This window comes from Trachinotus anak, unplaced genomic scaffold, assembly GCF_046630095.1.
Source record: "Trachinotus anak isolate AG129_WGS33_773 ecotype Australia unplaced genomic scaffold, CSIRO_AGI_Tana_v1 ptg000015l, whole genome shotgun sequence".
NCBI classification, from domain to species: domain Eukaryota; kingdom Metazoa; phylum Chordata; class Actinopteri; order Carangiformes; family Carangidae; genus Trachinotus; species Trachinotus anak.
Window position 1 is genome coordinate 3,249,601 of NW_027273866.1, and position 142,900 is coordinate 3,392,500.

The 142,900-nt window shown below is 42.4% G+C and overlaps 5 protein-coding genes and 2 long non-coding RNA genes across 18 annotated transcripts in view; 2 read left to right on the forward strand and 5 right to left on the reverse strand.

Annotated features, from left to right (window-relative positions):
- Nucleotides 1-36,125: 36,125 nt before the first annotated feature.
- LOC139632977 (uncharacterized) lies at nucleotides 36,126-57,418 on the reverse strand. The gene is made up of 3 exons (XR_011693661.1): nucleotides 56,806-57,418; nucleotides 39,250-39,372; nucleotides 36,126-36,800 (listed from the first exon to the last, which is right to left on the reverse strand). It is a non-coding gene; the product is annotated as an uncharacterized lncRNA (long non-coding RNA).
- LOC139632861 (uncharacterized) lies at nucleotides 43,884-55,585 on the forward strand. The gene is made up of 15 exons (XM_071498107.1): nucleotides 43,884-43,887; nucleotides 44,662-45,046; nucleotides 45,803-45,920; nucleotides 46,440-46,523; nucleotides 47,918-48,031; nucleotides 48,361-50,347; nucleotides 50,436-50,516; nucleotides 50,724-50,786; nucleotides 51,003-51,062; nucleotides 52,289-52,339; nucleotides 52,670-52,732; nucleotides 52,949-53,008; nucleotides 53,281-53,343; nucleotides 53,854-53,916; nucleotides 55,033-55,585. Exons 1-15 carry the CDS (start codon nucleotides 43,884-43,886, stop codon nucleotides 55,254-55,256), a joined length of 3,420 nt encoding a protein of 1,139 aa, XP_071354208.1. The 3' UTR covers nucleotides 55,257-55,585.
- Nucleotides 57,419-57,927: 509 nt separating the features above from the next.
- otx2b (orthodenticle homeobox 2b) lies at nucleotides 57,928-63,795 on the forward strand. Its single transcript, XM_071498285.1, has 4 exons — nucleotides 57,928-58,294; nucleotides 60,598-60,805; nucleotides 61,385-61,536; nucleotides 62,187-63,795. Exons 2-4 carry the CDS (start codon nucleotides 60,709-60,711, stop codon nucleotides 62,808-62,810), a joined length of 873 nt encoding a protein of 290 aa, XP_071354386.1. The 5' UTR covers nucleotides 57,928-58,294; nucleotides 60,598-60,708; the 3' UTR covers nucleotides 62,811-63,795.
- A 12,883-nt stretch (nucleotides 63,796-76,678) lies between these two features.
- On the reverse strand, nucleotides 76,679-82,096 carry LOC139632975 (uncharacterized). Of its 2 annotated transcripts, XR_011693660.1 has the most exons (4): nucleotides 79,554-82,096; nucleotides 78,849-78,985; nucleotides 77,850-78,085; nucleotides 76,679-77,606 (listed from the first exon to the last, which is right to left on the reverse strand). It is a non-coding gene; the product is annotated as an uncharacterized lncRNA (long non-coding RNA). The 2 variants fall into 2 exon arrangements; XR_011693659.1 differs by having other exon boundaries at nucleotides 78,849-82,096.
- A 572-nt stretch (nucleotides 82,097-82,668) lies between these two features.
- Nucleotides 82,669-108,131, reverse strand: tmem260 (transmembrane protein 260). Of its 6 annotated transcripts, XM_071497928.1 has the most exons (18): nucleotides 107,722-107,860; nucleotides 107,487-107,603; nucleotides 104,169-104,200; nucleotides 102,427-102,578; nucleotides 93,602-93,779; nucleotides 93,407-93,520; nucleotides 92,612-92,791; nucleotides 92,466-92,506; nucleotides 90,859-90,945; nucleotides 89,647-89,755; nucleotides 89,189-89,361; nucleotides 87,816-87,987; nucleotides 87,005-87,144; nucleotides 86,215-86,391; nucleotides 84,986-85,039; nucleotides 84,631-84,715; nucleotides 84,155-84,462; nucleotides 82,669-82,810 (listed from the first exon to the last, which is right to left on the reverse strand). In XM_071497928.1, exons 2-17 carry the CDS (start codon nucleotides 107,593-107,595, stop codon nucleotides 84,202-84,204), a joined length of 2,064 nt encoding a protein of 687 aa, XP_071354029.1. In that variant the 5' UTR covers nucleotides 107,596-107,603; nucleotides 107,722-107,860; the 3' UTR covers nucleotides 82,669-82,810; nucleotides 84,155-84,201. The 6 variants fall into 6 exon arrangements, with proteins under 6 accessions (XP_071354029.1, XP_071354028.1, XP_071354027.1 ...); XM_071497927.1 differs by lacking the exon at nucleotides 107,722-107,860 and adding an exon at nucleotides 108,045-108,131 and having other exon boundaries at nucleotides 82,669-84,462; XM_071497926.1 differs by having other exon boundaries at nucleotides 82,669-84,462.
- Nucleotides 108,132-115,186: 7,055 nt separating this feature from the next.
- On the reverse strand, nucleotides 115,187-128,000 carry peli2 (pellino E3 ubiquitin protein ligase family member 2). The gene is made up of 6 exons (XM_071497932.1): nucleotides 127,677-128,000; nucleotides 122,164-122,293; nucleotides 119,755-119,856; nucleotides 118,667-118,864; nucleotides 118,309-118,497; nucleotides 115,187-118,107 (listed from the first exon to the last, which is right to left on the reverse strand). Exons 1-6 carry the CDS (start codon nucleotides 127,751-127,753, stop codon nucleotides 117,529-117,531), a joined length of 1,275 nt encoding a protein of 424 aa, XP_071354033.1. The 5' UTR covers nucleotides 127,754-128,000; the 3' UTR covers nucleotides 115,187-117,528.
- Nucleotides 128,001-131,282: 3,282 nt separating this feature from the next.
- Nucleotides 131,283-142,900, reverse strand: part of ktn1 (kinectin 1) — an 18,934-nt gene continuing 7,316 nt past the window's right edge. For 2 of the 6 annotated variants that reach the window (XM_071497824.1, XM_071497822.1), the window contains exons 7-36: nucleotides 142,890-142,900; nucleotides 142,608-142,714; nucleotides 142,269-142,413; nucleotides 141,441-141,537; nucleotides 141,173-141,357; nucleotides 140,836-140,925; nucleotides 140,699-140,736; nucleotides 140,505-140,595; nucleotides 140,209-140,277; nucleotides 140,067-140,104; nucleotides 139,867-139,957; nucleotides 139,626-139,694; nucleotides 139,501-139,538; nucleotides 138,991-139,081; nucleotides 138,734-138,846; nucleotides 138,549-138,645; nucleotides 138,248-138,288; nucleotides 138,044-138,134; nucleotides 137,146-137,232; nucleotides 135,556-135,645; nucleotides 135,362-135,448; nucleotides 135,192-135,281; nucleotides 135,007-135,099; nucleotides 134,818-134,886; nucleotides 134,638-134,721; nucleotides 134,047-134,130; nucleotides 132,866-132,949; nucleotides 132,675-132,770; nucleotides 132,452-132,562; nucleotides 131,283-132,327 (exon numbers count right to left, since the gene is read on the reverse strand). The exon at nucleotides 142,890-142,900 is cut by the window's right edge and continues 130 nt beyond it. In XM_071497824.1, the coding sequence (XP_071353925.1) occupies nucleotides 132,298-132,327; nucleotides 132,452-132,562; nucleotides 132,675-132,770; nucleotides 132,866-132,949; nucleotides 134,047-134,130; nucleotides 134,638-134,721; nucleotides 134,818-134,886; nucleotides 135,007-135,099; nucleotides 135,192-135,281; nucleotides 135,362-135,448; nucleotides 135,556-135,645; nucleotides 137,146-137,232; nucleotides 138,044-138,134; nucleotides 138,248-138,288; nucleotides 138,549-138,645; nucleotides 138,734-138,846; nucleotides 138,991-139,081; nucleotides 139,501-139,538; nucleotides 139,626-139,694; nucleotides 139,867-139,957; nucleotides 140,067-140,104; nucleotides 140,209-140,277; nucleotides 140,505-140,595; nucleotides 140,699-140,736; nucleotides 140,836-140,925; nucleotides 141,173-141,357; nucleotides 141,441-141,537; nucleotides 142,269-142,413; nucleotides 142,608-142,714; nucleotides 142,890-142,900 (2,507 nt within the window). In that variant the 3' untranslated portion in view covers nucleotides 131,283-132,297. The remainder of the gene's footprint in view (nucleotides 132,328-132,451; nucleotides 132,563-132,674; nucleotides 132,771-132,865; nucleotides 132,950-134,046; nucleotides 134,131-134,637; nucleotides 134,722-134,817; nucleotides 134,887-135,006; nucleotides 135,100-135,191; nucleotides 135,282-135,361; nucleotides 135,449-135,555; nucleotides 135,646-137,145; nucleotides 137,233-138,043; nucleotides 138,135-138,247; nucleotides 138,289-138,548; nucleotides 138,646-138,733; nucleotides 138,847-138,990; nucleotides 139,082-139,500; nucleotides 139,539-139,625; nucleotides 139,695-139,866; nucleotides 139,958-140,066; nucleotides 140,105-140,208; nucleotides 140,278-140,504; nucleotides 140,596-140,698; nucleotides 140,737-140,835; nucleotides 140,926-141,172; nucleotides 141,358-141,440; nucleotides 141,538-142,268; nucleotides 142,414-142,607; nucleotides 142,715-142,889) is intronic. The other 4 variants (XM_071497825.1, XM_071497827.1, XM_071497826.1 and 1 more) reach the window with 4 other exon arrangements.

The following is a 142,900-nucleotide window of genomic DNA, read 5'->3' on the forward strand; positions in this document are numbered from 1 at the left end:
AGCAAATGTAATCCAAACTGCAGAAAGAGAGGGCTTCTAGAGGGCAGATTCTTTATGCCTAAGATGAAAGAAACGCGTGCTCACAGTGTTCATTTATACCTCAGATTTCACATTTGGATCAATGACGAATGGAGTAATATTTCTTATTAATTACAGGCGTTTGTTCACAGGAGTTTGGTGGATGTGTAGGTACCTGCATGGATGTGGGGGCCACATGCATAGAACCACGTGGCTTTTCTACAGGACCTGAGTCAACGCCTCCTGCCATCCAGTGGCTCGCTCCGGAGGTCGCCCTGTTTGACTCTTCCCACAATCCCTTTGGAAAAAAGGGCGTGTTACTGACAGGAAGAATGTGCCAGGCCACCGCGGCAGCCCCCCTCATAGCCCTCAACCCCCACAACCCCAAACCTCCACCCACTGGACTCACCAAGTGATTAGTTGGGGATTAAAATATTTGCTGGGCAAATATCTGCTTTGGCTGTCTGACCCAACATCATAGTTCAAAGACATGGGCTTAACCAACTTTTCTCTTTACTTGACAAACCATCAAGACATCCCCGGACCACACCCAGAACACAGGCCATGAATCATTTATAACCTCCAGAGTTCAGTTAAAATGATGGTAACTATTCTCATTTCATTGTAAAACTTTATATTTAAAAGTGAATGCACTTACTCAGTGCCTCAATGCCACGTGGAGCTGAAATGCTGAGATTGCAACTGAAGTGTTGATGGATCATGTGCCTCACTGAAACTTGTAATTACTAGCAAGAACATAAACATGTATACTGTGGATTACTGTGAACAGTGGCTGCTGGAAAACACAAACCTTGTGCAGTGGTGGAAGAAGTATGTAGATTTTTTTTAGACAATGTAAAATACTCATCTAGGTACATGTAAGTTTCCTGCAATCAAAACGTCACTTAAGTAAATGTACAAATAATATCATTAGCTAAATTTACTTCAAGCATTCAAAGTTAAGGTACAGAGAAATGGCCCTGTGGGTGTTGTAAAATCATATTATTATGGATTAATTAATAAGTAAGTAGCATGTTGATGTTGTAGCTGGTCAAAGCAAATTTTCACTATTTATATTCTGTTTGGTGGGTTAATCGGTAATAAAGAATCATATTTTATAAACTGATCTTATCTTTTGTTTGTAAAAGATAACTAAAGCTGTTAGATAAATGTACTGAAGCAAAAAGTACAACATTTACCTCTGAAATGGAGTGAATTAGAAGTATAAAGCAGCATGGAATTGAAGTGAAGTACCTAAAACTTTACTTTAATGCAGTAAATGTTCGTTTCCACCACTGACCATGTGACATGAAGTCAAAATACTTTGAACTTTAAATTTAAGCAGGACAAAATGTTTTGTCCCCTTATTTGTCCAAAGAGCTTCTTCTTCTTCTACCACTACTACTTCTTTTTGAGCTTCTTCTACTTGAGTATTACTGATACTATTACAGGTAAATGCACAGTAGGTAATTTTCTGCTGCTGGTGGTCTCTCAATCAAAACAATAGCAAAAGACACTTTGGTGCCATTGTGAAGTAGTGTGGGATCATGGGTGTTGTTGTCATCATCACCGTTGGTGTCATCGGAGTCAGCCTCTGCTATTAGGATTCCTTCAGTGTCAATCATTTAAGAAGTTTTTAACGGCTAAAAAGGTTTTTAGTCCATATGGCTGCTCTTTTATTGCTTTTATACAACCAACGAAATATCAACTGGGGGTTTTTATTCACTGAGAGGCTTACAGCAGACTCGAATGATGTGTTTCAGTTTGATGACAAAATGCTCAGTAGTAAATACAGGTTATCTTAATAGCCCACACTCTTCTTTCATCCCCAGAGTTAGCAATGTTGTAAATTTCCCAAAAAGAACATCTTTGGATTTTTTACAACACTTCTAACTCATCTGTCTTGAAGTTTAGTGCCCCTTGTTTTTTGTTAAATTTTTGTTTGTTTCAGTGAGAAATCGAATAGGTTACAAAAGCACCGCAGCAAGATGAGAAAAGTAGCACTGGATGCTTGGTAACGGAAATAAAAGTTGATAACTGATGTTGGATTGAGTTTTTAGGTTTTCCTAACCTGAGATAAAATAGGATGAAGGAAAATAAGATTCCTATCAGTTAGTTTGGATTTTCTTCTTCTTATACTTATTCATCTTATACTCTTCCTATCTTAACTTCAGACTTAAGATAGGATGTTTCTGCAGCGCCTAACGTCCAATGACTGAAATCCTTTCCTGATTTTGGTTTGACTGAGATTGGACCCATGACAAAGGCAAGGCATTTTGGGAACAAAAGAAAATAATTTGACACACACCATCACATATTTGGTTTTTCAATCTTACACCCGGTCAAAATAAATTGTTGTAAACGACCAATAAAATTGTGCCCTAAATGAAGCATTTGAGCATGAAATGTCTACTTTTTACATTATTATTACAAACACTATTAACTGTTATATATAAATATATATTTATTTATTTATTTACACATGACATGCGTGTGTGTATGACAAGTGACGTGTTTCCAACAATATAATAAATGGCTTTAAGCATTTGCTCATAATGAGTAAGACTGTGGCACTGATATATATATATATATATATACATGAAATGTGTTTTTATGAACGTAACTGGAGACACGCACTCTGTGCTAAGGCAGCTAAAGCAGAAACATCTTTTTTTTTTCAAAATTTCCACATAAAGTGCTGAATGCAGGGGAGATGAGGAGAAGTTGCCAAGTACATTATTACCCCTCAGGGCCAAACAACACGCACCCCTGAGGACTTACATCACTCAGCAAATTAAGAGCGGGCTCTGTGGCTGGGGCCGTCCACCTCAGCAGCCTCTGCCTCCCTGCTGAACAATACAACCTGCACTACCACCGCAGAGCATTCATCTCAGCTCTATGCCTGGTCTTGTTATTCCTTTATTATGAGTCCTGGCCACTAACTCAGGGGGCTAATATTGTTTTGCTTCCGACGGTCATTTGGCACTGAGTGTTCTTAATTTCTTGCGCCCCCACTCTCCATCCTACCTTTTCTTTGTGTCTCCTGAGGGTGGGGGCATACAAGGCATGTCGGCAAAATGCAAAGGTTTAATTACTTTTTGTTGAATTAATTAAGGAGGAAAAACTTGTTCTTGGGGAACAAAAGTGAGGCTGGCTGGAGGCAGTGGTCGAGAATGGGCGTGGGGCACAGGGAAAGCGTCATAGTAGCTTGGCAGCCTCAGAGGATTTAATTTAGAGTGGGTCTCCTGGAGGGCCCATCTACTGGAGCCATGGGCCCCAAATCGACCACTTGGAGGTTCTTATTGGTACAGAGCTTACAGCTATCCATCACTGTCATGCCACCCTCCGAAAACCAGGGCACACTGGGGAGAAACTGCATCAACACTTGTGGCTCTAGGAATCTGGAAGTCACTGTCTGCAGGGTGGGAGCTTTAAACCTGAAAACTCAACACCAACCTCTTCCTGCACCTGCGAACAGTTTGCTGTGAGTTTGTGAAAACAAACAATTCTCTAAATGAGAAAAATATAACTCTGATTTATGATGTTACTTTGATGCATAGCCTGGAGCTGCTCCATTGACAGAATGGAAAGTGAATCTTTTGATACATCAAATGTTTGTTTTAGTTTCTACACCCTCAGGGCTGTGGAGTTTGCACTAGATAAATGTACTCATACCCTCAATAAAATCTTCATGGGCACTGTCACTACACAGATGTGGACGAAAAGGGAAGGCCTGCTTTCTCCTTTAAACCCAAAAAGAAACCTCATTTTCATGGATTTATTGCAGTCTAGCAGCTCAGCAGTCAACAATCTTTCATTCAATCTTCATGTCCACATTTTGTCTCATTCTGTCAAATAAACTAATCCAACTGTTTGAATTTAGACCAGCTACCCCTAAAAGATCTTCCAGGGTTTAATAACAACAACAACAACAACAACAACAACAACAACAATAATAATAATAATAATAATAATAATAATAACAACAACAATAATAACAATAATAACAATAATGGCAATTGGAGGTTTCTGCATAGGAGACATTAGTGGGCATTCTATGTGTACAGCAAGGTTGTACTTGTACACAAATTATATATTTAATCTGATCTAATCTGTTTATTGCATAGTTTGGGGCCTTGTCCAAATCTTCCAGCCTCGCTGTTTGTCCCTTTTATCTGGATCCATTAACACACGTGTGCTCCACTTTGCCTCTACACCCCGATTTCATTTTGGAAATACTTATCTGTATATTTCTGAGACTTTTTTTTTTTTTTAATTCCTGTCCCTATTTTGAACCCTTATCTGCCAAACACACCACAACGTAGATGTCCAATAAAGACATGAACCGAGAGTCTTTCAAGCACATGAGAAGATACTTAGCTTGGCAAGCAAGATAACTGCACTGTGTGTTGCAGTGTATTTGTTTTTTGTGTTTTTGTGCTTGTGGCAAAGGGGGAGGGGAAGACTGTTTGAATACTACATCCAAAGTGTGCATGACAGAAATATCACCAAATTAGATGTCTCTAATCCCTCGGGAATATGAATTAGCCTGGAATGAATCAGTCCTCAAATGAGTAGGTGTTTTGAGGAAAGAGAGGCACGGATATAACACACTGAAGCCAGTAAACAACAATCCACAATGAAAATACAAAAAGGAAAGCAAGTGAGGCTGCCAGAGGAAGATGCCAGTGAGATCTGAGACATTACATTCAGTATCACAAACAATGAGGTAGCTCCATTGTCAGTGGTGGATTTTTCGTCTTGTGTTTGTTACCTTTTGACTTAATGTATACAAAATCTTAGGAAAATATGGAACAGGTTTCGCTTTTGTTTGATTTGTTGGTGCATCTCTTATAAGATTTTTTTTAGTTTCAAAGTGACATTTATAGACAAACACAGGATTTTTTTCATTTTAGAGAAATGGACGAAACAACCTTGTGCTGTTAAACTCCTTTGATGTTGAGAGGGAAAAAAATTATTTTGAGTTTTTGTGATTTATAGGAAGTGGGTTAAATGGAACTGGTAGATATGTTCATGTCGTCACTGCCAGTGATTCAATGATCAAAGCTGCTGCTCCTGCAGCCTTTGGGTTTGTCAATGTGTGTGAGCCGAAGAGCTGGTGCTGAACTAATGCCTACCATTGCTGGGGTGTAGAGTTTCTCTTACCGGGTGGCCGTGCAGCCCCTTAGCTCTGTGTCGCTCTATGTGTCTGCCCACCCACAGTATGGAGGTGTTCAAATCTCCATTGGGATAAATCTGCATCTCTCTGGCCCACGGCTCCCTCTCTCCTTCCGCTCTCCCTGTTTCATTCTCTCACTCACACATAAACATACAAAGATCCACTCCTCCCCACTGATGACTGGTAAGTGGTGGTGATGGCAGCCAGAGTTAGCACCACCTCTACAGATGATCCTTTTAAGAAGCTTCAAACTGTTTTGGAGGGGTAAACAAAGTGGCGTGCAATTCTTTACCTTTCTTTTCTTCTTCCCTGCACTACAAGTAATAACACTTCATACACATATTCGCACACTTAAGCATCAAAACAGGGAGGTGACCGTGCTGAAATGCACTGGGACTTCCCTGCCAAGGTTCTGCAGCCATGCTAATGAATTGCCAATTAAAAGCAGTGTAGCATAGCCTGTAATCTAAACGTGTGCACTTTTTTTTAGAGGCACCATCTTCCCCCTTAATCACACTATCAAGTTGTAAGATCAATAAAGCTTAGTGCTTAAGCTCTGTTTTATTTTAGGGAGGAAAATGGAGGCAGTGTACTCTGTAAATGTTCTTACTGGCACATGTGAATTTCTTTGCACTCAAATTAAGCAGGATTAAGGGGTGTGGGGAGGGGGACGGAGAGGGACAGAGGGGGAGCACCGGCTTCTTCAGACCACAGCTCATGTGACAATAGCTGAGTGTGGTCAGCCAGACTATCTGTCCAGCTTTAGGCAGTCGTGGGAGCTTTAAGTTTGCCCTCTGTTAGCACACAGGGAGCCGCTCACAGCAGTGACACACGCAGACCGGTGACAAATCAAAGGGAAAACAGACATTTAGTGTCTTAGTAAGGTGCTGGGTCACTATTAGCTGCTGAACAGCTTCAATGCTCCTTGGCAAAGATTCTCCAAGTCTTTGAAACCTACCCTGATAATCACACTGAACTGCCATTTCGCTTCACTTCATTCATTCAAGCTGATTTCTTTGTTCATGTAAGCGCGTTTCTTATTCTAAGGAGGCGTTTGCTTTTCCCTTTTCCCACTAAACACAGGCACTTAAAGGTGCTATATGTAAGGTTTTGCTGAAGCTTCATAGCCAACGTTAACAGCTGTACTTAACAGAAGAGAAGAAACGTTGAGAGTTCAGCGTCAAACTATACTCCTTTACCCGCCAAGAGCTGTCTCCAGTGGTGGAAAGCTATGCCACTTTTTAACTATTGTTTTGCTTCTATTTCTCTCACTTTGTTTCTTCTGCTGAAGTTAGCATGCTAACCAGCTAGCCCTGACAAGCATGAGAGGATGAAGAAGTGATGCTGCCCAGAAGATGTATTCTAACCTCTTGTTGTCCCCTCAGGAATAATTTATCATTATTACAGAGATACAAACAGAACTGAGATGCTATTCCTGAGGACCATTAATTACATTTACATCACCAGATTGAGGAACACAAACACATCCCACATACAAGCATACATCCCTCTAGGAATATCATAGGATTATGACAGTGATTATTAGCTATGTGTAAAAGCTAGGCATACCCATGGTTTTTCTGAAGCTAAACTAATCCTGAAAATATATAAAGAAAAACTGGGTACAAGTCAGCTTGAAGAATAGTTGGTGCAAGGCAACAGCTTTATATAATAGCCAGCAATGTTCAGTGTGACCAAACATTTGCTTGAGGACACCTATAGGTTGGTGTGCTTTAAAGATGGCGGAGTATAGAATAATTTACTGAGTAAGAGAACTTGGGGCAGTTGTGCTTCAACCAAAACAGATTAAACTCTTCAGCCAAGCCTCGTTATTACCTTCCTTCTCCCTCTTTTTCTGTCTTTCTTTCTCTTTCACACATACACACACACAAACACACATCCCTTGCTCATGTTGACCGAGAGCAAATGAAAGCAGGCAGACCCAGAGAATGGATGAGGCTGTGGCCATAGTGTGAGGAGGGGAGGAGGCCCCAGTATGCTGAAATAGCTTAGGCTCCAAAAGAAATGAGATCCAGGCACTTATTTGTCAGGGTGTCTGCCTGCTCTTTCCCCGTCTCTGCACTGTGTGAATATGCATGAGGATTTGAGAGGTATAAATAGCGGAGGTGTCCATATTGCCACTGCGTTTTCCATCAGCACAGAGAAAGGCTTTAATGGGCTTATTATGAACCGCATTACATCACCAACGGCCAATTACAAATTCCTTAAGGGAGAAGGAAAGGGAGAGCTTACTCTTGGGCAAAGTTTGTGCAGCTGACAAGTCAAATGGCTCATGTTTTGGTTAAAGTGGATGCATTTGTCCTGTAGGTACATGTAATAGCTGTAATCTAAAACCATCTTGCTCTATTGTTTCCAGAGAAGTTTGTTTAATTAGCTGTTGGTGTGACAGCTTGTTACATGTTGATCATAAGAATATTGCCCAAAACATATACCTAATGCAAACGAAATAACACTCCTATTACCAACTCTTGAATGCATATACAATATCTTACATTTTAACCTAATTGTTTGGTCCAGTTTTAAGATATTGATCTCAGAGATTTCTGCCTCTGTCTCAGAGAATGGGTGGAATTTCATGTGTGATGTTTACCGCAACATCTCTTTCCAAAAGAGTAATGTCCTTTTTACTCCTTTTTACCCAGAGACCTCACTGTGAACAGTTGTCAGTGGAGCTACAAAGAGAAACGGTCCCTCTAAAAACTCTTTTACCAAGAGTAACTGGATCATTGATTCTGGAAAGAGATGTGGTGCTTCAATTTTTTAAGATTAAGATTAAGATTTTTCAATGCTACATGTTCCACAAATGCAATTCCACTGACCTCAGTTATACTAAGGTGGCAACAGAGAGATGAGTGGCAAGCCTGATATCATAAAGCCTGGGCAAATAAAACCAAAACTACCTGCCTGGCTGGATACCTTCAGAGTTAAGTGTCGGAATATATGTTGTGCTGTAATTTGAGTGAACAAACCCTTTAAAGTACACTTTTGTGAAAATAGACCATACAGTAACTGCTACATAAACACAGTTCATGTACCACTACTATTCCAACTATAAAAACATTTAAGCATAATATCTTCTGTGGCTCTGAGAGAAGTTGAAGAGAATAACCCTGATTATGTCATTTGGCATGAAAAAACAAATTTTTATCATGAAGTCTGTGTGACAGACTAGGGCTATGGAGTTTGAAAGACATTGGCATTTACAGCTGGGAGAGTCTGACGACAGAAGGTGTCCAGTTGAATTATGAGAAGAGTAGGATCCCGTGTTTTTGGAGCTTGATTCATACTTGAAAGCCAGCATATATCTGCCTCTTATGCTTTGATTTCCACCATCCTTTTTTTCCATTTGTCTGCATGTGCATTTGCATGTCTCCTGTGTTAATGACAGTGCAATATTAAATTAATTGAATCAATTGACAGTGAAATGGGGACCTTCACGTCACATTTTCCATGCAAGTGAACTCTAAGTCTGGGCTTTGAGTGAACCTAAAGTCGCAGTGACTTAACGGCAATGAAAAAAAAAGAAAAAGACAGAAAGAAAGTATTTTGTTGTTGTTACTGGTTTCTGAATACAATCTGAATACAATCTTTGCTTATGGTGTTTAAATTTGTTTAGCAGCATGCACCCTGGCCCACTTCCACCCATAGTTCCTGTTGGGGATTCACTCAGTCAGACTTCTGCTCCACTTTCTCCTCACAGTTCTGTCTTTGACCCACTTTGATTCACTTCAGTCTCCTCAGTGTCCCATTAGAACCACCTCTGAACATGGCGACACTGGATGAAACAAAACTAAAGGAATTATGGAAACATAAGTGGAAATATTCTGTAGAGATATCCCATGGGGGAATGAAGAGATGAGCAAGAGGTTGCGTCATCAGAGGATGGCAACTACATGGTAAACGGTGCATTCAAGGAGAGCATAGAAGGTCAGAAGCTGAAAGCTCCCTGTATGGCTGAAGAGAGTGAGTACAGCCGTGGGAGATTAACATGTGAGATACAGCCAGAGCCAGTGTAGGAGAGAAAGAGAGCGCAAGATAAGTTGAGGAGGGTGGGCGAGGAGGAGATGAAGCAGTGATCTCATGATAAGCCTGATAGAAAGAGGGCTCAGAGTTCTCTGAGGGAGCAGGTCAAGGGAGGTGGATGGATGCAGCAGACAGCACATCGAGCACCCCTGCCATCAGCGGGACCCTGGCACCGGCAGAGGGCCTGCTGCCGGGTAGGTGCCAGTGCAGATGCAGATGAACGTGCGTCGGTGAGAAACAATTGGGCAGGGGGCAGCGGGCTGGGCATGAGGGGAGGCAGATAGACGGAGAGAGGGAGCTAGGGAGAGGGTACCATCCCCGCCGCTCTTTATCGCAGCCATTGATCGTGGCGTGTGTGCATTGATCCAAGTCGACCATCTGCTAGAGTTAGATAAGCGTGCGAGGGCCTGGGCATTGTGCTGTCACTCATGGAGTGTGCACTAAGAGAGAGAGAGAATGAGTGAGATAGAGGGAGAGCGAGATAGAGAAAAAGGGAGTGGTGATGTTGAGGAAGGAGGGGTGCTGTGGCTGCAGGGAATTATGGGGGCAGGATTAGCCTCCTCACTTGCAGGAAACAGAATTTTAAACGGCTGTCTCCTGGCTCCCTCACACAGACACACACACACACACACACACACAGAGCACCCCCCTGTGTCTTCTCTCCCTGCCCCCACCCTGACTCCTCACACACACTCTATTACAGTGAACTTCATCAGAGCAGCTCCGGTGTGTGTGTGTGTGTGTGTGTGTGTGTGTGTGTGTGTGTGCCCCCAGAGGCCACATGGTGGATCGTCTCAATGACTTCAGTGGCCTTGAGCTTCAGCCCTCATCTCTCACCTACTTTCTCACTCCTCTTGCTTTGGTGGATCCAACCATCATAAGAAAGGGAACCCCACTTTGTTGAGATGTCTCAATTCATATTCAAGTCTCATCATCATCATCATCAAAATCGTCATGGTGACTCTTATCAGATGCTTGTGCAATACATCTTTGAAGTTCCCTTTTTTTTTTAGATTTCTTATGTGATTTGGTTCCTAGAGATGACTCTAAAGACATGGACAGAACCTACAGCCTATATTGCAATGACTACAGCCTGATTACAAAGCCAGTTTGTCGCATGGAAATATCCAAGTAGGTGAATCTTATTTAAGGACTCTGGGAGATTTACATTTTCTTGATCATTTTCTTAAAAATCACTTTTGATCCACCAGCAAAAAGAGTCCTTGGAAGCTACAATCCCCACTTTTTTTGAGTTGTTCACATTTGGCTGCCTTTTTGTTTTACTGGCTAATCCAGCAGGATTTAGAAAGAAACAATATGGTGTATCACAGTCGGTATTTGTGTACAGCGGTAAGCCCATGTGCATTCGGCTGAGTGGCACCTGTCCCCTTCCCCCTGGCTTGTAGTCTGTCTAGAAAATGGAAAATACGGAGGATTCGGGAAATATTTCGGTTACCAGGGAGACCTATAAAAGAGCAACTGCAGCAGCATCAGGGCCCGACCTGAGGGGGAGAGTGGCAGCAGAGGGAGCGTGTGCTCTTGCAGCAAAGGAGCCTACCATGCCCCCACCCTCACCCCAGAGCTCGCCCTATCTTCTGTGCAACTGTCTTTAAGTCTATTCTGCTCTGTTGTTGCAACTTTTTCTTTGCTCCATTTTCCTCTTTAGAATTTGCACATTGGGGTCCAACGCACAAGACCACTGCTTTGTGGAAGGGTGGGGGTGTTTTTGATGTGAAGGCGAAAGTGGTATGGAGGGATTAGTGTGGCCGGTTGGATCATCTTACAGCCGCCGACCCCCCCCAGACTCGTGGACAATGGGGGATTAAAACTTCTCTTATTCTTCGGCCCCAAACGGCAGGATGACAAAGACAGTATTCCTCTGGGTCTTTTAACACCGGGCTGCACAGCTGAAGTTGTGGACAGGGTGGGGGTTGGGGGCCTGGGCAGGGGTCTTATACAGAAAATTAATCCTATGGAATTTTCTCCTCATTGCAAATGGAGATTTTGTAGCTTTTGCCTTGCTATCTTGGCCAGTCCCACATAACGCATCAGTGTCATTCAATAGAGGACAACAGCATCCGGTGGAGTGAATGTTTATATCTGAGGCACCCAGGGGCCAGACACAGCTGATACACATCTACATCCACGCAGCGGCACAGCTTCAAAGGCAAGGTGTCAATGGCTCATTTGGAATAGATGTGATAGATTAATTATATTTCACTTACACTGGCGTCCCACAGCACAGCTCCTTTGCAATTCACAAGGCCCAGGCAACAGTCACCATGTCCAAGACACCGAACAGGCCTCGATTTCTTCCTCATCATTTCACATAGCAGTGCAGGACTGTTATTCTCTGCACAGGGGAGTGAAGGTGTTTCTCATCTGAAATTGACCATTAAATGTAATGTTATGTATTGTGAATCCCAGGTCATCACACAAATTGTCTGAATGTCAATCACCTGACTATTATAACCAGTCTGCTGCTCCATGACTCCACCACACGTCAACAAAAGGTTACTTCTAGGTTCAATTATGGCTTGCTCTAAAATCACCCTGCCACCCCTGCCATCATCACATTGTATTGTTGTTGTGTTGTTTTTGGTTGGCTTTATCCCACCAGAGGAAACTCACAATGTCACTCCGCTCTCTTTCACTGATGAATGGAAAAATGTAATGTTGTCTTTGGGGGTTGACGGCGAGCAATTTCCAACAACAAATGACAAACTACCCCCTCCTCTGCCCGGGTGTGTGGCAAAATTGTTTCTCTAATAAAAAAAATGCATCTTTTGATTGTGAGGGTGGGGATATTTTAAATATATGCATATTATCTTTCTCTCTTTCACCCTAGCCTCTCTCACACACACCCCCTCTCCTATTACCCTCCCCTCTCCCTCTCTCTCTTACAGCCTCTTCTCCTCTCTCTGTCTCTTGCTCTCTCGCTCCCTCTCGCTCTCTTTGCAGTAAATAAAAGATTAAAATGACTGTTCTAAAAACACCGACTGGTCACCAGAAGATAATTGTTTCAGCTTTGTTTACTGTGCGTGAATGTTTTCTCCCTTTTTAGTCCTTTTTTCTTTTTCATTGTGTCCATAATTAAAATTCCTTTATTTTCAAAGTAGTTCTAAAAGAGGGAGCTAAATTGCCTTTTCTGTGTTTACGTTGTCATTGGCCCACTGTTGGGAAGGGTAGAGGAGGGGGAGGATGGGAGACAGCAGCAATGTCCTTGGGCTGGATGGAAGATCAACTTTTAGTGTATAGTAAATGGCATATAAACTACAAATGTGTGTGCGTGTTGTGTGTGCATGGCAGGCAAATAAGTCAATGTGTATTTTTTAAAGTATATGTACATTCAGATGTGAACATCTGCAGTGATCAGATATCGCAAGCTCACCTTAATGCCAAGATTTACAAAAAAATCAAATCAAATCACTCACTCACTCTGGGCTTCTGAATTAAATTCCCACCTGTCTTCTGTGAGGAGATGCATGCTGGTTGGGTTAATCTAATATCTTCAAATTGGTCGTTATACACAATTGAGGTGTTGATGGATCCCAACAACAACAGTATGTAAATGTGACTGAAAATTACAAGAGCCACTCTAACACCTTATAATGAACAATGCGTCTCCTCAGGAACACATTGCACAAACACTGACCTGAAACATGCTTATCTGGCACAGGCAGCAGAAATAAATTTCCGGAAGCCTGACTCTCATGCACATTTGATGAAGCCACAGTGTATTCTACCCTTCGCCTCCCACAACCAGACTATAAGTCTACACGTCCCCCTCCTCCTCCTCCTCCTCCTCAAGCAATGTTAGAACTGAGAACACATTTGACGATCAGGGAACTCATTAGAAAAAGGTGACAATGAGGTTTCGCAACTCCGAATTTCCACCAGCCAATTTTACACATCTCCCTTTGCAACCCAGAGCATGGCCAGGGAGACTTGACGTGGACTGCCTTTGAATGACGACGAGACTCCTGGAGAAAGAGATCGGAGGGCCATTTGCCCCTGATTCAAGTCAGCGAGGGTCAAGGGAAACATCACATTATAAACCCTCACCTACAACTCACCCAGAGGTCCAAGACCAGGAATTTTCATGCATATATACCCTCCACACAAATATGGAAACATACAGACAGACTCCATCATACAATCACAGTCCCCTCACCCCTGCTCACAGTGCTATCCCTCTTCTGCTTAGTCAGGCACCCATAATTGAATCTCAGGTTGGGATTAATTCTAGGAGCTGCACTTGACTCGGTCAAAAACAACTATTACAGGGAGGCAATGTATTTTTTTACACAGCACTTCACATTGATTAGGCAATGTGCAGCGATGAGAGATGCATTGGATTCTAGATGACTGTCATTTGCATTAAATGAGGGGTTTGCCGCATCCAGGGGAGAGGGGCTGCCTGACACCAAGCGGAACAGACTGAATGGTACTTTCCATAGTGCGACACACACACGTACACACACACACACACACACACACACACACACACACACACACACACACACACACACACACACAAACACACCTGCATGCACAAGTGCACACACAAACACAAGCAAATACACTGGCGTTGATGTGCATACATATATCAAACCCATACATACATGCAAACACAGCTGGTTACGTTGTACGAGCGTGAGAGTTAAAGTCAATAAAATCAGTGAGTTCTGAGCTGCCTTTGAAGAAGACAAGTGTTTTCTGAGATCTACTGAGCGCTCTAGAAATTGGCAGCGGTGGGTGGGGTTTGCCCAAGGTTTGCAGTCAAAGAACAGTAGAAATCATGGACATGATCACAGAATCTTGAACTGTAACTCCTCTGTTGTCATTCCAAGGATGAGCTCAGTGAAACATGGTGTGATCTCAGGGGAGCTAGTGGTCCAAAAAAACTAAGGTCTGTTTCATTTCAGGGTGAAAAGAAGAAGAGAGGTGAGATGATGGAAGGAAAGGAGGGAAGGCAGAGCTGGTTGGTGGTGGTGGTGGTAGTGGGGGGGCATGGGGTGGGGACTGAAAAAGGCCCTCTTTCAGTTTTGAATGAGAGCAAGAGAACGTTTTTCTTGCCTCCTCCCGTCGTGCTGTCAAACTCGATCAGCACTGAGAAGCAGTGACGCTGCTCGCCTCCCAGACTCCCCCTCTGCACAATGGAGTCTGCAAGGACCCACCATGCATTTCACATTCAATTTAGCCCTCCCCGGGACATGGCTGTCAGGGTCAGCATCGGCGGTATGAGACAAGACTGGGGGTGGAGGCCAATGTCTTGAACTGTGGCAGGTTTCAAGGGGAGGAGGGGTGTAATGACAATGCTGATGGATTTGGGCTCACGGTCCAGAGAAGGGGTGCTGGTGTTGGTCAGGTTGGAGGGAGGTTGGCGGGGACAGAAGATCCAAGGAGAATGGACAGGAGATTTGGGGTGAAAATGGGGATGGTGGAGGGTGGCCTCTTCCCAATAATAAAAAACTCCAAAAGAAAGGTCTGGCCAGAGCCTTTATTCGATGGAGCTTATGCTGCTTTCCATGGGGTCCTCAATGGGAGCTGGGAGACTGTTACTCTGCCGAAGCCCATTAGCCAGCATTAGGAGCGTCCACGCACCCGCACAAGGAGATTTGAGACAAACCCTAAACAGCCCACAATAACCACGAGGTACAAGCCTTGAGCCTTAAGACCTCGGCTTGGCCCAAAAGGGTCTTGAATAGACGCGCCCCAAATCATGTTGTTGAACAAATCAGGTATTAAGGAGAGAGGAGTTTGTCCGAATTTACTTTCCCTAAAGACTTTAGTTAAGCTAGTTACTGCGGAGCTTTAGTTAGGCGTCGGTTGCTTGTATGTGATTGTGCATGTGTGAGGGGCCATCATTCTTCAGACATCTTACACGATGACACCCTACAACCCCCCTGCAACATAAACCCTTCCATCTCTACCCCCTCTCACCCTGACACGTATAAACACAGCCGCACTGAAGCCTAAATTCACCCACTCCAAACAATGGGCTGCTATTGGCAATTAAATGGCATTTGGCGATTCAGGGTGCAAGTTAATGGTATTACTGTTGCAATTCTTCTCCTGAATGGCAAAAAGGATTTTCCCCCTCCACCAATAAAGCACTACTCACTGTCTTACCAGCATTACATAGCTTACCTTGGGCTTATGATTCACGGCCTTCCGATTACCATTTGAATATTTCCTTTTTGCGAAGCGCTGGCAGATGTGGTTTTAGGTGCTGCTGGGCCTCCAGCTATTCATGGGTGAGGAGGCCGGGCTGTCCTCACCCATCGCAGGCCTGTCGGTCAAGCCGACCAGTGCTCTCCCACAGCCTGTCACTGGACAACCACCCAGGTAGATAGCTGCACTCTTTGCTCACACTGCTGTCTGGATTTGTCACTCACACCCTATAGAAGCTTGAGGCATCAAGACAAATGGTTAAACATGCATCAGTAGCCTTTTACAAATACCTTAAACTCTTTCAGGTGTGATGGAGGCTTTACAATATAAAGAGTCTTTAACTAAAAATTGTTATTGGCTCACAGAAGCCTTTGTAATATCATCTATAAAGTTAGTCAGATTTCCCCTATAATGTTTTTTTTCTATTTTTATGAAGACCAGTAGCAACAAGAAGAAGTGGGAGACTGAAATAAGAGGAAGCACTTTTATTCTTCACCAATGGTTAAATAATTTGCCTCCAATAGGACTCTCATCTCTCTCTTTCTCCACATCTCTTGTTTGTCCAGAGATCCGGTTTGGCAGGCGCCTTTTCTATGGACAAGACGCTTTGAGAGGAATATGAAAAGGCAGATTTAAAGGTGACGGCTGGTCAGAGGGGAAAGAGAGAGAGAGCCTGGTTATCACAGCTATGCGACTACATTTAGAAAGCTCCCTCCCCTTTTCACCCTCTGCTGAAATGAACAAGAGAGGAAATGCTGAAATTTAACAAAGTCACAGCGAGAAATGTCTGCTCCTAACAAAGATGAATGAGATGATGAAAGGGCCGAAAAGCTCCAGGGAAATATCTAATGTATTTCTCTACTGCTCTATTCATTTACACATTCATTCTGGTCCGTGGCACATTCTGACAATATGAAGTGAGCCTCAAACTTTATTACAGAGCCACCGCCAAACCTCAGATGCATGTGTGCTGAAATATAATCTCCCCACTCCAATATGGAACAAAAAATTGAGCATTTTGTTGTGGCCGCCAATTAAATAATGATTCCCACTGAAGGAGCAGGGATGATGGTAGGCCAAGGACAATACATAGGAAAGGCTTGCAGATCAGTTGAGGGTTTGTTTATAGATTTGGTTCCCACACGCACTAGAGGGGCTCCCTTAACTTGACAGACCAAACAGATCAGGCAGAGAACAGAGCAGACCCTGTCAATAGTGAGGATTATGGGAACGGCTGTTTGGCCTCCAACCATTTCGCCCGCCAGAAGACACAAGAGGGCTCCAGTTTGATTCAGTTCCACTCTTATTGTCAAGTGTCTCTGGCGCTAACAGGCCCGGGCGCTAGCAGACAGACTGACAGAGATTTGGCCATTGACCTACCATAGAATGAACTGCAACGACTGTTATTTCTGCCATTTTAAAATAAAAAAAATTAAATTCACTGAGCTACTATGTGCTCAAATTCTTCATCATATTTCATGACATTGACTTTAAATCAACCATCATCACACCAGCACACATCAGTTTCTATAAATGTAAAGAAAAATGTAAGTAATCATGTAAACTGCCTCCTTAAAACTCCCTTCAGCCTCATCACTAATATGTGCATTCATCGGCTGCAAAAAGATGGTGTCACACTGGCATTGTTCTGTTCCTCTGGGACCGGACTGGTATTGCAGTGCAGTTTAAGCCATTTCAGCCACAGCTATGATCTTAATTAGCTACACCTAAAGCCCATCTCTTCCCCAGACAAGTCTAATTAAGCCCAGCGCCTTTCCCCAGCCAGAGCCCCTCTGCTGGCTAAAAGGGAACCCACAATCTCTTGTCCAAGGATTACGACCTGGGATACATCACAAGCAATCATCTTCCCCCCCACAGCCCCAAAACCCTTAGTCGTTGCCCCCCCCCCAGCCTTGTTTCATGAAAAGCACAATACTATTTCCCCACTAATTTGCAGTGTGTGTATTAAACAGCCTCTTCACCCAAGTCAAAGAGGAGAATCCCTCTTACAGGAGTCTTAATAAGTCCAGGGCAGAGAGGCTAACCGTGTAGCAAAGAGCAGTCGTTCCTTTGTACATGGCAGCAGTCGCTCAAGCTAAACGGCTTGTTATTAGTAGATGGGGGTGTAGCTTTTCTGCATTAGCTTGAGCAGTGTCTCTTGCCTTGCTTGTGAGGCTCCAACAAAGGCGCGCTTTCTTAATTGGATAGTTCCCTTAACCCTGCGAGGATCTTTGATCCTTATTGTAAACTTTCATTGTTGTCCATCAGTCTTACGGCAGCTACTGCAATTGCTTGGTCTCATCTTAGCATCCTAAACTCCTTAGTGTTAGTATCAGCTCAAGCTCTTAGCGCTGGATAAGCCCTTGCTAATGTCATAATGGTGATGATTTGGCTGAGCCCTCCGGCGTTATGTCAATTCAGCCGAGGAAAGTAAGAGCCACAATTAACAGAAATTAGCTAAATGCTGTTGAGTGGTTCTGCGTATTTCGGGGCAGGGCGCTGACCCTAACAACCCCACACTGTGTTGCCAATCAATTATATTTTCACTGCTGCAGGCCAACTTCTTGATTGTGAGCATCAGTCAATTATCCGAGTAGCAGTTAGCAGTAATCTCTGGAGTTTGGGTGCTTTTTCGCCTCATCATCACTTCATCATGAACAGATGCAAGTATAGACTCCAACAGAAATGTTTTTATATTAATGAATAACACACACTTCGGCCTCATGATCACATGAATGTCAGTGTATGAGAGACATTATAAATTGTATATATTAAGTAAAACTGAATGTTTAATACTTCAAGGCAAACCATTTAAATATGGCAGTATTTATAGCTGTGCTATCTAAGGGAACGCAGTGGAAAGTGTTACTGGCTCCACTCACAGTAGAAACAGCTGAAATGATTCTGTGCACTCCCACTTTGAAGTTCCTCAACAGACTTGTGGGTCAGACCTCCTGAGGAGAGAGAGAGAGACTCAATTCATCAGGGTGCAATAGAAGTGAAAGTAGAATACTCTTCATGTCCAGTCACTGGAGGGAGGCCTGAGGAAGAGCAAGTGTGTGTGTGAGAGTGCTGCAGGAAGGATGGAGCACAGCACAGCAGAGCAGAGGAGTGTATGGGGATCTCCTACAAGGAGGCCAGCCCTGGGTGGTTCTCACTGAAAGCCTATTTGTGGATGAAAGTGCAGCAGCCCTGGGGTCCACTCGCACAGAGAGACGAGGCCAGTGATTAAGGGGGCGTGAGGGCAGGACGGCCCTTTAATTTGGGGCTGCGGAGAGAAGGGGGGCCGGCACTGGTGTATCTGTAGCCAGACAATGGCGATTACCTTCCTCTTTATCTGGCGGAGAGGGGGCTTTGAGAGAGCAATCTGAGGAGCGGAGGAAATGGCACGACACAGGATTAGTGGCACAACAGGACGGTAAATTAAATGTTGGAGATGAAAGAATGAGGCTCTGACATGCATCAATAGAGAGCATTTGCTGCATTCTAATAACAGCAGCCGAGGAGAAATACCTGTAGAGATTAGTGTGTGTGTGTGTGTGTGTGTGTGTGTGTGTGTGTGTGTGTGTGAGAGAGAGAGAGAGAGAGAGAGAGAGAGAGAGAGAGAGAGGGAGAGAGAGAGAGAGAGAGAGGGAGGAAGGATACACAATCATATAAACGACTTGGACGCCTTTTGTCATGTGACAACCCTCAGAGGGGAAGCAAACAGGAAAGGTGTGTTTGCGATCGTCAGTGTAGCCCCACTAGAAAAAGTGTGTGAGAGACACAGAGGTCATAATTGCACAAACACAATGAATGTGTAAATGTGACTGCATTCAAGCTAATACATAGTACAGTACCTCTGCCTGGTCTAGGGAGATTTAAATTTCCTGTTTTGTGCAGCCATCAACTCATGAAAGGTGTTGAGTTGTTGCAACTGAGGCTTTAGACTTTTCATTATTCCACACTGACCCCTCCTGACCCCTGACACAATGGTAATGATTCTAATTGCTTTAAAGTAGCCATTATTATTAACAACATTACAAACTGAGTGAGTTTAGTTAAGTCTTTAATATCAAGTGTTTCATCATTTAAAAATTGAACAGTGCTGGGATTAGTCGCATAGTTTTGTTTAACTAATTTGTTTCTATCATTGTCAAAGCTTGGACAAACTAAAATATGATGATATATCGTCACTTTGATCTCCCATCAAACATCCAGAATATGGTCTTGAGAAATAGTTATGTACAGTAGATATCTCTTCTATGAATAGGCAGATTATAACTACAACAAGTGACGGATTAGCTCTGTGCACAGGCTGTATCGAAAAATAAATGTTTTCAAAAAAGTCTCAGTAATCAGTCTCATTATCCTGCAGTAATTTTGCTGAGTGGCATCATAAAACTCATCATGCCATTCCTGAGGATCCACATCCTTGACAATGGTTTAACCTGAAATTTATTGGGTTTATATCTCCATGACTGTGCCATAAATGACCTTCATTAGTCGTGTTTTTAACCTTAGAAATCCATTTTTAATAAAATTCTATCACATATATTTACCTGTCATATGGCCTCTGCAGGTTAACACACTACATGATATCTTTTTCAGGGCCCCACCTTTATGTGTTTTTTTCAACTGTATCAAACTGATATCTCTCTAACTCTAACACTGCAACAAACATTTCAAATGTGCAACATTATGAGATCTCCACAAGACAGGATTGTTACTATCAGCTGCTCAAATAACTCAACTGGAATTTAACATTATATATCACATTTACATGAAATTATGTAATCCAGTGCTATAATTCTGAGTTAGTATTCATACAGAAGTCCAATGCAGATGTCAGCCCCCCCCCCCCCCCCCCCCCCCCCCACATCTAAAAGACTGTTAGACATACAATATCATTTCCTGGCTGCCTAATTTGAATATGAGTGTGTGAGTGTGGGCATGTCATTTATGAAGCTGGCATCTATCAATACAAATGCTGCTGTTAACCCACAGCACTTCCAGAGGGATCATCAATAAGTCCCTGTTGACTCCCACACGACAACAAACGCAGCTAAAGACTCCTACACAACACTGTACCTACACTCAACCCCCAATGTTACACACTAAACCTACTTTTATAGATTCCTGAGCATAACTGCTCAAATTAGTTGGTGTGTGTCAGAGTATCTGTGTTTCAAAATTGCACCCAAACAAACCTACATGAGACCTGATGCAATTACAAGACTCTATTAAAAGTTCTTGCAAAAGTTTTTTCCTTCGTGTCAGATGCAGTTTAGACATTCACAAACAAAAAGCAATATTTAAACATACTCAAGTCATCATTAGTGGAAATCAACATGCACAAACATTCTCATTAGCGTCCAGCACAGTGACTGACAGGTATTATAGATAAAAAGTGAGAAAATCAAAACGGAGATGAATGACACAGTGACAGAGTTGTGAAAGGAAAGAAAGAGTAGAGACGAAGCGTCTGATGTGTGAGCGACAGCTGACGGGGTGTGAGAGAGAGCATGTCCTGAATGCAGGCAGAAATGATTCAATCAAAGAGTAGCTTTATCTAGGTTATTACTACACTGAAGCAGGATGATGAAGAGGAGGTTCGCCTTAATCTCGGCCACAATGGAAGGGAACAAAGGCGTACTTACAAGCACTATCAGCCACAAATATCAAATCAGCTCTGGCTGCACCTAATCTTGCCAGACAGCACTGTTGATTCAATGAACCTGCGGTCAGAGACATACACAGCCATATGTGCAAAAGAGGCACACACACTGACTCACACACATAAACACGGTCGTTCACACAGGCAGCAGCAGTTCATTTTTTATTAAGGGAGAGCTACACGATGTCTCGTGTTATCATGTTCTGCCTTGATTCAAATTGTTATAATTCTGCCTCAAAGCTGCGTAAAACTTAAAACAGGAAGACCATTTATTGTTCCTGCTCAGTTAGAATTCATATTTTCTCATGATCACATAGGGTTACACAAGTCAGTAAAACCTTACACTGCAACTGTGCCTCAGACTATGCCCTGACAAAAGGGTGCCACAAGATCTATGACATCCTGTGTGACCTTTGAACTTCTGAACAGCCTCATCCTCAGGGCCCTGTCCACAGTAAGAGCAGTGGTGGTGGGAACGTCCTTGTTCAGGATGGCACTTGGCAGAGGGAAAAGGACACTGGCAACTTCATTATCCCACAATAACAGGCTAATTATTGTGTTTGTTAGCAACAAATCAGAGCACAACAGACTGCATGTCCCTGTCCTGTTTTGAGCATCTTAATTACTTACCCCCCCCCCACATACACGCACACACACACACACACACCCATCCTTTTCTCTGTTGCCACTGCTGCTGTTGTTATTTTGCATATAAAAGGCAACAGCTAATTGTCTGGACTATAAATATTCGGCATGCAATTAGTGTCCTGGCCTGCCTCTGCGTTGTGTTATCACCTCGCTGTTTGGTACATGGTGCAGACCGCACACTCAATTCTCCATATCTAATGGGAGTTTGATAGCAGAACAGAACCTTTGTTTGGAAGAACAAATGACAGCGAGCGCCTCCCTGTTGTCTCACCCCTCCACTTGGCTTTGAGGAAAGAACACATCCACATCATCACTTGAGAAATAGAGCGCTAGAAGGTTAATGCCACGCTGATTATACCTGTGGAAGGTGTGCTGCAGTAGGTAGGGTCATGTAGCAGCAAGAAAAGGAAGTGAAAGAATTAAAAAAACAAGGTAGACTTATATTTGAAATGGTATGAACGAGATAGTTAACACAGCTTTTGGTAACAACAAAGTCAGCTCTGCTATTGTAAGTAAAATACTGAAAGGAAAAAAAAATCTCTCTGTCCTCAGGGACAAGGAACAAGAGCAAAAGCATGAGAAAGACATGAGGAGGGGGCAAGGAGGACGACGGGTCCAAAGAACAGGGTGTTCTGACACTCTTCTCCACCTCACCTAAAATCAAAGAAAGCATGGTAGGGGAGAGGTAGAGAAGAGAGACTGTGGGGGTGAATGGGTAAGAGGGCCTTCACGGATGACTGCAACCCAGTTTGAGCTGCTAAAGTGCAGACATGAACTTCTTTCATCTCCCTTCAGGGTCACTGTCCATAGAGCGAAGGGTCCTGTCATCCTGCTCTCACTTCCCAAAAGTGAGCTTCCCAGCTCCTCAAGATTCCCACCTGACGGAGCCATGGCACCCCATGAAAGTCCAGCAGACACAGCAGCAGCAACATCAGGGCAAAGCTGCGAGCAGCACTGCAAACAGCAGAGAGCTAAGGCATCACATGGTCTGAAGCAGGCCAGAGAGAGGCCGCGTTCACTGCCACAGGAAGGGAGGCCATGAAGAAGTTTCCTTTAGGACGAGTCAAGATGTTGAAGAGGTCCACAGAAGGGCTCAAAAGGATGATTGGTTGGGGCACATGGAGTAAATAGGAAGACACAAAAGGAGTTGGAGGAGAAGCTAAAGTTTTTGCACATTAAAGGAGCAAATGAACACAACAATTGTGTTAAAATGCAAAAGAAAACTCCTGAGACCACTGCCTTTCATAGAGGGGGAAAACAAAAAATGAATAAAAAGAGAAAGAATAAAGCAGGTGGAGATTTGATGGGGAGGGGGTGGAGAATGAGTAAGGCTGACCCCCAGTCTGTGTGGAAAGGCCGACTGGAGCCTGGAGGCTCGTTAGAGGCAAGATCCTGAGGGCTCCTAATTGGGCTGGCCAGGGCCAGGCAGTCTGAGAGAGAGAGAGAGGGGAGTCAGTCTCAAGATCTGGGTTTGGAGAGGGGAAGCATGGAGGGGTGTGGGAGTTAATGGTGAAGGGGGCTTTCCAAGTCACATGAAAGTTTGTGAGGATGAATGTACCATAATTAGATTAATAAGTAGCTTAATTTATCGCAGCAGAGGATATCAGCGGCTCCACATTAGAGGCAGGCCAGAAGATTAGCCTCGATCGGCGTTTCCAAAACACGATTAGCCCCCCCAGCACAAAGACCAGGCTCTTTCACAGGTTCCTACCACAAGGGCTGGGATTAGAGAAACATGTTGAATAATCAGCAGTGCCCCTGCATGCTCCTCTCAAGTCTGCACCACAGCCAGGGGTGCACTGCAACCTTTTGCCCCCTCCCTGTCCTGCTCACAACACTTATCAATTAGACTATTACAGGGGCAATTAAAGTCAAGAGCAGCTACACTAACACCAGGTTTGCGTGTACCACCCAGGTTCAAATAGAAACCATCTGCATGTTCACTTAATCTACCTGTACCTGCCATTACATGAATCATCCTTTAATTATATCGAGAAAGTCTGTGTATGGGTAACATTCAACCAATGACATTTGCCAATGAAATCAGTCCAGTCAGCTCAGTCGATTAGTGTCTTGGTGTGTATATGGCCACTAAGTCATTTGGATATCCCAAGAGCCCCTGGTGACTCACAGCTTCATGGCTAATTGATTGTCCATCCAATCTCCTCTAGAATGCCAATAAAGACCTCAGCATATGTTCACTCCAGTCCCAGCCACCAGCCACATGCACCATGAATGCAGCGCTCTTACTAAGCTTTAGATCCCTTGATCCTCTACATCCTCCACATCCGGCCTCTTGTTTGACAAAAAAAAGTGGATGAAAAAAAGAAAACTGATGGGCTAAGAGCCAAGATCTTTGCAGAGTAGCCCATCTATAGTAGAGAGGTTGCAGCTGGTTGTCATCTCCTGATATGGTCCTCGAGCAGCATCCCTTGGATTTACAACACAGGCAAGACCCCTCCCAGGCCCACAGGAGCATTTTAACATTTTTAAGAAGCAGTGACACTTGACCAGTCTTCACTGACCTTATTTGCAAATGAAAATGAAGAATTGCAGGGAACATGAAGAGGGAGTAGAAGAAGCCGAAGAATTTCAGGTGGGATATTTTCCAAAGCCACAGCTTTGTTATTTCCCACAACAGAGAACCTCAGCACTTTACCACCTCTGAGTGCCAAAGGAGCACATTTACAGCATCTACTGCCACTCGTGCTGCACATAATCTATTCCTCTCATGGTTTGTACCCCTAAGAATCATGAGGTTGCAATAAAGACACCACATATCTCTCAGAACATAATGCAGAACCAACAAGAGACTGGTGCAGATCATTGAGTGTGAACATACAGTCACGAATACAGACATTGTTCACTTGAGCAAGTTTTTTAAATCACTCACTTGTCACCACCTCGACGAGTCCTATTTACCCTTGAAAAACCAGCAACTTTTACATTTCCCACTGCCGTGCCACCACTGCAGGCCAATTATCCTGTGTGACTATGCAGCGCCATGCATTGACGATAATGTGCACAGAGTCAATACGTCCTAGAGGCTGAGCTCACTGGCAGGAGCTGGCCTCAGTGAGCCCCATCCTGCCCTGCCATACAGGTCAGTACAGCGCTGCTCACCTCTGCTAGCCAAGCTGGTGTGTGTTTAGGTTGTTAGGTGTAGAGATGAACACATCACAACAACTCCAACACTTTTTCTCCCCAAAACACACACATACACGCACATTTTGGAAGCTACTTCTCACCCATGCATTTCAGATATGCAGTTTTCACCATAATGTCAATAAAACAACATCTGAAATGTACAGTGTTGTTTCTTGTAAGTTGATTTTACAAGAGACTTTAAGATTTTTACTTTCCCAGAAATTCATAACAATTGCCGTATACTGAACGTGAAACATGGTAACTCTTTAAAACAGGTGGATCAAATGTATTTTTCTTCATAATCACATCTCTGTAAATAAAAGTCTTTGTTTAAAGTGAACTCTAATGTCAGCAGTTTCTTATCCATCATCATTCCTTAACTAAACCTTTAATGCTCCAAGCTCTTTATTCCACTCTGTTATATGAATTAGTGCTTAAAGCAGAAATCAAGCTTAGTCTGACTTTTTAAATTGGTATCTTGACCTTTGAAATCCCCCAGAGGCATCAGATTGTCAAATTCAAAGGGTGGCTGGAGTTAAGGAGAGGACTTACCTAGTCAGAGCCTCACCTGAGAGGAAGAGAGGAAAGTCATTGAGTGAAAGGTAAAAAGCAGTTTAGATATACAGTATGCGCTGTGGAGAGAAAGTGAGAGCTCAGAGACCTTCATGAAACACTGGCAGTAACTTTTAAATCCTACTTTAACTGTGACTAAAAAGAACAAGAGGACTCTTGGATGGGAATAAAGAAGTATCTACAAGTTAGCATTGATAATGTACCAAGCCATGATTGCCTCTATGGACCCAGTTTGTTGCTAGCTTCACCAGTGGTCAGCCAGCTCTCTCCAAAAACCTCACCCCAGCATCACGGCCCAGCACTCTCTGCACTCTGCTTGTTAGATAGCAGCTGCTACACTCTTTCCTGGTGAAGCAATGTCTGTTGCTGAACAAACGAGGGAAAAACAAACAAACCCTGGGCTTGATCAGGCCATGTGCAGTGTGTGGCGTGTTGCGCGCCCTGCTCCGCTCCGCTAGCTACCGCGGCAGCTAGCTTTCGCTATACACCAAATTAGAAACCCTCGCCATCAGGCAGACAGCTGGCAGCCTTCCCCCGGGAATGCCAATTAAGTTTGTAAAACATTTAGACAACAAAACTGTACAAGAGAAAAACATCCCATGGAGGCGTTCGTCCCCACAACTCCCAACAGTCCTCACTATGACCTCCACTGCCCCCCCTCCATCTGCAGCAGCCTCAGGAAACACCACCTTAGAGCATACACATGCCACAGAGAACAGCAAATATGCTCAGAGAAATACATGAATACCAAATCAAAGCCATTGATTTTGTCATGCTAATGTGTTGTTATAGCAAATTAAGAGATGATGTTTTATTAATAAGCTGGTGCCGACTCCATCAGTTAAAGACTGGAAGCTGAGTCTCGATCTAAACCGTCACATATTCATTCACAGCTCCTTTACACTGTAGCTTTGATACAGTCACTCATTTTGACAGTTGTAGATTCAGTAGAGGGGAATGAACGGCCATTGTTGGCTTCTTATGCCACACACAGTGTTGTAACAAACTAAACCATAAAGTGCAGCTTTAAACTTCAGCAGTACGCCTGATCAAGTGTCCAACATGGTAACCTGAGTTTTTGGCCCAGGGGAAAAAAAAGCTGGGTAGGGATTAGAATAATAGCTAAGTAGCTTTCTGAAAATTGAACCCTTGAGTGGGAAAGGAATATGGTGGCCTTAGGCGAAGAGTGTGACCCACGCTCTCCTGCTGAATGTTCGTGCTAAGACTTGTTGTTTGTTCATCCAGGCAGCCCACTCCACAGTTGTTTCAGTGTGACACACCAGGAAGTGACAGACAGAGTGACAGCGTGAGTAACTAATTGAGACGGGATGCAAAAAAAAAACCTCTGAGCCTTAAGTAAATGGAAGTGGGAGAATGCCCTCATCTCCCGGCGCCCCTCCGCCCCTCCACCCCTCCACACACACAGAGCACTATCCCTGCTTAGGGCATCTCTATCAATGTTAATTAGCTGAGCAATGATTAATATGGAAGCTAAATGAAGTTATTTCATGTAATCAGTGTTTCCTTTGAAAGATTGTTCATTATGTCAATAAAACTCTGTTTGAATTCCTTTAAGACAACATTGTTACAGTGAGAGCAGAGAGGTGACAGAGCTGAAAGACTGAAAATGAAGAAAAAAATGCAGCTATGAAGAATGCAGCCTGAAAATTATCGAGCTCCCAGACAGACTCAATTTATTCTTTCATGACAGAGATTTTCTTTCATCACTTTCATTTGCGCTAAAATGCCCATATTCAGTTCCCTCCCTGACTAACACTGATTCATACATGTTCACACAAGTAAAGTACTTGTAGCTCCATTACACCCCTGTGTTTGGCATTTCCTGCTGCAGGTGGTCTATACATTGTCAAAGAGGCATACATTTAGATTCACACAAAAACAACTACTGCATGTTAAAATTTGCACCCAGATATATGATGAAGCTCAACGTGTATTGACAAAGTGTTAATGTAATAATAAAATTGGATTTACTTAACAGATTATACAAGTGCTTTTGCATGTTTTAGCCCATATAACACAAATCATGTATACCGCATACTGTATTGTTTTAGGCTTCTTACCTTATTTCCAGGAAGATGTTGTTTGGCAGTTCTCTTAGTTGCATGTAAAATTGGTTAATTATTAAGTTAATATGGTGGAAAACAGTAAAGCTGCAGGCTGCAATAACAAGACAATGAGCTGAAAGACACTAAAAGGGGAGGTGTTGAGTTCAGTCAGGTCAACCCCCTTTTTTACATTACACATAGTCTTTTGATCCATTGTTGAAATAAAATATTGATTAGAGCAACTTTAAGGGTAGAAAAATGTCTGCTAAAAATACACATCAGGCATCTCCAAAGGATCTAACAAGCTTTGTTTTCTGACCTTAATGACTCTCTCTCCTTCATGGTAGTGCAAACAAGAACACCCAGCAGCCATAATACCACACTGTTAAAAACACTGTTACCGTCTGCTTCCTTTGACAAATAATGGTGCACTCGCTTACAATATCTACACAATATCTGACTTGAAATTCAGCAGTTGTTCTTTTTGGTGACGAAGAAAGCGCATCATGGGTGGAGCAAAACTTTGGCCACTGGAGGCAGTGCAGTACAAAGACTCTAAATCTAACTTTCCACTGCTTCAGCTCTCTGTCCAGTAAATCAAGAGCAGCAATCAGTAGATTAAACTGTTGCCATTGTCAGCGTGTGTGTGCCCGATTTTCTCTTCCTCTCTCTCATCATCGCTGCTATCAGATGACCTCTCTCTTCCACGGATCGCACAAGAGCAGACACTGACAGCTTCATAATTCTCCTGACAAACAGCTCAGTAAATGATCACTTTGCCCCTGTTAGCTGCCAGACTGGATGTAAAGCACTCAGACCCAGGAATGAAGCCAGAATTTAATTTCAGCTGACTGTGCGCTCCATCTAGATATACTTTTATTAAGAAATGAAAGCTGGTAATTTTAGATAGACCCAGTGTAAATGCACAGACTGTTAATGGGGTTCCATTTTAGAGAGGGCCTTTTCCTTTTTGGGCTTTTCGAATCTAATCTAGTCTATTGTCAGGATGGTCAGGGTGTCTAATCATCCTTAACCTTGCATCAGTGCCATAACCTCTTTATTTCCTTGCCCTCCAACAATTTAAACATGATTTTAACATAATAACAGGACTTTTAGCATCCTAGTCACTGCACCTTCTACCAGAATCACCACAACTAATGGGATCTAATCTATACAATAAGAGACATTAATATATATGCAAATCAGCGGGGGCTACATCTCTCGCAGGGGAGATAGACCGAGTTGGCATACACTTGTATCATTTCTGTCACATGTGTCACTTAGTTGTTAATTACTGTTAACATTCCTAAAATGCAAATGTGTGGTTGTGCAAATACCGCAGCACATGTATCGTTAAGTAATAATGTTCTGGGGAGAAAGAGCCTCCACCACCCCCCCACCCGTCCCCCACCCCTTGAAGGTCCAGCAGTGTGGGGGGAATTTGAGGCACTGGGGGTTGAGGGTTGCAGGTCGGCTGTTCAAAGCCACTCTGTGCATTGTTGGGTAGTAGGGGATTAGGTCTCTCCAGGCTGCAGAATTTGCTTTCTAATTAAAAGGGATAAGATGTAGAAAAATAGTGAGGGGCATTACTACTGTAGAAAAGAAGGGGGTGGAAAGGAGAAATGCTGAAAAGAGGGGATAGAAGTTTGTAGTGTCACCACTGGTGTTTGATCACAAGACTAAGCAAGAGTTACCAACCTCTTGTTCTGACTCTCACTGCCCATTTTTTCCCCTCTGCACTCCAGTTCCAGCCTCTATCTCATTAACTCGCACACTTTGAAGCTCAAAACAAAGACAAAATAGTCATGTTATTTTTCCTTTTCACTAACTATTGTTATGTGATGGTTGTAAACATGCATTAGTATTTGCTGTCAGGCAGCAGAAAGCACAATACTCTCTAGTTTCTCCTCCATAATAATCATAGTGTTGAAAACCTGGAGTATAATTAAACATTATCCTGTTTGTTACCATAATGAATGAATTATTGATTTCATTATGCCATTTACAGAACACATAAAAGTCAATGATGAGTAAGAACATGCACTCAATTGTTGTACTTAAGTGCAGATTTGAGATACTTGTACTTTGCCTGAAAACCGAAATTGTCCGCTGCAAAAAGAATGAGCTCTACATTTTGGGAAATATTTGGGAGTTTCATGAGAAGATTGATTCTTCTCCCGTTTTTGTAAGGTGAATATTAAGCTACAGTCATTAGCCAGTTAGCTTAGCTGAGCACAAACACTGGATACAAGGGGGAAACAGCCAGTCTGGCTCCATCCAAAGGTAACAAAATCTGCCTACAGCGCCTCTAAAGCTTTCTAATTCAACACATTGTATCTAGTTTGTTAAAACTGCACAAAAATGTACATGTATAAAACAATTCACTGTTTACAGCAGGTTATACTCCCAGCCAAGAAGTAGTCTGACATACGGCCCCTAATAAAATCACAAGTTATCATTTATACTCTTTAACTTCAGTACAGATTAAAAAAGGGATATTTTGGTTCTAGCTGTTTCTCCATTTCCAGTCTTTACTAAACTAACTGGCTGAACTAAGCGAATGTGTTGCAGGCTGGAGCTACAAACTGTATTTAGCATTTAGTACATTTTCACGTTGTCCTCTGTTCTATGTCAGTAAAATATTTAAATAGGACTTTTACTCGCAACAGACCATTTTTACTCCGTGGTCTTGCTACTTTTAGCTATTTAAAAAGACCTGAATGCTTTTACCACCACTGATGAAAATAAGACAAGATCACTGGTGAGGATTATTGGGTTAAAGTGAAGCATCTCAGAATATCAAAACACTTCATCTGAGCCACTTAACTGTATAATACTGGACCCAGGGGGCTGGTCTGTGACCCAGCATGTGTTTTTATTTAACCCTTTGCTCCAGTGTCCATCCCTCCTTCAGTCAGCATGCTGCTGTTTTGTTACCTTGTCCTCCAGCAGGGGTCCAGCTCTCCCCAGGCACCTTACAAACGAACCCTGAGTTTTAAGCACACACAGAGGCCTGATTCTTTTTCCCCTGAGCCCTGGGAGGTTAACGACATGCCAACGACATACCAGTGGAGAACAAGACCTCCGCCTCACTCCCCTCCTCTCTTGGCCAACCCCCTTACCAGCACACACACGCACTGGGGTTTTGTGGTTGTTCTGCACCAGCACAAACCCCTCTAAAACCTTCAAGCCCTGGAAACTCCATCTCAAACAGAGCTCATTTCTTGGTAGTGTCTGGTTGCTGAAGTGCCCCCCACACCACCACCACCTCTATTTTTACCAGGCTCCATGAAGCTCTCACCTTTTACTCCCAGGCAATCCGATCCTATTTGGAGTGTGTGACGGGGGCCATTCTCCATCACCTCACTGATCAAGAGCCCCCCTGTAAAGTGGGCCCAGGGATGAGCAGGTACAGATTTGGGGAGAAGAGGGAGTGGGGCATGTAGTGAAAGAATCTGCAGTGAGCCAAGGAGAAGATTAAACGGTGGCTAACCGTCAGTACTCCTCTCCTCCTGCCTCCCTCTCCCCTCAACACTCCCTACTACTTCACTGGTGTCCTGAGGGGGAGTACCAGGGGGAGGGAGGGAGGGGAGGAAAAAAGCAGGGGGAGGCCAGTGGCACAGTGGTGGCTGAGCCATCTTGTCATCATAGCAGGACAAGCACATTCAACCGTGTCCTCTGTACCCTCCCATCTTATTCCAGACACTGTATTGCCCTCTGCTGAAATCCATCAAAACCCCTCTCTTGGCCCCTGCCCCCCCTCCCTTGTTGGAAGAGTGCTCTCCGCTGGTGTCTTTTCTTTTTTAAAGGGCAGAGATGAGTCCTGGGCTCTGCAGTCTTTCCAGGCATCCAAATTAATTTGCGTCTGGGCAGCAACATAAGCAGCACGGGGCTATTTGATGAGAGTGTAGGGCAATGACATGCACTGGCAGTCATGCCTTGATCTCTTGCTTTCTTTCCTTGTCACTTTCCACCTCACCTTAATGCCAGATTCATGCCAGCCTCATCCACATGGGTGGCACATAAACCAAGACTTGTGTTTCGAAGAGGAGTAATAACTGCTGCGCTCCGAGAAAATACTTCGAATCTCTGCTTTTGTGCATGTATCAAATATCCTTCTTAATGTGAGCTTAAATTACCAAACCACTAAAACCACCAGCACCCCAAGAAACAAACAAAAACAAACAAAAAAACACACCAATCATAAAATGTATTGTCCTCACAGCGAATAAATTGAGGATGAAATCCATTGAGCAATTTCTGAAAATCCCTCTGCTAATTTTCTGATCAATACCTCAAGAACAGATCGTTTTCATAATAATAAACAGACTAAGGACATCTACAAAACAGCATTCCTTTAGTTTGATAAATGTCAAAGTGAACTTAATGCAATTTGACATGCATTTGAAGTCGTGATCCAAAAAGGAGACCACAGTTAATGCCTAATTAGCGTCCCTAAATAATAAAGCAACTTAGACTAATAATTATTGCATGTACCCATTCTACCAGTTGCACTGACAATTAACCTTTCTCAACTGGTGATTCGCAATTTGAGTAAATCCTGTTATCAGTAAATATAACACATGGCACACACACACGCACACATACACGTTTCAAACACCACTCAAGGAAATCTGTGCAGTGTTTACGGTCGGGAAGCAGAACAACAAAACAAACAGCAGATATCCACTTTCAGTAAACACCACCCAGCCACTTATACAGTATCTTCCCAGTGGCTTAGAGTGGGTGGGGAATCAACTTTAGGTGGCTGCTGTGAATGTCATTGAACTACTTGTGTTTACGCAGGCTTAATAATGCCGTGACAAGGTCTCTTTAAACACGCATCCAATGCGTCTGAATGTATCAGGTCAAATAAATGCCTGGTGTTGCTGTCAAGAAATTGACAATTCAAATTTTACAGCCTTAAGAGAGGAGGGAGAATTTAAGGCGCGTGGAGCAGTGATGGAGAACCTCACAAAAGAGAGTGTGGCTGTCTCTGGCGCTGCTGACCACTGTTCAAATAACAAATGCTGTCCAGGTCTCTGATATTAGATCACTGGAGCCAAAAACACGATTACCCAGGGACAAAATAAAGGTGAAAAGATTCAAGATTGAGCATTCTCCCAAAATGTCTCTCCCTCATCCCAATTTGGCAGCACTTGGCTTGTTTCCCACTCACATTGTGTGGACGGCCCTGCCACTGTTGCCATGGGGATGTGTGGACCTGCGCAGGCCCTGAAGGCAGAATGGCCTGGTGGTGAGGTGGGGGTTATCATCAGCAGCAGACTCTGCTGGGCCCCCATCCAGAGGCCTGGGTGCAGGAGGAGCTGTGAGGCAGCGGAGGTACCCCCCTCTCTCTCTCCGTCTCTGCAGGGCCTCTCTGCCCGGTGGATGCTGCCGCTGTTTCAGACCCAGCAGAGGCTCTGAGATGGGGACTCAGTAGTGCAGGGCTCCAGCCTGTCCACTGGGGGTCGGCTGCCTGACTCCCATAAGCCTGGGCCAGACGGGGTGGGCTGAGGTGGGTAGGGGCCAGGCGAGGCGAGCTGGACTGTGGCCCAGTGCGGTGACTGCCTGTCTGCCCAGGCGCTGGGCCACGCTGCCACTCCTCCCTGGGCTCGTGCCCCTGCACTTGGATTTCAAAGGGATGTGACAGGGGGACTGGCTTTCCCTCTCCGTTGCAGGATCCCTGCCCCACCAACAGCTTCTCCAAAGCCCCCCCTCAAACAGCTTTCAGCCCCCACTCTCTCCCAGCCCCCAAATGCCCCTCCAACAGCTTTTCTGTTTCAGCCATGAACCCAGGCTCCCTCTCACACTGTGCCATTCCCACCACTGCTGCCTCACATTTGGGAGGAGAAGGGGGAGGTTGTGCTGCTACACTGCACCCATCTGCCCCATGTCTTTCCATGCTGTGGACCATGATGCTGCAGCATGGCTCTCTGGGCGCTGTAAAGACTTTGGCAAGTACACTGGGCCTTCAGGCACCCCTCCCTTTGTACACTCCCTGTCCGCCACATGCACACACTGATGCACACCATCTGATTTAAAATGTACTTACACAAAAACAAGTGCATGCGATCATGCTCGTGTGTTTGGGAGACAGATGGTGGTTAATACAGATGGGTGATTTAGACTGAAACTGAAAAATAATATTATTTTTCAAATGCACTGCCTTAAAATCGGTCAAGCTACCTCTGCTACACCCACTGAACCTCAAGCCATCTGAGAAAGATCTGAGTCAGATGTGGTGCCACCGTGTCTGTGTGGCAACCAGCTCATTCAGCAACTGGCCCATCATCAGTAAGCATCCTACAAAAACCAAAATGACACTGACAGGCTGCGTTTCAATTGGCTGGGATCTCCTTTTCTCTCTCTCCCTGTCTAGGTTTCTCTCTTCATCGCTCCCCGCATGGCATTTCTCTGGCAGGTCCTCCAGTGAAATTCCTCCCCTCCTGGTCTCGGCATTCCCGCAGCCAGCCTCCCTGCCTGGGCAGAGCGGAGTGGCTGGGGCTGGGTGGGATGGCGCTCCCCCCGAGCTGGTCCCAAGCTACGGCTACGACTCCAGCCCACAACACATTCCTCCAGCCGCTGACCAGTCCCCCCAGCAACCAGGAGAGAGGTGAAGAGAGGAGGGACGGAGGCTTAGTGGTGGTGTGTTTCATATCATCTGCTGGAGTCCGACATGAGTCTAACACTGCTAAAAATGTACATGAAACACCTGGGAGGAAACAGCTTTTGTGCTCTTCACTGCACGTGTTCTGATCACTTTTGTGAATAGCTCTCAGATCATCCTGACTGATCAACTTCTTTGTATTTTCTCTACAAAGGTTCAGTTCAATGAAAAGCCTCCTCAGTGGCTCCTTGATGCTCAAGAAGGAACAAACAGAAATCTGATGTTTCGCAGCACATCAACAGACTTTACTCTCCTCCACGTCTCAGTCCTTCACAGGGATGTGATGGGGTGCATATCACAGTCTGTCAGTCCGGAGCTGCTTCTGGACAGCTCAAGTAGCAGTAGGACAGGAGCCGGACGGTCCCCTCCTCCGCTCCCTCCTACTTCTCCCCCCAAGCCGAGCCAGGCACTGTGTTTACTCTCCTAATTACAGGGGAGGGGCCGGCTGACAGGCGAGCCATCACAGATTCCCCACAGGCCCGGGGCTGGGAACGCTACAAACACCCGCCGCTGTCTCCCAAATGTGACGGCAATGTCCAACTGTCATGGGGGTGCCTTCACTGGCAAAACCGAAGGGCCCAAAGAGAGATATTAAAGACATGAGAGAAATTGGCAGAGTTGGCACTAACAGGGGGTACGCTTGAGAAGTCGAAGTGGGGAGCCGGGGGCATCGCCAAAGTGTCATTCAAAGCAAAGTGGGGTTTGGACAGGGCACAAACACTGATTTACACACACATTGCTCTCGCTCTTACCGAGCTATGGCGGGAGAGTTACATGTACCAGACAAGACATCCAACCAGTGGAGTCACTAAACCATGAGATGGACAATGTTAGCAAAGAGTCAGCCTGTTTAACTGGACTGTCTGATGTCCCTCGAACTATCCACTGTGAACATGCTGTGCTGTGATTTATCTTTTTGCATCTAGTCAACGATTTTGTAAAAACATACATTTTTGGGAAAGAAGACATGATAAAAAAAATTTAAAAATGTTTTGCTCATTGTTTTACCTTCGCTGCCTTCACTCTGCAGACTTCGACACTGGAAAGATGTTTTATAATTCATTTGCTAAAGGAGAAATATTTCTCTGTGCTCGCCTTAAATCTGAGTTTAAGAGATTTTGTGACATCACAGCGAGTCTTGAAGTTGGTCACGGTCCAGTCTGCAACTCATACAAGTGTGATGTGAAAACTTGTGAAACCTCCTGTGCAGAAACACTGGAAATGGACTTTTCAGTGAAGCAGGAGACGTGTTTTATGAAGAGATTAAACTGTTGAAATTAACAATATTTGCATGTTTTTAAACTCTGGATTTTTTCATCAAGGGAAGGAGAAGAGATGTCTTTTTAGGAATTTTTAACAAGGCAAATTTATTGTGTAAAAACCACATCAGACACAAATTATTACTCAAAGCTGAGTATTTTATGTTAAATTTAGATTCATTAGATTTGCATATTACTTACAATACTTTGTTCTAAGTATAAAATGCTATAACCACAGTTTTCTACTGAACTGTAAAAATGCAAAGTATGAAGCACTTTACAAGGCATGATGGAGAAATAAAAACAGCTCATTAATCTATGACTTTAGCTACATAAGATACACACTTTAATAAACTGCACAGTGTATGAGTGTGTGTGCATGTACACTAACCCTCCTCCCAGGGAGGTATAATCCACTAGAGGTTGTAATGCTCCAGTGCTGTTGGGGGGTCCGAGAGAATCCCTCTGGAAGCACTGTGGCTGACCCTATCACATATTCAGGTCAAATAAACAAAACAGTGTTGAGAGAAAGGTTAAAAAGGTAGATTCATCTCCTCACCGGCTCTCCAACCAGCGGCTGAGATCGTCCCATTCCCTGTCGGCAGCACACACACACCTCACCCCCAAGAGGCAAGACAAGAAAACCATTTGATAAATCATGAATAGTCACAGTTGTGCAAGTGCTGTGACCATTTCTAAAATTTATTATGGGGATTACACACAAAATCACACAATGTAACATTTTCAAATGTGTTATGAATGCCTCCCAGAATCCAATTCAAATCCTAGGTTACCAAATAAGCCTGAACAAATCCCCCACATTGAGTTCTTCCTGCTTTGAAGACTTGAGAGGTCCGGTCTGCAGGGCAGGTTTTACCACGCCATGCAGACACCTCAGCACACAGAGAAGAAGGCTACTGATGGCTAGGTGAAGGGAGAACGGGAGACGGAGAGCAGGGTGGTGTTTGATAATGATATCAACATAAATGTCTTTATTTGCAAATGAAACTTTCATTAATTAAGGCAGAAAAGAAACAGAGATGTGATAATAAATAAACTTGTTTTAATTCTGTGGCAGTGACACTAAAATGTAACAATTAATACATCAAGTTCTAACATGAGCCAATTTACCATGACAAGCAGCTTGTGATGTGTCCTTGTAGAAGAAACAAGAACTATCCAGATTGTGTGGAGATGAGCTCCCCACACAGTTCATTCAGTCAGTGTTAACCTTGAGGCAGCACAGTCTTCTGCCGCCTTTTATTTGTCCTTGTCGGTTTTCTGCCAGTCTTGACTTTGCCTCCTCATTGATGATCTGAAGGCGAGTGTGTTTAATTGCATCCGTTTGTTTGTTGGCGAACTCCTGCACAAACACAACACAAACAATTATAGCACTAATTAAAAGGCATGTCATATTAATGGCAAGAGCAAACTTGGCAAACACACACAGCTGCAGCATTTGAATTCATGGAGAGATCCGTTTGGAAAATAAACCCATAATTTTATGATCAGCACACCTTTTCAAAATAAAAGCACAGCCTCGAAACTAGAACACAGGCTCATTTAACAACAGAGAGTTTCTATAATCATTTCAAGGAGAACTTTATACCAAAACTAAATTTTGTAAATAACTGTAGAGATAAAAACCCAGATGCAGAGTGCTGCCTGGGAGCCTCTGTGTCAGTAAACTCTTCCCAAACTGACACTGAATGGAGTTTCTCTCGCTTTAATCCCTGGGGAGGGCTCTGAATGTGTTTTGATGACCTTTGGGGTCAGTTACATGTTACATTACACAAAGGTTTAGCTCCTTTGTAATAAGGGAACAGCATGGGGAAAGCCCTCAGTTTAGACATCTTGCTCACTACACCTTTTTTTTTTTTTTTTTTTTTTGCAAAGCAGCAACAGTGGCAACATATCCATCAAACCTGCCAGGCTAATTAAAATACAGCTAGTGATTATCCTACTTCAGCTCATCTCTCTTCGCTCTCACTCTCTCCTCACACACACACTTACAACCAAACACACACTCTGCGTACCTCTCCACAATAATTACTGTGTTAAATAAAGCCCAGTAATTACTGTGGTTGTAACTCCAGTCATTTTATCAACTACACTTAGAGCTGTACACATGTTCCTAAATCAAATAATAAGAACATTGAAACATTTTTACTAAATATATTTTGCACATATTTTGGAAATATTTGATTATGTCTAAAAGTGTCTGGAAGGAGTAAAAATAAACTAATTTTCCAGCTAATAGTTGTAAAATTGAGAATAACTTTGTCATTTAAAGATAGAAAGACTAAAAAAAATCAAAGTTAATAAAAATAAAACTGAAAATAAATAATCTGATTAAAGTGACTTCTGGTTGTTTATTGCAATAAGGCAATAAGTAGTGAGGTAAATTTTAATCCCAAAGGCAGAAGCTTTTCTTGACATTATAGATTATCTGCATTTCTATATAAATTGGCTTTATTGGATTTTATTCCTTTTTTCTTTCTCTTTTTTTTTTAAGCTCAGAATGAATTCCACCAACACATTCCCCATATTCAGCCATGCGGATATCAAACAAGGAGGGAAAGAGGCAGAAGAGAGGAGAGGAGAGGAAAACTGCCTGGATAGTTGCAAGATGTAATGTAAATGAATATGTAAATATGCAGCTTTAAATTCAAATAACTCACAAACAGCATCTGTGATTTGTTTTGCAAAAGAGCCAACATTTAAATTCTCAGGCTGCTGCTTTTTTTTTTTAATTTGTTCTATTAATTTTAAAAACAAACATTTAGCCTATTGATTATATAATTAGTTGATTATTTCTTCCTATGGCTGGATAAGGCGCAGAGCAGGGAGAGAAGGGGGCAGCCTGCCTATTAATTATCCAGTCTTGACATAGGGTACATTTTCTTTTCAAGGCTATCAAAGAAGGGTTAAACATCCAGGTCTGTGCACTTTTTTTTTTTTTTTTGAAAAGATGTATAGGCTACGCATTAACTGGTAGAAATCACAGGTTGGAGCAGGCCTGGTGAAATCCTCACCCCCAGGTTGAGTGTAGCAGAGGCGGAGATAAAAGCCGTCGTCGTCAATTAGCCGGGAGTCAGTGGGAGCGCTGCTCGCCAGAGGCGTTTAACTCCTTCTCCCTTTAAACGTCCTTTTAAGATACAAAGTCCCTGCGGAGGGCCTGGCTTTACAATTTAATAAATTATTTAGCAATTTAAACGGTGAGATCCAGCAGATAACAGCATCAGACGTCATGATTTTCCACGCAGCATTTTGAAAGTCTCGCGTTAGGATACATTACCATGCAGCTGCTAAATATGAGCAAATATTCAGTTTTTTTGTTTTTTTTGTTTTTTTTGTTTTTTTTTTCAAATTATATTTTAGCAGCAGGGTGATTTTTTTAATGGGTTTCCCTCTGATACAATACAAGTCCGTGTCATGGGACCGATCTGTTGTAAAATAATATCAAAGGTTTTTAAGGAGCTGCAGGTTCATTTCTATTTGACATTATGCGCTAAACCAGGTGATTTTTGCAGGGAGTCTGGTGGAGGAGCATGTGAGAGCACTAAACTGTGACCTCTGAGATGGACACAAAGCAAACAGAAAATCCATAACACAAGACATGATTCTCACAACCATGTGAAGATGCCCTCTATAAGAAATATGGCATTTATTTTAGCTGACGTGAATTTACCCCACTTTTTACACTAGGCCTATATAAATCTTTAGTGTGTCATCTGGCTGTAGAGAAAAAACATGATTTTTTTTTTTTCTTTTTCTTTTTTTAAACAGAAAAAATAAACAAACAGGAATACCTGGATGTGTTGCAGCTCCTTTTCCTCCAAACAGGCAAAACTTCTGCTCCATCAGATCTCGGGTCGGTTGTTAAAAGAAATCCAGAGTAATGATCCACTCAGCCGCTGCCTCTGATCGGGAATCTGTCAAAAGAGATGTCACTGAGTTTGTAAAGTTGATACAGCGTGCAGTGCATGAGTGTGTGTGAGCCTCAGCAGGCTGCAGCTCTGAGTGGAAACCAGTCTCTCCAGCAGCTGTCACTGCACCTTTGACTCCGGCCTTCCAACATGAGCCACGGAGAGAGGCGAATGACGATTCATAAAGCCCACGGTCTGCCTGTGTTTATAAATCTAAATCAATATTCAAATCTGTTTGAAGTGAGCGGGTGTGTCCGTGCAAGCGCGCAGTGTGTGTGTGTGTGTGTATGTGTGTGTGACACTGTGTGTGTGTTTGTTTTTCTATCCTGGTGAGGACCCTGACCTGACATATCACTCACCCCGTGGGGACCAGTTTTACCCGTGGGGACCAAATCTCGGTCCCCACAGGCACGAGCATTGCAACCAATAGAAAACAGCCTCCTGATATGCCTGGTGCAGTTTTTTTGAAAAAAAAAAATGGACCCCACGAAGTCAATTTTCAAGACATGGTGTGTGTCGGACTTGACCCCCGGAGGCCACTGATGGTATTGCAGTGTGTAAATTTGCACCCGTGGGGACATTTTCCTGAGAGTGTGTAAAAGTGTGTATATCAGTAAAATTCATATTTCATGAAGAAATATGTGATCAAACTTTAATTTTATCAAATGACTATGTCTAAAATCAACAGGGGAACCCTTTCAATCACTATAACTTCTTTCAAAGCTTTTTTATTTTTGAAAAAAAAATAGATAATATAAATTGTGGTCACCAGAAGTATACAAAATGTAAATTAATACTTATGAAAAAATAATAAATTAAAAAAAAATTATATTCATGTAATAATAAAACTAGTCGACCTTGTAAATACAATATCTCAGGAACTCCTCAAAGGAATCCCTTACAATTTACAACTCGGACTGATAGATTAACTGATTTAGATTTTGGTGGTCAAAGGTCAAAGGTCAAGGTCACTGTGATCTCACAGACCACATTTTTGTCCTATTGAATGTGATATCTTAAGACTGTCTTGAGGGATTTTTTAAAGATTAAAGATTCACTTGGACTTAAACATTAACTGATTAGGTTTTGGCGGTCAAAGGTCAAAGTTCAAGGTCATGGTGAACTCTCATTCTTGTGAATGTGATATATCAGGAACGCTCAAAAGGAATTTCACTACATTACAGCACAAATATTCGCTTGGATTCAAGGATGAAGGGATCAGATTTTGGTGGTCAAAGGTCAAAGATCACTGTGACCTTATAAAACACAATTTTGGCCATAACTCAAGAATGCATGCGCTAATTATGATAAAATTTAACACAAATGTCCAATAGGATGAAATGATAAAGTGATGACATTTTATATCCAAAAGGTCAAAGGTCATCTTCACTGTGCCATGATAATGTTCTATGAAAACAACCGTAACCCTAATCATATTTTGTAATACTTGGCTAGCTGGTTGCCATGGCCGCGGGCATTATATTTTCAGCTTGTCTGTCTCTCTCATTCTTGTGAATTCAATATTTCAGGAACACACAGGGAATTTCACTACACTTGGCACAAACATTCATTTGCACTCAAAGATGAACTGATCAGTATTAGGTGGTCAAAGGTTATTGTAACTTCATAAAACACGTTTGTGGCCATAGCTCAAGAATACTTATGATCAAATTGAACATAAATGCAGAGTATGATTGTATGATAATGATGAAATGATGACAATAATGATAGTATATTCAAAAGGTCAGTCACATTCTCATGAACACAATATATCAGGAACACCTAACACCTTCAAAGTTGGTATGAATGTCCACTTGGACCAACGGATGAACTCATTAAATCTTTGTGCTCAAAGGTCAAGGTCACTGTGACCTCACAAAAAATATTTTTGGCCATAATTTGGAATTGATTGGATTAGGACAGAATTTAACAAAAATGTCTAATAGGATAAAACATGACATGGCGCCTGAATACCTCACACTTGGTCAAGAAGGCCTGGTAGCACCTTTTTTTATCTGAGGACCCTGAAGTGCAACGGACTCTCCCAAACCGCTACCAATGCACAATAGAGAAGATCCTTATGTATGGCTGTACAAGTCAGGTACTCCAGTCGCACCACAACAGACAAGAAAGACCTGCAGTGACCTGAAATTTGACTTGAGTTTTTTGTTTCTCTTGAACTTACATACTGTTACTGAAGACATACAGCAGAACAAGAACAGCAAAGCTGAACAAAGGTAAGGTCAGGTAAAATAAATTTTATTTCTATATTCCTATATCACAAATTTTCCTCAGAGATATTTGAAGTCAGTTATATATTTTAGTTTGTGTATTCTGTTTGCAGTCAATTCTTGGTAAATTTTCATTGTCAGTCTGGAATCCAAAGGGACTGCTTGATGTGAGGAAATGTTTTAACTGAACAAATATTTAAAGACTGTCCAATTAAAACAAGTGTTTCACCTTGTTAACATGTTCATATGATATTTTTATATGATACTAGACATATGATGGGTGAAACACCATGACTGAGTGTTTCAACCTTGAACTGCAGTGAACCAATGACAGTCTCATAAAAACAGATTCAGACAGCTTACTAATACTACTACTAACTTCCACGTCATAGAACCTAAGGAACCAATCCTGTCAACTTGTGGGGACGGGGGCTAAATACACCTTAAACCTTGTCAGTACAGAGAGCTAGAGTTAGCATTAGCACAACCGCAAACACTATGTCAGCCACTGCTAACAAACAAATAAAAGATGCTACCTATGCTAACCATTCTGATGTGTCTGCTAGTCTCTGATTCTGGTCTCATCGGACTCGTCATCTGAGTCTGCTCTAACACTGACAATCTTGATACGCACTGCTCCTTCAGCATGTATCCTTGTCAGTACAGAGAGCTAGAGTTAGCATTAGCACAGCCACTAACACTAAGTCAGCCACTGCCAGCTGCAAGCTAACAAACAACATAACCAATTACCTATGCTTACCGTTCTGATATGTCTTCTAGCCGCTGATTTCAGTGCACATTAAACTCCTCAAAAACTCTTGAGTCTGGGTCTGACTGAGGCTCAAACATGTGGCTGAGTCTCTTTGATGTGGGCGGGGCCAAGGCCTGATAGAGATTTTTTAAAATGAGAAAATCAGAGTAGATGAACTTATAGCACAATCCTTTGATTTATTTTTTTTACTTTTCATGTGGGAAAACCATCTCCAACAAAATATTTATCATAGCAGACTATTTTTACAGAGTTTAAAACATATCTGGAGGATGCTTAACTATTTATATTGTGATATACTGTACAAAGAGGAAGTCCAGAGGGGACTGGCAGACCAGTCAGGACAATGCCAGTCGTCCCTCAGCCATGCCACTCCAGCAGTATGGGACAATGATGTTAACCCGGCCTACATTAAAGCACAATTTATAGCCAGCCCAATGTAATCAGACTGATCCACGACACAACACAATGTGCAAATATGTGATGCACAAATTGACTGACTAATTTAGTTGCAAGGTGTACTGATTCAAGCAGTGATTCACTTATGATAACCAATATCAGGAAAAGGCTACAAGCTGGCAGGGTGTGCGGTGGGTGTTAAACAATGAATTTCTAAGTTAAATTAATTTAAAATCAACTCTTCTCAAGCCCATGGGAACACATACATCCCGAAATATCATGTATGTGATATACATAGAGTATCCTTACTCCTCAATGGTTTAAGCTAGAGACTTACTGTTTTTCCTGTTAAACTAGAGAATACTTTCCAACAAGCCTGTTAGTCTGTGCGAGTCATTTATGTCCATCGATAAACTAATGTATCAAGTTGGAAAAGATTTGGATAGCCTGACCTTTCGCCTGATGCATAACTGGTTTCAACATGTATATTGAAAATAGTCTATGGTGGACATAAATACAGTAGTATGTGAAATAAACCAAATACAAGGTTCATGCATACTTCAACACAAGGCTTTGTTTAATATGAGGCCCCAGGTCTATAATTTATAGAGGCTGGATCTGGATAAAATTAGGTGATTGATGCAAATAGGCTTAGTCTAAACTGGTTCCTGGTTTTAAAAAAAACAACAGAGTTACTATTGTATTAGGTGTTCTAGAAACTTGAGTTTTATAAAATATGAATGTACCAACTAGCTAGCTAGCTAGCTTATCATCTGACAGTACACTGTTGTTTAAGTGGCAGTTAGCTGTTATAATTTAGCGTAGTTAGCCTTTGTCCGCAAACTGTGGTTGTGATGCTAACTTTGCTAATGTTTGCAGGAAGCTGGTATGAAAGTGGTACTGAGATGTCAATGCTACACCTTATTCACTCCATCAAAATTGAACGGCTGAGCAAAACTGATGAAACATATTTGAAATGGCTGTGTATATGTTGTGTTAGAGAAATTTAGAGTTATGCACTTGCATTGTGCAGCTCTGATTTACAACAGGAGCTTTAACAGTCATTTAGACCTAGATTTAGATTTAAAGTGTCTCATTATGCCTGATAAGAGAAGAGAATGGGTGGGGGGTGCGAATGACTGGTCTACACAATGAAAAACAAGCAGATGGATCTAAAGGCTATGGAATATTACCTAAGGTTGTAGTAGAGTAAAAGAAACTATAATGGAAAGTTTTTTCCAACTGTGAAGCAAATGGATCTAGCCTGCTGATCTTCCTTGTGAGGTTTATGTTGAGCAACCAGAAAATAGGTTTTCAAAATAATCAAACAGATCTTGATTCAAACTGATCTGCAGAACAAACATCGTATTAAGTCCATATCTGGTTAATTGGACCTGTTTTTATTGAAGAAATGCACCACTAATAATCTCTGCTAACTTTGTGACAAACATATTACATTTCCTATTGTCTTCTTCACAATAAAAGCATCATGCACATTTGCCGATGCAATACTTTTAATGTGAAGGAGCACAAACAGGAAATGTTGGGTTTTCATCCACAGAAACTTGGAACAGCTCAACCAGGAACAGGAGGGAAATGCGCTGCTACCTGCAGCTTCAGGTAGAGGCTTCCACTTTGAACTCAGTTAGTAATCTTTATTAGTTAAATAAATAAATAAATAATAATGTTCCAGTCATACAGTCAAACACCTGTTAAATCCATGTCACCACAGGCATGCTTGTTTATTTATAAATAATATGCATGATAATTAACATGAATTAAGCATTTAGAATTGAATAAAAACCCATATTTATAAAATATTTTACTTTCGTATGTCTTTTATTTTAGTAAAACAGTTTCCGCAGTGCAATAAACTCGCTGCACTGACCTGAGCAGGTGAGGGAGGAACCGTGGAGGAACACACCTCTCCTGACTTTGGCGGTCCCCAGCGCTACCTCGCCCCCCCACCCTGTGACGTTAGGGGCCCCTCCCTCGGTCAGTGGCAGCAGGTGAGGGAGGAACACACCTCTCCTGACTTTGGCGGTCCCCAGCGCTACCTCGCCCCCCCACCCTGTGACGTTAGGGGCCCCTCCCTCGGTCAGTGGCAGCAGGTGAGGGAGGAACACACCTCTCCTGACTTTGGCGGTCCCCAGCGCTACCTCGCCCCCCCCCCCTGTGACGGACCTAATCGAGCCGCTGCGGGTGTGAGGGGGAAACAAGACGGCGACGGACGGCGACGAGAGGAGTCATGGCCGCGGAAGGAAAACTTGATGGAAACTGAGTGAGTACATCAAACTAAAGCTTTAATGAGCGTTAATGTTCGGAGGCTTGAGTTTTATCGTGTTTTATCGTGTTTTATCGTGTTTGCAGCCTCCTTCTCCGCCGCTTTTTACTGATTTAATGCTGTTATTAGCATCGCACGGGTCGCGGATGCTAACGCTACCTAGCTTGTCACTGGCGGCTGTTGAACGATATTATTTTTAGCAAACTACGACTTTGAGCTGTCGTTTCACTGTGTTTTTTGCAACGGGCTGTCGTTTGTCTCGGTGTTTACTGTGTACCTGCCTCAGGTTCAGTCTGAAGGCAGGTAGCTAGCCTGATATTCAGGTGTGAGAGCATCTGAACCCGCTACGGTGCTCCTGACTGCGGCCTCCTCACATGTTCATGAACTTACAGCGAAGTTTAAGGTCTTGATTCAGCTACAGGCCCGGAGGCTTTACACAGCTAAATGAGTGAGAACATCTTAATAAAGAATGAGCTAATTAGTCTTCCCTTTGCCATTTGAAGGTCATGTAAGAGCTTCTTGAAAGTTTGAGTTTGTTAATTTTTTTTCTTTTCTCAGTTTAAGCATGGATTTGATTTCTTTTATCGCCATATGATGTAAAAATAATAAAGTTTTATTGACTAACCTATAACTAAGTTAACCGTTAAGTAACTCCTAAAATTATAGATATTTTCATCAGATTTTTTTAATGTTGTATTTCCAGGTCAGATGTTACATCAAGTAGATTACCATTTTATGTTTAACCTCCTGCAGATGCAGTGAGCAGCTCACTGGGTTCAAAGCACGCCTGGATCACCTGAGGAAGCTGATTTTACACATTCCATGTGCCTGCTTATCCAGGCACATGGAGTCCATAAAATCCCAAACACAGGTAATGTTGCTGGGGCCACTGTCATTATTTGACAGCACAATTTTCAATTATGATACAATATTCAAACTGCAATATTCTAATAGGATTTTGGTGAAACATTGGAGATCATGTGAATAGCTGGGATATGGAATGCCCAAATCTTAGCTCTCTGGATAAAACAAATTGTAGATATTTTGATGGAAATAAATTTATGTTAAATGTTAAATTTATGTTAAACTGTTTTATAGGATCATTGATTTCATTCGTCTGTTTAGGTAATTATTTAGATCATCAAATAAATCTGGAAAAGCATAGCCAAACCTTACTTGTGGAAATATTTATTGTTACTGTGTTGCAAAACTACATAAACCATACATAGACTGTGATTTGATCTTTCAAGTGCTGCTTCTTATATATTAAGTTTTAATTTTTGATTAAGAAAAGATGCGTGAGGAGGCACAGGTCTGTGGTTCTACACCTCTTTGTGAACCTCATGTTCTTGAGAAATGGTGATAAGTGGGTCCTGTCTATGTTGTTAAGCCCTCAGGAAGTCCAGACCAAGAGGGAGGGACCTCATCACTATCAGAACGTCCAACAGAGCTTCATGCAGCTTCCAACATATTGGTAAGTGCCGAACTCCGGTGTTAACTTGTTATACATGACAGTCCTCATGATAGTTTGCTCCATCCTGTTATAGTTACAAACATCTCACAAGGTAAGTATGATCTCACATAATTAGAAATCACTGTGCATCCTCAAACTTTTTCATTTTTAGTTGATTAAAACTGAACATTTTAGTGTCATCTCAGGCAAAGAAAAACACAAACATTTTAGTCTTGTTTGAGTCAAGACCTATGTTATTTACAGTTAACGCATTTAATGACTGATATTAAGAAATCGGAGCAATTAATACTGCCATCTTAGGCATGAAAAAAGGTTGTTGGTGAACATGTTTCATCACAGTTTTTGTTTACAAGGGTTGAGGTTAGGGTTAACTAGATGTGGATGTTACAAACTCAATAGCAGTTCAATAGTTGTGTGAAATCTCTGAAACATCTAAAACTATATGTGACAAACATTGTCTGCTTGTGTACTTTACTATCTACCTTTTAAATCTGCTTGCTCAAAGGTCCTTATCTGTTACGTGATGTGAAGGTGTGTGTCAAAATGAGTTAAAGTGATATTTATGGTTATTTGATGTGGGGTTGTGTGAGGTAGTCATTGATAGTCAGTGTGTTACCTGTAGTAGAATCAAATCAGCAAACTTTTAGTTTAGAGAACGAGCAGGAACACTGGCACAGAAGCAGAGTGATGCTGTTATGTTCAGGGTCAGCAGAAAAAATGTGTTTTAGACACCTTTTAAAGACAAAATAATCCAATATCAATTTTATCGTTTGTTTCATTTTGAATATTTTCAGAGCTTTATCTGCTCATCAAAACAAAGTGAAGTTCAGCTCTTTCTGATTTTCTCAGCTGACCTGAGGCTGTGGCCTAATATGGTGAGCCCTGTAGGTGTGCTTGTGTTTAGGAATACAGTAGTTAAGTAGTTGAAAAAAATGAAGTACCAGAGGAAAGTACTGTTTTGACGAGAAGCCCTAGAAATATTTTAAATGAAGCGTTCATTTAAACAGATATTGGATTGTTTGGTCTTTTAAAAGTGTCTAAAACACATTTTTCCTGCTGACCCTGAACACAGCAGTTCATCACTCTGCTTCTGTCCCAGTGCTTCTGCTGCTTTACTAAACTGGCAGCACGGTGATCTGAATCCACTGCTGGTAACACACTGACTATCCACGACTACCTCACAGAACCGCAAGTCACATCACCACAACTTTCACTTTAAGATTTTAGATAAGACATCAATCCAACACACAGAAAAACTACCAGACATTGGTCCCAACCGTACATTGACCATAGAGTTCTTTACATCACCTCACAAGCCCAGGCTGCTCTTAAAGCAGTGGCAGTGTAGAAAATTGGTCCTGAAGTCACAAATGTGCTTGTGTTTTTTACCACAGGAATCAAGTCCAGATTGTGACAGCAGCGCAGATACATGCATGCCTGATAGCTCACTTTCTGATGTTGGTGATGACCCTGACGTACCACAGCTGACAAGAACTGACAGCGTAATTGTAAGTTTGCACTCTGAAATCAGGACCCTTTACTCTTATAAGAGGAAACAAAGTTCACACTAATTTCAGATTAATCCTTCGGTAAATAAAGTAGTCAGTAGAAGTAAGCTCTGTGGCCCTCTATTAAACTTGTAGCTCTTAAGACAATTCTGACAGTGTTTGGCATAGCTGTACCCTTACTGTAATCATGTATAACACACAAAGGTTCATTCTCAGGTTCAGTTACCCAGGTTTTAAGGGTGTCTCATAGGCAACTTAATATTTCCACATATAGTTAATGTTTCCTGCAGATAATTTAGCTATAAGCTTCTTGTATATGCCATTTTCAGATTACTAAAGCATACCTCGAACAGATCTCCAAGGTGTCTGATGGATCAGAAGCTTCTATAAGCTGCATTGAAAGCAGTGGTGATGAATATGTTCCATCAAAAGACTTGGTACATGAAAGCACTTCAGAGGAACCTGATGGTGTTATGAGCAAAGTTCCACTGGTGAAACAGAAGATGTCACAGAAGGTTTACAAGAGAAAGAGACGGTCCAGAACTTCAGATGAAGACAAGAGGAGAGCAGAAACTGAAACCTCTGATGAAACAAATCAAGCAAATATGTCAGTCATGAAACTGCTAAAAAAGGCAGATGGCGGCAGAGATTATAGCAAAAAGCAATCCTGTCTGTACTGTCCTGTGCAGTGCGTTAAAATGTCGAGGCACTTAGTGCGCAAACACAGCAGTGAACCTGCTGTAGCAAAAGCTATGAGTTTTCCATTGAAATCAAAAGAAAGAAAACTTAATTTTGACCTCATTAGAAACAAAGGAAATCACGCTCATAATAATGAAGTCCTAAAGACGGGAAGGGGAACACTAATCCCGAGTCAGCAGACTGCAAAACAAGTGAAAGCAAGTGACTACATGCACTGCATAAACTGTGAGGCTTTCCTTAAAAGAAAAGCACTATGGAGGCACATGTCCAGGTGCAGGCTTGCACGAAAATGCAGCACATTGAGGCCAGGCAAAAACCGCATCCAGTCGATCTGTGCGTTTGCTCAGCCTGTCCCAGAAGGTGTCAGTAGAAAGGTTTGGGAGCTCGTGAATGCTATGCACCAAGATGAAGTCACAAACATTATCAAACAGGAGAAAAGCATTTTGAGATTTGGAGAACATTTGTATGCTAAGCATGGACATGACAAGACCAAACATGAGTACATAAGACAGAAGATGCGAGAAATAGGACGATTAATTGAGCAGTCACAGAAAGCTGGCAGACTGAAACGAATCGAGGATTTTTATGTACCTTCCAACTTCAACTTTGTGGTTGAAGCAGTTAGGGATGTTGCTGGTTTTGATGAAGAAAAAAACCTCTACAAAACTCCATCCTTGGCTCTGAAGTTGGGTCATACACTTAAGAAGATTGCAGATATTCTTGAATGTGAAGCACAGATGGCCGAGTCTGACAATGAGGAATTTCTCAAGAACGTGAAGACAACCCGGAGTCTTTATGAGAAAAAGTGGGATGTGTGTGTGTCATCACGTGCCCTACAGACTTTAAAAGAGGGGAAATGGAACACTCCTCAGCTCCTTCCTTTCACAGAAGATGTGAAGAAAATGCACATGCACCTTGACAAGTGCAGGGAGGAATACAAAGGCATGCTGGAGAACCTTCCAAATAAGAAGAGCTGGTCTAAGCTGGCCAACGTGACTCTCTGTGAGGTGATCTTGTTTAATCGCAGAAGAGAGGGTGAAGTTTCAAAGATGCCGCTCAGTGCATTTACCCTAAGAGACACTTCAGGAGTCCATTCAGATGTTGCACTAGGACTGTCTGAGCTAGAGCAAAAACTTTGTCAACATTTTCAGCGCATTGAAATAAGAGGGAAAAGAAACAGGAAAGTTCCCATCCTTCTAACACCAGACATGATGTCCTCAATGGAGACCTTGGTTGCACATCGGCGGACCTGTGGTGTGCCTGATGACAATCCCTTTTTCTTCGCCAGACCTGAAGCAGAGACTCACTTGAGGGGATCAGATGCCATCAGACAGCTTGCAAGGCAATGTGGGGCCAAGCATCCTGAAACTCTGTCCTCAACCAAGCTGAGAAAGCAGGTATCCACATTGTCCACAGTCCTCAACCTGAGAGATAATGAGATGGACACACTGGCAAATTTTCTCGGTCATGACATCCGGGTCCATAGACAGTACTACAGACTGCCTGAAGGAACACTGGAGTTAGCTAAAGTCAGCAAAGTGCTGCTTGCCCTCGAACAAGGACGGCTATCAGACTTCCAGGGAATGAGCCTGGACCAAATCCAAATTGATCCCAATGGTAAAGACAACTTACACTTAAGTAAGTTAGATTTATTTAAGAGTAAATATCTGTTTACATCATATGAAGCTTTGTTATTCATGTCCAGAGGACGTCCCAGAAGCTATGGACAGTGACCTCTCAGAGATGGAAGGAGAGAGGGACTCATCTTTCTGCTCTCAGTCATCAGGTGGGGTACATGTCAGTTGTTTTTACCTTCCAACACCAATAGTGAGTGCACGTAAAGATCATCCATATGCCAGTTTCCTTGTTTTTACAAATATTGACAAATTAGACAGATAATAACTGACTTATTATTTTAACTTTCATTCAGATAGTGAGGTGTGTTACTGTAGCTGTCACTTTCATGTATTAATGTACTCATTTATTATAACAGGATCTTCAGCATCTAACAAAGGACAACAACCTGTTGAGTCTGACATTGATGACCCTAAACCAGGTATTTCACACAATATATATTCACTCTGAGCTCTTTTTTAGTAACCTGTCTTTACAAAAATAATGGAATTAAAACATAATGTGCAGAATTCGGTGCATCTTTCAGCAGTCTTCAGACAAAATTAGAAATGATAGCTTTCATTCACACAATGGATGTGTATTGCCAGTTAGCTGTCATCTTGCTGTATTTATTTATACTTATCCATTATTTTAACAGGCACCTCAACACCTAAGAGAAGAAAGCAGTCCAAGTCTGACGGTGATGATACTAAAACAGGTATTTGATATTTGTCAGCAGTCTTTACTTTCGTAAAGAGGGAGGAAGTAAAAGAAACGTGTCGCACCTATTTTAATGTTCTATCAAACTTGAATTGGATGAATACAACACTGTTTTGAAATTAAATGAAATCTGTGGGTGGAGCCAGTCACCAGTCACCTCTACCTCACCTGGCTCATGTCAGAGCTGCATACAGCAGACCTGCTGCATGAAGCAGAATAAGTTTTGGGCTAATCTAATGTATAAATGAATACATGAATGATTTTTAATGATTTTACCAGTTCCTAGTTTTAAGTTAGGGTGTTTTATTGTTTGTGGTCACAGTATCTGACCATGTGTCTTCATATTTAACCAGCTATCACATATGGTGCAATATTTGATATTCAAATTTTGCTTTATCAACAAAAATGCAGAAACAGTATCTTAAGCAGTTTCACGGTGAAAAAACAGACTCGGGCTGTGTCTGAAATCACACAGACAGCTTAAATAAGTTTGTAGGAAAAACTTAAACAAGTATGAAAAAGAGAAGAAAGCGGAAAAGTACGAAAACAAAATGAACAGGTGCAACTGCAACAGGCTACATGCATGGCAGCTCATGTGCAAAAAAAAGAATTAATTTATAGTAGTTCATGCAAACACTGAAAAATATTAATGAAAAATGCCACAGAAAAAGCAAGAATTGAATAGAATAGAATTGTTCTGCACTCAAAATCAGAACTAAATTCCTAATTTGGTAGTTGATAAGTACAGAGTCTATTACAGTCAGATAGTTGTAAGGGTGACCACACACAACGGAAACACAATCAGATACATCACTGATCAGTATATATCAGTAATGTCGTCATTTCTACCAGATGATAGAGAAGCTTCAAGCTATCTGTTGTCATTGCTTCATGATTTGCTGCTTCATGCAGTGGCTCTGGCAGCTATTCCAGAAACTACAGTGACAGACGTAGAGCCCAGTTGTCTGGCTGTAGTCATTCATGTTTAACTTGCAGTGTAATTTGCATCAGGTGATTATTGATTATGATTGCAGGTGATTGTTTTTGAGTTGAATATAATACAGTAGGTGACTCTAAAAGACTTGGTGTTAATGGTGTAGTTGGATTATTTCCAGAATGTTTGTAATTATACACTTACCATTTGCAGTATTATATTTTCCAATATTTGTTTCTCCTGTTATTCCATAGTTTAGTAATTTTAAAAACTATTTATTCCTCTGACAGTAAAACAGCAAACCTCTGATGACCCTGGCAGTGTTAAACGTGTAACCAAAGGTAATCAAAAGACTGGGGCAGTGGCACTTGATGACCTTATGTCAGTTGTCCATTTCCTTTTTTTATTGTCACTTTCTCACCTCAGCAGGGCACACTAAAGAAGTTGAACATTAAAGAGAAAAAGTCCAATGATGTTTTCATTTTAGAGACACAAACATCTGTCAACAAAATCAAGACAAGATACAGAATTTGCTAATCCCTTAGCAATTGTAAGGAAAGTGACTATGATCAGCGCTTTCTTGCTCAGTACTACGAAGTAAGCGGCTTATAGTGAGGTGTGTTACTGTAGCTGTCACTTTCATGTATTAATGTACTCATTCATTATAACAGGATCTTCAGGGTCTAACAAAAGACAGCAACCTGTTGAGTCTGACATTGATGACCCTAAACCAGGTATTTCATACAATATATATTCACTCTGAGCTCTTTGTTAGTAACCTGTCTTTACAAAAATAATGGAATTAAAACATCATGTGCAGAATTCAGTGCATCTTTCAGCAGCCTTCAGACAAAATTAGAAATGATAGCTTTCATTCACACAATGGATGTGTATTGCCAGTTAGCTGTCATCTTGCTGTATTAATATATACTTATCCATTATTTTAACAGGCACCTCAACACCTAAGAGAAGAAAACAGTCCAAGTCAGATGGTGATGACACTAAAACAGGTATTTGATATTTGTCAGCAGTCTTTACTTTGGTAAAGAGGGAGAGAGATGAGATGAGACCTTTAATAACAGTCCTGTTTTGGGTCCAAACACAGATTTACAGCAGTCCCTAAATTTAATTTGTCTTCAGCATATCACATCAGTGATACATTAGGATCCTACATCCACTCTGTTCTTACAGAAGAGCCACTGTCTTATACCTTGTACTGCATAACCTTTAATAGGCCCTGGGCCGTTGGTTATAATGCACTCATCATTTCTTATTCTAACAGGATCCTCAAGATCTAAGAAAAGACGGCAGCCTGATGAGCCTGACAGTGATGACCCTAAAACAGGTATTTCACACCTTTCATGCAATGCTATGGAATATGTTGGCCCACACATTAGTTTAATTTGACAATGACAATTGTTTGCTTTAATTTTATGAACATCTATTTGCATGACTGTCATTCTCAGTGGCAGTACACCTCCAGTCTTCATACTGGAACAAAAACATATATAAATAATTGTCACAAAGCAGCTAATAAGAACTAATCTTTGAATCAGTTTAACTGTTGTTACATTAGTACAGAAATTAACATGTTATATGAAAGGCACTGCTTCTTACTGTGGATTATTGATTATTGGATATGATTGGAATAAAATATGGGTGTGTTTTAATGTCATGTGGTCCTCCTAAACCTTTCATCAAGGAGCACCAGTGTTGGAGAAACTAGGGTGGAGCCCTGCTTTACTCTGATCTGTTTTTAGTGGTAATATTTGTCTTACTATAGATGCCTTTCATTCAGACAGTGAGGGTGTCTTGTCAATTAGCTACCATTTTATATCTTTCATTATTTTAACAGGATCCTCAAGAGCTAAGATAAGACAGCAATCCGTTGAGACTGACATCAATGACCCCAAAACAGGTATATCTGATCACTGGAGACACATATCAAAGCAGATGTGAACTGACTTACTCAGAGCTGACCACTTGTGATCAGATCAGTGAAGATGCATATTAATACCAGGTCTGAGCAGGGCCAGAGAGGGTGGTGGTGCTGGCAACTGGAGCAGAGAGTTAACTAGTTAGTTAGAAGTTAGCAGTTTAATATATGCAGACAGCCAATTCAAGATGCAAGGACTGCTACAGAGACACTTTTAAAGCAACCTGAGATTTTGACAGCAGCATGAGTAAAAAGGCCATGGTGGCCATAGGGCGTACATTTTTTGGGGGGGACATAATGCCCAGAGGGAGGGGGCCACTGTGAAATTCCTACTCTGCCTCTTACTGAGACTCTAAAAAATCCTGATCTGACCTGCAGTTGCTATAGACGTCTCTTTTTTTCTGCAGCCTACCATATATGGTTATTTTCAGCTCAGCCTATTTTTAAGCAAACTCAAGTTGATGTGTTATTTCCGTATATATAAATGCTTTCACTTGAAGATCATTGTTCTGCCAGGTTATGAACGGACTGCACAGCTCTGATCCTTACAAATTTCATATGTGTAGCTATTAAAATCTTGTGGAAGTATTATAACTGGCTAAACTGTCCAGGATATTACAGGGAAATAAATACATCTTGGTCAGGTAAAGTTAAGACTGATAAGTTTATTTGACACTCAGCTGCACTCCACTTGCTCACTGACAAAAAGCCTCCACCATACCTAGTTACTGGTTTTAGTGAAACAAGGTTTATGAATAAAAACAAATGGTTCAGCAAGAACCTGCTGACCTCGACTGATCTGATCCGCTGGGCTCTCAGTATATAAAGTCAGATGGGACAGTAATCAGGAAAATAACTAAATGGGTAAATTACAAATCATATTAAATACATTCATTGCTAACCTTAGGAGTTCAGCTGAGAAAAAGCAGAACCTAATAATAACATAATCTCTGTTTATTTTTAAAATAAGTATCTCTGTCTTAAATTACACGTGAACAATAAAGGGTAAAGCTGATTACTGAAGAATTAATTAACTGGTAATCAAATTGTTAGTATCCAACTCTGATTTTATTTTTTCTCCTGTCTTTCCATTCACAGACACCTCAAAGAAGAGAGGCTGGTCCACGCTAGAAGTCCGTGCTGTGGAAAAGACACTGAGCACTTTCATAGATTGTGGTAAAGTACCTGGAAAAGTGGACTGTGATGCCTGTATTGAGGCTTCACCAGAGGCTCTTAAAAACAGAACTTGGAAGGCAGTAAAGTTCTATGTTAAAAATCGAATCACTGCCATACGTCGTGAAAGTGCAAAGAGAACCTACTGAAAAAGACTGTTGCAATTGTTCTTACATGTGTTGATACACATTAGTCTTTGCACTTGTTCCAATTGTGCATGTTTTGTTGATACATGCATTGATCTTACAGGCCAAGTATACAGTTACGGTCTTTACAATAATATGCATTCTTACACATGTATTGAATACTTGTATTTCCGTACGGGTTACATTCAGTTGAGCTGGTCATATATCCAGCTGTCTAAGTGTACATAACGTCATGTATTCTGAGAGCAGGAGCTCTTATTGTATAATGACTGGATATATCTTGGTCATCATGATAGTTACACATGGGTTACATGTGAGACGTTAATAAAACAGTTGACAAATATTAACAGTGAGATGCGATGCTGTTCTTTCTGGTTCTGTCAGTGTTGCAGACCTGCCAACCTGTATGCATTTTGACATTTAAGTACACTGGTACGACCTGTCACTCTAAAGAATGCAAAAACTAGTGCTGCCCTGCGAGTTTGTCCAGTTCTACAGTATGAAGGCTATGCCAACATGTGTCTACATGAATGACAGACCTTTGACTTTTAGTTCTCCCAATTCATGGCTGACTTTTGTGTTGTTGTGTTTAAGTAAAAGAGCATCAATGAATACAGAAAAGCAGCAGCAGCAAGAGAAAAGGCAAAAATTGCATTTGGACCATCTGACATGTCCAAAATTCCATTTGGACATCATGCTCAACTTCTTTTATGTTGAAATATGAAGATGTGAATATGAGAAGCATCAAGACTAGTGTTCTTAAAGAGGCTAAATATATTATCCATTATATTAATTCACTGTTCAATCCTATATTTGCTTAATAACTAGATTTTAGAATCAGAATCTGATGTTTTTCAGTGGAAAACGTATACCTGGTACTCAAGATCATTATATTTATTGCTTATACAATGTAATATTAATATATATATTTCCTTAACACCACTCAGCAGTGCTGTTTACCATATGCCAATAGACATAGCATCACAGACCCCAGGAGAGGGTGGTGAGTCAGGACTGGTCCCCATCAGGAGAAAAATTCAGGTTTAAAATTTATGTAAGAGTGTTTGATGTTTCAAGTCATTTTCATCTTCACAAAAATTTATAATGAATTTAGCAGTTAAAATCATGTCTCTAGACCATTCAGAAAGGGTGGATCCCACCAGTACCCTCTCAGTCATTGGTCCCTACGGGGAAATAAAAACGGGTATGTGTGTGTGTGTGTGTGTGTGTGTGTGTAGGTGTTCCACAAAGCCTCTTAAGATGATACATTTACCAAGCCGTGACAAAAACCCTCGGCATATTATTTTGAGATGGGCACGCAGGTTCAAAATTCAAGTGACGTAGAGGAGGCTTATTTGTCCCATGCAGCTTGCAGGTCCTCCAGAAAATATGAGTATAATGTACTGCACCCAATGGCTTTTATGAGAATAACAATAATTATTATGATATTATAATAATAGTCTTAATATTCATATTTACACGTTGTTCTAATGTCACAAAAATGCACTTTTCTTCTAAATGAAATCTAAAATGTAAAATAAAACAGGCCCACCTTCATATCCAGAAGTCTTTCATCCTCTTTCACATCTTCCCTTTTGCAGAAACCGTTTCAGCTGAAATCAGTGAAAGTCGTTTGCCGTGTCTCCAGCTGCACCACAGGCCTGTATCTGGGTTTTTTTTTTTTTTTTTGGTTTGTTTGTCTTTTTTTTTCCTCCCCTTGCATTCATCCTCCTCCCTGAGAGTGTGCACACTGCAGGTCCGGTAGCCTGGAAGTCCTCGGCTGCTCGGTGTCCCTCGGTGGGAATTCCCCTGGAAATATTGTGGGTGATTTTTTTTTTTTGGTGCAGGCCTGTATGAGGCTGATGGGAGCAGACTGGCTGGCTCTGCGGATGGGAGGACAGTTTTAAGGAAATAAGTCGCTCTAAATCCCCTTTTTTGCGACGCGCTGGAATGTGAGAGGACGGTGCAGCCTTCACATGGAGAGCCCTGCTTTAGTCCAGGCGGGTTTTTTTTTTTTTCTCCCCTACTGTCTTTTTGTCATAGATTTATTTTTTTTGCTTCCTTTTCCTACTTTTCTTTACAACAGTAAAACATTCACGTTTTTATTTTTGAGAAAAATATATAAAGAAAATATGCAATTTATTTGCGGTTATCTGAAACTTTTCAAATGTTACTCTATTAAATCTCATTTTTTTAATAACAGGAAAAAAACATTTTGGGTGTTTTTTTTTTTTCAGACGTGATGCAAAGGTACATTTTTTTTTAAAAGTATGTGCCTCTAATATGCTGTACATGCATTACATTTTGAGAAAAGTGTTTATTTGCGCATCTATTTCCCCTCCTCACCCACCCAGCCTTTACGTCACATTTTTCTGTTTAACGCTTCCCTTGTATAACAGCGATGTTTTAAAATAAAATGTAAGAAAAAGATGAGTAGACTGACTTCAAACTCCACTTCTCGTCTTCCAGCGGCGGCATATCGCTTATTTATTATCAATGTGCCCTCTCTGCGGTGGGATGGGGATGTTGTCGGTCGCCCTCTCGCTGCCATTGGCTGAGGACTGTGCGTCAAAAAAAAAAAAAAAAAAAAAAAGTAGCTGGAGACATTTGTTTCCCAGAAAAAAAAAAAAAAAAAAAAAAAGAAAGAAAGAAAAAAAAAAATCCTCCCCACCAGTGTGAGAGACGGAGACAGAGACAGACCTCAGCTCGGTCCTGCGGCTCCTATTGGCTGGCAGTTTGTACAAAATCCAACTCAAACCACTTCACTCACAACACACCAACAAATCCGAAAGGCGTACATGCTGCCTCCTCCATCCCTCCGCCGCTGTAGCACCGCTTCAAAACCTGATGCAGGCGCTCAACGTTGAACTTTTATCCGCACTGTTGCTCTGCCTCTGAAGACGACCGCTCCTGCTCCCGCTTTTGGTTGGTTTTGTGTGTTTTATTCGCCAGGACGTCGTTGATCTGTAGCCCACTGACTTTTATTATTTCTCCTGGAGGAAACCAAGTAGACAAAGAACTTTACACTCGTCGATACCAGGGTAAGTTTTGCGTTCACTAGTATTATTATTATTATTATTATTATTATCATTATTATTAAGCATCGGAATAATCGATCGCGTTGAAGTGCGAGAAGTAAAGAAATTACACCTGGAATAAAGTCACATTTGAAACGCTCACAGTATCACACTGTTTGAAACGGTGAGGGAAACGTTTGGCTGTGTTACTGCTGCTGAAGTAAAAGCCTCAGAGACTCAGAGAAACACCAGGGAGAAGCTTGAGGCTGTTCGGTGACATCAAGCTGCAGATGGAGGGCAAACCGTCTTAAACTCAGCCTGTTGGACGGAGACAATAAGCGTGTGTCTCTTCACCAAACGCTCTCACACTGACGTGACTCTGAAAGAGGTAAATGATGTAAACGCACATAGAGAGTCCGGTAATTATAGAAACAAACTGATGGAAACTGGTTATGATGGTCTGGCAGGAACAAAGGCTAATTCAAAGCTATATTCAAGATTTCTTAATATTATTGTTAATTTTGCCTTTTAATTCCTGGGGGGGGGGGGGGGGGGGCAGTTTCACTCTGTCACTGACTGGAGCCAGAACCGCAACCGAGGACACCGAGTCCACGTCCAGTCAGTGAAGTTTCAGTCTGAAACCAAGCCTCATATGTTCACATAGGCTACTTCTCCTCGATATGAATTTACAGACGAAATAAGACCCAGTGTGACACAAAGGGAGAACTGTGGAGGCGTGAACCTGAAGGCAGCACTGGAATAAAAGACAGAACATTTAGGCCTGCCATGGAAAAATGTTTGGGGGCCTTTTCTCCCTGCTGGGTCTCCTCTGCTCTCCTCTCAGGGATGAATAATTCAGAGGACAATAAAAACAACACGTCATATTTAATATATATATTTACCCGTGTTATAGTCACAGATTGTGTTCAAGGTCTAAACTGGGGGTTTAGCTCGATTAAATTAACAGACAGGAATTTAATTTCTCATAATAAGTTTCAAATATTTTTTTTTCCTGCAAGATGCTGATAATCATTCACGTCAGACTAAAAGAATATATATATAATATGGCTGCAGTTCACTCAGTAGGAATGGTTAAATAGAGAGCCGGTTTGATTTGCAGCATCATTTTTGAGGAGCCTGAAGCACTTGGGACTGTGTCGATACCAAACTGCAGCTCCAGTTAGATGCCACTCGAATTATCTCGTTAATTCATCAACAGGAAAAAAAAAAAAAAAAAAAAACTATCATAATCAATTCTTGGACAGGGTAATTATTATTGAGCGGGTGTGTGCAACTGGTAGACGGGTGTGTTTTAAGTGTGACAGATTGGGATGAGGGGGTTAAAACCGTTGGATATTGAAAAAAAAAAATGCAACTAATCAAGACGCACAGTGGGAATAACGGGTGAGTGTCACTGAGGTCGAAGTGACAGCGATCACACATTTACCAATCAGCACATTTATTTCTGTTTGAAGATCTGAAAACAAACAAAACAAAAAAAAAAAAAAACAATCAGGTGTTCAATGGGGAAGCGTGAGTTGTTTTTTTATGGAATGAAGGTTTTTGTCTGCGTCAAATAATCTCGTGTTTTAAAATTTTTGTAATCATTTTTATTCTAAATTGCCCTGAAAATCCATGCCAGTCTCGTTTTAAAAAGTGTCAATACGGATATTTCTATTCAAGATTTCTTAAAGAAAGAAGCTTGATCATCTTAAATCAGAAATGAGCCTGACAGATCATTATTTATGTTGATTGCTTTATACAATAATTTTTCATTACATCCATTCAGCTGCTTCTTTCACAATCCAAACGATTTCCTGTTTATATTTATAGGCCAAACTTTACATCAAAGACCAAATGGATTCATTGGAACAGAAAGAGATAGAAATAGAAAGAAACAGAAAACAAAGTGAAAATGAAGTGAAATGGCTCCTGTTCACTTTGGTCAGGGAGGTTTAATGAATGTATTTTTTTTTTCATTTGTATTTTAAAGAGCCTTTGTTCAGCACATGGCAGTTAAAGGGTCTTATATTTTATATTTTTTTGCAAATAGGAACCAGTGACTTAAATTGAACTTTCAAGTGACTTGTTGCAAATTATAGAGGCCGTGCATCGCTTTCTGTCCGTGGGAGTGGGGGTGGGGGTGGGGGTGCTAGGGAGGAGGACAGCTGAAGATGTGGCTGGTGGTGTTTTTGAGGAGCGCCGTGTCTTTTGGAGAGGGCTCATTTAGGCGACAGCGCCGTGTAAACAGACCCACTGCTGTATCTCTTTAGAAAGGTGCATTTTGATCGATGTCTTCTTCTTCTTCTTCTTCATTTTTGGAACAGGTGTCCGGTCTAACAGGGACCACACGGCGAACAGAGGACACCCAGTGCATCTCGGGAGCTCCGTCAATTTTCAAAATTTTCTCCAACTTCAGCCCTCAAACGAATATTAGCATGATGTCGTATCTAAAGCAACCACCTTACACAGTCAATGGCCTCAGCTTAACTACTTCCGGAATGGACCTTTTGCATCCATCAGTGGGCTATCCAGGTGGGTTTAAACTTTGTGAAGAATAAATGAAGAGTAAATGACAGAAAGGCTTGAGGCTCAAAGCAAAATGGAGTGATTGTGTTAGCCCACAGTGTGTTACAGCACCCATGACGAGCTTTTTAAGTCTAATAATCACTTCTGGTTTTTGGGAGATACAGTAAAGACGAGACATGAATGCCAATATATTATTTGTTCAATCAGTCGAACACATTAGACGCTGACTCCTTTAACAAACCTCTTGCGCGAACGAACATAACTTGGAGTGAAGTAGTTATCCTCTTGTGTGATTTTAGTTTTGGATATTCTTCCGAATTAATTATTGGCAAACTGATTTGATTTTTCTTCAAATTGCATTACATTTTAGGCCCATTAGAGTATAAAGTACTTGAAGTGGCACAATTTGCCGAAGGCGTTTAAGTCCCAATGGACTCGTGCGTAATTACGCAAACAACAAACAAATAAATTGTGAGTTCCATATCTGCCTTTGGTGACTTTTAATCTTTGTACATGATTTTGCAATTTATTATGGATACATGAGTGACATATTTGATTTGATTTTCATTTTTCTTTTCCTTGCAGCAACGCCACGGAAGCAGAGGCGAGAAAGGACTACTTTTACGCGCGCACAGCTCGACGTTTTGGAGGCGTTGTTCGCCAAAACTCGGTATCCGGACATATTCATGCGCGAAGAGGTGGCGCTGAAAATCAATCTACCTGAGTCCCGTGTACAGGTGAGTTTACAAAATGATCTGCCATATTTGAAAACTACAGAATATCGTGGCATATTTTTGTAATGAATAAAAATGAACTGGGCTGTGACATTTATTTATTTATTTATTTGAGAACCATCACAGCAAAAGGGGAACTTTAGTTCATTTTTTAACCAATTATTTTAACTGAACAAAGAAGTGAAATTTAAAAAAAATATTGAAAATAAACATATAGCTCGAGCTCATTTGCAGGGAGATAAATATTAACAAATTAGCTCGAATTCAATTTCTCAAAAGTCAAGTTTATATCTGCAGAGCGGGAAACAATCATCTTCACCCGAGGCTGAAGTTGAGCATTTAGATCCTTAAATCAAGTAGAGAACTTCTGCCAGTGGGCGGAGATAATAGCGATAGATTATTGTTTGGAGAATTTGGGCAATGAAATGAGACGGATCAGTCCACTGGCACCAAAATACTAGAACCTCATGTGAGAAAAAAGTCTGAAAGATCTTTGTTTTGATTGAAAACAAATGCAGCCTTTTTTTCACCTGGTTTGATTAAACAACTAAAGGGGATAAACACTGACCTGATTGTGCTCTGTAATTGGCTGATTTTAAGCCATAATTAAGGGATTTCTTTCACTAAAATGCACCAATGTGTGCTTCTTCCAGGTGTGGTTTAAGAACCGGCGGGCAAAGTGTCGCCAGCAGCAGCAGCAGCAGCAGAACGGGGGCCAGAACAAGGTGCGACCTGCCAAAAAGAAAAGTTCCCCCACCAGAGAAGTGAGCTCAGAGAGCGGGGCCAGCGGACAGTTCACGCCCCCCACCAGCACCACCACAGTCCCCGCCATCTCAACCACCACCGCCCCAGTGTCCATTTGGAGCCCGGCGTCAATCTCTCCGCTGTCAGACCCCCTGTCTACCTCCTCCTCCTGCATGCAAAGGTCTTACCCCATGACCTACACCCAGGCCTCGGGCTACAGCCAGGGCTACGCCGGCTCGACGTCCTACTTCGGGGGCATGGACTGCGGTTCTTACCTCACTCCCATGCACCACCAGCTGTCAGGCCCGGGCTCGACACTGAGTCCGATGAGCACGAACGCGGTCACAAGCCATCTGAACCAGTCCCCGGCGTCCCTCTCCACCCAGGGCTACGGGACGTCCGGCCTGGGCTTCAACTCCACAGCAGACTGCTTGGATTATAAGGACCAAGCGGCGTCCTGGAAGCTGAACTTTAATGCCGATTGCTTGGATTATAAGGATCAAACTTCCTCGTGGAAATTCCAGGTCCTGTGAACAGAGCAATCAGCCTGTCAACAAAAAAAGAAAAAAAAAAAGTGCACAAACAGTGACGATCACATCAGACACAGTGCTGCCATCCCTCAATAAAACACATCAGACTGGTTAAAATGTGAGCCGGGCTCGGCGAGGCAGGGCTCCCAGGGGCCTCGAGTTTTTTTTTTTGTTTGTTTGTTTTGTTTTTTTTTGGCATGATGGTCTCTGGTCCTCCTAGAGGAGAGGTTTAATTTATTTTAGCACTGGCAAAGAGATTTCTTTTTTCCGTTCATTCACAGGTTGTAGCCCCTCATCCATGTCTGTCAGTGTGTGCCTCTATGCGTAAAAAAAACACCTGTTGAGGACAACACAGTGAACTCTGAGAGAAAAGAACACCACAGCCACGGAACTAATGTTGATCCAAGAACTACACTCAAGTTCATTCTTCTGGTGAAGTGCTCGGGATGGACAGACCTCCTTTAAGCTTCTTACACAACTTTGCCGACCTGCTGGCAGAGAGACATGAGGATGGTGTGTGGACATGGATGCACTACTTTATTTAAGAAAAAAAAGTGTTTATAAGGAATCAATATGTAGTTTCTAAGAGACAATCAGTGTGTGTCTTATATAAATGGTACATATGTGTTTTTTTTTATCTGTGCTAGCCTTCGAAACTGTGATCTGTTGTATTGTATGCAATTTGTGAGCCCCCCTCGCATCAGACTCTCTGCTGTGATTTTAATAGATTTCTAACTTTTTTGAACAACGGAGGATGCTAACGGTTAAATCACCGGGATCACAAAGAGAGACGAGACTTTCCAAGCACACGGTGGTAGTAATAATAATCAAGGGTTAGCCATACTGGAAAAGACTCTCGGCTGCTGAGAGCTCCACACTTGCTCCCTTCCATTGATCTCAACACACGGTGATTGTGGATCCTTTATTGGCTCCAAAGATGGTGTGACCTCACCGCTGAAAAGACATGAATAAAGGTCCTGTGAGCTTACTCTTTCATCGAGGAACGATCTGTGTGTGTGTGTGTGTGTGTTGGAGAGAGAAAATGGAGAATGAACAAAGTAGCAGTCAGGCAACGTGTGTAGAAGTAACTCTGGGTATTTCTTCTTTTATTTTTATTTTTTAACTTGATTTGTGTTGGTTGCAGGAATATTTCCATTTATTTATCTTAGAAATTAAGATAGAAATTCAACTTTGGAACGAAATCATAAGGTGACATTTTCCAAACAAATAGCCCATAACATAATAAGATGACTCAATGTTTTTGAGGATATTTTAGATTTAAAAATAAATGTCAACATATAGCTGGGAGGGGAATTCAGAAATACACACAGATGTAATGCGAATATATGAGCGCAGCTGTTTAACATGCGTGTTACTTGGGCCAATCCCGTCTCAGTGAGTAGAGACCACAAATGCTTCCTCCAGCATCAACAAATGTATAAGATTATCAACTATTTTAACGAGGATTCAAATCACGCCTGCTCTTATCTATGGTCTTGTAATTTCAGTTTTAGAGTCATGATGCATGAACTAAAACGGCTTTAAAATAAGAGGCTGGTGTCTTTTAACGAAAAATAAAATGACAGTTATGCTTTATGGAAATAGGGACGGGGTCATAGTTTTTCCACTGGCTCTGCTCAGGTGGTAGAATGAACGTGTTGGGGTTTTTTTTTTTTCTTGGTTTCCGGTGGTTCAGTTCAGACAGTCTCAACAAAGAGAGTGTGCGGTTTGAGAAAGCAGTGTTTAATCCCGGCCTCCAAGAGATGTTAATCCCAATATTTTACCGGCGGGGGTTTCTCTGGGGCGCAGGGCAGCAGTGGTCCCATTCACAGCCCACCGCCTGGGCTGACATGCCTGATCCCCAGACGTGCGCTCTAATATGAAGCCTAATAATTCATCCAACAAGGAAAAAAACAAAAACAACAAAAAAACAAAACACGGTAAACATGCAGCAACATTTTATTAATCTGCGAGGAAGCTGCTGTGATGCAGGACTATAGAAACTTTAGCGAAGCTTTAAATTAAAAGCTTTAAAACCACTGCAGCATTTTCTCTGCTGATCAGAGTTTGGCAGTGTGGCCACGATTCTGGGTTATGATTTAGTAATAATATAGTAAAAAGGGCATCAGAGGGTAAAGAGGTAAAAAAACAAACAAAAAAAAAAAAACAGTAACTGCTTACGTTTGTACGCTGTATTTCTGAAGCTGAACTCCATAATATCGATGTAAGTTTATTATTACCATTATTATTACTATCGAGTTTTTGGATGACGTTACGGTATCTAAAATAACCATCGAGCATCCTGCTGAAGTGATGTCTTTCTTGTAAGGGTAATGAGGTTGTACTTCATCTTCCTGCGCAGGAGATATCACAGCTCCCAGAAAAACACGCGAGGAGTCAGAAGGTGAAAGCTGCTTTTAAAACGGCCTTTGTTTTTATTTACCTTCTGTTGCTCCAGCTCTCAAGTCCGGCGTCACCGTCAACTTGGCGACATGAGACAGAAAAAAAAAAAAAAAAAAAAAAAAAAAGTCAGAGCGGCTATGGGATCTGTAATGAGTCGACATGGCTCTGCAGTGGGCTAATTGTTAGAAGTCCAACATTCAATTAGCATCCTTGACATTGCCAATAATCTCTCTTTCATTGGAGTCTCCGCTAAAGGAGCAGACTAATTAAAAGCGTTGCTTGAAATAATCGAAGCGTTAAAGAGAAGAGCGACTTTGATTCCACTCCTGCCTGGACAGAAAAATAGGTGTGTGTGTGTGTGTGTGTGTGTGTGTGTGTGTTTAAGGGGTCTGACTGTAATTTTTTTTTTTTTTTTTTTTTTTGAAAGACTTAATGACACAACAGCCCGTATCCATAACTTATTCAAGGGTGAAGTATGACTGGCTGTTCAGATCCATATATATTCTTTTAATTTATCACTTATAATTTTACAACATTCAAGAATCCGTTATAACATCGTGCAATGCGACGCCAAGTTTAGAAAAAACATACATATACATCGCTATGGAGATAGACAATGAGACAATTGAACTTGAAAACAATGGGCTGTGCAGAGGCCTGAATATTCATGAGGTGCGTCTCTTCTCGGTGTCAACAACTCCTCCATCCAGAATGCTGAAGTAAAGGAGGGAGAGGAGGGGGGAAAAAAAGTGTCTGGAACCGCAGGGTCACTTTGAAATGTCAGCTGCAGAAAAACTCCCAGTTACAAACCACCGAGAGCATTCAGCAAGAGGAGGAAGTTTGAAGACGAGAAGAGAAGAGTGGGGGCGGGAATCATCTTGAGTTTATCTGAATAAATTGGGCTGATTGAACCAATAACAGCAGCCCTTCTTGAAATGTTCAAACAGCAGCTGGTGTTATAGTGAGAACATACTTCTCAACTTAATTGTGAGTATGCTGTAATAACTCCATGGCTACATGATATAAACTTGCCCCTTTGAATTTCTAGCCCAAACATTACACTTACATGCTCCTGATCAGTTCTCATCGATACAGCCAGTATCAGCTGAAGCACAATGGCCTCGTCCCGCTTGTTATTGTAACCTTGGAGCCTAGTGTCTTCAAAGTGCACAAGTCATGAGGAGGATTAGACATCCGGCCTCCACAATACTTCATGCATACAATGAGTTTTAATCAAGACCAAAGCAGTGCTGAGGAGCATATGGGACCAACAGACGCTGCATTAATCCCTCTCGGTTTTTGTCTAACAGCGGGCTGCCCTGCGCCCCTCGTCCCCCGCTCCGGTCGCCGTCCGGTCGGTCACAAACACGAGTTCATCCTCTGCGAGCGTCGGGCCTGCGCAAAGTTGGTGGTTAAGGCCGCAACGTCTGCAAGAGGAGAGGGTGATTATTCACCGAGCCTGCGGTCTGACCAGCAGTTGTGGGAATCATAAGTGAGTAGGTCGAGCAAGTCGTCTTATTTACAAAATAACTCAAAAACAAAAAACAAACAAAAAAAAAAAAAAAAAAAAAAATCAAATCTAACTACAACCTAGTTTTCCTGTTGAACTCACCGGAACTTTAAACTGACATATAAGCCTTAGAAATGTGTCATGAAAAGGCAAAGAAAACTAGTTTATCATTCAAAAAAATAAATAAAAAATAGACAGACAGAGCCAGATTATAAGAATTTCCCAGGAATGTGGAGCAGTTTGTTAAAATTGCAAAAATTAATTTGGATAGGAATTACCATAGCTAATTGCTTTTAGATCTTACAACTTGTTTAATGGTCTGCATGGTAGGCTGCTTTATACAGCATGCATGTGTATTTATTGCTAAATATTGTAATGAAAATAAAAAATAAAGGCTATAACATAATGATGTGGGAAAATGTGCCAACAACTAAAAAAAAACAAAAATAAATAATATTTTTTAAGCTAATCCAGCAGTATCCCCTTGAAAGTGCTTATCCAGGCTTAGTCGACATTTTCTGAAATTATTTAAGTTTGTGACATCATCAATGAATTTGATAATCTTGTCAAAGATTAAATTAAAAGGGTTTTGTATCGCCTACATAATAACAGATTTAGATGTTTTAAAAAATGAAGTCTAAAGAGATTTGAAGTAAGCGCAGTAAAAAGCATGTTATTTTAATTTCTCAGACTGCTCACACAAATCCATGGATTTACAGAGATCCAAAACTGATAATGATACTAGCAGCTTGACTAGCTGGAGGTCTGATGCAGCAAAGGGCCACACATTCTTTCGATGTAAGCAAGAATCAGAGAACTAACAAGTTAACCTTAGAACAAAACTCAAAATATTTCACTGTTTCCTTCATAACCTGCAGCGATTTATTACTTCTGTCCCATGACTGAACTATTTCCTGTAGGAAAACACGTCCACATGAAGGGACGTGTTCACACTGTGGCAACTGTACAGACTTTATTTTTTCAGCAGGGTCTTTTGCCTACATAAGTGCTCTTTAAAAAAAAAAAAACTCTCACCAAATATGCCTAAACATTTGGCTTATGATGTTCATAAGCCCCAAAGGACACAGAGGGCTTATCAGTTCATTAGCCACTTGATGGCCTATTTCAAGTTATAGTAGGTGGGAGGAGGGCGATGGATGAGGATACAACCATCCATTACTGAGGCATATTTTGTTAAGCTATTCAGAGGGGCAGGAAAAAAACCCTTCAAACCCATAAGAAGATTACCAGATCTCAGCATATGTTAAAAAACACATTATTACTATGCTTATGGGTCGAGTTAATACCTAGTTAGTTAAATCTCACTTAGTTAGGACTAAAGAGGGTGTTCACTTTAAAGCACATTTTTGTTGAAGAATTTATGTTTTATTGTAATGGCCTGGGCAATGCCATCACAAATACTATAAATCAACTTTTCTGCACATATTAGAACAAAATAACAGCTGTAGTTAATAAATGTATGTTTCATGATCATTAATACAAACCAAACTGTTCCTCAGGATAGTTAAAATATTAAAATGGTGACATTTAGTGGTAAAGTACTTCCAGATTGCAGGTCTTTCAAACTCCTTGCATTAAATATTCCCACCGGCCATTAATAAAAATCTCTTTATGAGACAAGTGGAAATATTTTCATAGAGGATTATGCATCATCCTGATGGTGACGTCCCACATGCAGCAGCATGGCAATGAAAAAAGGGCTGTAATATCTATGAATATGAATATGTATAGTCGCCCCTATAATAATGGTCAGTTATGATGCTGAAGTCCAACAATTAAAACAACTCAGTATTAAAATGGAGCCCAATTGAGCTTAGTTTTCATTATAGGTTTCTGTTCCACACATACAGCATGTAGAACTATTTGAGAGAAATACTCTGCCAAATGCAATCACTGATCAAAATCCCTAGACATAATAAATAAATATTATTCTTGCAAAGAAAATATGTAGCACTCATGTTGCTCAAAGAGCATTGTCCAACTTGAAAAATATAAGATTTCTTTTTTGTCAAGCTGCGGTTTCCAAGGTCAAGAATGAACCTTCAAGCTCAAAATATTACTGCATTGTTTAGTCCATAAAACATACATACATACAGAGCGAGAGGTCTGAGCCACAGAACTGATGAATATAACCCACTGTAGTACCCATTTGAAAACCCACTGAGTCTAAGCAAAGTGAGGATTTCAGGCATCAAACGTGAGTCAGAAACAATATGGTATATAATAAACTTCAGTAGTGGTATTTAACAACATTTACATAGTAAGCTTTTGATATTCTCCTCTGGCTTAATACTTACTTTCAACTGAAATTGGAAGAAATAGCAGGAACAACTGACATTTGACACTACATATAAGCCATGATCAAACTCCATAGTTAATGGCCTGAAACACACCTTTTGATCACAAATAGCTTACAAATTTAATGACTTCATGGTGAACGGAGCCAATTTCTCTCTATTTTCCCAGTGTTCTCACCACAGGCTGCACGGTATATCAAAAACAGCCACAGTACATCTCAAATGAGAAAAAGTAGTGCTACAGTTCCACATTAATCCCTGGCCCCATGAATTCGCAATGTCACTGAATGAACTCATAAAAGACAAGTCTTCTCTAAGAATAATTCACCATTACCAGTGACATAACACATCAGTAATGTCGGATTTTTCTTTAACGTTTGTTTAGACTATATTAGTACATTGGTTCCCCTGTTTCCACTAAGCTACAGCTGTAGTTACCTGTGAAAGACCCACTTCTCTCCTCCTCACCAGGCAGCTGAGCCCACGAGACTCCTCATTAAAACAATTAAAAGAGGTGCATGTGATGAGGCCTCACTGATAATTTACACCTTTCTAACAAACACTCTATCTTCTAATCTCCCACAAACACTGTTCTCTTGTGAGACAGTGGGCCTATAGAAACAACAAAAAATTAATTATCTGCATCCAACAGATTAGAGCTTGGAGACCCCCACCACCTCCCCCTCCCAGATGGACAGCAGTTAGTTAGACTGCAGTGCGGAGAGGGAGGAAAGGCAAATCAGCCCCAGAGGCAGAATCTCTTCTTTGCTTATTTCAATATTTCATTGAGTGTTATACATCAATGAACTGTTTCAGGGTGTCATCGCACAAAAGCTAAGCCTTTTGAATTCATGGCCCGCAAGTGTACGCCTTCATCCAACGTGCCTTGAATACATGAAAACAGGCGTCTCCATCACACAAGTTTAAAATATACATCAACTTCTGGAAACAGCACATCCACATCGATGAGCAGCACAGAAACTTTCATAGTGGTTAAATTAAAAAAATATATATATTAAAAAATGGTCAACAAATCACAGCCTTGAAATACAGCGGAGGCCAGTGAAATGATGAAGCTCTGACAGGAAGCAAAGTACTGATGGATGGACAGTAGACATACAGTGAGTAGTGTCCAACTCCACACTATACATTATACTGCTGTGTGCCATTCACTGCATCCCCTCATGTCTTTAATATTACAATTTGAGAATCCCGATTATTGATAACCGTCAGTTGTTTTTTTTTACAGAGTTGGCGAAGCTGCCATTACACCTGCTACACAGCATCTCAGTAGGCCACATCAGACTCAGTCATGTTTCTGCTCCACATTTCTATCCAGCCACAAATATTGACCTGTCCTGATGTTCATTTGTCATATCAGTAGATATGACAATAACAGCATGTGAAAAGGCATATTTACAGAACTGTTTTTGTCTCTTTAGAATATCTCAGGAAACAACTTTTTGCTTAAATTAAGACTTGACAGGCCTGACAGTGCCTGAGAACACGACTTGTTACAAGGCCATGAAGACAGCCTCACATTTTATAGCGCAGACAAGTTTCTGGTTTGAAAACAGAGCCACCTACACGAACACACAAACACAGCAACAGTTGCCTGTTGCATAGATGAGGCTCCAGGACCCGAGAACCACAATGGCCGTTAGGCAGAGACAAAAACTGCTTCTCCTGCTGATGGCCAAACATTTATTTTGGCTTAAGGGTTAACAATCTCCTCGAAGTGAAATCTTCCAGGGATAGTCAAATCTCTCTCTTTCTCCTTAGACAGCTAATTTGACAGTTTCAAAATCCCTCTATCCTCTATCATCTGATCAATTTTACCTCTCCTAATCCCCCTTTCCCCCCTCCACCTGTTAGTCTGGGTTTGCATGCGTGTCTCCCTCTCTCCTGAGAGCATATGGAGCAGTGGCTGACCCAGGGAGTCGTTGAGTGTGGGGACAGATGCAGCCTCTTCTCTCCCCTCCCCCTCCCCCTCCCCCTGCTTCTCCTCCCCCCCTGTCCGTCCACCCGCCACTACCAGCCCTTCCCTTCCCTCCTATCCACCTGTTTGGGTCACAGACCAGGGGGATGAGTGGCTGTGCGCGTGCCACACCAGCGGCTTGGCCACTGCTTTGTTATCCCACCCAAGACAAAAGGGTATTTAGGGAGGCCGGCTGCCTGCCCAAGGGGAACACAATGCCATGAGGCTGGCAGGCCTGTAGACTCGGGGCCGCTGATCACGTGCCCGCTTTATGTGAATGAGCGTCAGGGGGCATCTGGTGTGTGTGTGTGTGTGTGCGCGTGTGTCTAACCTGAGATATTATGCCAGACGAAGTGGCAGGAAACAAAGAAAATGATGTACATTTGTGTGTGTGTGTGTGTGTGTGTGTGTGTGTGTGTATGCATATGTGTGTGTGAGAGAGAGGCGGCAGGGGGTACTTAACAACAATTGCATCTATTATAATTAAATGAGGTCTACACTTGAATACATTGTGGTCTCACCAATAACAGGTCAACTTCTGCTGCTAATTGAAATTCATACTGGACTACTTACACACTTTCTTTTCATAATGTATGCATTTAACTGATTTTAACATGCAAGGAAAATGCTACTTTACAATAATCAGTATGCAAATGCAACATAGCGAACAACAGTGCCCTGTAATGCTCAAGCAAGCCCATAAAAAATAATCCATAAAAATCCCGTCAGAACTCCATAGAAAAAATACAGCATTCTACAAGCTTTCTTACAAAGCAGGTCAGAGGTGTCTGACTACATTTTGTCTCAGCACTTGCATTTTGCTCACACATATCGCTTCCCAGATCAATAAAATTGACCAGTTCAAGCAAGCAATGATTAGCTGCTCCCATCAGACTCCTAGTTCCACAGTGACTGCGGTGCTGTGTGATTTATGAACTCCAGTGGAGAGCAACGCATTGACACAGCAGGGGGGTTGGGGCCGGGTCAGAAAGGTTACCAAGGTCAGGTCAAGTCGAGCCTGTGCAGGCTGTGTGGATCTTGACCTCTGGGTCAGTGGGGAAAATGAAGTAACATAACACACGATTCAAACTGTGACAGACAACAAGGATGGTGGCTGGTGGTCCCTGATATCTTCACATCTTGTTTCTGGCTTTAAAGATGTCACACATTTAAGCTGAACTGACAACTTCTTCAACAATAAGTCAAGATCATGACACCTTTATTAATGTAACAAATATGAACAAAGACATATTCCTCTATATCAAAATGTGACCATCAAATACCTATAAAGAAGTAAGACAACTTTAATTCTCCTTGTAATGCTGCCACACAAGCCCTGAACTGTATATAACTGGCTACCAGCTCTTTCAGCTTGCCCTCCATAACTTCCTATAAGGACCAATGATGTGTTGATCCTGTGGAAGGAGCTTAAGTTAATTTTTACTGTATGTTCAGGGCATCATCACATGACCACAGATGCACCATCTTATTTTATCTTATTTAAAAAAAAACGTCTGAATGTTTCCTGTAATTACTTTTTGATTGCCTAGAGGTCCCAATTTTACGTTCCTAACATTAAGTTGTGTCTGTGTGTGCTGGTCTTGAATTCAGATAGGGTTCCAATGAAAAAAAAAATCTCTTTCCTATGCTAAAATTATATTGTAATGTTAAAGCTTTAAAGGCAACCTGCAATCCTATTTGGCTCCTTTGGATCTATATTAAATGTCTGGTGTCGCTTTGAAATATTTAATCTGAATCTGTTTATTATCAAACCAATTTAAATTTACTGACCTGTAACATCAGTGTACAAAACAAAGTTGAACTGGATTTTAAAGCATCTTTTGTAAGTGTTCTAAAAGTTAAATAATAATGTGTTGTTCCTGTTATTTTGTCCACTCCTTGTATGACTACATCTAAAAAAAAAAATCATTTATTCATGTGTATGGTTTGTTTAGTCTAGACAATGTTACATCATTCTGGCAGGGGTGTTTGTATGTTATTGTGTCTATTGTGGCTTACTACAGCGTGTCATGCTCTCTCGACAGGCACGGTTACACATGGCTTGTGGCGCCCTGACCTACAACTCCCCCTCTTGTTTGTCAGCGGTTGTTTGGCCTACTTTCATAAAGACAAACACAGCCATTTGTTTTGTTTTGCATTTCCATGAAAATTGAATAAACAAATGGCAGTGAGGGGGGGACAGTTGGAGCAGGTTTTTTTTTTTTTTTTTTTTATAAATGGGGCAGGGTATGGCCAAGAAGACATCAAAGCACATAACAAATAGTAATTCTAGAAAAGTTATAACAACACAAACAATAGCAAAGCCAACCTTAGCCAACAATAGGCAGCACTATGCCACCTAAAAATAAACTGTAACTAAAAGTTTGTCACCATAGATTCAAATAATGATTCAACTAATTAAATACAAAAATCTCTCTAGACACTTCTTGTTGAAAATGTTCCACAAGAAAAAAAAAAAGCTTTTGAACATTATTTTTCAGCTCAGTAGGTCTTTCCTGACCTTCTGGACTCCAACTGAACTGAACTGAGTCACAAGACCAGCAGACCCTCAGCCTGAATCAGCCCCTCCCTCCCCTCCTCTCTCACTCCATGGACAGTAAGGATGCTACAGTTCGTTAATGAGTCTGCTCCATAGCTCTTTAAGAGTCCTTAATTAGTGGCACACTGACACTGGCAGGCCTCGGACTGGGAGGGGCATGCTGGGAAGAAGGGGTTGCATTCTGGGGGAGGGGTGTCCAGTCCACAAGCCCACTTTTTTAAAAAATGTATCTTTTCAAAAAAGTCAAAAAGGACATCTAAGGATATCTGCTCTGAATTATCACTCCACCAAAGTGATTCAGAGGAAGATCAATTGTTTTGACATGAGGAACTTGATCAAACAAAATTGATTAGTTCTTTGAAAGGGTGTGACATGGATCGCACTCTGGGGCTAGGCAATGTACTGTAGCAAACACGTGTGATTGAAAAGCTTTAAATGGGTGTCAAACAAGCAGGGACATAATGTTTGACTTAAATTATCAGGACTCCCACAGGAGGCTTCTGGGACCGCTCCCCAGAGCCGGGTGTGTGTGGAATACAAACAGGGGATTCACCAGTGACCAGTGGGTCAGTGCTGGAAGAGGGACGGGTGCTGGTTGCTCCTGTGGGACTTGGCCACATTCCTACAGCAGGTTTTTTAATTTGCTGGACATGACTGCCCCCCCACCCCCCACCCCACCCCACCCCACCCCCCACCCCACCCCCCCAGATACCACATCCAACATACAGCCACAGTGGCTTTGACTGTGTGTGTGTTTGCAGGGTAGGTTGGGGGGGGTGCTGTTGTAGGGTCCCAGATGGGTTAATAGGGAGTTTAGCATCAGGATTACAATGCAACAGTGTGGCTATGGATTGAGTAGTGATTACCCCTAAGATCACAGTGGTTACACCCTTCTACTGCTTACCAATGGTGGTTGTGTGTGTACAAATAAAGAATATAAATAAAGATATTTTAGGCCAAAATTATCCCAAAAGAAAATATTATATTGACAATTTGTCAAAAATAATTAAAATCTCCAACATGTCTTTGACCTAAAAGACAAAATACTACAAAATGCGCCTTCAAAACATTTCTTTGGGATACATATGTGAAAATGAGTCTATTTGAACATGCAAATGTAAGAAATTGGTTAATTTTAAACCAAAAGCTACTGATTTAACCAAATATAATGCAGAAGACAGTGTTTAATACCAAATGGTATCATATGGTTTTTGAAGACATGAAGAGTGCTGTTCTATGATCTCAATTTTAGCCATCATCAGGAGTCGCTGAATCTATGTAAGTGGTAAAAAAATAAAGATACACTCTCTCTCATGTTTATAGCTGGTTAGTGATTTGGTGATTTTTCAAAACTATGATACGTTGTTATAATAATCATGCTCTTTGTCCTGGGTGTTTTTTAGGTCAAAAGACTCTATGCTTTTTCAGCTCCTCTGGGCTCCATCCGTCTCCCTTATCCATCACCTCCCTCATAGGGGAACACTCCACCGGGGTGCTAGACTAATCTGTTTGTCAAACACGTGTCTTGTCTCTGCACCCTGCGTACTATCCACCCCCGCAACACACTCCAGGCCCCCTCCCGCACCCCTCCTTCCCTCCCTCCCCAGCTGCTGGCCATCACAGGTCCTGCTCCAGCACCACCAGCCAGCCCAGTGAGATTGAAATGTTAAGGGCAGGGACAACAGCTCCACTAATTAAATTCCCCAGGTTAATCCCTGCCGATCCCCTCATCGCACTCTCCAACCAGGTCCTGCAAGGAGATATGGGGCACAGACCGGGGGAACAACAAACAAACATTCAGCACTAACAATGGGCACAAACAAACAAACAAAAAAAAATCTAAAGAAAAAAGGAGGTTAGATGTGAAAATGAAAAGAGTGAAATGCTACACAGGCTGGGGGTGTTTTGAACAAGACACACAAACATCACCGTACAGACGTGCACATGAATGCTAAGAAACTCATGGTGCGTCATCTTCACCCAATCATTTTTAGAAAAAAAGTTATTGAAACTGTTGCAGCTGATCAAAGGATTTTCTGATACATTACATACTAAAGCTAACCAACAACTCCCATGTTGACAGCCTATCGTGTGCCCTCACATTCTCAGGACTGTGTGGTGACCAAGTGCTCAACAGCACCAGGCTCAGACCTGTCATCATCTCAGCATGTACAGTGACCTTATGTCTGACCCTATGCCACTGTACTACAGAGGACAGCTGCCATGCTGACCAATGACTAGCAAACTATGTGACCTTGGCAGCATCACAAGAGGCGATGCATTCCACCTCCTCACCGTACCACAGGAGCAGGGTGCAGAAAATACTTTAAAACTGGTCTGAGAAAAACATCTCAGTTTTTTTTAGGCTTTCATTCTAAAAGAAACCATCAATTGGTCATAAAATAATTATCCAAAACAAAAGAAATGACCCTGAGGAGGTAATGAAATCTTCATTTGTCAGATGTCAAACTTCCACACTACATCTGGGGAGCAAATTTGGTGAGAAAACCTTTATACCTTTGTATACGTCAACATGTTGCTATGTGTTAAATCACCAACATGTACTGTTACTATGCTGAAAAATAATGACAGACCACACCACGAGTTTTATGCATCTAATATTCACAGACGATGCTTGATAAAAAAAAAAAAACAGAACTAGAGGAAAAAACATATTATTGTCACAGCTGATCTTGGGTAGTGGATGGATGTGGTGGGTGCAGGAATGTAGGTTTAAAGGGAAAATGAGCAGGTGCTTTTGTGTATAGTGGGTGTGGTGTTGAGGAAGACGCGGGTGTATTACACAGTGTGGGCGTGCTGCGTCACACACACCACGCGCCTGCGTTGTGGCTTCGCTCAGAGGTGTAATGCCTGATTAGGGGATTACAGGAAAGTGCTTCTTTGCAGTTCTGTGAGAAACAATTATTAACATGTTGGTGTCTCTAATCCTGGATAAACACAGCTTTTCAAGAACAACAGCGAGTCTTTCTTCCCCCCTTTTTTTTAAAAATCCGTGTTTAAACCCCGTAGTCACTTGAACTCCAAAGCCTAACTAATACCAGCAGAGGAGACAGGCCAGTCGTGTGGAACACTGTCATTACAGAGGTTCTGCACTTGGTGGAAGACATTGCTGGCCAGCAGGCCTTCACATCAGAGGGGAAATCCAAATTTAGCTTGGGGAGAGAAAATCATTGTGTTGAGCACTGCTTGTTGAAAGGGCATTAGACTGAAACATGTTCACAGCCTGTAATCTTTTATTTGTTTGTACACTTGTCTCGTGTAATCTGCTTCTAGTAATACAGAGACGATTTCCTAAGTCATGCTTGGGAGCCAATGGATAATATATCCAGGTGGGGTAGTATCACAAAGACTTACAGCAGGTTGACACTGTGTACTACTGAACGGTAATTGTTTAAGGTGTGGGATTGAAGCATGGACATGTCAACTGGTCTCTTGCTTGATTGGTTTAAATGACTTTTTTATACACAAGAAGAAGCCAAGCTTCTGTGGACTACGAGCACTTCTGTTACAAAACTAATAATAAAAGTACCTGAAACAGTATCAAGCAACAGCAGGTTAACATAGTAAAATTCAGACCTTCTAATGACAATAAATCCTACTTTATGCCCCTGCATAGTAAAGGGTCCCCACACTGGACAAATTTCCTTCAGGAATCAGTGAATGAATGTATAAATAAACAAAGAAAGAAATGCAACGCTAGTGATTCGTGAGCTACATTTGAGAGCATTTAGTGCCAGTTTTGTGCGATGAAAGTCAAGCAGGAAGCAATCAGCACACTGCTGATGCCCGAACCACCACTCCGCCCGCACACACACATACCTGCCCACACCTACACACACACTTTATCATTTCAGTGTTGCCTGTGGCTCTGAAATACAGCACATCAAAACAACCTGCAAGTTTCATTTCTGATACCCTTGAACCTGCTGACTGGCCATATTGTCCACTAGCTGGAACTTTGAAGAGTACCTCATCTCAGTCGTCTTTCCTGCTGCCGCTCTGTGTGGTCCTGAGAAGAGATGACACGTTCACTGACATGTCTGCTCTGAACGAATGTGTCTCATTTAACCATGTTAACCAAATCATATCAATATCAACATAGGAAATAATCAATGGGTGGGTGGGTATGGTAATCTTTAAATGAAAAATTTAAGGGTTTTTTTTGTTTTCAAATACCGGATACAACTCATGCAGAATATATCATGATCATGTCAATGCTGTTTTACTGACTTCTTAGTGAGTCGACACCTACCGATGAGTATCACCCTTGTTCCAGTCCAATTGTCTCCACAGAAGAAGGGGGCAGGGTGAGTGCTGTCCTAAAGGTGCTGGTGCGAGATGTTGAGGATGTGTTGTGCCCATCTGGCAGGGCAGGGTTTAGCCCTAATCCCAGAGCCCCTCGGCAGGGGAGCCCCAGACTGTTGATCACTGCCCCCCCGCTGGTTCCTCCAAACTCCTGACCTCCTCAGCACACATACATTAACCCCCCTGCCACAAGAAAACACAAACATCTGTACATACACTGGAGAGTGCTATGAAAATTTAGGGAATGGGACTTTTCTATATTTATATTTATATTCTATAAACCTTTTTAGGTGTATGTCAATACTGGCTGAAGAATTTTTTATGTGCTGTGGAAACATACAGGCAAAGGTAGCTCCAGCGCACAAATACAGACACTACGAAAGACAAGAAGGAAGTATGACCCCGAACAACAGGAAAACACAGAAACATATCCACACGCATGCAGAGGGCGCAGAGACTTGTTTTTGTGAAGCAATATGGAATAACGCATTTATCACACATACAAGTAGGGACCGAGTAAATATACACACACATAATTACAAAAACATAGACAGATAGGCAAACACACAAAGACACCCAGAAGCAGTCACCCAGCCATACACACCACACACCTAACCACCGATAATCCCCCAGACACAGGAACACACACACTCATACACAAACACACACACACACACACACACACACACACACACACTCACAGAGCATCATTATGTTTATCACTGTGAACCAGCCCACCGACACCCATCACTCTAATTCCATTTGTCTGTTTAGATTCGTTTTGCTTTAATCCTCCCTTGTTTGTGCACATCTGCAAGCACTGCAATAGTACAGACACAGCAAGATGAGAGGGAGAGAGACAGACAGACGGAGACAGAAAGACAGAGAGAGGGGAAGAGAGAGCGAGGGAGAGAGGGAGCAAGAGAGAGAGAGAGGGGGAGCTCACAGGGTGCACTCTCCCTCCTGACATCCTGGTCCCTGTAGCTCCAGCAGAAGGGGCAGACAAGCGTATCTCCTTGCCCAGGGAGAAGCTCCCTGTCCCAGCCACGGAGCCGCCGCCAGGCCCGCAGGCCCCTGTAATCACTGCAAACAGTCAAACATCCAGTCACACAGGCTCTTACACCAACACAACATTACAGGGTTTTTACACAGTATTACACCACATCTTATTATCCCATTCAAGTCCCTCTATTAGCTCAATTGGATGGTGGGATTTTCATTTGTAAATTGGGGGATTTTAGATTAGCTTGTCTGTCAGCGATGAAATGCCCCCTGAGACTGTGAATTATGTGACCAATCACATATGAATCAATGCTTACACATGCTGTACTGCATGAATGGATGGTGTCAGAAAGAAGAAATGAAACAACTTTAACCTAGATTATGTACTGTATATATGCTGGATCACAGATTTTATCAATGTAGGCACTGCAGCTGTATGGCTGCATAGTCAGATTAGAGCCACTATAATCTTTAACTGTTCTGAGGACGCTAAATAAAGGCATGTGATTCAGCCTTAATGAGTCAACAAAACGTGAATGAGACTATTTCCTTGTAGCTGACAATGAGCAGTGTTAGCTTTTATACAGAATATAATATTCAGGTCTAATAGAGAATTATTAAAGAGATAAATATTAGCTTCTATACACACCTAGCAGCAACATTATGCAGAACTGACGCCGGTTGGTTGAAAGGAGGCGAATGAATTACCCCTCTTCCTCCCCAGGCCTTCCATTCAGACACGGAGTGAGAGAGAGAGGGAGGAGAGAGAGGAAAAAAGGCACCCCGAGCTAGTCAAGAGACCCGGCAAATTATGAAAATGCCTCTCTGTGTCCTAAATGGAGGCCGAGCTCTTTAATGTGGCACAAAATTAGAACCTGGGGGAGGAAGTGTGGCCTGCTTGATTGGCGAAACCCCTCCTGGCCCACTACCCTCCTTCTCCAGCCCCCCCTCTCAAAGCATACAGAGATATTATCCTGTGCCTGGTGGCGCTTTCTTGTATTGGGGAAACTGAAGGACCCCAGAGAGAGCCCAGGGGCGTCCATAAAGGTGCCTAATTTGTCAGTTTACTCCTCAATTATTTAAATAGATCTAAGAAGGGAGCGGAGAATAGGGCTTTTTCTGCCTCTTCGCAGTCAAAGCAGAGAGAGACCTTTCTCCACGGTAGCCATTTTCAATTACGCTCTGCACTGCTGTCTTTGATATACAGAAGTGCCATAGTGGAGAGGGGCTGTATCAAATAAACAAATGTGTGTACACAAGATAACAACGGGAACTTGGGGATAATATTCAGTTTGCTCTGAAGAACTCAAAGTTATTTCACATTTACAAATTTACAGATTAAAACAAACTTTACAAATATGTACGGAGACATGCGGTGATGCATTTTCATGCACATTAACTAACATTTAACACACACATACACATGAATTTACACATCTGTCAGTGAGGATTAAGGTGAGGTCTGGTGAGGTGATACAGAGCTAGGACTTATTGTCACTCATCCCTCTGCTCTTCCATCCATCCATCCGCACTATCAGGTTGCAACCCCATCCCCCACTTTCCTATCAGCACCCCACACCCAGAAGGAGTACCAGCTTCCACTGGCTGGCAATGCCAGCTCTCAACCAGACAGACCACTGGAGGTATGTGGGGCCTGGGGACAGAGATTACTAAGCGGTTGAAGATTGATCCTGGAAATGGAGATGTTGCATTCCCCAACCCTCTGACCTCTAATCCCTCACATATCTGCCTCTATTGTTTGGTTTGTTTTAGAGGGGTGAGGTTGTGCAGGCTAAGGAGGATGAGGATGCTGTGACTGTGGAGGGGGTCCACAGAGGGTCCTAAGGTGACCTTATCTCTCACAGGCATCTGGCGGAAGCAGGTAAAGAGCCCTCTCTATGTCTCAATGCTTTGCTGCAGACCCCAGTGGAGATGAGTGCTCATCTGTGCAACAACAATCACTTTCAATAAGCTCTATATCAGCAGTGATGCCAGCACGGGGTCCAGTGGCAGTACGACAATCTGGGTGTGCCTACCAAAGACGTGAGCACCAAAACAATGGAGTCGTCTGTTAAATACAGGAAAGACACTTGCAAACAGCAAAAACACTCTGTCCATTTAGACACAATAGACACAAAGCATCCCAAATACAAACATGAACACAATGAAGACCACTATAAGCACCTGTACAAATAAACTCAGTCAAACTGCAAACATACTGTACCTGCACTGGAGACAAACAAACAGTGGCTACCACACACTGAGAAACACACATCATGAGTGATGGCAAACAAAAACTTGAGACAAGTCTGTCATGTCATCATGTCAACACAGACTGAGCTAATGGGCCTAATTCTACCCAATACACATTGATGTGTTTAGAATAAGTATCTAATTTGGCCAAAATAACAAAAGTTATTAGTTAAAGGTTGCACTTTTACCGGCAAGAGTTGCCATTTCAGACAAACCTGCAACTTTCTGCGCTAGAATAACAACAATCCCAAGCTAAAAATATGTGTGGAGTTTGGCAGAGGGCACTGGCAACCTTCACAAAGATGGGTGGCACCTCGTAAACATCCTTGAAACAGGTTTCTCATGCTTAGGAAAGGGATCTGCAGGCAAAGTTTTTCAGAGTGTAAGATTCTGCAAAATCTGTGGCCAGCTCAGTATATCATGCCTCTCACACCCTCTATTCTCTTCCCAAACACTAACCAACACACCCCAGCCCTCCGCCTCCCTCCACTCCAAGCTTCCATCCAGCCAGAGAGAGGAGAGGAGATAGGCCCAGTTGCTAAAGCTGTCTTTTCAGCCCCTGCTCCCGCTCGGTCTATCTGAGATACACAGCAAGCGGAGGTGTCGCTTTTCCGCTGGCATTTCGGACAGTATCTACTTATAGACGGGAGAAAAAGAGAAAAGAAAAACAGAAGGGGTATTATCAGGGAGGGATGAGAGCAGCAAAGGCATTTTGTCTTTTTATTCCCCTCCTAAGCCCTGGGCTTTGCTCCCAATCCGATTGGTCGATACGGCCAGGGATGTAAATGAAATGCAAAGAGGAATAAGGCTGGCTTCCCATCTCCAGTGTGTGCCCCCCTAAGTCCCCCACCCCTCTTTCTCTGTCTCACTCTGTCTTGCTCTCTGGGCTGTTTATGGTGTTGTGTTTCTGTCTCCCCATTCACAGACTTGCTGCTCTCCCTGTTTCCATCTCGCCCTCCTCACTCTGCATCGTCCTCCTACCCCCCACCCCCCACCCACCCCCACCCCACTCCTCTCTCACTGCATCCATCCCCTCTCCCTGGCTGGGCTCACAGCTCTTATCTCCTCAGACGCCCCACATTCCAGCGTTGCCGTGGCTCCCTGCCTGCATCCCTGGTCACGGCGATTCCATGGGTTCCCACAATCCTCGGCAGCTTGCTGATTTAGGGTGGGCAACTGACTCTCAGAGACAGGGGAGAGGAGAGAAACAGAGGGGTTAGGGAAAGACAGGGTGAGAGGGGATGAGAAACTGAGAGGGCGGGAGACAAGACAGGGATGACAAAGAGGAGGACAGGAGGAAAGTTAAGTAAAAATAATACAGGGGCATGAGACAAGAGGCGGCAAATGAGTGCGATGTAAACATGAAGCTACACATGAATATATGAGAGAAGTAAAAACATGATTTAATCATGCTTTGCCTTTCTTTGTAATGTCAAAACAACCAATATGATCAATATTTGTTATCCATAAGGCTGATACCACTGTGCAAAAAAAAAGGGTCCAGAAATGTATTAAAATAAACAAAGTCTTTATTGGAATATTTTAATCTGTTGAAAGCAGAGTGAGAGTTTTCCCTTTTTTGAGAAACCAAACCATCTGTGCTGCAGCAGGTTGAATCTCATCATCCAGCCAGCTGACAGCCGCTAACCAGGCCTGCAAACAGAGGGCAGATTACATTCTGAGAAAACTACACATGCACTTACTGTCCTTCGCTTTCTAGTGGTATCTCAAACTGCAGGCTCCTTCAGCAGTTTATAAAGCTTACAGCAATACACTGGTTTGACCTCTGCTTAACAAATTTCATACCACCAGGCTTATTAACATCAGCACCAATATTCACAAAAACTGTGTGGAACTCAGGTGTCCCATCCTGAGAACATGTCAAAGTCAAGTGAGTCTGGTCCATCCGTTGTGTTTGCATGTCATGCTGCCTTCCCAGCAACCACAGGGCTATGAGTCCATTTCCCTGGAAGCTGAGAGTCTTGCGTGTGTATGTGCAGCCCTGGAGTTTGTATGAGTTTGTGCTTCTATGATGAGCAAAGCACTTTGTTTTTCAGTGTGCTGATCTGTTTATCGACTATGTTTTAACTGTGATTCCAGCAAGGAAAGAGCTTGGGCGGAGATTTTAGCATGTCCACACATGTAGACATGCAAACACAAATCAACACACATGCAAGCACACAAACGCACCTCTAAAAAGGGTCCCTGGCATTGTGACATTTCACATTTCATTTAAATCCATGAGGGATTATAACCCTCTGGTTAGGAAGGAAGAGAGAGAGAAAAAACACTCATCCATTAGTTTTAAACATTTAAAGGACTGTCTAAGATAGACTGATGGATAGAGAGAGGGGTATGTGGGTGGGTGGGTGGGTAGTGTTGCTGATGCGTAGTGAGGACTCTGTGGCACAGCACAAGTCTGTCCTAGATTAAACAGCTGCTCTAATCCCCCATTTCTGCCCCCAAATTGGGTTTCCCTCAATCTCGGCCTTGCCATCCTAATGTGAGAAAAAGAGAAGTGGAGCAGTGGCTGAGGCAAAATAATCAGCAGAGGAGAAGAGAAGGGAAAAAAAAGAACGAGATGTAATGATAAAGCAATCAAATGGTGAGTTTAGGGGGAACACGCAGAGCTTGATTGGGGTCAGTCAAGGTTTCCTGAAATCAAGCTCTGTCCCTGGTCAACTGTCAACATTCATTCAATGAAGTACAGCTCAGTCCTTTTCACTCCATCCTTTGTGCAAAGTTGTACAACTAGAACTCTGCATAAACTAGATAACTTTATAACTCGAGACCAGTAATCCTGCATCAGCACTCCCAAGTCCAATTCCAAACCTGTAAGTCCAATTTGGCTGAGTCCATTAACCCATAATATTAAGCTAAACACCACTGCATCAGTCTGTCAGTCTGTGTCCTTCTGGAGCATCACCCTCTAACGATGACAAGAGGTACATTGGCTCAGTCTTCGTCCCCATTTCCTCACACTTCGCCTGGACTCACAGCACACTCTCAATGTGCCAGCTCCATGTAGTTCTTCCTGGATCTTGTCATGGGGTTTGCCTGCGCCTCTGGCGGAGACTGTCTCTCTCTTTGAGTAGGTGAGTAATGGCCGAGCGTATGGCGGGAGCCTGGGGATCCGTGGGGTCCTTCTCTAAGTAGAGACTAAAGTGCTGGGCACTGCAGGTCAGCAGGCTGTCTGGACTGTAGCCCTGATGACCTGAGCGGAGCAGCCTCTCACAGGCCAGTGCCAAGTTCTTGTCCCAGTTTGGAGGGTAGTCTGAGTGGGCCTCCACAATCTCCTTGTACAGCTGTCCAGAAAACACACGCATTAAATGAGACACATTAAAACAGATGTTACCGAAAACAACAAAAAGTAAAGCCACTGAATATGTCATACTTTGCCTTGTGTGGCACTTAAATCTGCACCTTCATGGTAAATGACAGTACTGCTGCATGTTTGTTGAGGTCAGACTCACAGTGTAAGACAGCTCAAAGAGGCGAGCTTTCCCCTCTCCCTGCATCCTTTCTGCCAGGTCAAACAGAAAGAAAGCCGTCTTCATCCTGAAACAAAGCACGCAGGCTCAGGGCTAAGTGCTGGATGGATGAGCCATGCAGATCCACACTCTCAGACGCACCACTCCAATGGAGTGATTTATGTAGATGCCACCACCAAATAGAATGTACATGTAGATGCTCTACCACACAAGACTGGTTTATGGAGATGTTCTAGTGGGCAAGTATGCATTGTGACGCAGCTTTTTATCTGCACACTAAAGAATACAACCTCTCTAAAGAGGCAACCAGTGCATCCTGAAAAAAAGTTTACTGTACCTGGCTTGCCACATCTCCTCATTAGCGACACGCTCCCAGGACGCAGGATGGAAACTGTTCACACATGAAAAAAAAAAATTCTTTATCTAAACAGCTTCAGGCATTCGCTAGTGCACAGTTCCACTAACTATAAATGATTATTTGCGTGAATATATTGTTCCACTCAACTGTGCAGGTTTTGATACACTGAACATCAATGTTTGCTGCATAAACATTAAATGACTGAGCAACAATACCAGCTACCACATTAGACATGGAGTAAAACCACATCTTCCTTTTTTCACTTTGTTGACTGTAAACACTTGACCTCTTCTTCAAAAGAATATTTTAGCAGGGTTCCCGAGCTAATATTTGGCTTGTGGGCATTGGCGGACACGCTTGTCGTGAGGGTGCGGGAAATAATGTCACAGTATTCAGCCGTGGATATCTGAGTGAATGAGGGGCTGCTGGCAACAGCAACAGAATATGGAGCTTTGACTAATTCCACTTTTGACACAGTTATTGACAAAACGCAATAAGAAACTCATTATTTTTCATCTTCAGTCTCATTTCAAATGGCTGAAGGCCTAATGTCTTGCTCTGGTTGAATTCCCAAAGAGCTGGATCACAGCATGGAGAACAGAGGACAACCTCACTGAGGGAAGCGTTGTGGAGTCTGTGGAAGGATAACTGAAGACCACAGAGAGATGAGAGATGCTGTTGGTGATAAAATACATTGTGACATTTGATGGTTTATTATACTCTCTAAATGAATCTTTCCAGTTTGTAAAAATCATGAGTTGCTTAAAATGTGCAAAAGGATTTATGTATTTACATGGCCAGCAGTAGGCCTGCAAAAAATTACATTCTGTTGATTTTAGCCCCTTTAAACGTCACCAACTCACCAGTGGGACACACTGTGGAGCTGAACATCGTTCAAACCCAAAGAGCTATATTTGAAATCTTATTGAAGTTTCCAAACATATCAAATATATCAGAGTGAACTTTGGCGAAATGTGTATAAAATGATGCACATGACATCTAGAAGTTTTCATTGGACAGACAAACATTATATAATCAATGATCAATGAGGAGCTGCAACAAGTTGAGCACATAAGATTCTGTGGAGTAAGAGGACTTTTTTTTTTTTTTACCTGGAAGCTACTTGAAAAGATACAAAGAGGAAAACCATTAGTGGGTTTAAAGATGAACCCGTTCAGAGGCATTATTGTTTTTATCTGTGTTTTCACCTGTTGTGTGGCTCACTCCAGTTGTAGATGTTGCGAGTGCGACGAGCCCATTCTTCAGGGTGAAACTGCCTCTGAGCTGGCACTAAATAGTCACACACACCCAGGGGCCAGCGAGAGAAGCTACGTTCCCAGCTTAGGTCTCCATCAGACAGCCCAATGCAGGCGAAAACATCCCTCCTGCAGAGAAACAGATACAAACAATCAGATAGAGGCTTGCTCACATCCTCAACTATTACCTCCAGGTGACTGTTGATGATGAGACACACAGGAACACCATGAAGACAAACATTTCCTCACATCGCTACATCTTCTAGCTTCCCTCCAGCCAAGTGCCGCTCACCAAAGGCCCCGAGCCCTGAGGGTTAATCCCACAGGTCACTGTTGCCCCACAGAGAGACAGACATGTTGGCCTGGCAAACACTGCCCCCTGGTGGCCTTGGTAATAACAGGTCTCCTGCCAGTTTCTGGGTCTCAGTTCCTCCTAGTGGAGTGAATGTGAGAGCAGGGAGCAGCTATGTCCACCAGAGACTGCTTAACCAAATCAAGTAGATTAGTGGACTTCTGTAGTTCATCAAACTCCTTTTATGGCCTCAACAGTTCTATGGGCTTATCTCCTCCCTGCACTCACCGCTGTGTCGACCATCCCACTGATGGCCGCCTCATTAGATCACCCACTTGTTCATCTGGACCATTGTCACCCTCCCTATTCACTCTCTCCATTTAACATCCTTCTATTTATCTGTTCAGACCATCCCTTTATTCCCTGTCTGCTCCCTCTCTGGTGACTCACTGCGTGTTGTGGGAGAGAAACTGCTCCAGACTGAAGGTGTCTTTCTCCTCAGGGTGGACTGGACCCCACCAGCGGCCGGGAAAGTGGACCCCAGGGTGGTATTGTGCCATCTTGGCCACATACCAAGTGTATGTCATCATCTAGAAAGAAGAAAGGGTACCACCAAGAGTTCTGTTTAAATCTTTGTATTCACTGATAAGCAGTTAAAGAATTAACACAGTTCACAATTCAGGTTTCAATTCAAAAGGATTTACTTTAGAGTTTACTTACTTACTTTAGATACTTAAGAGTCTGAAGTTGGAAGTTGGAATCTTTTATTTTTATTACATTGCTAGCTGCCTTAAAGCCACATATGATTGTGATGTTGCTAAATAAACGTTTAGTCTACATAGTGACTAAGTATCTAAAGCAGAATAATAAATTCACCTTTTCTAATCATACAAACAATTTCCCAGCATAGATCATGAAGAACAAAGACTATAAAATTTCAATACCATATACACAATACAATAATATCAATTCAATTCAATTCAATTTTATTTGGATAGGGCCAAAACATAACATACCTTACAAGGTCAGTTTAAATCTATGTTCTGCTGGTTGGCCACTCATTGTTCCTATTTTTATACCTGTGTTTATAACTTTAATACAACTTAACTGTGTTCAGAGGTAACTTTTCCTAACTTTTGAAATTCAAAGTGTTCTTAATAAGGCCAAATTCTTACATTTGATATGTGTCAAATATAAAAACCTTAATGAGAACTGTCTCGATTTAACATAGACAAGAAAGTGGAGAAATCAAAGCTCTGACCTCCTGGTCGACCAGGCGCACATCGGGCCGTACACCCTGGCAGTAGTATAAGTAGCGCAAGGAGTTTCCAGGCAGATCTCCTCTGGTCAGGATGATCGAGTCTGTTGGGACGGAGGCCAGAAGCTCCCTGCCGAACCGCTCCACCACACTGTTACTGCTCTGATCACACTCCCTAAGATCATCAACACATTTGCAGTCATACTGTATAATATCATCAAAACACAAGTTGTGTTTAGTTACATTTAAAAAGGGGTTGAGTGCATCCCTACCCCTGCTTAGAAATGTGTGTGATGTGTACAGCTATGTGCGTGTGTGTGTGAGTGTTTGTAGGTACGCTTTCAAGGTGCTCTGAGGGTAAGTTGTCAGTGCCCCCGCCCCTTCCCCTCTGCGGAGCGCTCTGGCTGCCTATCTAATCATGGGGAGACAGGTGTGATGGGTCTGACAGCACAGGCCATGCTCTCCCCTTGATCAAAGCCGCTCAGTGATGGCTGTCTGGCACTCCCCAGCACTACGCTGGTGTAATCTGCCTTCTCGGACAGCTAACATCTCAGACTGAGCTCTGTGAGTGGAATCTATGTGCTAACCGTGCCTCTCTTTAGCCCTTACCATGGGGTGAGCAGAGAAAAACCTGACATGCAGAGTTCAGACCTTCGGTATGAAGCACAGAAGAGAAACAAATCGGGTTGACTCAGGGAAAACTTATGCAGGGGGATTTTAGAGAAAACTAGAATGAAAGGGGAGTTTTTATTTCACTTTAACTTCACTACACAGAAGTACTTAAAAGTCACTTTGGACACATTTGGCTCCAGTGTAGTTATGGCAACAGCAAGACTCCAAATAAAAGTGATTCCACAGATAAATGCTCATAGGTTGTACAGAATTGATCTAAAACAGGAGCAGCTTGACATAAAAATACTATTACTCCTTGGTATCACTGATATCCTGCAGAAGTACTATACAATGCAGCTACAATAATAATGGAAGAAAAGCATCACTGAAGGTATCTCGTATTGAATATATGCTAACCTTTATCGGAGGAAAGGACAGATGCAAAAAAATCTGCATCAGAAGACAACACTGAAGATCCAGTTTGGAATTATTTTTCAAATGATTTTGTCTGTATTTTTTTCTCAAGTTCAATGATCTACTGTGATCACAATTATTGTTGTAGAATTAGATTTTATAATTCTCTACAAAGCATTTAACTCAGTGGAACTGTCAGTTGCCATTTTAATCTGATTCATTTGAAACCCAATGTGTTGTTGAGCACAACAATAAAAAAAATATACAATGCTGGTCGAATATGTATGGACAGCATTGTAAGTTTTCAGCGTACCCTACCGTAACTTTGTTACTGTAACTGCAATGCTCACCTGTGATTGGTGTGCACCATATGTGCCAGCAGAGTCATAGTGAGGACCCAGCCTGTGGTCTTCCACACCCCCCCACGGCCCAGCCTCCTCTCCAGCTCAGCGTGAGTCAGGCTCAAGCCGAGGCCTGCCAGCACACACACTGCAGCATCACTCTGGAGCCAGAAACGCTCAACCTGCAGGAAGTGACACACACACACACGCACGCACACACACACACACACACGCACACGCACGCACACACACACACACACACACACCAGTGTTTCCTATGGGTTTTTTTTTTATTTTTCGGACAGTTCCAGGTTCACTCATGGACCCATTCCAGGATCAGCTTAGTATTACTGTTTAAGAGCTCTTGTTTCTGGATATGTACCTTCCACGTCTACCCTGAACACAGACAGACTCAGTTATAGAAAATTGTAACAGCAAACAGTTTGAGTTGAAGTCTCACAGCTCACCACTCCAAGCAGTAGGGGTCTGCTGACATCCAGGTTGGCTCTCCAAGCAAAAAACAGTGAGTAGACCACCAGCATGGCAGTCAACAGCCAGGACACTGAGCGACATGTCCTAGGACAGGAAAGGCCATGAGACCACTAATTATTTGTGTACAAATATTGTTCTAATTTTCATTATCTCTGTACTGTATATCCGGTCTAAAGTATCATTTTGTTTGTTTACTCTGTAAAAATATACTTGTTTTGAATAAGTCCATGAAAATATTAATGCAGGTTTGGAGAGCCTGAGAGCAAACATATATGCCAGCCAGCTAAGAGGTGCATGATTGATTTTCTAATGCAGACTGAGTCATAATGAGCTGGTGCCAAGTGCTGAATCACAAACTCATTACAGTACAGCTGTAAAATTTACTTATACACTAAAAAGAAAACATGTTACCCTTGTGGCAAAAACAAATCATCATCTGATCCTGAAGAACTCTTTCAAGCCAGAGAAAATGACTTCTGCTTTTCCTGCCAACAGACTGATTTGATGGTTGTAACTGGCTGGCCACTGACACACACACTATCCAGCTTCCCATTCTAAGTTTGGTCACATTATGCATATTAGTTAAAAAATAAATCCACATTTGTGACTAATAAAATGTTCCAATCGTTTTTACTTATAAACAGTTTCACTCGACAATTTAATGTTGGTAAATCAGCATTTGCGTGTTTTTCTTTTGGCATCCTATAAAATGACCTTGTTCTTTTTCATCTGTGTGTGTATGTGGCCAAGATTATCAAAGTTCACCCCAGGAGAGGGGGAAACAGGGGGGTGGCCGGTGCCCTACAGAGCCCCAGGGCTTCTCTAGGCTTTATCAGCTCCACCCGACAGACCCCAGCGAAGGCGCCACTGTAATAAATTACTGGATCACACTGCCACTCTGCCACATACAGATACATGCAAGCAGAGATTTACTTGTACACACCAACATGTTTTTGAAAATCCAAAATACACATCAACCCCTCTTGATTTGAATGTGGAGCGTCATGACAGCTTGACAGTTAGGTGCCTCAGTGTTTTTTTGTATTCTTTTTTTCTAAGATCAGTATTTTGCCAGTGGTTTTGTTCCCTTCTTTTACTCCAGGGGATTAGATTTTTGGGTGAAGTGGCTGCTGAGATGTGTGTGACAGAGTTTGGTTTTTTGCATGCCGGCGTCTTGATCCTCCTACCTGTCCCATGTGGAGAGGAGCAGGCCTATTCCTGCCAGTACCAACACAGGAAGGGAAAGGTCTGCAAGGCAGTGGTCCATCTGGGCCCTGCACACACAAACACACACACATATAAACATATATGATGGACACCAAAGGGAAGCTGAATTATCCATCCTGCTACTGAAGTCAAGGACACCAATTATTAAATGCCCTACATCCCCTATCAAAACAAACTCCTTGGACTGTGCGTTCCTCCTTTCAATCGGATTGACAGATACGAATGACTGTGTCATCCACCCCCCGCTGCCCCATCCTCTCCTCACAGCGCCTGTCAGTCACAGAGCGCTTGCTCAGAGCAGAGAGATAGTTTCCTGCCTCTTCCTTAATACCCATCTCTATTTGACAGCTTATTGAGTCTCTATATCTCCCAATGTACACTATGTGTGAATGTGCTCATGAGCGTGTGTTTGTGAGTGTGTGTGTCAGCTTCTCCAGTGGGTTTACGTCTCCAGTGCGATATGCCTGTCATGTTCGCCTCTCTTCCCCATCTTGAAGGTGTGCTTGTCCATCAAGCAGCAGGGGTGATGGGAAGGGGTGGGTGCCTGGCAGAGGGGGGGCTAGTAGTGGGGGGTCTTAAGACGCACACACACCCCCATCCCGTCAGCTGGAGAAAGATACCAGGAGTGGGATGACTGCGGTGGTGTCGGTAGTGGTGGTGGAAGTGGGGAGCAGGGGAGGGAATCGGGTGGAGGAGGTGGTGTTTGGGGGGGGGGGGGGTGCTGGAGTGGAAAAATACAATTTCTCCAGCTCTGTTGCAGTGTCTGTCATCACAGCTTGTCACGCTTAAACACCAGAGCTGAGTGATCATTTCAAACTGCTGGAGAAACAGAACACAGCGATTTGGCCCTCTAAGCAGGTTCAGTTCTGCTTTGATGGGAGAGAGAGAGTGGAATGGGAAGAACAAAAGCTGCTGGGTAGAGGAGAGAGAGAGAGAGAAAACGAGAACGGCTGCAGAAATGACTCTGGGCTCTCAGAAGAGACTGATGTGCCTGTGGTTAAACCTGTGTAAAACACAAGAACCAGCACAAAGTGTGTTTGGGTCCTCCATCTCTAGAACTATGTGTGCCCTCTATGTGCCTCAGATCAAATCCACCCAGTTTTCTCTACTATTTCCACACAACTCTTAGAATCTCCTTTGTAAGTAAAAACAAAACAGCAGAGACGAACAGACAGCAGACTGGACTGTGGCAATATGATTAAGTCACTTTGGGTACTGGGCAATTTTAATCAACAGTTTCAACAATTTTTTTGACATTTTTATAAACTTAATGACTGATCAATTACTTGGTGAGATAAAGTCGTCAATAAATCAATCAGTCATAAAGGTAAATGTTAGTTCTACTCCTAAATGACACAGTCTAAAATGCAATGTTGCACATGCAATGTTGCATGATGCAGACGACAAAGATGTCATGAAAGTTTCAAGAGACGTGACTAATCAGTAAGCACTGTGAATGTACAGAATGAACCTAGTAACAGTAAGCCAGTTGTTGTGTGTTGTGTTTCAAATGTTTAAACAATTTAGTCAAAAGGAGATGTAAAACAAAACAGCCACATAAACTTACTGTAGCATGGTGGTCAAGTTCACTAAGTTCTCGGTCTTTGCCTGGAAACACAAAAAAGGAACCAAGCTAAAAACATCTGGGTGCAAGATAAAAAAGGGGCACATATACAGATTAAGTCTAAAAATAGCAGGGTAAGCAGCACGTACCAGACTGAATGTGCCGTATTCAGCCCTCAGCAGGTGGGTCAGCAGGCCTGACAAAGTGGTCTGATCTCCCCAGCTCCAGCGGGCTGTGTTGAGGTAGGAGGAGATGGGCAGGTAGATGTACGGCAGGAAACCAGCGAGGAAACACACTCCCAGAGACACAAGGCAACGCAAAGACAGCTCCTGTTGAGATCACATGGGACACATGTTCTCAAACTTTATATCTTAGTGACTTAAAAATTCTGACTTATTGTTATTACGTAAAGTAACTGGTTAATCAATATAAAGTATGACAAATGCCTACACTCCAGATGTGATGGTAACAAGACTGAGAAGACTAATGAAAACCGACTCTACATTCAAAATCATCCTTTCTCCTACCACAATGTCTTAAAGACTAATGCTAACATCACAGTATCTCAGTTCGTCGGGGGACCTGCTCTCAAACCTCTCTCAGAAAACCAAGTGGTTCTCCGGCCCCATTTTCGCAAAAGAAAAATAATAATAATGATAACAGTGATGAAGAATAGTAATGAAGAAACTCCTGGAGATTAAAAAAGTTTTTCAGAGATATCCATCTCTGTCAGAAAAAATTCTCCCAGGCTCTTGGATAAACCCTTATACCACTCCAGAAGTTTTCAGAAGTGCTTCTACTTTACTCTGAAAAAACAAATGTATGATCTTTAAATGTCGACTGAACACAGCTGTATATACAAATGAGAAACAAATTTTCTTGTCCGTTTTAAGATTTAAATTGTCTTCTATGTGAGGTTTGATTCATGAAGGCCCAGGACTTACCTTATGAGAGTAGAGTCTGTGAAAGACCCAGGGAATGACGACCAGTATATACAGCACCAAGGTGTGTTGGTTACAGAGCCCCAAGCCACAGCATAGCGCTCCCCAACGTGCAATCTGACAGGGGAAAGCAGTTCAGTACAACACTGAGTTCATTTTCAACATTCAGAGAAAAATGAACATGTTGCACAGGGTTACCTTCCTCCTTTGTGTTGCATTTTCAGCACAGTGAAAGCTGGCGATCAGGAAGAAGAGCAGACCAACGAAAAGGTTGTTGAGGGTGAAGACCTCTGCCACCATGGACCACTGCCAGCTCAGCCTGGACACTGCAAACAGCCCTCCAGCCAGTACTGCTCCAGGGCCAGGACCTGCCAACCTGACAGCGAGGGAGAGTAGGCCGACATTATTATACACAAGTCCTGTGTGTGGGAAATCAAGAGTGTGGTTCGAACCAAGCTGAGGAATCAGGCAGCCCTGAGGAAGGGTCAGGCACTGTCTGCTCAGCTAAAATGCTGTGTTATCTTGGCTTGCTGCAACCATCAAAAATTATATAATGTGTAACTAAAATTAATCTGAAAAACATATTTTGAAACATTCAAATACTACTTCTGGCCTTACGGTTTGCTCTTAGTCAGTTCAAAAGGCCACAGAACTCTTAGCGTTTGTTTTTTTCAATATTTTATTTGGCATAACTTACACTGCACTGATACAAAAAAGGCAAAACAACAAAGTCAGCAGCTCCACACACAATTAAAATAGTGCCGGTGAAAAAAGCCACCACTTCCTTCAGACTAATTTGTGGACCCATTATAATTTCTCTACGACCCAAGTTTGCCTCTCAGACAAGACCTTGAAAAACACTCTCAGTGAATTGGGGTAATTCACATATCATCAGAAGTCCCTCCCCAGCAGCCAGTTGATCTCGAGCAGACTGGCACAGAAACCACCGTGGTAGAGATAGCACTTTATCCTCAGCTTCTTAAATATAATGTGTGCACAAAAGTTTTCCCCTTCCTCCTCTCCTGTACTGTCTCCATCTCCTTTGCGGTAATTGAAGCAAACTTGGGATAATCTGTCATACGCTAAGACCCACCACTTACTAAAATGAGAGACAGAGGGGGAGAGACAGAGAGAGAGGGGCGACAAATGATGGCGAGAAGGGAAAGAAAAGAAAAATAGTGCAGAGAAGTGTGCGTTAAAGGGGTGAGACAGTGTGCGGGATGAAGGATGAAATATAGAAAAGGGAAGAAAAAAGTTCAAGAAGAGAGAGGGGAAAAAAGAGAAAAGAAAAAAAAAAGCAGCCCAGTCCCCGGCATGCTGGCTCTGAAATATGAGCAGGCTCGACAATTAGGGAAGTCAGGCAGTATGGCCCTTTCCGCCATTGTGTGGAGTGGCTTAGAGTCCTCATCAGCCTATCAGCTAACTGACAGGCAGAGAGCTGCTCTATTCAGCACCGCAGATACAAGCTGCAGGCCAAACGGCTGCCAGGTCCCTTATGACCCCACAATCCCTTGCCGGTGACAGCTTCAAGCTCCATAGCAAATTAGGCGCTCTCACATTACAATCGCAGAAGACAGATTCCATTAACGGTATCTGAAATTGAGTAGAGAGCAGGCCCGTTATCAGACCTGACTCATAAGCACCGCCATTAATCACAAGGCATGATACCATTTATACATTTCCAGCTCTCTGCCTGCCGCTGTGATAGTCAGCCACAAAAGGCCTGATGAGACTTAGGCTAGGGGAACAATGGAGCTTTCTGAGGAAAGCGCGGTAAATCAGGAAAAAAAGGAGAGGGAGAGCGAGAGAAGGGTAGGAAAAAAAAAAACTCTTGCTTGCTGACTACTTCCCCCTTTTTTTCTAGGGTTTTCTCTCTCCGACTCTCCACTATTTTTCCTCTGTGTTCAGTGTAAGGCAAGCTTGGTGGATGAGTATGTACATGTGTGTGTGCACTTAAAGGGGGTGGGGGGGGCGAACTGTGTTGATGGGGCGTCTAGGAGTGGGTCTTAATAAGAGATAGCAGCGCCTTTCTCACTGCACCGCTCCAGGAATTAGTTGTAACTTGAAGGAAGGATGAAGAAGGGTGCGGAGTGGGGAGTGGGGAGTGGGGTGGGGTGGGGGGGGGACTTTTGTTGAGGTGCAGAGACCCTCCGCACCCATAATTTTACCTCCCTGCATGACAATTAACCCGTAGCTCATACACCTAGCAGGGGGGCTGGTTTGGGGGTAGTACAGGGTTCAGAGCAGTCGTGGGGGTCCACAGTTGGGTTATTACACCACGTCTGTTCCTGCCTCTTAAAGCCACGTCTGATAGCCAGGCAGTGCTCGTCACATATTCAGACACACACACACGCACACACACACACGCACACATACTCACACACACATTCCTGTTCTTCGACTCCTTTATTCTCCCTGAGTGCCTGACAAATCTCTCTGTTAGAGCTTGTCAGTCCGTAAGAGCCCAGTGATGTGTGTACAGTGCGGGCTGTAAATGACCTGTCTGTCTGCGTGGGACCACCTGGGTCCCAGTCAGCCTCTCAGCCTTCTCCAGGCTGGCTGCTCCCAGGGCGCGCAGATAAAGCAGGACACATTCTGACACCAGTGTGGCTGTGTTCCCTGTTATCACAACTCAATGCGGTGCAGGATGCCGCTGTGCTGAAATGTTGTGGCTCAATGACAATGGTCTGGTTGAGACATGGCAGGAGAATAATACGGCTGACAACGACACTATTCTACCCCGAACTGATCCAGCCTGCCAAAATGTCTACGTCATCACTTGGGTAATTAACTGAATGACAAATATTAAGCACTAAGTCTGGAATAAGGCAAAAACTTTGAAGTATTTTAAGTGGTTAAAATAAAATAAAAAATCACTAATAAATAATTTTTAGCTAAAAACTATAAACACAGAATAAAAATGATTTCACAGTAAACATGAGAAAATCTTCAATAAAGAACAATTCTGAGCTCAGGTTCAAAGGGAGAGATCAAAGGTAAATGAAAAAATAATAAATGACAAAGATACAACAGGCTGTGGGGAGCAATGTCCCCTTCAAGGACACAACAAAAGCTGTGTATAATCACTTTGAAGTGTCAAAATGGGACCTGCCTCATTTACCCCCTCAGTTCTACAGTATGGGCCAGAGACGTGCCAGCACCAGTCGTCTGTGCTAAATAACAGCACACAAAAAGCCTACACCAGCACTCTGCACTGAATGAGGCTCCACAATGGAGCTGGCCAAGGGAGCCACTGTCACACACCACCCCGGGGAACAGACAATACCACAGCTGTGCCATCGCGGATCAGCGCTGCTCTGTTCTCTAACCGAGTGGTGGTTTGGGGAAGCAGCGCTGGAAAAGAATCACACATTCCTGAAGAGGGTAGAGAGCCCGAGAGAGGAGGTGGCCTGCTCGGGCTGAGGCTTAGGTTTCCAGCTGGCCCTCACTGACACCCCAGGGCTCTCCTCTGGCCAGGACACCAGGCAGGGTACTTAGTAGCTATTATACAGTGGTAAGTGTCTGATGCATTGCTTTGAAATTTCAAAGCCAAGTAGAAACTGATATACAAATTAAAGCTTTTTAAATGATAACGTAAGTGTATTTGTCAAGAAATCAAATACCCTTCTAAAGTTCTATAGTGTTTTAAAACCAGTCAGTTGAGCAACAGTTTTCAGTATTATCGTCTACTGTCTGTCGGTGTCATGACAATATGATCATATCTTGTTGTTTTACGAAATTGTGCTGTTTTAAAGGGGTACATCAACAATTTTACACATCAGGTTCATTTTGTTTTTGATACTATTCAGCCTGAAAGCTTATAACTGACAAACTGACCCTCGTGACATCATCACCTTTGAGTTGGGTTTGGAAACTACACATTTTTTGCAGAAACCCTGTGTTACAAACTGGGGAACAACAAATTTGGAAAGACATGGACATTTACCAGACACGGAGTGTTTAACGAAAGACACTACTGAGTTGTATCGTGGTAAATGTAGGATCCAGTGTTTTGAGAGCTTGACCTATACTTCAGACTAAAAGTTAGAATATCTTGACCTCTGCTGATCTGATTTTGTCAATTGTCAATTGTCTATTCTTAATTTATTACTCGTCCCCCAACTTTTTGGAAATGCAATATTAAATTACCAGAGTGCCTCTTTAAATTGATCATTTTAAGCAAATTGCAATTAAAGATCAACAAAATTATATTATTAAGGATTTTATTTGATGTTTGTGAGGAGCATAAACATGGAACATCATTTGTTTGCATTGGTAAATGTTCCATGTAATTTAGCAGAAATAGTGATACATAATAGTAAAAAAATCTTACTAATATAATGATATTGATCTCAGCCATATTATCCAGCCATGTTTTGGATATATTATTGATATCATTATATACATCATATTCTATATATTTGCTCAGCTGTTCTATCTGACTGAAATACCCAGTGACAGTTTACTTGTTTGGTTGTTTCTCACCAAATTTATAAAAATTATTTGTTGTGAAATTACCTTCCAACAGAACAAACGGTCATCACAAGATTCATATCACATTACCAATACTGAAGTCAGAAAAATCTAAAATATTTTCTAATTTTTGCACTATTGCCCAGCCCTAATCCTTTTTTCTATGTCACTATAAAAAACTGTATATTTGAATATTGGTTGTCACAGCCTAATTTCCAGCCAATCACCAAACCAGGCACTTCTCTCTCTCTCCGGTGTGTGTTGAGGAGGCTGACTGCTTACACAGAGGGTAAATCAGGGACCCAGCTCTGCCGCTTAGACACCCCTCCTCCAGGAGAGTGCTCCAGTGCTCCAAGTGCGTGTAAAATTAATCACCACAATTCTGCTCAAACAATGCAGCCACTGACATGACAATTTCTCCCAGAATGCCATCTTAATCTCCACCCAACACACAAAAATTACAGGAAGAGGGAAAAAAACAATTTAGAAAAATCCTGTGTTTATGCAATTCACTGAATGCCATTTTTATTGCTCCTTTTTCCAACAAAGTCATTAGGCACACACCACTGATATATAAATGTTGCTGTATAGATTCCATTAACTAATTCTGGGTGAATTGTAATTGCCGAGTCTGATCCGTCTCCGTGCCTGGTGCCTTATTAAGACTGCCTGTGGTGGGTGAGGAATGTAATATTGACGTCCGAGGCAGACACAATCTCGGGCCCACGGGCGAAAGGAATATTAAACTGGTACTGTATTCTGCTGTCTATCTAGCCCTCCTCCCTCCTCCTCTCTATCCCTATCCCGTAGCCAGTAATGAGGAAATAACATCTTCATTAGACATCTGTTTAACTGTATTAGAGGATGAGTCCTGGGGGAACCATTGGTCATGCTGAGGATGGGGGAGTAAAGGAGGTCTGTTGGACTACAATATGAAGGATGAGATATTGCAAAAGTGGAACAAAAGGTCCAGAGATTGGGGCCTTTTTAAACAGGCAAACCTAAAATTGTCCTCTGTACTTTCAGAAGAAAACAGGAATGGGTGTATTCTCTATTGCCACTTGGAATGAAGATTTTATCTGAGCATAGCAGATGTGAGAGGGAGGGGCAGGCTTGCCACCTACAGGAAGAGGTGAAAACGTTATCCAAAAAAACAACTCTACTCAGCTGTTTCCAAGATATCACAACTTCCACTCAAGATTTCTAGAAAAAAAACACAACACAAATGGTTGCAAAAAACACAATACCCCTACACATTGCTCTTGACATGACCCCAACAAGATGCATGCAACTCCACCCCTGTGGAAAAACAACCCACCTGAGCAAGGAGGGAAGGCGCCATCAGGACCATATGGTGGAGGTCCTTATAAGGAGATGGGGACGCAGCACAAGGCAGGGGATGGCACCACGCCTACCCTCCGGTCCACTGAGGTATCAGCTGTGCCACATGGGCCAGCTCTTGGTGGAAGAGCCTCTCGCAGGTGTGCATTTTCTTTCGGGGGCCGCCAAGGAGAGGAGAGGCCAGACATGTTTGGTGTGATTCAACGGTGCTGTTATGTAATCATGTGATCAAACAAAAAGTGCTGATGACTGAGTGTTGCGAGGTTGTTTTTCTGCTCTGACGGCTGTCAGCACACCAACGTGTCTGCTCCTGGTTTCTCAGGATAAGCCCAGGAATGGAGAGAGATTCCTCTCAGGTAGCAGAGATTCAGAGCAGCTTTAGCAGATAAACTGAGACGAGAGAGCGCAGAATACCAAGCTGTCTGGATTATCCCACTATGAAGGGTGCATTCCTCTAGAGACTCATGGCTGAGGCCTTTAGCATTCCACGGGCCAAATATTTATTTCTGTGAACCTCCAAGTGCAATCGATAGTAATTATCATTACGTCCACCATCCTCAAAGGCTTGTCAGGCCATGGTGTGAAAACATAACAAGACATGCAATTTGGCCATCAAACCATATGATCAAGCCAAGAGAACTGTAATTGACAAATCAAAGGGAGGCTAAGTGCTACATTTAAACTTACGCAAGAGAGAGAAGTGGCTTCCAAGCCTATCAACTTACATTCCCCCACATTAAACACGGCAATCTGGCCGACTAATTTAAATTGATACATCAAAGGCTTGCCATGTTGGGTATATTCCAGATGAATTTCAAGGTCTACAATTTACTATTTGAGAGAAACTGCCTTCAAGTACCCGTATTAACTTCACTACATTTTGCCATCTGAAAATAATCACACAAAGCGATGATTTGTTTGGGGGGAAAAAAGTCTACTTCTCAGCTGATACAAACCCAAAAATAAGAAGTAGTGAAAAAGTTTATGAGGGCCTCAAAGGGACAAAAACAACAAAAGACATTTCAGAACTTAATTTTGTGGGGAAACTGGTGTCACTACAAGGACAGAGCAGGTATGAACGGGTGTCGACTGGTCAGTTTTGGCATTTCATCTGAGGGAAAGGCCTGGCCAGAGAGTCCCCGCAGGGCTGTGGCCTGACATCTATGCCAATCTTCTCGGTATGGTCAAAGCACCCAATGCCCTCCATGCCAGAAGCGAGAGGGAGGTCTTGACCATCCGGAACCCCCATCCCCCACCTCCCCACCCCCTCATATTCTGCCCTCTCCAGTAACCCCTCACCAGGCAGAGTCTGCCAGCTGATCCACAGCCACAAGCTCATCCCAAACTAGGCCCTGAACAGATAACGACTAAAACCTTTTATGCTTATTTTTCAAATTGAAAGCGTAGATTATATGTTCATACTTAAGAGCTTATATGGTGTGACTGTGGTCTGGCTGAAGTCCTCACTACCCATCAACCCTTGTTGGGGGATGGGTGGGGTTGGAGGTCCTCATAATGACTTTTTACTTGAACATTATCCAAAATTGGATCTAAATCCCCAGAGATTACAAAAAGGGCTACAGTTAACATGCACACCAGGAGCCAAATATCACCCAGACTGCATGGATATTTTCTGGCCTCAAAATAACTGCGTGTAAATGTCTGGCCAAGAGCTGATTCCAATCCCCCAATTCACTGGTAACTCATCAAATGCATTAAGACTAGGGGGGCGTTAGGGATCCACAGCAAGAAAACCCCAAAGAGGCACAGTGCTCTTTTTCTCCTCTCTCATTCTTTTCCTCTCACCTGTCCTGGGTAGAGTTGGAGAGGCTGGCAGATTTTGATTCACCTCTGAGGAACAGTAAGGCAGGACAGCGTCTACGACTGATGCAGTCTGGGCTTAAGGCCAGTCCCCTGGGGAGCACTTCCTTCGCAGCTCCTGCCCTACTCCAGCAGGGCTGACCCTGTACCCTGACCTACTACAGACCACCTGCCACCTAGCATACATTGGCCAGGCACACAGGAAGTAGGCCCAGTACTGAGCACCTGGGAACACACAACTTCATTTTCACCTGCTTTACCCCCTCTATCACTAGGTGCATACAGCCTGCCATGGTGTACAGCAGGTAGAAATTACATCATATTCAACAATTCCTATTCTGGAAGAGTAAATTAGAAGCATATGACATGCTTGGAAATGCCCCAGTATGCATAAACACTGACAAAAAGGAAAAATGTTGACACTAAGCTGCCATCAACAATGCAATGTGGAAAATCACTAAGATCAGCAAAAGGGTGATGTAAGGTAGTCCAGCCAACCATGCGAGATAAACACACATACAAAGAGGGAAAGGGTAAAATACTCCTTACATGATGGGGTCAGCAGCAGGCGAAACTGCAGGGTGGTAGATGGCAATGCAGAGACCGTAAACTGTGCTCACGACTGAGTGAGGAGAGAGGTGGTAAAAGAGAGGGGAGAGGGAGGAGCAGAGTTAGTGATCCTGTTCCTCTAAGACCCAGGAGGCAAGAAGGGGGAGATTAGAAATCGTGCCATGTCAGGATTGGGAGCATGCTGGGCAGTGGGGGAGCAGGAGAACGGGACGTCGGGGTGGGTGCTGGAGGGTACGATAATTGTGATATACATACACACACACGCACGCTCACAACGGGTGGCTGATGGGTAAACAGGCAGGGCAGGGTGGTGGGAGAGAGGAGGGCGGCTGGGCCCTGCTCCTGAATACTGAACAGAGGATCAGGGATGCTACTGCCAGTCCGTCAGGACCCAAAAATAAAAATACCACTCTCTGTTCCAGACAGCATCAAGACGCAAAAAGTCAGAAGGGGAATGTTTAAAGGCCCCCTCCTCTCATAAATTCCTACTGTTACTTCACTTGGATATTTGACATTTACTCTACTGACTGATTTGTGTTAGTCACTACAAGGCTCTTCTGCTGGGGGGGGGGGGGGGGGGGGGGGGGGGGGGGGGGGGGGGGGGGGGGGGGCTTCTTTGTGCTTCTCTGAAAACTGAGTTTGAGACAGGCAAATACAAGCATGATTTTGTAACAATAAACCTGTAGAAGACAATCATCAAAGAACTAATCCACAAAAATGCTCTTTGGGGATTAGTTTTACTCCTTATACATTCACTAAAATTAAAGCACAGCAGGAAAGAAGAACACAAGCACATCAATATATTTTCACGTGCCTACCTGCAGACAGTTATGCAGAGGGCGCCACAAGCTGCAGCCCCCAACAGGCTACTCATCAGGTTGACGCTGTGGGCTAGAGACTGTGATGGCAGGAGACACATAGCCAGGCGAGCTAGTAGGGTGAAGAGAGGGTATCCTGGAGGATGAGCCACCTAAACACACAATGTCAAAGTCAGCGACTCAAATCCAGACAGACAAGGAAAGATCAATTCAAAGCTTCAAGAGAACAGCACATAAAGCAGGTAATGTTTGATCAAAGTTGTGCTTGAGTGGGCAGCAGGTCGAGACAGTGGAAGCGAACATGTATTTTGTTTTGCAAAGATACGGGAAAACTGGAAAGAACTAGAGACAGGAGAATACAAAGGTAGAAAAAAAATAATATAAGAGGTGACCACCGAGCAAGATTAAAGCAGATGATGATAAAGAGCAGCAAAATGTGTTTTTATCAGTGGCCCTTCTGGTTGTTCTTCTGCCCCCTGTAGATGCTAGTAGTTGGCATGCTGTAGAGCCACAGTAACAGAGAAGAGTGAGGCACATCCCGCCTGGCCTGACCGCAAAGTGACTCTGCTATGATACGCCCTCCCTCTTCTCACTTCTTTTCCTCTGGCCTCTTCCCAAGGACAGTGCAGCTCCCTAGAGCTGTGATAGAGCACGTGGTGCTCGCCACCCCCAGCCCCCAAACCACCTCCAAGCCGCAGTCATTCTCGCCTGGGGGATCTCGGCAATCACAGCAATTAGCCGCTAAGTCTCCTCCACCCAGATAAGGGCTCAGTCATTAAACACAGACTCATTCCCTGGCACTGATAACACAAGCCATGCGGGCAGGGAGAAGGGGCAGCTCTTCAAATGAAAACAGAGCTTAAAGGTGAGAGTGTGACTACCTCACTGGTCACCTCAAACACAGCAAAAGATCTTTGGTTACAGAACCAATAACTTCGCCCAAATCTGAGAGAGGGGTTGAGGATGGATGGTGTAGGTCAGGAGAAGTCGAGAAGCAAAGGAGAAGTGAAGGAGAGAACAAGAGAAAGAAAAAGGATCGCAGCTCAGCAGTTGGTGACAGTTTGGTGAGCTAAGTGGTATTGACAGACAGGTAGGTAACTCTACCATAGGCACATGAGCATGTTGAGGAAGGACTGTGTGGCCAACAGGAGTGGACAGATAGGACAGCTGAGGGACAAACGCCACAGGGGGCAAGGGGAAGCAGAGCTCTAGAGCTCTGGGGATCAGAAGGGGGGGCCAGCAGCCTGGGGCCCTGGGATGGCCTGCAAGGCCCTGGGGAGGCCTGAAAGGCAGACAGGCAGGCCACACGGACTGCAGCACTAACAGCAGGATTACTGGCACAGTGACACCGACACAGCCTCCCTAAAAGGATCACAGCGGCGTAATAAACTTTATTAAATAATAAAACTTATTATAACTGTTAACCCGATTTAGTTCATTCTTCGCGGCTTACACACACACACAAAAAAGAGGGGTGGATATAATAAGCCTTATACCGTACATAAGGCAAAGCCTACAAAAGCCATCGCCTTACCATTGACTTTAATTGGATTTGAAAAACGGGTTGCAAATTATAGCATTCTCTATTTGCAACTTAGTAAAATAAGTGTATAGAAAAGAAGGGGGAAAAACCTGTGGACTGAAAGTAAATTAATCTGCTTTCTGCCCATGCTTAATTAAACTTCCTTAATGCTTATAAAAGTTAATGAGTGAATTGATTAAACAATACAGCTAATACTTACCCCCAGCTCACAAGCAGTGGTGATCAGCTCTCCTGTGGAAGAGAATAGGGGAGGAAATTAATGTAAACCCAATAATTATTATTAAGAGACAAGTCTGCTCCCAAAGTTTTCCTAAATCAAATACTTGCACTGGGGTTTTGCATTAATTTGCTAGGATCAAAACCTGCAAATCTTCCCAGTGTGACATTTCCTAAGCGGCACGCTCATTCTCTTCATCTCTCGCTTCTCCCCTGATGCCTCCCTCCCCTTCTCCAGCACATACACACAGATATAAACACACACACACACACACACACACACAAACCATTAGACTCCCTCTCCAATGCTCTGTCACACAAAGACACACATATGCTGATCTGAGAATAATGCTTCCAGTCCCATCCTCCCCATGCATCAGGGTCCTCTCCCTTTCCTTTTTCTTCTGCCGTTCTACGTGCCTCTCGCCTGCTCCCACACTCCCAGTGTCTCCATGTCTCGTTCAGTCCGTTGGGCACAAACAGAAAGGCAACGTTGGTGACAGTCACAGAATGAGGTAAGCTGTAAAAATAAGAGCCGGTTGCACAATTTTTTGACAAGCTCTGTGTGAGGCGCAGCACAAAGTGAAAAGAAAACCCCTAAAAGCTGTTTCAGGAAGCTTTAATGTATCTGGGCACAAACCCATTTGTGCCAGAATATACCCAGAGCGTTTCAAATTATACTGATTTCTCACCCAATGTTTGCATCTCCCACTCATGAAAATTGAAATTTGGTTCAGATTAAATGACATTGATAAATGTTTGGGTTCAAGACAGCTCCCTCTACTGGTACTAGGTGAGTAGTCATCTCCTCCATCCAGTACAACCAAGGAGACTGTGGCCTTGTTTCCTGCATTAACATTGACAGAATAACCAGTCAGTTACTTCACCAGCATACAAGCTTTCCTAGTAGAATTCCTAGTAAATGAATATGATGTATATTCTAGGAAACAAATTACATCAAAAAGGTAAAAGTTTTTTTTTATTAATTTAAAAAAGAAAGGTTAAAATGAATTGATCTGTACTGTTACACATCACACTCATTCACAGCCAATCAAACAATATTTAACACAAGCAACAGAATAAAGTTGGTTATTTTAAATCTAAGCAACTGTAAGTGTTCTTCCACATTAAAAACAAGCAAATAAAAACTTACATTTGAAGAGCAAGAACATGGGCCACGATACCGTACCAACTGTTATAGAACACAGCATCTGAATTTCAGGTGGCATTGGCTGCTTCACGTGTTTTGCAACCTTGCCGATACAGTGAATTATAATGCCTAAATTTCTGCCACATGAGGAGCCCTAACTCTTATCAGTCTAATGGACCATGAAGTCAGAACTCCTCCACCTGCTCAGCTTAAATGTTTTCACAGCTCCATTTCACCTGGCATGAGCCGCCAGCTACCTGCCATCATTTTACATCACACTTTCTCATCCTTCATCAGTTTCTCAATTTCACTCATTTTCCCTCAGTAGTGGCACACTTTTACACCATTCAACACAGAAACTCAAACTAATACTGAGCCAAAACATCCATCTCAGTGCCACAGAGACGGGAGTTCTGCAGCCCCAATACTAAAAATGGAAAATATTGACTCAACGGGGTAGCAGCACGGGTGCCAAGAGTCTTTGTGATAGTGGAGCATGGGCACCCACACCAGTCTTCCCATAATCCCCATCATTTCCACACTCCACATTCCTAGACAACAGCGTACCCGCGGGGCTGCGCTCATGCCTCTCCAGGGCACATCACACCTAAAGAGATTAGGACACAGAGACGGAGACCTGGAGAATTCAGAAGGGTGTTCAGCTGGCACTATCAGAGCGGGCATCCTGCACCGTCCCTAAACACTGTGGAGAAGGGGCTGGCCATTTTTTCAAAGGCCCCGTTCGCTAGACAGCAGCACAACCAGCAGGGCTACTCAGCGCTCCAATTGCCTGCTCTCTCCTCGTCTCTGCTCGCCCGTATCTGGCCGAGCTTTTCATATGCTTTCATTCTGCAAAATGTGCATTCCCCTTCGCAGCAGCTTGTATGCCACAGCAGTGCAAACCTAACAAGCAGAGCCTTCATGCCCTCAAGTCCACATTTACAAGTTTGTAACCTTGCTATCACTTCTAAACACTGTTTGTAATTGAGCAAGCCATTCCTTCATAAACTGCATTACAAGACTGTTGGAAAACACATTGGCCTACCACATAGGAAAGTACTGAGCGAACACACATTTGGGTCCACCATGAAGCCTTGTTACAGAGGATTGCAAATTAAATGTATGCATACACACATCATTTTGAATTCAAACAAACAAGCCAAATTATTTTGTTGGTGAAGGGCTGTCAGCGATGCTTTGTCATTACATATGGTGTCTGTATTTCCAACCATAGCAATGCAGTCAGTAAAAGAAATAATTTATTTTCTCCTTGCGGCTTCCGAAAAAAAAAAAAAAAAAAAAAAAGCAAAAGGAACATTCTTGGAGATCAGTAATAGGGTAAACTTTCTCATCACTTTATGAACAACAAAGGTTTTGTGATAATCATCATACCACAATCTCTACACTGATATATCAAATATACAATTATGTCTTTATTTTTATTTAATAATTAAATAAAGCCTATGTTAATCCATTAGGTGAAATCCCCTCTCACATACTCTCTAGTGCCACAAGTAACACTGAATTCTTTCTAAAACATAGAAATTAAATCTACTGCACTGCAGAAAACATTTAAAGACACTATGTCTGTCTAATAAAGACAGTGAACATGGAGGGAAAAACAATAAAACTATTAAGAACAGATGTGAAAATCTGACACATTTTAGTTCTGTTTGTTCAAGATACTACAAAGGATCATATCAATTTCCTTACCAGGTGTGTTCTATTACAAGGCATTATCTGAAATTTATTTAATGTAAAAGCCAAATGCACAGTCATAATAATCTGCCTTCAACCTTCAATCCTCAGCATAGAGCAGACCCTGAAAAACAGGTGTTTGAGCTATTGATGGCCTTTCATTGACTTGCAAACTCTGGGATTAGTGAGTAAATTTAAAAATCCTACTAAATGAATTTTTGAAGTCTCACCAAAGAAGCTAACGTAGTAAATTTCTGTAGTAATCCAGAATTTGTATGTTTGTGGGTTTCAGTACATCGTATTTGCAGAAGTTGGGGTTGATGTACCTGTGCCTGCAGCACCACGGACAGCACCAGTGACGCGGCATCAACAAGGCGCCACGTGATTGGCTGCCCGGCAACACAACAAAGCCACATGACCAAAGAAGCATTTAGCTAGCGACCTAGCACTAACCTGAGTCTCCACCGGGGACCGTCCTCTGCACACAGGGCACATACAGAGCGGTGACACAAGCGACCGTGGCACCAGTCAGCACCCAACTCGTCCTTTTCTTCGTGGACATTTTTATTTCTGGATAAACACAGACAGTTTTCAAACAACAGTTAGCTAATGTCGACTAACTAGCAAGCTAACGTCACCAGCATCCGTACATTTCAGGCTGTAGCGTGTAGAGTAACAAGCAGCATACCTGAAAATCGATGTCAGACTACGGCTGAAGGGAAGTTAATGTGACACCAAATAAAGACTTAAGTTTGCGGTTTCGTTATGCTGGTTCGAGAGTTAGCTAAATTGCTACGTTTCTCTTCCCGGGAAAGTAGCAACACTTGATTCTCGCCGACGAGCTAAACTCGCGATACTACCGGACGCGCCATTCTTCAAAGTTAGACTGCAGTGGTTGTGATTCATTTATTTGTCCAATTGTCACTGGATAATACAACAATTTACCCGAGATACAGCAGTGGAGGACGACTTGTTTTTCCTCGGACGTGTTTACTGTGAAAACGTACTTACTTCCTTGTTCAGTCCCTGTGACTCAGGAGTGAAGAGCTGAGATTTCTCTCAGCACCTCTGTTCACATGACGGACTGGAGGGAGGATCCTTAGCTATCCTGTGAGCTGCTAAAGCAAAACAGCTGCTGCATCTGTGTAAAATCAACCGATTGCACTTCTTCATATTTATGTTTATAAATTTGCTTGTATCTTGCACGTTTGTTTTTCAACTGTGTGAGTTTAAAATGTATCTGCAGACATCATTATTATTAGCAAAAATTACTAATACATTTTGTCAGCTGCTCTTTGCACAGTTAAAAATGAACTTAAGAGGAATTGAAATTTGAACATTTTCTATTATGTATCCTATACAGCAGCTGAGGAAGATCATGTGAAACAACCAAAAGCTCTGAAACTATTACTGAATGGACCTTGTGGTGAGATATTTTGTCTTCAGCTGTGGTCAGCTGTTTCTGAGGTCATGGGTGAACTTACAGTCTGAATTATTTGTGTCCCTCATTTCAACATGTGTCATTTCACACACAAACCATTGAACAATTAAAGGAGAAAACGTAGCCTGTAGTTTTTGAATCTCTGGAATTTGAAAACCCAATTCATTGTCTCTATTCCTTCATTACTGGTGTAAGGCTTGGACCTAAATGTGCATTTCATTCCATTCACTATTGTTCTGTTGTTTTAGATGCAGCCGAAACCTGTTTTCTCAGTGGGCTGTGCTGTCAAAGAATCAGGTGAGTGATGCTTAATGCATTACAAGGGGTTCAATACAGAGGTCCAGCTTAAGAGTGTTGACATTCCAGGTAAACCCAAACTCAAACATAGCTGCCTGCCTTATCCGATTTGGAGCCTTTAAAAAAAAAACAAAAAAAAAAACACCATAGTCACCATAGCCCTGTTAAACCTCCCAGGAGTTGAAGTATGATGGTTGGATTTTTCTGAAATTCCTAATAGATGTTTCATTGTTCACCAACCAAAAACAAATAAAGAGCAGTTTTCTTGTACTCTGCCTGAATAAAAAGACCCTTGAAGTTCCCTCTGAAAAACTACATTTAGGTCCTTTAGTAAGATTAATACATCTTTATTTAAACATTATCATTCTAGAGCTTACCTACCGCTCATATACCATAAATTATAGCAGAAAAGCACTAGATTATAACTGAATCAAGATACATGCACTCATAAATGTCTCACAAGTGTCCATATTTCACAGGTTGATAGGTGACTGTAATAAAGAAATTGCCCTATTGAACTGATAATAATCCCAGCCCACCATAAATGAGTCTGATCCCTCAGTAAATTGAGCCCTTGGTGAGGTGGAGTGGTGTCAGCACCTAGCCAACTCTCAGATGGCTCTCTAATCCTCGCTTCCCTCTCACCACCACCCTCACCGTCTAATCAGTCTTGAACACACACATAACGCTCACACCCATCTGACACACACACACACACTAGTACTCACCCTTCCTCACACTTGGGCTCAGCCATCTCTTCAGTGTGATGTCACTGCTAATCCACGCTTGGTTATCCGCTGGGCTGCAGTGCTGGCAGAGGGATATGGGGAGGAGATGCAGTGAATTTGGGGAGGTGGAGGGAGGTGGTTGGGAGGGAGGAGGGGGGTTAATCAGGCACGTCATAAAGTCTTCTCTCTAAAACTACCACTTCCATTTCCCCGCTGCACACAGAAAACCAAAGTCTTACACTCAGACAAACAGTACAGCATACACACAAATGCTCAATGGAGTGTTAATATGAACACATATTCTAGGTCTGATAGGAAAAATTAAATACAGCTGCAAACATATTGACAGAGGCCTGTGGCTCCCATTCGAGGCAGGGGGATCATTAGAGAGTCTGCTGGATTAAGCACATCCTCCAAGCCCCCCCCCCCTCCACCCCATGCATCCAGAAAATGCAGGGGCCTTTTATTGACAGCTTGTCCAAAAAGAGGAATTACCCACATGGTTGAGGCCCTCGTTCCATATGGCACCAGGCTATTAACAAACATTAGTTGACTGTAACAGCAGTGGTATTAAATTCATTATCTTTTCAGATTATATGTGAGGTGTGTTTGTGTGTGAGCGGTGCCACAGTGCATGTACATACACTCAGTATGTGCCAGTGTGCGTGATTAGAGAGTTCTAATGTTCCAGCTCTGGGGATTTGTAGCATGAGATAAGAAAGGGCATTGATGGTGAATTGTGACGGTCCAACAGAGCAAAACTGTTGTTTCAAATGTGTGTATAGTTTCTTTTCTGTCTCTGTTTTACAGGAACAATCTACATATTGTCTCACTTTTTTTTTTTTGCTGATTTTTTTTTTTACCTCACAAATACAAACGGGACATCTATGCATGAGCAAGTGGCTTACAAGACCACTGAGTGAAATTCAATCTATTTGATTTTGTATTTTCCTCACTTACCACATATCTGTTTTAATCTTACCTTAAGCATCCTTGAAATGAGGTGTAATCCAGTTAAGCCCTTTTGAATCTGCTTCACAGCCATATTGCACCCGTTCATCGTCATATAAACATTCTCCCCACTAAACAGCTGCTCGCTGAGACTGTCCACAAGCCAAAATGCACATACCGTAGATGATAATAGATAAAAAGCAGTGCATTTGTGCAAATGTGAAGCAGGCACTGCAAAAGTGGAAACAGTGCTTGATTCATTTTCAGCGGATTAATAAAGGATAAACCAATAAGCAATGTGAAAATATACATGACTGTACAAGATTGTAGGCACATTATGATATGGAAGTGAAAACAATCATTTAGATTTGCAAATGTACTTCTATTAGAGCTAATGACAATGAAGTTTGGGATGTAATGTGTAATGTATCATGAACTTGTTCACAACCGAGTCACTCTGGGGATCCACTACATTAAATCATGCAGGACAAACAGGACAAAAACTGTGGAGCAAAAGCTGCAAGACGCATGAAAAGTGTTTGTATCAATATTACAAATGTTGGATCAAATGCTAGACCATTAGAATTCAACAAAACAAGCCAATTTTCCTGCATTTTCTATAAAACGTACATGTAGAGAGGCCTTGAACCAGTGAATAAGTCTTCAGAGAGATTAATTCTCCTTTGTGATCCTGTTCTCATTATGAGAAGCAGGGGACTCAAACACACGTAATAACAAGGCTGACTGCTGTTCCTTTGTAACATGTGGCTACCTAAATGATCCTAAATAAGATAGATGACAAGGATAAAGCAAATCATAATCGGCATTTTGCACAATGGAACATAATAGTCTGTAGAGAACAAGGGACAACATACAGAGCTCCTGTTTCCATGGCCTGGAGCAGCACACCTAGTCGAGAGCAATTAAAATGAGAGGATTCAATTTTGTCAAACACCAGGAACCTAAGATAAATCTTGTATCTCATCTTCCAGCGGAGGACACTCCCTCGGACCAGTGCTATCATGTTTGTTATGGTATTTTTAAGAAACAGCTGGCCACTGACTGAGTTGGTAAAACAACACCCTCCCCCAAATGACGCTAATCCCAATCATTTCAGTGTGAGACCCAGGGGTGAGGGAGAGGGAGAGTCGGGTGAGACTGTGAATAAAAGACTGGAAATTTAGACAGGAGGGGGGAAGAGCAAGACAGCACGTCGCTGCACGGTTTCCATGTGGGAGCAATCCACTTACTTGAACTGATAAAGATTTAATTAACACAAGACTGCAATTACTCCATAATTAAAGTAATTTGTCCCCTTGTTTGGATGAGTAGGCAAGACGCCACATGTGCCTCTGTAAGAGCAGATGAGAGAACGAGGGCATGAGGGGCTCAAAGAGGTAGTCTCTGTCCCACTTTAATGTTTGAATTTAATGCTTGATTTTCCAAACCTATTTTCCCCTCATATGTTCTAATAAAATATTTGTATCAGCTTCTCTTTAGCTTGTGTTTATTTGCCTTTTATTTGACAACTCATTTGTTATTCATTGAGAAAGTAATAAGCTGAGTAGGCTGAGTACAAAGTATCATCAAGAGCCACATGAAATAGTAAATAGGCCTGATATAATCATAATCCTCTTCAAACTGCACTGTGTACAGCTTGGGATTGTGTAATGTTACTGCCACGAACCTTGCTCAAAGCTAAAGCAGAAAAATCCAAAAAAACAAAGCGTGATGATTTTGTTTGACGATCAAACTGCATGGCTCAAAAGTGTGTGTTAGTCTTGCGTGAGGTGTTTGACCTTGGGCCTGGATAAAGACATGTAGACCCTTCCTATAGCAAAATATCAGTGCAGTCAGTGTGGCTCAGTGATGGGAACAGTCTCCTTAACAAATAGTGACTAACCACACAAGACAGAAATAGAGAGGAATTAACAGCAGCGTCCAAAATGCGCCAACGTGCTATGGCTGTCCAATTTGGCGGGAGATAAATTTTTTTTAAAAGTCTGCTAAGTTTACTATTAAAAACCAGGGAGACAAATGTGTCTTGTGATTGCTTCTGAAGGTTGGATGTGCTGTTGCTTAATTTACACGAGCAGAAGAGCACTATCTGCCATTTACAGATGATGATCTGCATATAATTTACCCCAGTGGCACGCTGGGTAATTGAGGTAAATATCACAGCCTTCAACTTGCCAGCGAAGGTGTCCTGCTGATAGCTTGGCTCACAGCCTGCAGCCACCTGTGGCATTTCACATGTTGGGTCTCAGGGCAGACAGGACACAAAGACACGTATAAAACTTAGGATGAAGCCCTTAAATGCAGCTGGTTAAAGGGAACAGCTGGGCGGCAGTCAACTGTTGCACATCATATTCCAATATGATGTGTATTGTTGTCAGGTCTAGCGAAGGAAATGACCCGATCACTATTTTACATTTTAAAATATCTTCAAAATATATAATATAATATTATAATATTAAAATATATTGTTTTTAAATGGTTTCATACTGAAATTCTTGCAAGGTTTTCTATTCTCACTCTGTCATGCTCCAACTGAGCTTAAAACAGAAAAACCAGCTGTAATAGAGAAAATATCGGACAAGACAGCAACATTATTTTGAAGCTACTGCTTTGCAAATAACACATTATAATATTATTGCACCATTATGACTCTGCATTGTCTTTTTATGCTGTTAATTTTGTGAAAGACACATTACTCTTTGAAGGGACACGTCACTGATTTTACACAGGTCAGTTTACACTTCATGAGGAGTACTGCTCAGCCAGTGATATTGGTGCTATTGAGTTGCATAATGGGAATTGTAGGATTCTGTTGGAGCCCATTCTGTAGTCAGAGTCTCTCATCTCTTTGGCTATTCTTTTTGTCTCTTGTGAATCCACCAACATTATAGAAGCACAGAACTAAACTGTACATCACTGATGTTTGATCTCTCCACACGTCACTGACTCCATAAGAAAACTGTCAGGCCTAATGTTGTAGCTACACATCTGGTGTGCCATTATCCTCATCTGTCCAGATTAAATGAACAAGAAATAGAGTTTCTAAAGGGATGGACAGTGGTTGTGTTCCAGCTACACTACTTTGATCCTGCAGGATGGGTGTTGGGTTGGGCAGCCACACTGAGACTGTCAGGAGCATGAGAACATCTTCTCCTTTTCCCTTTCTGCTTTGTAGGATAGCCTCAGCTAAATAACCTGTTATTTATCCGAACAGAAACTTTTCAGTACAAATAAAAATGCAAGCTAAAATATGATCCCGCGAAATTAAGTTCTGTAGCTGTGAAAGGGGTTGTCTGTTAAGTTAATTAGGATCAAAAAGGTGATAATGGAGTACTATGGTTCATGTCAATCTATTACAAAGCTCAGCATCAGCCATAGCACATGAACATTAGTTTCTCATCCAGGAAGCTGGTTCAAGAAAAAAAAAAAGAAATGTATCATTGCACTTTATTTGCATAACCCTGCCCTGCTTAAGGCAGGGGAGCCACCGAGCGATCACAAAATTAGCATGCTGTCACCTTCAGTGTCTTTTCTGTCATTCAGAAAAACAGGCAAGTGTGCAGACATATGAACCCATCTCACATCTACTGCAGAAATGTTAATTAGGAAGCATGGCATCCCACAGCTCCACTCCTCTCCAAACGCCTAACTGACATGTTATGTATTTAAATCCCTTTCATGTGCCCTTATTATAGAGGAGATGAAGTCACATGCAAGTGATGGAAATTGTCATCATCATCATCATCATCATCATCGTATAATATTTTTTGCATCCACAGAAAAATAAAAGCTAAAAATTGCTCGCAACTGTGCGTATTTATCAGGCATGCCTTATGTATGATGCCTGGATTTAAATCTGAAATAAATCCAAGAACAGTATAATTAATTTAAAAAATGCAAAAACAAAGACATATGGAATGTAGAAGATAAATGTCTAACTTTAAATATATAGCCTACATACATGTCTTGTGGTAGCCTAATTGCACATACAGAGGCTATTCAGGGAATATATACTGTACACAGGCAATTTTGTTAATTCAATTTATCTTGTTTCAGATGTATTTGGGATGTATTTATACTTAAGTCTTTTTCATTATATTAAAAAAAAAAAAAAACACACATCAAACTTCCATTTCTTTGCTCTGTTTTTGGCTTGATTGCCGCAGGCTCAGTGGTTTAGTCCTCACGGTGCCAACATGTCTATTGTTGAGGAAATAGTGCCCTCCTGTGGCTTCAGAGAGAAACTACACCATGCTCAGAACACCAGGGAACATTGCTCATGCTATCATTTCCTATGGTAAATAGTAAGATGAGGTTGATTAGATAGCACATGAAATGAGAATAAAATAGACTTCAAGAAAATTCTTCCCCTTATCTGAAAAAAAAAAAAATACTGAGTGTGATAGAGCTATCAACATTCCGGGCCATTTTGGCGACCAAGATAGAAGAGCACTGCTCATACAGAGGAATGATGAAACACATATGTAACTGTGATTAAACATTACAGCTGCTGTGTTGTGTGAACACAGCAGAGACATCTGGAGTTCAAAGGGAATAGATGAATAAAAAGGAGCAAATTCTCATCAACTGCACATACCTTTTTAAAATCAGTGGATCATTTTAAAATTGCCTCAGTGTCTCAGAACATTACCGACAAGTATGAAATTTTACCAGACTGTCAGGCCTAAAATCAGAGAGACAACCAACTCACTCGAGCATATTTTTAAAAAATATCTTTATTCTTTGCAAAAGAGGCATTGGGAGCATCAGTGCGTTCTATGGCTTGTGTACAGAGTTCCTGTAGGAGACAAAATCATAGAACAAGCCCTTGGGTGAACTGAGGGCCCCACCCATGTTTACCAAGGAGGAATGTTTGAGGCAGCTACTCTGCAGCTGTTACAGAACACGGTCTTAAGCAATGGGCACAGTGTTTGAGCTGAAAGTGTTAGAAAGGAATGCTACTGTACAGTATGTGGCTTGGTACTTGACCCTGCACGGCAGTTACATAAAATCTGAAGAAATCGAGCCATCCAGAAATGCTCTGTGGTATGAGCGAAGCGTAATGCTGCTGATACTTTTTAAGAATGCTAAGTATGTTTCTCTTAGGAAGGAACTGAAAACAAAAATACTCCAGCAATCCACCACTGCTGTAGAGATATCATCTTTGTTGTGAAGTCTAGGAGCCCTTAATTATGGTGGATTCTGCCCCGCAGCAATACCTCTGAATTTTATTCATCATACTTGGAAGAACATTTGAATGCTATAATGGAAAAATGACTGTCAACAGCTCATAATTTTAATGCTCACTACTGTATTTGATAAAGTATTGGCAGAATTAATGCCTTTGACTACACTTGATGTAGTCGATGGGCACAGTCTGGCGAGCTAACATCACAGAAGAATGCACAGATTCGTCCCAGATTCTTTAGTTTCAATTCATCTGCTACTTTGTTTTGGACCACTTGACTCATCCACACACAATAGAACTTAACAAATTTGGCATTGGGTGTGATAATATCATTATTCCCATGGAGCTGGTGTGTGCAACTGAACAGCCTTGACTGTAATCCAGAGCTGTCAACACTCCACCATAGCAGCAGTTTAGGTTTACATCTTGCATGTGGAGAGAAAACAGCTCCTCCTTATATTTGGTATAATCTCTGGATGCTGCTGAGACTGTGCCCAGGTTTGAGAGCGTATAAATCATTGGATCAGACCCAGCATGGTATAAAGCTAACAACAGTGCAGAATGAATACAGTACATGTGTGGGGTAGGGACGTAGCAAGCTAGCAGGCTAGCAAGCAGGTGTGGATATGGCATATGGTTGTACAGTTCCAATGTTAATCTTTCACTGCAAATAGGCCTTACCTGTACCTTTAACACCACTGAGAAAGAGTTGTATAATTGAAGCACCACCAGTGAGGAGAGTCAATGTGTATTAGTACATTCATTGTCACGCCCTGCGAGCTTGGTTTGATTCCTGTGTTCTCTCTAGTAGGCTTTTGGGTGGTGGGCCAGATCATGGAGAGGGGATTGGGGTGAAATGATGTAGGCGATTTAAACAAAAGCCCAAGGGCACCCACACAGTCCAACCCACACACACAATCACACATTCACAAACATTCTCACACACATACATTATTTATGCAGGAGAAAAATATATTAACATTTGCATTACAAAACAGTACAAGGGCCTCAGTGTAGTAAAATACCTCTTCTGTCAGATAAAAACGTGGAGAAGAATCCATGTGGGTTGTCATTTCCTTGTGTCTTCTGTATGCAAAACTAACTCTCTCTTTTGCCTTCAACAAAATATCTTTTCTCATTTATGAAAAATATTCGCACAGTTTAATGAAAAATATTCCCACACCCCCGTTAAAGTTTTTCAGCAAATGGAAGCCATCTCTGGAGAGATGCATGATCTAGATGCCATTAGGGGTTAAGGCCAGGAGGCAAATGGGGAGCACTTAACTAGTTAGCCATTAGATCGCAAGTTTCTCCTGGCTTCTTCCAGCCAACAGTCCAGCTGTCTGGCTCTGTAAAAACTTTGTCTCAGACCCTCCAGGAACTAGCCTATAAACCCTTCCCCCACTTTTCCCCAACAGACCCAACTACACCTGCTCACTATTATCTGGTTCAGTCTGATTCATGAGCAAAAACGATTCATTCCTCCTACAACCTTAATCCTACGGCCCTCTGATGGAAAACCAGCAGGCATTGTAGTTTAAACAGCTCAGTGCTGGAGCCTTGTTTAAATCGGTCGGTTGGCAGGACAGCTGAAACAGTATTTCAGTCTGGCAGAGCCAGGGATCTGTGGTCCAGTGTGCTCCACAACTCTGTATCCCACAGTGGCCATCCAAACAGCCACAAGAGGCCCTGAACAATCTGTAATGGCTCTCTGTTGTGCAGAATCCACAGCATATGACCAGAAGTTGAGAAGACTTACTTCTTTCCACAGCTGGCTTACATGAACAAAAGAAAGCACAAAATAATCTGAACAGTTTCACAGCATGTTGGCATTCCTGTCTAATCTTCTCTGCCAGAGCAGGACCCTTCAGCTCAGTCCACCGGGCCCTGGAAGATTAGCTTGGAACAGCCCTGAGTGAGGCTGAGCTGGGTGGCACAGAAGGGGCAGGCGGCGTGGAAGGCGTGGGTGCCGTGGGGCAGAGGGATCTCTGCCCAGTACTTGACTGACTTCTCTGAACACACGTGTCCACATGGCACAAAGGCGTGCGTCGGTGCACCTGTGTCCACGTAGAAGGCCGGCTCACAGCCCAGCCACAGTGGTACATAGGGCCCCACCACCCGGCACATGGGACACTCTCGCTGAGTGTTGGGCTCCTGCTCTGAACGGTGGCCCCAGTTATGGTAACCGTGCACGTGACCACACGCTAAGTACACCCAAGGCTGCTTGTCCTCCAGCGAGGAAAGGGCACGGCTGCGTTGCATGCTTGGGAAGGCGAGGGTGTTGAGACCTACGGGACACTGGGGCCGTGCTGCGTTGATCTCCTGCCTGAGAGCCTCCAGGTGTTTTTGGGTGGGAGTGTGAAAGAGGCCTTCTGCTGTACGCCACAGCAAAGTAGCTCCACAAAGATCCACCAAGGAGCCATCCTGCAGTATATTACTCTCATTCTCCACCTGCAGAGGGTGATGTAGCAGACACAGATTTATTTTAACTTAGCAATAAAAACAAAGACTGCTTATGCCACACATGTGATCATCATCATCATAACAGTATCTGTGACTTCAGAAACATCTGCTAAATACTCTTTGATGCTTCAGTTACAGCAGGGTCACATTTCTGCTGTATATGTAGACTCTATGTTTGAAGACACTGACCAGTTTGCCTGGGGTCTGTGCTGAGCGGGTCTCTCTTAGTGTGTAAACATCCCCACATACAGAGATCTCTCTCCATACACCAGGCTTGGACTCTTCTGTGAATCCACCCTTGGGGTGCATTACCAGCACGCCATTGGTTGTTAGGCCGTCCATGTGACCATCAGGGTTTTTCCATTTTGCAGCTTTTTCCTGTAGGCGAGACCGAGCACAGATGATGATGCAAACTGATGTGTTGTGCGGCATTATACTTTTTACATAACGTGACCAATAACAGAAATTGCATTTGATTATCTGGTTACAAAGACAGATGACAGCAAAGATACTGTATATCTACCATTGTACACTAACTAGTAATTACCCCAAGGAAGATGTTTTTGGAGGAGTCAAACCCAGCTGCATAGATGCGAGCAGTGAAGGGGGGGTTGCGCTCACAGACAACTCGGCACGCAAAACGGGAGATGGTGCTCTGTGTGATGGGAGTCTCCTCTCCCTCCTGGCCTCCTGCTATTGTGTCAGTCACCACAAAGTCTATAGGACTCTCTGTGGAACGCCCAATCTACAAAACACAGTAATCAATCAATATCATGCTATACTGGTATATGGTTTCTTGTGATCCCTTGTCAGTACACTGGCATGGACATGGACACTGGCAGTGGTTTCTTTTTAATTCCCTGCAGACATTTGAACTCTGAACTGTTCTGCTTCCTGGCAGTTCAGCCTTTTGCCAGTGTGTGGCGGTTTGACATTTGAATGATACCACAAAAGATCATGTGTGTGTGTGTGTGTGTGTGTGTGTGTGTGTGTGTGTGTGTGTGTGTGTTAAAAAACGCTGAGACACGATACACTTTGGCACACAAAGTTCTGCGCAGCAGCATGTAGTTATATCAGTACATCTCTGAAGAGAATCCAAGTTTCTGTTCTTTTTTTGTTCAAAAAGAATATTTCAGGCTTATTTTACACAGACCACAGAGTTCAGCAGTGAAAAATGTACAAACATTCCTCAAGCTGAACAAACAGAGGTAAAAATAAGCATTTCCCCCCTTTCATTTCCTCATTTTTAAAATCCCAAATTGTCCTCAAGTCCTATTTTTTTGAATGGTTACCCTTCTCTGCCATATTTTTGTTTGCATTTATTCAGTGTTGTTTAAAAGACACAGAAACAATACAGGCCTGAATGTGAAGCAAGTTTCTGCAGGGCTAACTTCCCTGTGGTCTTCATTGTCTTGCTGTACATTCAGATTAATGCTACAGACAGAACAGTTGACAGTACACACACAGGCCACATGCAATCCCTGGAGGAGGGTGAGGTTCAAGAGGGGAAAAGTTAACAAAATGTGCATATATTTGGAGCACATAGCACTTAGCACAATAAATCAACCATAAAGGATCAAACAGGATGTTCAAAAAGAATAACACATGCAACAATGTCATTAAACTGGCTTTTACCTGAAACATGTCTGTGTCTTTATCATGGCTGTACTCCACCACTACTGTCTGGTTCCTGGACAGTGTGTAGGAGATGCTGTGTTGGCCTTTACAGTTTACAGCCTGAAATATAACAAGTGAACAACTTTTTACATATACACTACAACACATCAAAAACATATAATCTGGATGATTGAAGTATGAGCACACCACCAACAAAAGAGTGTTTAGTTGTTTTGTGTCATAGTGTAGTCATGAGAAACCCTTTGATGTCTTGGTTTGTGGCTTTAACACCGGATGTGAGAGTGCCATAGGTTGCAAATGGCTTATGCAATCATTGATTTATTGCTTAGATTCAAAGATCAGGGAAAATCCAACCTGACTATTAAAATGCATGGTGCTCAACTGATGAGTAAGATCCTAAGAGTCAACAATAGCTATAGAGTTTTTAGAAGAAAATGAATATTTGTCCTTATTCTAATCCCGTTATTTACAACAAAAAATTCCCAGGCTTTTTATTATTATGAATTTTGTGTTTTTTTGCAACATAACATAAAGCAAAACCTCTCGTGACTTATTCCATTATTTCTTCATCAAATTACCTAAAAGACCTGTGGCAGGAATTTCTTGAAGAGGAACAGAAAAGAGAGCGTAAAATCACACTCCCGTGACAGTGACCATAAACTGCCCACTGGCCTCAGTTAACACAAGCTCGTCTACCAGCTGAGCTGCCTTAGTCACTGTAGTGAGGAAGGGACAGGGAAGCCACACAGGCCCAGCTCCCATCAACACTTCACCACATGCCACTATCATCCCCCTCTAATCTGCAAACTCCATTTTCCAAGCACCCCCCACCCCCCTCCCACCCCCCTCTCTCTCCCTTTGTCTCGTGCGGGAGGGAAAGAGTGAGAGAGAAAGTGGGTCATCAGCGCTGCCACACTCTGCTCTAACATCAGAGACAGACGGGGACAAATGTCATCATCACATGCAGTCTTGTCTCGACTGCACTGCTACAAACAAATGGTGCTCCACCTGTTCAACAGCTAAAAGAAGTTCGCACACACTGCAAACAGAAAGGTATATTTTTATAAGGACAACACCACACCCCCAAAATGGCACACTCCCTTAAAAATAAAAACATCCACTGGCCAACCAACCCCCAAAAGAAAGCCAATGCAAGCAATCACATGCACAAATGGAGTCATTGAAATCAAGTGGGGAGATGAGAAAGCAGGGCCAGGATTCGAATAGGAGGCTGGCAGTGGTAGCATGGGAGCTCCTCATTATCTGTCATGAACACCAGAGTGTGCACAGACACGTGAGCTTTCCCTCTCAGCTTCTCAGCGACAGAGCATTCTCAGTTCATTTGTATGAGACTGCAACACTGTGGGGGAACAGGAGTAGGTTTGGGGGGGCTGCTATGGAACATAAAATAATATGAAAAGAAGGCTCTCCTCAAATCAAGCACACCATCCTGCTTGTCTCATGATGGATTGCTATTTTTGACCAGCTAGGAGTGGAGGGCCAGCCTACTGCAACAACTTCCTCCTCAGTTCACCCTCCTAATCCCAGGCCTGGTAGCAGGGTGGCAGAGAGGAACAGTAGTAAAAAGGGGAAGAAGGTCACAGCAGTTCCCTACTCTGAAACAGTCTGTCACTAACTTTTTAAATGGCACGCTCTGGTCAGTTGAGCTGTGCAGTAAAAACAGCCAAGTCCAGTGCAACATGGTTTTCTGAACAGTCTGTGAAATAACTTGTAGTTGTGAAGCACCAGGAACATTGAGCTCAAATTCAAATGGAACAACCCACAGTCTCTGGGATGAAAAAGTCACAGTAAAAAAATCTCTATGTAGATATCAGGAGTCAAGTTCCACAAGGTGAGAGTAACTTGAACCGGAGCGCCTTTGGCCAGCAAGCTAAACTCTCTACAAATGTCTGAAATATTGACCTCCAAGAGATGCAGAGGTAAGCAGGTCCTCCAGCTTGTTTAGCAGTTTTGCTTGGGAACCAAAGGCAGGAATGCAGGGAGGCAGACATGTTATACTGGATGGGGCAGTTTCTGGCAGGCACTCTGGTGCAAAGAAAAAGCTATGAGGCCTGGGTAGGAACTGCAGTTATTGTACTGGAAATGTCAATATTAAGGTCTGCCAACAATAATGTAAAGGGGATTTCTCCATGTTCCATAAGCTGCTGAACTAAAAAAAACATGGTGCTGATCTGAAAAAGGCAGTTTTGTTTTTCAATATCTAATAACAATATGAATTTAAAACTACCAAAGTGCATTGACAAAATTACTCATCACTGTCGGTTTCAGTTATTCATTTGCATGCTTGTATACATTATTGTCTAAATTACACATCAAAAGACAACCAGAAATTGGTTGAGAGTCTCTTCATTAAATCACTCATTCATCTTGTGATCTGTTCTGTACCTTGCTGGCCTGGGGTGTGTTGAGAATGTGCACAGTGCTCGGCTTAACACCGTTGGCTTTGGTCCTCCTGTATAGCGCAAATCTGCTTTTCCGTCTACCCCGATCTCCATTGGGCAGAGAGCCATTGTACCTGTCACAGAGGGGGAGGGGGTGAAGGGAAAGAACAGCAAATGCACTGTTAATTTCTTTCTTTCTTTTTTACTTTTTTTTTTTTTTTTTTATACAAAAATGCAAACTGTTTTTGTAGCTGCAAAAAGATGTGTCTAATGAGATTTACAGGCAAAATTCTTGTAATCATATAACAAGTAAACATGGAGAATTAAAAACATTCATTCGTTTTGAAAAGGAGCTTTGCCACGCATTACATCACTGGCAATCTAATGCACCCTATTAGCAGTCTAAGCGTTACCTTGGATAATGTCTCTTATTACATAATGCACTCTGGTGCTTGTGATTTCAGTGAGCTAGCTCTGTGTAAACGGCAGCTGTTCTTTTGCTCTGTGTCTCAGGGACGGAACAGGTTTTAAGATGCACGTCAGGTCTGCTATCACTTTGGGCACATGCACAGTCTGGGTGGAGAACTGGCTCACATGACTGAAACACATTCTCTCAAAGCTGAATTTTATACACTGATACAGACAGCTCTAAGATCTCAAATTCAAAGCCCCAGCTCCTCCAGAGAAGCATCTAAGAGGCTTCTCTGTTTTCACATCTCAGTGCTAGATTCTAGTTCTGCCCTCCGGTCTGCTGTGAGGCACCTAGCCTAGGCTGCTCCTTGTGAATGAAGAAGCCCCTTCCGGTAGGACTGGTCCTCTCCCCATCCACCAGCTGGTTCCTACAGCTGGGACACCCCATGCTCTACTCCCATCCAACACACAGACCTTCTGTCACTCCCATGTAACCACAGTATGCTGAACAGACACTTTACAAAATGGAAATATCTCTATTTAAAGCCTCCAGTTTGCATAACTGTGCATTTCATGAGGGAGTAAACTCCACCAATCACTACATAATCTGACATTTCTACTCTTTGTTGCAACACAAATCCAACGGTAGCAACAAGAGATTCCTTCTGCTCCTCCCTACCTCCCTCCCAGCTACTCAACCTGTCCTATGTCTCCACACGGCTGGCCAGGCATGGAAACACATGGACCCAGTCAGCACAGTGCACAAAGCTGGCCTATAGGACAAGCCACCCACAGAGACCTAGAGAGGGACTGGATGATACTGTGGACAGAACTACAAATAACACATTGTAGTGGATAGATAATTATCTTTAAATGTTTAATTTATCTCCTGCAGTCCTCTTCTATGTTAATTATTATCTAATAGTTGGTTTCTTTTACATGTTACTCTAAGAAAACTAAATGATACATTTACTCCTATGGTGTTTATTAACCTGAACCTATAAACATATTGATAATCTTGAGTGTAAAGAACATCCATATGGGATAGAAATATTGATGATATCTCTTCATAAACACACTTCAAAGCTAATTTAATACCGTGCTGCTGACCAATTTTATTAAGCCCGTCCTAGAAACTCCCCGCCTAAATAAAGAGCAGCTACAGCAGGCCTACATATTGTTCAGATTTCTATTTAGGTGAGGGGCCTATCTGCTGGATACCTGTGTCTGGATGTCTCACATACAGCACACAATCAGATGATATGCAGCTTAGCATTTTCGCCATGCTGAATTCTAACTGCTGAATATAACCATGGCTCTGTGAGCAATAGCACACATGCCTTCTATTATTCATCATTACATTGAGGAACAATATTCTTTCATCCAGGAACCGCTACCGTCACATTAGCTAGGACAGGCTCTTTAAAGCTGCACTCCAAATAATTATGATCGCTTTCCCTTTTGACCTGTGCCAGACAGACAGCGGATTTACCTTCCAATACTTTGGAGCAGGGATTAGAAGACGCTGGCATATCACCTATCCTCCAGGGTTGCACTAAGGAGCCAACAGCACCTCCTACCCCTTATGCTAACATGAAAGGCTAGTGTTTGCAGAGTGAGGAGGAGATATGCTGAGTTGTTATAACACTCATTAGCCTGACACAGAGGCAGGGTGGCCTTACAGGGTCACAGAAGATGCCACAGGGGTCAGATGCTGCTAAGTAAGACTACAGGCTATAAGTGTTTCATACAGGGCAATCTTAACTGTACAAATTCATCTCCAGTACATCCTCACTACATGGGACACAGCCAAATGGCAGAGTGAGTAAGTAAACCAACTGACTCAGATTCAAGTTGCCATGGCCTCAAGTATCCATCTGAGTGATTTGACCTTGCACAAGACACTGATACCACAAAGCTCCACCTACACTCTGACCTTGAGTTGAGGAATGCAAAAGGATCACACTTCTCCCTGGATGAATAAAGGAGGCATCGCATCTCAAAAATCAGTGCCATTTTGTACCAAAGATGTCTCCAAGTTGATTTGTAAAAACTTCCTTTACCGAACATTTCTTGAGGGAGAAATGTACAAAGTTCAATCAATAGGCCCAGTCTCTCAGTCACAATGGACAGAGGAAGCTGAGAAGAGGCAAAGGCTGGGCCCTGATCAATCCATCCTTTCATTTCCAGGATACCCACACAGCCAACCCCCCTTTCACTGACCAGCACCAAGCCAATCTATCCAGGCAGAGATGGGGGCAGCCATGCAAGTAATAAGAGCCACCTCGGTCGTGGCAACAAACCACTGAGGGAACTGCTGCTCAAACAAGCTTTGTTCCATGCTGTCAGCTATCTTGTCTACCATCAGTTTTATCAATGGGATGTGATGACATGGCAGTGATTATACACCCATCGCATCTGATTCAAATATGTGTCTTTATGTCAAGAGAGAGAACAAAAGCATCAGCTTCAAACATGCCACATGTTCAGCCCGGGGTAACAAGCAGTCAGCACTTTTTGACCCTTATAATAAGCAGTATGACTGTGAGCGTATGGGTGGAGGGCAAGGGACAAAGCCACATGCTCAACCATGCTCTGAATATAATCTGCATTAGCATCTCTTTTCAAGTGCTTCAAACAAACACTATATACATGTAATACCCACAGAACAGATACCTAAAAATATTCATTTATAGTTTTAATAACTTTCAAAAGAGTTTCAGTCCAACCACTGATGCCACAGCAGGTGTTTTGCATATGTTGCAGTTGCTGCCCTTGACAGTTTATCAATATAAACATGATTGTTTACAATGATAACTGGCTGCAGCTTTTCCCGAATAAATCCAGAAAAAACACAGGAGTGGCTTTAAATAGTTCTGACATAAACAAAGAAAAAGCCACACCAGTATTTAGATGGTAGCAGGATGAGACACGTATACTAATGCTACTAGAGCTGCCTTTTTTGTTTTGTTTTGTTTTGTTTTTTTTTACTTCAACAGATTAAGGCTGAGTATTGTTCGAATTTTTTTACGATAACGGTGCCAATATGATAGTTTCAGTACCAATGCCAAACCTACTGAGACCTTATTCAGAAGAGATGTGTTTTCTCTTAAAAGCTACTTTACTGTACCAAAGTACTCACGTTCAATACAGTCTTAACACAATACAACAACTTTGCCAAGTGGTTGGCAAATTTTTAATCAGGATCTTTTATTGGTGTCATAAAAAATATATGACTGCAACTTTGAGTACTTGACAGTAGATTTGAAACAAATAAATGATTAATCCATCTATAGTCAATGTGATCGATAGTTGAAGTCATTTTTTGGGGGAAAAACACTAAATGGTCATTAGTTCCAGCTTCCCAATTATTAGGGTTTTCTGTTTCTCTGTGTTTCACCGCAAACTGAATCTCTAGATTATTGACTGTTTGTTGCACGAAAATGGGCCATTCAAAGACGTCATTCTGGCCTTTAGGAAACCATAATGATATTTTTCAGACATTTTCGGGGCCAGACATTTATCGAGATAATAATTCGAAGACAAATTAATTATGAAAATAATCATTAGTGGCAGTGCTACTTCACCGTTTTCAATACCCTGTGCTATGGACACATTTAGTTTGGTACCAAAAAGGTATTGAGGTTCGATACACAGCCCTTTAAAAGATTATCGGCAGAACTTTTAAGATTCTGATGGTATTTTAATATAAAATACTAAAATCTGTGACTAATACTGTCAGGTTTACTAATATAAACTGATATAAACAAAGGCATAAAAAGATAAAAAACTAAATTATCCAGTTTACAGAAAAGTTACCTTGACTAAAAAGTTTATAAAAGAAAACTGCACAAACAGAGTTTGCGAGCTCTGATTGAGGCTACTGTAAGGCAATATGACAATAAATACTGTGAGACAATATACATTTGTCCACAAACTTTACCATACAATTTATACTTTGGTAACTTTGCTTTTATCATCTAAGGTTGTATCAGGCCATTGTGGACAATATTGGAAATCAATGCGCAGCACTGTTTTCTGACAACAGTTTGATATAATTTTGAATGCGAATATGCTGAATTAGCCAAGAACAGATATGTCATGTTTTGTAATTTTATCCATAAACACTTTCTCCAATTTTCTTTCCCAAAAATTAGTTACATATCAATACATATATATCGTTATAAAAGGATTTTGTCCATATCCCCCACTCCTGGGCCAATAACAAAAATCCTGGCAACAGTAAAGGCCCCCTAGCTGATCATGTGACCAACACACATTAAATGAATGTAAAGAAATCAACTCTTTTGTTGGGATAAGCAAGGTGTGCGATTTCTAACTATTCCAACCAACTGTCAGTCAAATCTGGCTTCTTGGAAATAACACAAACCCTGGCCTGGCAGTGCATGTGAGCCAGGGTACAGAAGTTGCCTGTTATGTAGATGTAAAGTTGTGTGGTCTGGGCCACAGATAGTTTTTTTGAAAAAAAAAAAAAAAAAAAGGAGGAACCCTGGGGGCTGGGGGAGGGGACCATTACCACTTCCGAATTCCTTAAACCCTATAAATCCAACTTTAAGGTAGGAAGCGCCCCGGCCAGAGCTGCTGAGCATGAGATTCACCCCCCTCCCCCGAGTTACTAAAGTTGTCCTGAACGCATCTACTCCACGGACCTCGGCGTGTTCGGGGTGTGTCGGTCCAGCCGCTCCGCTCCCGGTTAGTCGGTACCGACACACCGTCACCGACTCGAAACGACAACGTACACATTTCTGATCGCGCACGTGTCTGATTCGTGGAGTAACGTGAGCGCGTGCGTTCCCACCCCCCACCCCCCCCCCCCCGTTGGCCTTGACGTCATTTATTTCATACATCCACGGGCTTGTTTGGGTACGAAAAGTCTTAAATAAAAACAAATCGCCGCGAATTAGCACTTTACTTTTAGAGCTTCCAGTCGCGTAGCTAAGTTAGCTATGTGAGTGCCCCCCCCTCTCCCTCCCTCCCTCCCCTGAGAAACTTCCTCAAGATTAATACTCCCTTTTACGTCCACAGTCTAAGTGTCTTCAAAGTAAAAATTACCCCAAAAATAAATATTACAACGACTCAACTTACCCCAAAACCACTAGCTCCCCGTATTTCACTGGGTCTTTGGACGGGGCGCAGTGCTCCTCTTGGCTTGACGAAAACATGAGGCTTCTGGCTTCACTGTGTAACGTTAGCTATACAGTAATAACAGCGGCTCAAAAATCACCAAGAATCCCTTTCAAAAAACACGACACGATCTCATTTCATATCGTATATCCAGCGGCATGTGTCCGTGCGCCCTAACGAATCGGATTTTCTGCAATTGAACTGCTCTCAAACTTCTTTACCGTGACATGGCAAAAACGTAACTTACTTGGCGGTTGAATCCGCTCTGAAGCAGATACAAAAACAGCGAGGAGCAGGGCCGGAATGTACCATTCTCTTCTTCTTCACTTTGTGTAGGGGGGACTCCTTACCTACTCTCAGTTTAAAGTTGCGTTTCTGACCAAACTATGTCGTATATGGTTATTTAATCTTATTCTCTAAAACAAGCGAAAATACATCGCGCTTAATTTATTCTAAAGTAAACAAAATTAATGAATTCAGAGTACAAGTCTCTTCTTGCGCCACCTCGCATGGTCCATGGGTCGCACCTTGTGTTATGTAAACAAAGAGTACAATCTGGGAATTCTTAAAGGGATCATACTTTTCCTGATATGTTTTCAAAGTTTCCAGTTTCCTATATCTGGCAAGAATACGGTTGTACACACGCTTTCGTCCTAACATGCTCCTCATATACACATTACAGGACATACCTTTATTTCAGCAAACAGTCTTAAGAATCACATAATTTTATTGATGTGACTACTGTGTATAAAGTTACACAGTGAGCCTGCAGAAGGTGGGGCAGTAATTGTGGGAAACGCATGGGGAAAATAATCATCCTGGTACATTTCCTGGCTGAGATAATTTGCAGAGTGCAAGGATGGTGAAATCAGATTTGCTCATTTCGTTGGTGGCCCCCCTGGACCGTTTCAAGTGCTTTATTTGATTATGACTTTACCGGAGTTAGCTAATGCATGTGATTGATTATGCAACCTAATGACATCACTATTTATCTGCAAGTCAGGAAGTTTTATTTCATTGTTCATTTTTGACAATTTCATTTCATGCTGTTGTCAAGCTTCTTGTTTTTATCTCTCCATTGGATAAAGATGATGGCAAGCCTACAGACATATGCTAATTTTTTCTGTAATATCTTATTAGTCAAGTGGCTTGAAAGTCATGTGAGAAGATACACATCAATATAATAATACTAATACCTTCTTTTGAGAATCACTCAGACTTTCTAATATAACCAAATGTCCACACCTTATGTGAGGATGTCAAGAACTCCTCAGCCTCTGATATCCCACATGTCCAGTTGTTCTCACACTTTTCTGATGAATGTGCCACTTCTTCACTTTTGTCTAGCAGTCTCATCAACACTTTACTGCCTCTGTCTTGTTTCCACAAGAATCTGCAAGGCTGGAGGTGAGGTGTCCTCACTGCTTCAGGCCCCTACAGTGGTCCTGTTGTCTCTGAAATTATGGCCCTCTGTTTGAACTGGTGTTCAGTTTCAAAGTGCAACAACGCCTGACATAAAAACAAAAGGTAGTAGGGTGTCACCACTGGGGCCCATGGAGCTACTTGCCTCCCAGCTCCTAGATATTACAGCTTAAACTCTGCAGTACAGCAAGATACAACATTGATGTATTTTTTCCATTTGTAAGCACAACTGAGATTAATCCATGGCATTTGTTGGTTCTGTTCATAGCTGCACATACTTGTCCATTAATAGTACAGAGGAGTGAACTCCAGCTTCTTCAGCAGTTGTGCACAGGGATCAAGCTGCATTAGGCTTTTAACTACAGGCCTAGGGGCTGGCCTGAAAGCTGTGGGTATAATGAATGTTTACTGCTCTTTTGTGTCACTGTCTCTTTCCGCTTTGCTTTCATCCACTAGGCATTGTCTGTGTAAAAGAGCGCAACAGTCTTTTCTGTGTCTGTTTGATTCACCCTCGCATATAAACACACACTGTAGAGTTGGGGGGTGGGGATCAAAGACTCTCTAGCACATACCACGCTGATGGAGAGCAGATGCAGGGAGTGGGCTGCTTTGCAGAAGTTGCGCTGGCCTAGTGTGACTGCAAATCTATGTTTAGGAGGAGTCAAACGTTAGCAGCCAAGAAGCGTGCAGAGCAGAAGCTGAACGCAACAAGTTAAATTGCGCAATTGAGACTAATGGCATGAGCAATGGTGACATAGGAAAGACAAGGCCCCTATTAACTTCCTCAGTACTCTCAGACTTAACTCATCAGTCTTTCTATGGAAGTCATGAGACCGTGTGTAAGTGTTTAACAGAGTAACCACACGCAGATTTATCTCAGGTTTCTCCCACAATTCAAAAAATTTCTGTCATTTACCCGTTAGGGTGATGTGTCAGGTTTTTCCAAGAACTGAGATCCTTTTATGGGTTAGAAGTGACAGAACTGTAGAAAATGTTCTTCATCATAAATTTGTCAGTTAATGAGATATTCATGCAATTCAATTTATTGCAAACAGCTTGTCAATTTTATTCAGAGGGATCACATCTAACACATTCGATCACATTTGGTTGCGTTTTAGGAATCAGCCACTTTACAGGGGACTGTGTACATGTGGTACAACAGTCTCCAGCAACAGGCCGTGAAAGGTGCTCCCTTGTATGAGCCAGTTCGTGACGAATATGTTGAAGATGCAGCGCTGCCTGTTTTCGTCGCGAGGTTTCCATGAAGGTAAAAGCCAGATCTCCATCAGCTGACTGCAGCATGACAGTGTGGGAGAATGTGAGGAATGTGCTGATCCCATGTTGCTCGCGCCCCTGCTCAACCCCCCCCCCCCACAGCCAGCACAACAGCCCTGTTGTTTTAAAGGCCTTTTAACATGCAAAAGATGAGAGCAAGAGGTTTCTGTCTAGATACCTAAAGTCCAGTCAGGCCCAGTGACACAGGACCTGTATTTATCCTTTTATTATAATAGAAAACTAGCAGTGGTGTGATTTTAGGAAAAAAAAAAATCACACTTCTAGCACATCCATGCATCTTTGCCCTCACATACATGTGCTAATGTACTGTTATGGCTCACAATATACTTTCATGCTGTCAAGTGGCCACAACACAGTTACAACCATGCAAGCGTTGTCCTCGGTAGGCTTTAGATGATTTCAGATACTGTTTGTTTTCACTTCCTTTCGTATTGCATCTTACTGGTGGGAAATACTTTGTAAAACCTCATACAGGAGCTGAGAGAAGAGTCTGTTCTGAGGTATTATACAGCATGTTACCGTCACAGGAAACCGGTCACACCTTAAATGTTCCATAACTGAGGCTGCAGTTTCACCTTCTCTAAGGTCATACAAAACACTTAACTAAGACAAAACCACTGCATGACAAACATGTGTATTGTGTACAGGGAAGTCAGATCAATATTTTCCCAAGCAGAATTTATCTGCAGAACAGCTACATGAGCAGAAGCTTTGTAATTTCCCTGCACACAATCAGGCTCTTCAAGGCTAAATCAATTGGAAATTTCAACTAAGGTTGTGTGCTGCCCCACAGTGGCAGGGAGAAAGAAATGCAGTGGAGGAAAAAAAAAATCAACACAAGACCTCTGGCAGATTTATCAAGCATCCCTTTTATTTTATTAACATCACCTGTTACAAAAAGAACAAAATCTTCAGTGTTAATGAACTTAGCAATAATATAGCAAGTGTTGATTACAGATGATATGGGACACTTATTCCTAGAGTAGTTGCAGTAGGATTTAAAAACCTCTTCACTGTTGACCTGGACTTCTCCTTCCACAGCCAAGGTCACAGACTCCCTTCTCTCTGGAGCTGCAGTACAGACTTGACTACAATTTGTCCATGCAGCTCCATAGTTACAGTCACTCAGTGACCCATCTGATATGCTGAGACCCCTGCTGATCTCCCTTCTCCCACCCAATACTGAGCCAAAGTATGCATGGAGCTATGAATTCATGAATGCACAATGATGCACAGGTTGTGAAAGTTTTCTGATCATGAGGCAAACAGATCAACAACATAGTGTATTTCAGCAGGTCCTAACTGGTACATTTAAACAATACATATCTTTAAGTTAAGAAAAAAGGACTGAAAACCCAAAGTTTGTTTAGTCAAGTTGGAAATTTGTATCACTGCCCTCTTGAGACAAATAACAACAAAAACTACTGCAGAATTCAAAAAGGATTTCAATGAAAAATACAGGTGTATTAAACAGGAATGGTTGCCACGCAGTTTAAATTATGTTGGATGTCATTTTTAAGTTTAGAATAAAAATTAACCGGCGATGTTGCTGAAGAAGAGGAATGTGGTGGGAGTGGAGTAGTGTGTGTTTTGGTACAGTATCTGGAGTGTTTGGAATTAACAGAAACCTCTGTTTTCTCCCTTGTGGCCAACAGTGAGTCTGGGAGAGGTTTGCCAGCTCCTCGGCCAGAGTCTGTTGGAGGCTGCCTACAGTACAGGTGAGGTGACGGAGGTTGGGAGGAAGGAGGTGGTTGGGTGTGACCGTATGGTGTAATGGTGGTAGTGATGAGACCAAAGGTCAAAAGTGGTCTCTGTAGTGCAGTCAAGGTGGCTGCGTGGGGGGTGGGGGTCTATCCTCCTCTCACTATACCTTGGGCAGATCTTTGTCAGCCTCCTGGAAGAAATCACAGATGCTCCACGTTCAGACTCCACATTTTATTACACTGTTGTAAGTGGAAATACAGGACTTTGATACTATGCTGTTTTATTGGTAAGAACGGTGTGGTAATAGGCCTTACCCCTTCCTGTCCCTTGGCGAGTTGCCGGCTGACGGCTTGTAGCAGCTGCTGCAGTTCTCTGACTGTTTGGTTCAGTCCAGCAGTCATCTTCTCATTTCTGTCAATCTCCTCCTGTCAGACACAGAACAGCAGGGTTAGAGCTCAGTGTAACCACCTAATAACCATAAATGCAAAGACATAAACCAACAACAGTTTCAACACCCAAACTGCCCCAGACTCTCACTCTCTGTGATGACAGACTGCTGTTCTCTATCAGGTCGTCTGCGTTGTCCGTCACTTTGGAGAGCTCTCCCTGGATTAGATCAAGAGACTGCTGGGCCTGTGCCAAGGACCGGAAAGTTCCATTTGTTAACAATGTGGCCTGGAGTTGGACCCATATCAGAAGTGTAATAAAGTATAAATAATCCGTCTTACCTTATACAAATCACCGGCCACCTTTTGCCTCTCGTTCTCTTCTGCTTCCAGTTTGGACAGAGTCTCAGTGAGCTGGGTTTTCAGCTAGAATCACAACAAACACTCAGCACAAGTTCTGCAGCAGACAACAGCCTCCCAATGACACCTGTTTTCATTGATCATTGCATGTACACAAAGAGCACTTGTTCAAAACCTCCAGCAAACACAGTCTACATTAAAATGCTCAATATTTGCACAGATTTAACAGTTTTTGGCCACGATCAAACCAAAAATAGCACTGTGTAAAAGAATACAAGGGGCTGTGTTGTTGTGGACATGTCACTACATGTGCTGGTGAGAAGATGAATCATTATCTGGGAAGTTCAGTGCGAGTAATAAATTCAATGAGTCTTATCAGATGCCGTGATGATAATACACAGCGGTTTATGATACTTTGATTTTATGCGCTGGAATGTTGTCACTGGCAGTTGTTTTTTCCTGTCTCCATGGCTGAACAATAAACAATATGATTGAGTCATCACTCACCTTAAGTAGCCTACCAGGATTAGACACGTGTGTACCCAATTGGTCAATGCATTGTGGCAATATGTATTATTGTTTTCTTTTCTGTTTTGTTTTGACAGTGCTATTATTGGTCTTGTTGCCAGCAACATATGGTAAAAACTGACATCTAACACTTAATGAAGACCAGTGAAAGATCTCCAGTGACATTATGGAAAGACAAAGACAATGAGACAAAATACAGACAAGCTTTGTATGGATGCTGAAGAGAGAATAATAGTGTGCGGTTCAAGGTGTGGAGGAAAATTAGAGCTGATGATGGACAAATGGAGCATTTTATCTTGGCCTCTGCAGAAGGAGCAAAAGTTGACTAGTAAGCCATTTGTTAGATGGCAGTGAGGTGAAGTGGTGTGCCAGCGCAGAGAGAGAAGAGTTAGTCTTGTAAGTATCACTGGGTGGGAAGATGAGTCATCATCCACAACCTCTAATTTTTGCTACTCTACAGTCACATTTTGGCTCCTCCACATGACTCCATGTTTACAGAGGTTATAGATGATGACCCACTGCTGCAGAAGATGGGGAACCCCGTCCTGTGGCAGTCAGTGTAGAGCCACTGCTGAGTGCAAATAGGGATAGGTTTAAAAAAGGAGCTCTATCTCTAGAGGGTGAGCAACTCTTACCAAATTCAGCTCCTCATTCTGTCTGATAGCCTCTGTATATGAGCCATCAAGTCTGGTCTGCAATTCAGTCAACAGATCTTTGAGCTGAAATTAAGTTTGAGATGATGTGTTTAATGGGAGTCTGCGGGAGTCAGTCCAGGACAGCACAAAGTCTACGTAGTGATATGAGCCGATCAGGTCATAAGGCGTCTAGAAAAAGTGAATCTTCTCAATGTTCAGCAGAGCTGTCTAGTGATAAATAATAAAGCACAGGATCCTGTCGTGCATGACTGTAAATTCCCAAAGATCATCAATTAAGTTAGTCAAGGTAAGTGGTGTAACTACGTTTTTGCTAGAGCTGACTATGTGAAGCATGTGTACATTTAGTTTAACAATACTCAATCTTTGTGTTGTGTGAATTTCATACACCCCAAATAAATAGTGTCCAGGAAATTGCCAAAAAACCCCCAAAAAAACATTAAAAACAGAAACACACATGAATGTGTAACTGACACACAACGGAGCTCGTCCTTTTGCCACAGGAGGATGAATGCTGTGACATGACTGAGGATCACAAGCAACATAGGGTGTACAAGTCCAGTTTCTTCTCACCTCTCTGACCTCCGTCACATAGGTGGCACTCTCACGCTCTGCCCTCTCCAACTCAGCCTCCAAATGCTGCTTTTCTCGTCTCAGCTAAACACACGACAAACACAAGTTAAAACGGCAGTGTTTTGAGTTCGATGTTCATTAAGTGTCATAAGAAATGTGGGTGTTAGTTTGAGAACGAACATTTTCCATTTCTGCTCCATCAGTAAGTCTCTCAATCTCCTGCTCCATAGCTGTGACTTTCTGGCTCATCTAATAAAAGAGAAAAAAGAAGAATGTTGCAATGGAAAGAGCACACAGTACAACAACACATCACCTCAGTGACCTGGAATATGACCTAGGAGTTGATTCCTGCTAAACCTGAATACATACCTCTCTGAGCTCTCCCTGCGACACTTCCAGCTTCACCTTCCAGCGAGACTCCTCCTGCTCTACACTGCTCTGGAGGCGCTGCAGGATACCCTCCTGTGGATGCAGCAGGAATGACAGCTCAGTTTGGTAAGAGATACCATAGCACGGTGCAACCATGAATGTTACACAAAAAAACCTCATCTCACCGTCTCTGCCAAAACCTTCTTGTACGTCTCACAGTCTTTCTGTAGGATCCTTTGGGTTTCTTCAGCTTCTTTCAGCTTCTCAGCCAGTCCCTGGTAAGAGAACAGTATTTGTCGATGTCCTCAATTTAAAAAAGGAATAATGCTCAACTTTATATTTGTGTTTGATTTACCTCAGGATCGCCTGTTGCAGGGGCGGACTGTGCAGCTGAGTTTTCAGCTACTGCCCTCTCAAATCTGTGGAGCCACTCCTGATGGTTCTAGTGGAAAAAGTGAAGAGAAACTTCAGTGAAACATCACCAAGTGCGACTGGGTAAAGAATTCAAACACAATTGGCATGGAGGTAAAAATCCAATACTTCCCATACCTGTTCAGTGGGCAGAGGCACCTGGGGCAGTAGTCTGTGCAAAACATCTCGACACTCAGCCTGAGACGTTGCCAGTGCTGTCTGGTTCTCCTACAAGGTGGTGGGACGGGGGGGGGGGTAAAAAAAAAAAAAAAAAAAATATAGAAACTGACATAAAATAAATATGAAATTATTTAGTCACTTCGTAGACAAGGTCCACTGGTCATGGTAGCAGATACGACCACATCCTTTTCTTCTTCCTCGTTCTAATCTAAATAATCCTGTGTTAGACCAGCCATCAGGCTGCTCCAATCGATGTCACAGGAATGATTTATTCAGCATTTTAAATTATAACTGTGGGGCACTAGGATAAACACTGTCTCACTCCCACATTCAATTAGCCTGAGCAAACATCAGCATCTTTCAATGGGCCACACCTACACCGAGTGTCTGCAACCTCAGATTCAGAGCATGTCACATGCTACAATCCTCCTTGAACCACAAGTGCATCAATCTGCTTTTCATGAAACTGCACAAAGTACCTTGAAACTCTTCAATGAATAAAAAGGTAGCTATCAGTCCTCCCACAATAGGCCAGCATCATGCACTGTCACTCTGAGGCCTGAAGGGAGAATGAATGCCAGGCACTAGCCAGCTGGCACTCTAACCACTATTCACATTAACACACTGTGTCACAAGGCAGTTCTGAGACAGACGAGTGTGGAGTTGAATACAAGCAACCAGAATGCTCTGACAGTACACAACAGCTGCCAAGGAACTCCCTGGCTCAGCTCTGAGAAGGTGCTTTCTACTGTACTCAGATGGCAGAAGAGCAGCTGCTGTGCTGATGGTTCAGCATGTACCCTTCCCTAATCTAGGGGGAGGACGGCCAAAATATACACACGTCACTGCAACTGTGAATAGAACAGCTATCTGGTAACCCACTCTGTCTGCACGGAGAGACCTGAAAGAAATATACTGTAGACTTTGTTTTTACACTTGTTTCAGCTGTGAATACAGAGCATTGAGAAACATTAAGACACTGCTGCATTTCCATGAATGATCACACATCCACAAAGAATTAAAAAGAATTTAACAGAATTTCATTGACGGATTAACTGGTGATATTGACAGTATGGATGTCACAAAGCAGAATGGGGAAGACATGCTAGAAATGAGTCACATGACAGAAAGACAGGAAGCTGCAAAATGATTACCATGAATCTCAATCTAATGATAGCTAGTGAAATTTCTAATCACTGCACACTCATTTCCAAGCATCAGCCAGCAAGAAATCTTTTATTTTTCAGAGCTTCAAGCAAAAATATATCTGATAAAAAAATAAATATATAAATATTTGTTAAGTTAATAAAGTCTGAGATTCCCAAGGGGAGTAGCATATTTCAACAGCTCAGCACACAGCCAATTGAGAACATGAGGCCAAAAAATAAGGGGGAAGGGCGAGAGTGAGGTAAATGAGTATGCAGCTTTGCTCTGGATGATGGTGGAAAATAAATCTCACTGGGTCAATTATGGCAAAAACAGCATTTTTTTGGGGGGGATGCATCAGATTGGAACTAGAGTGAAACAGACTGAGGTGGGGTGTCGAACCTTGACAGCTTTGCTGAGTTTCCCTTGAAGCATGGACTCGGTGGCTGACAGAGCCTCCATTGCACTCCAGTTTTTCTCCCGAAGCTCCTGTTTTGGTCAGTTCCAGAGAGATACTACTTTCAGTTCAGCCTCAGGGAAAATGCATTCAGTGACCCTCAAATACAGACTGGTAGAGTAACAGAACAAACCGAACGCATTTCTCATTTCAAAATGACTACACTTTGCTTTTCAGCCATACTCCAACCACTAAAAATAAGTATGAGCAAATCGCCTCCAGAGTCCCAGTCTCACACCTTGTGTGGGTAAAATCAACATGCACAGTACGCAAGATATGTTTAGTAACAATGTTCTGTGAGTACTTTCTATTCAAATGAAGATAATACTGTCTAAATACATACATAAGATACAAAAAATGAAAAAACAAAGTCCACATAAATAAGCTTTTCAAATCAATTATGCCTCTGTCAAAAAATAAAAGGTAGGCGAGTTTCTAATGCTCTGAATCACTCACAAGCACAGACAAGCTTGCTGAAACAGTCATGGCCAACGGCAAGCATAACAAGAGTAGGCTGGAAGCCTTGTTATGCAATGCCCAGCTTAAGCAATCCAAATCAAAATAGACATCAGTACTGATGTGTAAAATCATGCAGCAAACACAACCTCAGCTAAAGAAATCTTTCCTTTTGGTTTTAAAATATCTGTTTAAAAAGGACAAAAAGCAAAACAAGTGAGACTAAGTTGCAGTGAACAACAGGGAGTATGGATGTATGCAGTGTGTAACTCCAGTGTGACGGGAGTGTTTTGGGGTACCACACAGAGGAGGGATGATGTCTCGCGGGGCTTGACCAGAGCAGTCACTTGTAAGACATAGTTCAGGTCATCACCGTTGGAAACCTACATTGTTCTTCTTCCTATGAAGCTCCAAGGAGTCCCTCAGCTCAGCCAGCTCACCCTGCAGATCTGAGACCTGCTTCTCCTTCTCTGACAGCCTGAGAGACAACAACAGAATCACTTGTTATGAACATAATCATGGAGCCAAGTGTCCTTTAAAATAAAGATGTGTGTGTAAAAATGTGATGATGTGGCCGCCCACATTACTCACGCTGTAAGAAGCTCTGTGCTTGGCACTGCTGTGTGCGACTGCTATTTGAGGAGGGGGAGGGGGAGGGGGGGGAACACTCAATAAATCTAGGACTGAATGAAAATTTAATCTCATAAAACAGATCAAAATTTAGAATCAATTCAAACGTTAACCGCTCAATAGAGAAAAATCACATATTCTTTCCTCCAACTAAATTTGTTCTTTTATGTTTCCTTGGTAAAAATCTTTCATAGCTTGGCAAATCTTCCTTGAAGCCATAAAATGTGTCACTCCTGGAGCAGTTTTTATAACACTTCCTCACCTGTTGCAGTACCTGCTCCAACTTCTCACTCATCTCCTTAGTCCGTGACTCCAGCTCAGCCTGCAGCATCTGGATCTCCTGGTCCTTCGTCACTAGCCTGTGGGTCAGATTTGCTTGTCATTAATCTAATTTGTAAGGGTCAGGCTGGAGGACTGCAAGGTGATCGATCTGTTGGGTTAACTTACTGAGCCTGGAGTTCTTGGAGCTTGACAGCAGAACTGGTCAGCTCTTCTGGCATTTCCTTGTGTCTCAGCTGCTCCATGTTTGCCTGCAGGGCAGCCAACTGCTGCTCCAGACACTGCGAGACAAAACGTGCTTTAGACACGACACTGACAAAAAAAAAAAACAAACAAAAAAAAACAAAAAACAAAACGAAGAACAGTACTTGTGGTTTCCTGAAATGTGCAAACCCAGTATTTCATTGATACCAAACAGCCCACACCTCAACGGTCTTCTTTCTGGTGGAGCTGCTCTCTTGTGCTGCCTGTAGACTCTCCTCCATCGATTTTAGCTTCACGTCTTTCTCTTGGATCCTACAAAGCACAGTGAGACAAGGCTTCATTATACAGAACTGCTTACATTCAAACAGAATCTGCTGCTATTTACATATATAATGATTCCCGCTACACATTTAACAAAGCACAGCCAGGTGTGTCAGCAGGAACCTGAGAACAGTGTGTCTGGGGAGTGTCATGGAGTGCCAGGAGGGATTAGTTTAGATATGTTCATAGTACAGAAAGGAGTAACATTTGGTTTCAAAACATGTAATTATGACTTGCATCAGCTCCTTTTCATCTCAGACGGTTGGCAAAGCTGTAGCCGCTGAATGATTAGAGTTACTGAAAATAAATGTAGATATTTTGATCCTTGTTGTGGACAGTGGTAGGTAAACATAAGACTTTGCACTACTATATTATCATGACGACACCAGAGTGAACTTGATTGATCTTACTTGCTCTGGAGTTCCTCCACTATCAACTCTGATGATGCCTGTGATTAGGATAAAAGGAAATGTAAAACAAATAAAAACAATAAATGTGCAAAACTCATTTTAATACAGATTTTAGACCAACTCACTCGCTCTACCATCTTTCTCTTAAGGCCCTCTACTTCTTGTTTTAGTGCCTCGTTCTCCTCTCTTACAGCCTACATCAGGGAAATAAATGAGTTAAAGATTTTTTTCCACATCAGGGGTTGTGATTACAAGGCAGGCAGTGAAATGCAGAGTCACTTAAAGGATGCTGATGTCAGTTAGATGCGGGTATGAGTGAGGCAGCACGTTTTCAGGTTTTGCAACCATTGCTTGAAAAACAGATACCTTGAGCTCTTCCTCCTTGTTGGCCACTTCGATTAGCCCCTTCTCCAGCAGGCCCTCTACGGTTTTCATGTTCTCCTCCTTCTCCCGGACACTGGGTAGGAAACAATGTTATATAAATCTCATTATCATTTTTATGGACACAGAGTAACAAAACTAAGTAGCTTGTATAGTCAAAAATATGCTCCAGTTTTCACACATACCTCTTCTGGAACTGGTCCAAAGCCAGTTGGGAAGCCGTCTGCATGGGGAGAGTCAAAGGCAAAGAGACAGAGAGGCTGTCAAACAGGAAAAACTGATTCAAATATTCTATATAGATATGTATAACCAAGATACACAGCTAACCTGATCAGAAATCTGTGCCTGCAGATTCTGAACCTCTGCCTTCAGTGACATGTTCTCATTGTGTAAGGCCTGTGGAGAGAAGAAGGCAAAAGGAAGGATAAATGATATTGATTTGACATCTGCTAATGTGCACCAAAATGCCCTGCTTTCGGCAGGGTGGTGTACATGGTTTTCAATCCATATTCCCACTCAGCACAGTGAGAGGCCTAGAACATGTTTGCCAGATTCCAGCAGACTAATGAACCAGTGCAATGTTGGTATAAGAAGCTGTAGATGAAATGCTCTTGTGACTATACCTGCATGTTAGTTTCTCTACTGGCCCCACTGCTCCTCTCAGCATTGAGAGAATCCTCCAGACTCTTCCTTTGCAACTCCTTTTCTGCCAGTCTGGACAGAGCAGGAGAAGAGTTGGGAGAACACGTTAAAAAAAAAAAAAAAAGCACAATACAATAAATGCAATCACTGTATCTGAAAAGGGAGTTTTTCTTACAGCTTCTGAAGCTCCTCAATGTGGGAGACATGGTTGGCCTAAATTAGAAGAAAATATCTCATTAGTCTACACACAGCTATGGAGGTGGGCATGTTCTGAGTTAGCATTATGATGATGGCTGAGGTTGACCAATATACCTGTGAAGAGATCTGGGCTTGCAGGCTCTCATTCTGGACTTGTAGCGTCTCGTTCTGGACCTGAAGACCTTTGTTTTCATTCATAAGTTCCTGTTAAAAACAGACTGTGTTAGCGAATACGAGAAATCTGTGCAGCTCTGCTTCATAGAGAAATTCACTCTGCATCCCAATGTGACATCAACACTTCACAGCACAAAAATGCATTTGACTCCAGCAGTGAAATACAATGTCTCTCAATCCAGCTCCATTCCATAAAACTCGAAATAAGATGAATTACGAAAGGATGTAATGGAAACTTAGATGATGATTTTGAGTATGCAATGCTGTGGTGGCTCACCTGAACCTGGGTCTGCATTGAGTCGTCAGGCATACTGTGCTGGGACATCTCCATTAGCTCCATCACTCTCTGCTCCACCCGCTCCTTGGAGACCATGGCTTCAGTCAAGCTGCTGTGTAGGGTCTGGATCTCCTTATTCTTGCTGTTCATCTCGGTCTCGGCTGCCAACAGCTGGTTGTGGAGCTCTGCACACACACATTAAGATGCTGAATGAAACCTGACCCTTTTTCAGAAGGTAACATGTTAGTGTGATCTTATGTTGCATCACCTTGGTTAGAGGCCTGAAGCTTCTCTCTTTCAGCGTTGACATTGTGGAGGAAGTTCTGCAGTTCTTCCCAGCGTCGCTTAGAATCCTGCAGTTGGGCCTTGGGGTTGAGAGATATACGTAATTTATACTCGTGCACAAGCGCTTATAAAACTTCAGCGCAGGTGGCTTAAAAGGAAATTAAACCAAAGCCCGGTAGTGTTAGACCCACACTGAACTTATTGAACTACTGATATGACAAATTCCATCCTCAATACCAGTACTACCAGCTCAATAATGGAGCTTGATTTGTATAAAGGCCATCAGAATATCAACAAGCCTGTGAAACTCTAGTCACACAAACAGAGCTCGGTGTGTGTCTTACTAAGTAAATGGTCTAAACTGCAAAACATCTTGTGGAGTTTGTTTCATTGACTTTTTAAGACTGTGCAACTCTCAACTCTTAGCATCCCTCTCACGTTCTTTGCCGAGACTCGTCTGTGTCGAGCCAGCAACTCAAGGTTTCCATCTTTGATCATGATCAATGAAAAGACAGGAAAGTCTGATCTGTGTGTCTAGCAGGAAAGTGTTGTTTATACACAGCACAAAGCCTCAAACATTCCAGCTTCCAAAGCCAACACAATCCTCACAGCCTAGGTTTTACTTCCCACAGCCCTCCCCAGGACTTCCACTACAACCTCCTCCCATTTCCCCCCGAACTCTGCCACACCCATCTAGATTTAAAGCTGTGTGATATGCCTAGGTTTTTTACAGCTGAGTTCATTTTTGTCTTGGCTGGGGGAAACTGAAGCAGAGGCTAAATAAACACATTGTGCATCTGGATTAGCGTACCTCCAGCTGGGACACGTTCTGCTTGTAGCTGACCTCCAGTGACTTCCTCTGGTGCTCCTCCTGCTGCAGCTTGCCGTTGTTGTCTGTCAGCTCTTTCATCAGACCGGCGTACTCAGAACGTAGCTTGTTCAGTTCTGCTGAATTCCTATCAAGTACACAAGTACACAAGTACACAAATGGCTGTTGTGAAATCAGTTGATGGGGCTTTATAGGAGGAAGCTGTTAATGAATTAAATCACAGATAGTCTATACAGGCCATTTTAACATTGTGCAACATGCAGATGGATATGTTAGGACAGGAAATCTCATGTAGTGTAGTTAATGTAGTGTAGCACTGACTTGCTTTCCATCTGGTTGGTGGCAGAGCTGACTGCGTCCCTCAGGATGCCGTTCTCCTGCTGCAGTCGAGTGATCTGGCTTTCCAGCTGCTCCCTCACCTGCTGGAACTACACATCAACAGTAGGATTCAGTCTCTGTGCAGTCTAGAGAGGAATGCTGCAAGGTACGGGTTCTATCACATTTTCTTTTCTTTCTTTTTTTTTTTTTTTTTTTTTTTTAAAACAAAAAAACAACAACAAATGAATTCATCTCAGTACTTATGCAACAAATCAACCGCCTCACCTTTATCTGCA

Coding starts and splice junctions, on each gene's coding strand:
- LOC139632861 (XM_071498107.1), top strand. Junction 52,340..52,669: donor TGTTAAACGTGTAACCAAAG/GTAATCAAAAGA, acceptor TCATTATAACAG/GATCTTCAGGGTCTAACAAA. Junction 52,733..52,948: donor CATTGATGACCCTAAACCAG/GTATTTCATACA, acceptor TTATTTTAACAG/GCACCTCAACACCTAAGAGA.
- otx2b (XM_071498285.1), top strand. CDS start 60,709: ATGATGTCGTATCTAAAGCAACCACCTTACACAGTCAATGGCCTCAGC. Junction 60,806..61,384: donor TCCATCAGTGGGCTATCCAG/GTGGGTTTAAAC, acceptor TTTTCCTTGCAG/CAACGCCACGGAAGCAGAGG. Junction 61,537..62,186: donor TACCTGAGTCCCGTGTACAG/GTGAGTTTACAA, acceptor TGCTTCTTCCAG/GTGTGGTTTAAGAACCGGCG.
- tmem260 (XM_071497927.1), bottom strand. CDS start 107,595: ATGTCCACGAAGAAAAGGACGAGTTGGGTGCTGACTGGTGCCACGGTC. Junction 102,579..104,168: donor CCACTGCTTGTGAGCTGGGG/GTAAGTATTAGC, acceptor TTGTGTGTTTAG/GTGGCTCATCCTCCAGGATA. Junction 90,946..92,465: donor AACTTGACCACCATGCTACA/GTAAGTTTATGT, acceptor TTGTGTGTGCAG/GGCCCAGATGGACCACTGCC.
- peli2 (XM_071497932.1), bottom strand. CDS start 127,753: ATGTTTTCGTCAAGCCAAGAGGAGCACTGCGCCCCGTCCAAAGACCCA. Junction 118,865..119,754: donor AAGACACAGACATGTTTCAG/GTAAAAGCCAGT, acceptor TGTGTTTTGTAG/ATTGGGCGTTCCACAGAGAG. Junction 118,498..118,666: donor CCAAAAACATCTTCCTTGGG/GTAATTACTAGT, acceptor TCTCGCCTACAG/GAAAAAGCTGCAAAATGGAA.